Below are 144,179 nucleotides of genomic sequence, written 5' to 3' on the forward strand. Positions count from 1 at the left end.
TGGTTAATTAAAGGCATTCCTCTATGGGCCACTTTTAACATTATTGCACCCTAAAGACATGTAATGGCCTTAATTGATATGTCTGCCAAGGACGGTGAAATAGGGACTTCTTCAGCTCTCACCATACAGCTGAAGCTTAATAGCTTTTAAATGAATTAGAGAGGCTAAATTTGGACTCAAATGTTGGTCAACAGCTAATGGTTGCTTTTTAAAGGAACATGGTTCATACCCGTCATAGTGACATTAAGTTAATAAGCTGATTTTATGATTCATTTGTGAACTTCAACTACTTTTTTATTGTTTAATAAATGGATGTATTACATTATTAGCACATAGACGCATTATTCTAAAAAATACAAACAATAATGCTAAAATACATCAATAATAACCCTTCGCTGCAAATAAATCAGTTTCAGTGCAATGGGAAGTTAAGGCCAGACGTCTTTCCTCTTAACTGTAAAGGCTTCTCACTTTTTCCATTCTACCTCTCTAATTTGCTTCATCATAATTTGCATAAAGTACTTAGACAGAGATCCAGCTATTGTCTATGGCAATGAGAACATGTCTCTGAGGCTGTTTGAGCATAAATAATGCATTGTGTTTATGCTGACAGCGTTCTCCATCGGGGATCTGTAATCATGGTCCTACAGCAACAACACTCTGCAGCAGCACCAAACAGATGTGATGGACCACGCTGTTTTTTCTCTCCGCTTCTTAGCCATTTTGTAAAACATTGTAATCACCCCAGGGTGCTACCGAGGACAAAGGAAATAGTCCCAATTGTTTCAGCCCGTCCTCACTCCCGCTGCTATCTGCCCATGCTGCTGCCTTTGCTGCTACAAGGAGGGTGTTTTCAAACCTGTCTGTCACTATATGGATTGGCAGACGAGAAGATGCCTGAGTGTGTGTGTGTGTGTGTGTGTGTGTGTGTGTGTGTGTGTGTGTGTGTGTGTGTGTGTGTGTGTGTGTGTGTGTGTGTGTGTGTGTGTGTGTGTGTGTGTGTGTGTGTGTGTGTGTGTGTGTGTGTGTGTGTGTGTGTGTGTGTGCGTGTGTGTGTGTAGTGTGTGCTTGTGCGTGTGAGCACCGATACATTACAGGTAGAGCAGGTTGATTGGCAGGCCAGTGTCTCGAAGGAGTACAGCAAAATTGTCACTTCAGTTGATGCGCTGGCTTGTGCTGGTCGCTGTTCAGCTGATTGGATGTGAACCAGCCACTTGCGCCTCACATTTTTCTAATCATTCTGTCAGATAGTGTTAACAATTAGATATTGCTATTGAATAAGCACTTCACTTGTAATTGTTCGGGGCAAAATATGCCAATGTGCAATCACTTCAAGGCCATTTGCATCAGTGGTGGACAGTAACTAAGTGCATCTAGTCAAATGCTGTGCTGTATTTCCATTTAATGCTACCTTGTACTTCCACTCTTCTATTTTCAGAGGGAAAAATTTGCACTTTTCAGATTAAGATTTCATAAATAAAAAGTCCAACGTTTTGTTTTTTTAAAGGAGACATTGTTATGATGAAAAGGAAACGTGTAGAACTCCATTGTGGAACCAAAACATCCATATACGTACTTATGTCACTACTGATTCTCATGCAAATTATCTTAAAAATAACACAACATACAGTAAATTATCTCGATTGGCACTAGAGTTTAAGCACACATGGGTGACTCAAGGTTATTCCAACATCCTATTTATCGTGAAAATGTACAAGTAGCTGTTCCAGTAAATATTTAAATGTCAGTGATGTGCCTGGTCTATGGATAGGATATTACAAATAAACAGTGAGGACAGAACGAATCAGCAGGGTGAAATATGGCTGAGAAGCTTATTGTTACCAAAATATATAAAGGGCAACAACAAAGTCAGCTGCGACTTCTCCAACATTTTCTTGAATTTGCTGCTTTGGGTATAAAAATAATCAGTATACGTATCATATCATGTCCTTTCAAAAAAAAAATGTAATCTAATTTGGTCCACAGAATTAAAGAGCGTAATGTAAGACGTAAAAGTGTAATTCCAGTGGGGATTGAGGCTTGTGTCAGTTAGTCATTCAAACACACACAAACACACACACACACACACACACACACACCCCAACGGTAAGATTAATTATGTTGTTTGGTTACAAAATCTAGTGTAGTCTTCAAATTCGACACTGAAGCAATACAATAAAACATAGGCCTACAGTTACACAATTTCAGTTCTAATTCATTTTGCAACAACAAGTTATTCTGCTACAATCACATCATATTATCTGATTTTAATTTGCATTAGCAGCAGAAGGACATTTTCAGTTTGCATTAGCAGTAACTGAATTGTCGCAGGAAACCTACTTCTCAATCAACCGTTTACCATGACACACATCTCCTGTGTTTTGTCTAAGCTATTCTTGATAGATACTTTTTTGTATGATGACCTAAAATAATCATTCCAAATAGTTTTTCTTATTCCTACTGTATATATGTATCTTATATTAGTTTCCCTGCCAATGGTAAGTATGCATGGATGTACAATGGGGCTCCCCCTGGTGAGCTGGAGGTAAGCCAGAAGAAGAACATCTGGTATCACTTAGACATTGTTATCTCTTTGAACCAGGAATGTGGCTTGCTTTTATGCTATGCATCTACGTCGGTTATATTCATACATAGTTGGTTCTGCCTTTGAGGTTGTACTTTGGTTTTACCTTGAATTTGCCTATGTGTAAATAAACCAGCCATTGCTGAGGATCAATGTGTTGCCTGATTGAGTTCACCTTCATGGGATCCTGTGGAAAAGAACCTTCCTATTTGTTTTGAAGTGGGTAGGGCTCAGTAGTAATAAAGGTATGTATTTATTTGCACCAATCAGAGTTTTTGCCAAATCTTAATCAAAACAGGATGACAATTGTGGGTCCGTTTTTGATTGTCTGACCAACCCACTCCCGCATAGTCCTGATGAAGCGGATCAGCTCTTTTTGTTTTGTGCATAAATACATGACAACTGAGGATATCTTTTCAGAACTTTAATTTGGATTGTAGCCTCATCTGGACATAAGTGTTATATGTGGCAAAGAAATATTAAAGATTTTAAGCCAAGTTTTCAGGGGCTTTGGTCCAGTGATCTTATTGCAGGTTAAAGCAGGTAATGATTACTGTTCTCATCCTGAAAACACAACCTGAGCTATCAGTGTGACAGTTTGGAGTACCTGCTCTCTGGTACCTGTCACTCTCCGCTGATTGGCAGCTTGAATTCTGGAGGTGAGCCACCAAACTGTCGCCTCAGCGGGCGCCTGGGGGCCTGGCTGTGCTGATATGATTTATGTACGCACTGATTGTGTCAGTTGCTCTGCAAATTGATTGTGTCAGTCCTTCCTGTAAACCTTTCTCCGAGGCAGGGACAACATCCTGAAACAGGGCCGTTCTACACAGCAAGTTCAGGTGAAAGGCTTCCTGCAAAACTGTATTTAAAAGCAGCGTCAAATGCCCTGATCTCACTTCTAAGTGTTAATTTGACTTTGAGGATGTGGGTCAGCGAATCCTTAAACACGGGAGTGTGTCTGGGTGCCCTCAAAGGAGGAGACAGAGGGAGTTCTGTCACCCAACGCACAGTTCAGTCTCATTCATTTCTCTGCTTGCGCATCAGGCTGCTGCAATCAAGAGGAGAGAATTTAGATGAGTGCTCCTCTGGCCCTCATTTGGTTTTATAATTCACCCAGAGGACATCTGCAACCACAAAAAAGGAGAAGGGTGTTAAAAGCATGAGTACGGGTTGATGAGGCTAGAACTGGCAGATCACAGGCACAAATTGGTTTGATGAAGGGAGCTATTTCAGGTTAGATTTCTGCTTAAATGTGGCCCACCTGGATTTTTCAGATATACTCAGGACAAATGCTCCAGTAAATGTGTGGATTGGATGCCTTCTTCTCTACTAGGGAGGCGTTTTGATCGTTAAAGAGGACCTATGATACTTTTCGACTTTTATGACCTATAAACGTTGTTATAATGATTTATAGTTTAACCATACTAGAGTATCAAATAATTACGTACATGCATTTCGACGTATTCCCTGCTGACCGTCTGGGGTGGCTATGCAGAGCACTAAACACTATGGCAGCCGGCGAGCCGAACTCGTTCAAATTTCCGGATAGTTTCTGTCACGCTCGGGTAGTTTCTGTCATGTTTCCATGTATGGTAATGCTGCTCAGGCAAGCTCCGGCTGCATGCCCCCACCTTCCTGAAAATTTCCTGCTGCTGGAAGGAAGGTAACCAATCACAACGGAGTGGGGTTTGCAGCAGGGGGGGGGGGGAGGGGCGGAGAAGCTCAAAGCAGTGTGTAGAGAGAGACTGCTGTGCTCGCTAGGGTAAGAAGAAGAGTGTCCCGAAAATCTATATCGTTTTTTGTGATGTGATTCGTGTCAGGTTGCTCTATAGCAGTTTTTAACAAGAAATGAAGACCAGAAAAGTAGTATAATAGGATCTCTTTAAGGGAATTGATAGGCAATGTTTTCATTATTCTAAAAACCTGAATGTATGAAATTGTCTTGTTTGGGCCGAGTGATGTTGCCTTGAGGGAAATCTTGAAGTTCAGCTGTTCAGAAACCATTACTGATCCGATTTTTCATTTTGTTCCAGGAAATATGCACTTCTCTTCAACTAATACAGTGACTTTGTATAGCTGCATTTGGTTGCCACCAGATCACAGAGGATTGCAAGAACTTGTTCAGTGTCTCAAGGCAAGGATTCGCCATGTTACAAATTAGCCTTATGGTATTATAGCATTTATAACAGCAAAATGTCAACGTTAGATCATATTTTTCTAATGAAATCACAATTGAATTTGCAAACACAGAAAATAATATTCACAAGTTGCTTTCATATTGAGTTCTACTTTGAGGAACTTTGACCCACGACTATATGCTCTGTTGACCAATTCCAAAATGTCATGATGACACTACTGACCTTTGAGGGAACTGTGTCAAAAGGAGAAACCAAAATAGTAGTATGTTATTGTTAGCTGTATTACACCTTCCAATTTTATACAACCCTGCTTTGCCACATGAGAAGCGCTTTTGGTATCAATTTTGCAACAAAGAGAACTGTCTGAAATCCAATAGAAACAACTGCATGGCCCGGATATCACTACACCACCAAACTTCAAGCCCCTATTTTGGGCATTCCTGACTCCAAAAGGGAACATCAACAATGTACAATTCTACAAAACCCTGAAATACGTCCAATGCCACCTATTTCAACAATATCTGCATGTGGAAGATGTGGTCAGATTAAAGAAAGTTAGGAAACCGAAAGCAAAACGTTAATTGCAGTGATGTGACATTAACTCTGGTCTCCCTCCCTCTGCCCCCTCCCCCCCCCCCCCCTCTTTAGCTTTTCATCACATCTATTATTGTTTGGCATTTGAAAACCGGGCAGAGAAAACCCATTTGCATTTAATGTCAATTTGTTTGGCAAATGTAAGAATTAATGCATTGTGATTAACATATTTAAAAGGATGTTTGCCTTATTAAGATGCACATTATCATCACATTATCGTCTAATGGTAAATGAAGTGTGTTCCTTTTCAAACCTTTACTGTTGCACCAAATGACAGACAAAGAAAGTGACTAACTGGTAAATCAAGCGATGCATTTAGCAGCTAATGTCAATGTGCCCTGAGGCTGCCACTTTGTTGCAGATAATTGAAATCATCTTGTAATGTACTCAGTGGATTTTAATGGTGAAAAAAGTAGGTCTAACTTCTGACTGTTAATACATGTTTAGTTTTAACCATTCCGATTATCTTTATGTTATATTTTACCAAAGCTTACAAAACAATGCTCTTGTCGGGGATTCAACCGTGCCCAAGGTTTTTCTAAGTCACTCAAGCCTATCACCGCGCTAAAATATGAATCTTAATTCTAATATTGCTTCGTATTTATGGATGCGTAACTTTATAAGATGATAATATGTCATTGTTGTAGTTACAGTTTGCTCAGCTCCAAGTGGCCAGAACATTTTTTTTATTTAAATAAACTCATACTGATTAAATGGTTTTCAGAGTACACCAAAAAAGGCCAAAAATTGGCTTATGTCATATGCACCCACTAAATTAAATCCATGTAAAATGGAGGTATGTTATGCTTATTGTGTGCTACATGAAAGAGATATGTACGTAAATGGTCTCTGTTCAGAAATGCCAGTTTGGCCAGAGAGTGTATTGAAAGTCAAACCAAAGGACGGGCCCATTTTTCCCAATGAGATGGTGTATGAAGGGTCTAAACAGCTGCTATCCCAGTCCCGCTGTAAATGATTCACCTAATAATAAAATGTGCTGTAAATTTGATCTGCAGTCAAGTGCTAATCACAAATACAATCAGGATTTTATTTATGACTCTGATATCTCAACAGCAAACAGCCAGGGTGTCAGTGTAAAAAGTAAATAGCAGTGTGTTAACTGATGCCTGCATAACAAGGTATTAAAAATAAAAGGAAAATGCACAATGGTCCAACCATTATATTACAGAGGTGATGCATTATTTATTTATTTAATTGTTGTTTTTGCCACTTTCAAGTATGCACTCTTTACTGCTGCATTTCGTCAGTTTGCAATCAAGGTAATGTGAAAAAGAAAAAAGAAAATTAGATGTTTTCACCGCGCGTGGCTTGATTGCATTTCCATCTCCCAGGAATATGAATAAACCTCCTGGGTAAAGTCTACAGAAAGTCCCAAGGGAGCAGTCGGATGAAGGCAAAACATGCTTAACATATCTTGAGTTATTTGGCAGCACTTCTCAAAGGTTGTGCATCATGTGCATGCCTACACACTCCACACCCACACCCAAGCTGACACACACACGAGCACACACTCAAGCTGAAGTGTCCTTCAGAACAAATAATTCCTCTGCATGAGACATTGCACTCAGTCATCATCAGGTCACCAGCAGATTTTGTCACTCACATTCTGTGTCTCCCCTTAATGCATTTCTGTCATAACAACACATCCCACACTGCAGACAGCATATCACGACCTGACGGACAGCCCACACACTGTCACACACAGTAATTGTCTGAGGCCGAGGCCTGCTGTAGATGACCGTGTTGATTTGTCCCACCACTGTACATACATCTCCTTAAGGAATTGTCTGTTATGGCTTCGGACTGAAATAGCTACATTTATAAATGCAAGAAGTCATAAATATGACAAATTTCCACAGGCTGCCATTTCAAATGTACTCGTGTAATATTGAAGTAATATTCTGGTGCTAAAGAAGATTAATGCCTCCAGCTGGCACGACATTGCCATCTAGCTGAATTCATTTTTTAAGACTTTTCAACTGAGAAACATTTCCATCAGTCACTGTATATGTATTGCTTAAAGGTATTACAATTTAGGGGGAGGGTGGGGTGGAATTATCTGCCTATGTTCAAGTGTCTGAATCTCCATCTTTCTCTTGTGGATTTTCCCTTCTGCCGTCTTATTCTAATCCCTCCCCTCTTTACCAAGTTAGGGAGAGTGTAGAGTTCTTCAAATTTTTTGCAACCGCAACCAGAAGACTGAACTGTGAAGAAGTTGCATCAGTCAGTGCGTTTACATGCAGACTCATAATCGGATAACTAAACGAATAAGACTTCAACAGGACTTTTAAACTGCATGTAAACACCTTTATCCGATCTACTTCGGACACAAATCGGCACAATAACGGACAAGAGAAGTCGGATAAGAACACCTAGATAATTCATTCATTGTCGGCTTTCTCTCTGCATGTATACAGGGATCGGATATCGCATATCGGACTTCGGAAAGCATGGTTGAAAGGGCTACAGCGCCACCTAGCATAGTGGAGACAGCCATGCATCGGACATTTATCCGATTTCTGAAAGGCCATGTATACTCAGACAAGTGACACGGTCCGTTCCAGTGTCTTGTTCGATATATGTGATAATCCAATCTAGTTGTGCCATGGAAACGCACTGAGTGTTAATATAAGAGCAGAAGGTACAATTTGGAGTTTATGCAGCCGAAATACCCAGCATGTACTACTGCCCACGATTCACCAAAACAGACAAACCGGGGATATGTGCACAGCCCAAACACACATACACCTCCGTCCCTATGCCTGTGAGAATCTCAATGGCCAGACATCAGATCTCATCAGAGGCAGCGTTGCCAGGTTACGTGCAGTAAGTTGCTCATATAGCACGGATAAAGCACAGTTAAAGCACGGATGAAAAGGTCAGCCGAGGGTGAGGACATTCTGGCTGGTTCTTACTTGGTTGGGGTTAGGCAATTAGTTGTGATAGTTAGGGTTAGGGTAAGGGGCTAGTGAATGCATTATGTCAATGAATATAGTATAGCCTTACAAATGTGTGTGTGTGTGTGTGTGTGTGTGTGTGTGTGTGTGTGTGTGTGTGTGTGTGTGTGTGTGTGTGTGTGTGTGTGTGTGTGTGTGTGTGTGTGTGTGTGTGTGTGTGTGTGTGTGTGTGTGTGTGTATACGATCTCATCTTTAAACCTTGCACCTACATATTATATTCTTCCTCTGTGACAGAATGTGTTTTGGAATTAGCCGATGTTACAGAGAGACAGCAATAGCATGGAAAGGAGGAAAATAAGAGGGTTATTAAGGCAGCAGTGTGATTGTGTGGAGACTGCAAATCCCATCAGGTTTGGGGCTTTAGCATCCAGCGCTCCTTCACTCTCTGATTGGAACTACTAAGTCTTCTGAGGGTTCAGGGAGAGAGAGAGAGAGAGAGAGAGAGAGACAGCTTAACGGTGAGAGGGAAAGTGAAAGAGCAGACAGTGTTTCTGCTATAGCGACTGCAGCACATGTGAACACACAAACAAACCAACATTAAGCATTTCCCGTTGAATCAACATGCAATAGGCAACATTGGGCCACATTCAGGCTGCATTCCAAATAGCATACTCTTTCTTTTGTCTATTCTACGCTACAGCTGATCATTAAAAGTACGTAGGTTGCATGCAGTATAGGCACACAATTGTGACATACTTTTACTCATAACTCATATATCCGTTGCATCCCTGGCTGATTTCACTCTGATGCTTGGTATGTGACGTCACTTCCGGTGTACAGTGGATTGTGGGTCGGAATCACACAAATAGCATGTAGATTTCCACACAAAAAATCTCCACCTGATGTAGGAGGATATGGGTTTTTCTAAGCATGCTGCATTTGACCAAAATAATTGGGACATCCTTAATCTTTTTCTACCATACTAAATTCTAGGGAAGTTTGGGTATTGGAACGCAGGGTCAGTTGTTTTTTGTGTGTGACATTATCATTTCTCGTGGTGTTTTGTCGACACTACTCTCAACACCTCACATCCAAACCATGTCATATGGGTTTTCAGCAGCACAAGTTATCTGGAATTTTCAATACACTGGCAAATCTGCATCCACTTATGAGTATGAAACAATCTGGCAGTTTAAAAGGTCTCCAACTCAGGAGTCCATCATAGCCACAGGAGTCCTGCCAGAAAGTATGGCCGTCATGTAAGCAGTTATGATCAGCCTGATGTCAGATCAGCCTCGGTGTGCCATTCAATCAGGCCATTACAGAGTGGCCTGTCGGAGATAGAGTAAAGAATGCAGCTGTGTTTGGTGAAAGAGCTCAAGCCTGATACTGTTTATAAAGAAGAATGAGCGTTGGTAACTAAAAGCAGCATTTAGAAAACCATTAGAGCCTCAGTATATTTCAGCAGAGACAAACCAAACACAATGTTCAGCTCTCCCGAGTCTCATTGTACGTATCAATAAATGCAATTGAATGCATGTCTTGCTGCACAGCGACAACAGGGACGTTTTCATTGTCTAGCTAGCTGCTGTAAACAAAACTATACCTGAATAACCTGTGTTCAATATTTAATTTGTGTGTACTTTGTTGCTCTAATCAATATTTATTTATTAACAATGGAGGAAATAACGATGTGTTAAGCAGTGGATGGAGAGGATATTTCCCTCAGGAGTTAGTGGAGGCCGAAACACAGCAAACAGGACAGAGAATATTGGACTAACATTAACTAGGAGTCCAAATGAATGCTTATATTGCTCTGTGTCTACATGGTGTATAAGTAAGACACTGTTTGCTAACACTTTCACCATATCAGCTTTAGGAGGTGATAATATGCCAGTGTTGTGTTTACAGCAGCTTGTCACGCTGCACCCAAGTGGCACAAATTAAAATGGTCTCCGTCAGAGTGTGTCATTACAGAGTGTACCATCACTAATGTGTCATTAAATATCTGAATGGTATTTGGTAGAGTGTGTTTTGTATTTCAAAATGTTGATCGGCAATTGAACTGCTATAGCTGTCAAACAAATGCAAAGGACTAAAAAGTACAATATTTGAATCTGGAATGAAGTCAAGTATATGATCATAAAGTGGCTAACCCTAGCCGACCAATCAGAGTTGCATCAGTTTAACCATGAAGTTACATCTTTAAAGAGATGCCCATTAGCTACAGCGACATAGCTACATAGGCTGTGTGCTGCTTCTGTGCTCTCTTATCCAGACTGTTAGCCATTCATTTATATTCACACCTGATGCTAAATATGTCACCTGTGATTTCCAGAGATCCCCTAGTATCATATTCAGAACAACACAATACAGTAGATGCCAATGTAAGCGAGCAGATGCACACGGCGGATGAATGCTCACTTTGTATATATGTTTGACAGACAAAACGCCGGCACTGCAAGGCGAGGAATGTGCGAAAGCATGAAGCGTGACATTGAAAAGGCATCAGAGAAATGATGTGACTTAGCAGGAAGCCTGGTGGCTGCTGGAACGCCCAGGTGGCGTATAACTCTACCTTTCTTTTATTCATCTATTTCTCTATAACCACCTGCCTTTTGTTGGGCCCTGTCGGCGGCAGCTCACCCGTGCAGCTCACGAATACATTCACAGAATCCCTTCTTTGTGAGACAAGCTGGATGAGCAGTGTAGAAAATGCTTTACATTCTCCACTAATGCTTTCCACTTGACCTACTCCCATAGCAAGTTGTATGTCTATATTTTGCAGGTAAATGGTGTCTCCTTTTTGCAGAAAATAAAGTAAATGCCCATCCTAACAAAGTGGGAGCTCGCTGTACATTTTCATAAACACCCTCTCCCTCTACCCCCTTAGATCAACCGGCAATCACCCGACTCTGAGAAGTGCTTACTTAGCCGCATCCCTGTTACTGAACTGTGCTGCTGTTAATACAGCTGGAAGGGATTTGAAGGAGGGGCAGCGCTTGTGGAAGTGCTACGGTGCAGTTTCTTGCCTCGTTCTGTCTTCTCCTCCCGTGACGTGGAGTCAGTCGAGGGAGACATTAGTGGACGGAAATGTATATTGCAAACTTCCATCAGTCTTTGGAGAGTCTGGGGTGTAATGTGTGTTGCTGCGTGGGGGGAACTCATCAACCCACTGGACCACGAGCTATAAAAGTGTGTTGAGCCGGTGTCTGGTGATTCCTAGTGATATCCTCCCCGCATGGAGCCAAGTGGATGCAGCGTGACTCTGTGAACCAAATGCACATCAGTGTGTGTCCTTCCTTCCAGTGGAAAAGCAGAGGCACCAGCAGATGGGACTCAGAGGGAGCTGAGATGTTTAACTATTCATCGCAGACCCTCTGAGCCGTGTCTACTACAAGAATTTGAATCAAATATTCCTGTCAAAAAGGCGTGTTCTTTACAGAGCGCTGAATTGCTTTTTTTCCACAGTTCACAGTTAAAAAGACACAAGAGCTGGTCTGCTATCTTTTGATTTGAAACACCAAGGGATCATCTAGTCCAATGTGTTCAACAATTGAGGCGAGTCAGGTGGAAACATTAAAGGTGCAGTCAACGATTCTGAAAACGCTTGTTGACAAAATGAGTTTTTGTCAAATCAGTGAATATCTCTTCACAATCCGCTACCTGTCCGTACTGTGTGCACGCGTTGGAGGAAAAGTCCAGTTTGATAACACCGCCTAGGCTCTGTAGACGGCAAACGGGCATGTTGCTAGCTACAGTGGGCCCCCTTTGTTTACATACCAGTTTACAAAGCTTAGGCTGTGTATTAACACAGCACACACAGCGCACACACAGTACGAACAGGTAGCGGATCTTGAGGGGATAGCCACTGATTTTGACAAAAAAGTGATTATGTCAACGAGCGTTCTCCAGAATCGCTGACTGCACCTTTAAATAAGAGTGCACTATCTGTTGTGTAGGGCGCACAGGTTTTGATTTAGCCTGTGTGTTCTGTGCATCATGGCGCCCAGATGAAAGTGTGTTTTGCTGCAGCCTCCAGTCTCTTTAGAAAGTAGAGAGAGAGAGAGAGATTGCAATTTGCTCGCTCCTCAGCTGCTGAATTGGATGGATGGCATGTTTGGTTCCATTAAATTTTTACTGTGCAGAGAAGGAAGGAGAGCAACCTGGCTGCAGTGTGCATTCCTCACCGCTGACTTTACTGGTCCGCTGGGAGGGAAGATGTGGTGAGGAGGTTTCAACCAAAAGGCTGCAGCGATGACAAAGGGCTCCAAAAGCCATTACAGGTCCAAAGGAATAGTGAGCTGTTAGAAAAACTCTGCTGCTGCTGCTGCTGCTGCTGCTACTGCCGCTACTTTCCTTGAGGCAAAAAAAGTTGAAAATCTGCAGTGGATCAATCAGTTATTAATACACTCATTTTGAGTTCATGGATCCTCATTCTGTCTGGTCTTGGAGGTCGAAATTAAGTGACAAACTAATGAACACATCAGCAACACTTGGCTGGAGGTGATAAGGGATTATAGCACATCATAAGCAGACGATAAGAGCATAATGAGGGAATTAGCATCCTTATTATTAGGACAATTATGGTTTGCAAAATATGGCAAATCCCAAAGGATTTGGGACTTTCTAGGGCACAGGCATGACTAATAACATTTTCTTATAAGAGTCATACCAGATATTAAAAATAGATTTTTTTCTAATAACGATCATGATTAGTGACGCATGTACATTTTCTGTGAGCAATATGGATACATGCCGATTGTGTTGGAAATACAACTGGAGGATATAGCTTTACCTCCTCGTTTATTCTACGTGATTTTGATCTGCTCAGAAACCAATTTGACACAGGCATCAAACGCGGCCATTTTGTACGACATGACACCTTTTCCGATGATGAGAAGCCATGTGGATCTGAAGAGTCTGTCAGTACCAGCTAGCTTCATAATTATGCACTCTCTATGAATAACCTACAAATGAGGAGCGATGGAAACTTCAAAGTGTGCTCCTGTAAAAATGAGGAAGTCACCGATTATACTGTAATTAAACTCAGAGTAGTGTTCCTTTTTTACTAATCACGCAAAGGAAAAAAAGATGGTCCTGTCATCGGAGATGGGGCTGGGGTTAAGGAAAGAACTTTTTTTTCAAGCGCAAGTAAATTTTTGTCTACTTTGTTTACATAAAATCTCTTCTTGTATACTAGTATAAATGAAAGGTCCAAAATGAAGGTGTTTATTTTGCTAAACTTTGTCCGTTAGTGACTGTGTTCTTTTTGTCCTATACAACCACCGACCATTACCTATAAGTCCGACAGCCCAGTATTCGGACAGCTCAATAATTTGATATATTTCCCATTGGACCAAAAGGCCCTTGTTCGGATGGTCAGTGGAGTTTCATACCATTATTATTTTATGTATTTTAACATGCAAACCATGTGGCGTTGTCGCAGCAAAAGCCAATGTATGGCACAATTGGAATAAAGCCACACATCTCTCTCCCTCTCTTAACATGTAAATACAAATGCAACTCTGGCAACGGATCGTGGGACTGATGGTATTTCATTCCAATGGGAAATATGTTGGACCATTGAGCTGTCGGAATATAATTTGTCATAATCATGGTGATTATGACAAATGACAAAAGGTTTTCGCGCTCTCTTGGACTAGTCCATCTGAAATTATTAGCTACAATTTCGTCATCAGATCACCGTAATCCTATTTGCAAACATGTAGGCCTACAGCTACAATAAAAAGGTTCCCGTGGCTGCACTGACGAGGACGGCCTCTGTGTAGTCTCTGTTTTTGTTTAACCTTTGTGTAATGCCCTGCAGATACCCGGCTCAGCAGTGCACATTACAAACTGTGTGAAGCGAGTCACTTTCTGCTCTCAGCGGGCGCGCGCAACAAGCTAAGTTGTCCTAGCAGCCCATCACGGCCAGTCGTGCCACTGCGCCCGGTGACAACACACCGCCCCCATCCCGATAAACTTGGAACATTTCTCTGATTTTGGCATTCCCCGATCAGCCCCGCCTGGCCTATCAGACCCCTTCAGAAGATCAGTGCAGGTTGAGCGGCCACAAGAAGCATCTCTCCGCCGCGTTCCAATCTAACTCATATTTGTACTCACACGTGGGGCATGTGCAAGAAAAATGTGTGTGTGTGTGTGTGTGTGTGTGTGTGTGTGTGTGTGTGTGTGTGTGTGTGTGTGTGTGTGTGTGTGTGTGTGTGTGTGTGTGTGTGTGTGTGTTTAAAGTGGCCAATATACAGCTGCAGATAGAAAGAGAGATTGCCAGCTTTAGCATCTGCAGCCTCCTTCCTACTCCACCTCCTCCTCCTCATCCTCCTCCTCCTCCTCCCTCTGCTGCTCCTCTTGTCTGTGTTTGCAGAGATCCAATACTCCTGGCTCTGGGTTTTTTTTTTCTTTATCTGTGTCCCAAATACACAGCTCGTGTCACGCAGGGCAGCAGGCATTTCAGCGGCATCACAAAGATGGATTAAGTCATGCGTTAAATTGCCTCTTTGAACGAAATGAATAAATAAATTTGAGGGACTAATTCCTTGACTGTGCACCATCTCTTCTGCGAGTGTGATTGCATAATGCCAGCTCCAATGTCGTTGCCCCCCCTCACCCCACCCCTCCAGCTCCTGCTCTGTTCTCTGTTGTCTTCTGGTGGCGCGTTAATTCTCTGAAATTACATTTCCTATGACCTAGCAATGTCAAACAGCCATAACTAGGATTGTGTGCTGAATTTATCATCACACTTCAAACCAATCATTTCCATGTACATTAAACTTTGATTTGAGTGCACTGCTCGTGCCACACTAACCCCCATAACATTAAATGTCCTGTCACTACGACCTCCCACCTGCGTCCATTTTGTCCTCCAAAGAAGGCTAGGATCGATGCTGTCAGGCTTCTCGTTTTGGGATATTATGAGCTGTTACATTTATTTCCTGTTGGCTAAACTACAAAATGAAACTGTTGGTTGTTGTTACCTTGTAAATATGCCTTGCAAAGCGATGTTGTTTCACTTTCACCAAAAATCCATCATGATCGTTCCTTTTGTTGCTCAGCGTTTAAAATGTTTGTGCAAGTGGCAGAGCCCCGGTGACACAAAGGTGTGCACTTTCTGAATAGCACGTTTGGATGTGCATTTTGGATGTTTAGCTGAATGACAACAAAGTAAATCTTTCAATTTCTATTTGTTACCTCTATATGACTTGATAAATTCCTAAAAACTCTCATTTGTTTAGTGTGAAAGCAGGACTAAAACTAACCATATGTCTGTTAATTGTAATAATATTTGGTAGCCCTTGGTAGACATATACTTTAAACATTATATTTTCCCCCTTTTGATGGAGTAGAAATATAAAAGTTACGCCCTTTTGGCCACTTGCAGCAATCCCTGCTCCAACAATGTGTGTGCACAATGAAGTGTGTGCAAATTTCACGTGCGTTCCCTTTTCATTTCAGGAGTCAACAATCACATCTGACAACGACATAATAAAGGCAGCTATAGTGAGATTCAATATTCCAGTCAGTGCCAAGGGAGACAAGCTACAGAGGTTTATCCAGATTCCAACTTCTGTAGCGACTCGCTCCAGCGCGCTGTCACTCGGCACTGGCACATTCTTAATTGATGCCGAACATCTTTTTCTTCATATATCACGATTTGCGCTCCACATATTAAGAGAATAATTCTCCTTGTTCCTTGTGATAATTCCTTCTCGGAAATAACCTGAAGGATTTCTCAAACACTGATTGAAACGTCATAACAAATACATCCCATTCTTCCTCAGATGCATCTTGACGTGTACAACTCCAGTGGTACATGTTGCATTGATTCATCAGATGGCGCGCAACATTGTGTCAGCTTCTCTAACAACTCCTTGCTCCAGTGTTAGTTTTAGGATATGTGGGCACATTATTTGGGAGAAATAGAGGTAGAGATTGGAGAACAGAAAATGGGAAGAACTGTAGATTTTTATGTTTTTGTTGGTGGGAAGCTCAAACAGGCTCCTCAATTGTGTGCAACCAACACCAAGCTTGTGCAGAACAAAATCCCTTTACCCTTCTATAGTTCACATTGGACTCACATGTATCCATTTCTAATTTAACATTTTGGCATGTTAAAGAAGATATTTGGCCCATTTAAACACGATTTAAATTTAAACAGTTGTCAGTGTTTTCAGGTGAGCGTGACATTATCCATACTGTAAATAGACAACAGAAGTATTTCGATGGGAGCCGGGGGAAGTTGGCATCATTAGATTTAATAGGGACTAGTACAAGTAGAATAGTATATGTCCCCCTCCAAAACTAAATGGCAACAATTGTGAATGAGTCAGTTGAACTCTGGCCTCACAGCCAAAAACTCTAACTGTATAAATACATTATTTGCTATATTTTGTGTGTTGGTAAAAAAAAAAAAAAAGGAATAAGCTACTGAGCTTTTTTAGGACTTTGCTAGCAGTGACAGAGGATAAACTTGGAGTTTGGTTGAAAAGCAATCACTCGACATCACCGCTGACTATAAATAGGATCCAGTGGGAGGCCTAGCAACTTTGAAAGTGGGCCTGTGGCATGACAGAGGAAGAAATAGGAGTGTGGATGCAAGAGGACAGGAGAGAGTTGTCCCCCACTATAAATATCAGTGGAGTCCCCTGTTGTGTAAACCCTGGCGTCCACTGGGAAATTATGTAAAATGGACAATAGAATGTTCGTCCCACAGAGGGTGAGACAAATAGACACACACACACACACACACACACACACACACACACACACACAAACACTCACCCACCTCTGTGTTTGTTCAGTAGCTTTGAAAGGGTCCTCCAGCGATGTAGCACTACACTCCTATATCAAAATCAATGCAGCACTAGAGATATTGTCTCTTTTATTCTTTTTCCGCTTTCGTCCCCGGGCACCTACATTACCCAGAATGCAACTCTAGATGGCCAATCGTTGCTGGATTCAAACTTTCTGTACAACCGTATTCCAATCATGCCATAACTGTCGTATGAAGCAGACAGCACCAGCACCAGGGATCAGCTATTCTTTTTTGTTGGTATTAAGTATATGAGACCTGTGATCCTTTGTAGCTGTCGTTATGGTATTGTCTTCCTTTCTTGTTGTCCATGTGTGCAATTGGTTGAATCAGAGCAACAATGCTGATGAGCGCAGTGAGAGTTGAATCAAAACAGCTTGTGAATACGAGTGCCTCTTTCACTCTGCCCATGGTCATTTTGACCCATTGTTCATTACAAATTATTTTTATTGTAGCTTTAATTCATTCTGTGTGATTTGTTACTCAAAGATATACATACAAAAGGGGAGGGGAGTTGTGTATTTGAAACATGCACTGAACATTCTTGCTCACTGTTATAAGTCAATTTAAATAAAAACAAGTAATGTAGCTCCTGTTCTACCTTCGTGTTCAATAAATGAACAAAGTGAATGGGATCATCAAAGCTTCTAGCCACATATATGATCAAATAGTGTTATTAAAGAGGCAAAATAAAAACAATGTCATTTCTCTAACAATGGCTTATTTCAATTCAAGACCTGTGTCTTTCTTCAGCAAGGGGAAATAAAGAACATTGAGAATTCATAACATAAGAGTTGTTGCTTTTGGTGTTCCATTCAAATAAAAGGGCCGTATCTGTAAAGATAAGTATGTATCCTCTTCTCACCAAATTACCAAAGTACATGCTTTATATGCAGAACATAAACAAAGTTTGACCAGAAGATGTCATAGCTGGTTTTAACTTGGTTTTGATTGGCCGTGTTGATGTTGGGGCCAAAGTTATCTGGAGCACTGCAGCAGCTGTATCAAGAACGATGTGCGAGTAAAATGAAAAACATCTGGATGGGCGTTGGGAGAGAGATAGTGCTCCTGTACCTTCAGCCGACACAATAGAGAGCAGGGAGATATCAACAGCTTGGCCTATTATCTGGTCTAATGGAGGCCCTTCTGTTGGAAACCAAAAAGCCCTCGCATGCTTTGCATCGGCTCTTTTGATGATTGGCCGACGTCCGTCCCACGTCGATGGAGTCAATTAAAAGCTCCATCCGTCAAGCGGCTGGGGCTGCCTGACGCCGAGCCTCCCTGGGAAATACACACACACACTGTCGCTCGCTCACCAATTTCCTGTCACTTGTGTCTTTTACCGTCTTCTCCTTTCCTTCTCTCCCTTTCTTTCTCTCGTTCCATTTTTTTCTCTCTGTCTAAGTCACCGTGCCGAGCTTCTAAAAGCAATTTCATCCTCCCTGTGCCTTCACGCTGTGTACACTATTTCCTATTGTTTGGATTCAAGTGTAATTTCAAAATGTTCAATATACACTTAATTTGTTGGAAATGTACAGCATGTCATATTTCATGTGTACCTCATTAAAAAATGGCACTAGAACGGAATATGAAATTGCAGCAGCCACAACGTATTATATATTAAAGGAGGTATTTAATTAAAATAGGAGCTATAACAATGAATTGAATATGAATTAACATTTACATATTCCCAAGTAGGATTAGGAGGAATTGTTCCTGCCAGTCCTCTTGCTGGCGCTGGCACACTACACCATAGAACACACACACACATGCGTTCACACACACACACACACAAACACACACACACACACACACACACACACACACACACACACACACAAACGGGAGCTTTAGCTATGAATGTAAAAAATAAACAAGATTATGTTCCAGATGTATTGTTCTTATCACCACACAGAAGATAATTATTTTGTGTTTGCTTCACATCTATTTTACCCAGAGCCGGCCCAAGCCTTCAGGGGGCCCTAAGCAAAATATGATTAGGGGGCCCCTCTCCAATGTTAGCGCTGCTGAAAATATAGATCTTGGTTAAATATTATTCACACACCCAGTGTTTTCCGCTAGTGTCTCCACTGTTCAGCAGTGCGAAAATATTAGACAGCCGAGATTCAGACCCTACTAGGGGAGTCCGGGGGTGAAATGCATGAATCTGGTGCACTTTGAGAGGAAAATTAAGAGGCTAAATCTGAGAAATGTTGTGTGAACAAATAATTTGGAGACACTGGGTCAGATGAATTAGAAGCTATTGAAGAAGGACACATGGATTTTCAATAAAATTATTAATATAAAAAAATATATCATGGAGGGTCCTCTGGGTTGGGATTGGAGCTTTTTTTCTTTTACAGGACATAATTCTCTGTAATTTAATGAATGCATTTAAATGCAGTGAGAGGAACGAAGCAGAAGAACTCTGTTGTCCAGCTACTGTATCTTTTTTTCCACAGACGAGGCTGAAATAGGCTATAGACTATTACACAGTGCATGGGCAACTGAGGGCAGCCCCATTTTTTTTGGAGGGGGGCCCCGTGGCGGTCCGGGGCCCTAAGCGACCGCTTAGTTCGCTTATGCCTCGGGCCGGCTCTGATTTTACCAGCTTCTCTAAGCAATGGTGCAGGTTATATAAAAGAAAGATAAGTTTTAAAGTCCATTCAACCATATGACCAACTTTAACAAAATACACCCAGAAAGAGATAGTTATGGGAGATTTAGAGTGGAATGGCGGCTTGATATAGTTAATTGCTGACTGGCTGTCTTCCTCCACTCCTTATGTCTACCTTTAGCCTCTCCGAATGAACGGAGTGGCAATGCAAACAACCTGCAACACGCTGAAGTTTCATTTGCAACCTTGGGCAACCACAATCAACAGAAATGGATATTGTCACTCAGACATGTAGATAACTAATGGACCAGGTTGACATCAGTTCAGATAATGCAGGCATGAATAAAAAAAAAGAGAAATTATGTGATCTCTGACGATTTCCCCAAATATTAATATACACTTAATAGCCTTATAACCTTAGCTTCAGGCTAATATGCAAAGCAATTATAACCGCTGAATAAATCACCCTCATTTATTATAGAATAACTTGGATTGGTCTCGTCTCAGCTCTTAGTGAAAGAAAGTGTCAATGTCATGAGGAAAAGAAATGTAGCCTCTAGCCTGTTTCAGAGCACATCCAGTTTTGACTCTACAGCCATTTGACTTTCCAAGAGGGAACTTTAAAACTGTCATAATATTTGAAGTTACATAGGAACTACTAATCGGCGCAATTTATTAATTAAGGTTTATGTGTACTGAAGCACCTGAATGTTACGATTTATTTCAGAAACACTTGGGATAAAAATGAAAACACTATTCAAGCGGCTCTAAATGATACCCGACCTTTGTGAGATGAACAGAAAAGCTTCTTGAGTGATAATGAATGTTACTCCTTGAAAAAGAAACTGCAGGTAATCTCACATGCAGATTCTCACATGAGTAAACCTATGAAACTTTATAGTAATTTTTCCTTTACACTTAAAAGTTAACAGATGTAAAAAAAAAAAAATCCGTGATAACTGTTAATTGATTCTCCAGTTAGAATACTGTCACACTGTGAGCAAGAATAGCTCAGTCTCAGACTGCAGTGCTTCACTGAGCAATAGATCAAGGGCCAATTATCAAGTGGGAAGACATAAAAGCCAGACATCTGGTTGGTTCACTGTTGTGTACTACGAACAATTGAGCAATACAGTCGTAAAAACTAAAGAGTCCCTCTTCGCTATCTGGCAAATAAACAGTCCAAAGAGAAGCAAAAGAAGGAAAAAAAGTAAAATGGAGTGCAGATGAGGGGAAATAATGAAAAAAGTTTAACCAATTTAATGTGGCACAAGATTCAGTAGAAGTTGTACTTAACTGATTACTTATTGAGGTTAAATGATCCGAGAAACACAGAATGAAGTTAGATTTGAGAAGACAGTGCTCTGAAGTCATTCTCACCCTGCTTAACGGTGACAACTTGCTGATGGGGTCTATATTGAGTGTGCCAGGCCTATTCATCTCGACCACTCCCCCGTCATTTCCTGAAAAGCTATGTGCCACATTGATTAAGTTCAACAATAGCCTTGTTCACACACAGCCTGAGAAATGGAGGGACTGCCCGGGAGATGAAGTAATTGCATACAGAATATTCCAACTCATAGCTTCCAATCAAGACATTTAATCTCAAAATGATAATAAAAAATATGATCCGTTTGACTTTAATGGCGGTTAACAAAGTCAGTGAGCATGATGGTGTAAATGAGATGAGAGGAAGGAGGTACAGTTGATTATTAAAACATCAATTGTTGTACAATATTTAATTATTAATGGTAGTGTCTGGTATTTTTAACTATATGGATGGCAGTCAAGTCTGTTGGTCGAATTCTTTGTTGATTACTTTGGTTGTTAAGTTAAACATCTCATTTAAAGCAGTTTAGCATAATTGATTAAGGTTATGATTCTTTACATTTTTGGGTTGTAGTCACATGTTTGAATGTGCTGCTTATTGTGAGTTGCTTTGAATATGGGCATTCATGGTATCATACTTGAGACAAAAAGTTTCCATTTCCACATTTTATATGTTCTGGTTTGAAATGAGCAGCAGTGACACGACTGGATTATTAAATGTGAAACTTTGTATCAGAGTCAATTGAATCCAAAGGAACAACCACAGATCCAAATGACTTCAAATTAATCTGTGGCAATTGTTTGTATCTACACAAGTTTGGAGTCAAAAACTTTTCAGGACGTGGAATAGCAAAAAAGCATAATTTTTCTTGCTTTGACTTCTTCAACAAGTACACCCAACACTTACAAGATACAGTCATATGAAAAAGTTTGGGAACCCCTTTCAGCCGGCATTATAATTGACTCTGCTTTCACAAAAAAAAGATAAAAGTGGTATGTCTTTCATTTTCCAGAAACATCTAAGTACTGGGGTGTTTTCCAAACAAAGATTTTTTGTGAAGCAGTATTTAGTGGTATGAAATGAAATACAATGTGAAAAACTGGCTGTGCAAAAATATGGGAACCCCTGTGATTTTGCTGATTTGAATGCATGTAACAGCATGTAAAACTGATTACTTGAAACGCCAAATTGGCTGTATTATCTCGTGAAGCCTTGAACCTCATAGACGGGTGTGTTCAATCATGAGAAAAGGTATTTAAGGTGCCCAAATGCAAGTTGCACTTCTCTTTGGCTCTCAGCTGAAGTGAGACAGAATGGTATCATCGACGCAGCTATCAAAAGATCTGAAAACAAAGATTGTTCATTGTCATGGTTTAGGCGGGGAAGGCTACAAGAAGCTTTACCAAAGATTTCAACTGTCAATTTCGACTGTAGGGAACGTTGTCAGGGAATGGAAGGACACAGGCACAGTGGCAGTTAAACCCAGGTCTGGCAGACCAAGAAAAATACAAGAGCGGCATAGGTGGAGGATTGTGAGAATGGTTGCACACAACCCAAAGATCACCTCCAAAGACCTGCAAGAACATCTGGCTGCAGATTGTGTATCTGTACATCGTTCTACAATTCAGCGCAATTTGCAAAAACAACATCTGTATGGCCAGGTGATGAGAAGGAAGCCCTTTCTGCCCACGACAATGGAGTATAAAAAAGCTCATTCAGACAAGCCAGATTCATATTGGAAGAAAGTGCTTTGGACTGATGAGACAAAAATGTAGTTATTTGGTCTTAATAAAAAGCGCAAAAAGAAGGACACTGCATTCCAAGAAAAACACCTGCTACCTACTGTCAAATTTGGGGGAGGTTCCATCATGCTGTGTGACTAATTCAGGGCCAGGGGCCCTTGTTAAAGTTGAGGGTCGGATGAATTCAACCCAGTATCCACAGATTCTTCATAATATTCAAGCATCAGTCACAAAGTTGAATATGCACAGAGGTTGGATATTCCAACAAGACAATGACCCTAAACACAGTTCAAATTCTACAAAAGTATTCATGCAGAGGGAAAAGTAAAATGTTCTGAAATGGCCGTGACAGTCCCCTGACTTGAATATCATAAAAAATCTATGGGTTGTTTTGTAGTGGGGTGTCCATGCTTGGCAAACTGGAACACTCTTGGAAAATGGTCAAAAATACCTCCATCCAGGATCCAGACACTCCTCACAGGCTACAGGAGGCGTATAGAGGCTGATTTCTGCAAAAGGAGGCTCAACTAAGTTCTGATGTCATTTTATAGTTGGGGTACCCACATTTATGCACCAGTCAAATTTTGTTATGATGCCTATTGCATATTTTTCTGTTATTCAAATAAACAAAACGACATTGCTGAAATACTTCTGTTTCCCTAAGGTATGTCATATATGAAAAGGAATTTGCTTCTTTGAAATCCCAGTTAATGATAAACAAATCCCAAAATTAAGAGGGGTTCCCAAACTTTTTCATATGACTGTATATGACAGCTGTTGTTGAATTGCAACCAAAATTGACCAATTATGTATTGATGGCTAAAAATGAAAGAAGCGATAATCTCTACATTTTTATTTTCCATTTTTTATTTACAGTGCTTTGGTTGGACTACAGTAGTAACCTGCCAATTAAAAATCTGACTTGTTCCAGTGCAATGTTGCTCTGGGTAACTAGCATTACATCAATGCCCAATAAATAATATATAAGCCACACTGGGAGGGAAATGGGTCACCATAATAGCCTCCTAAGCAATGAAATTAGAGTTGGCCACACAATCCATTTCTTCCACAGAAACAACAGCAATGGCAATATATTTTCGATTACAGTTACTATTTGTTACTGTAGTCCTGTTAGTTTGATTAGAAAGTTGCTGTTGAAACATAGGCATAGTTCAATACATAAATATTTATACCCAGCAGTGGTGGTGGCAAACCCTTATCTATGTCCAGATTTCTAATAAGCGGATGCTTTTTCTGTCAGTTTCCATCAGTCTCAGTCTGTCTGTTAAATGATCCTCCCCGACATGTCACATTTGTTTCAGACTATCTCAGGCTGTAATCACAAGCCATTTAGGCTGACGTTTAACCAGTCCCATTGACCTGTCTTTTTTCTATTAGGGAGTACTGCCCTGCATTAGCCTCTATACATCGGTAAACATTAACCTTTGCTGGTAGTATTACACATGCTAATCCAGTTAGCTGGATGCCATAGACATCTGCCCTCTAAATTTGCTTCCTGATCTCTCTCTCTCTCTCTCTCTCTCTCTCTCTCTCTCTCTCTCTCTCTCTCTCTCTCTCTCTCTCTCTCTCTCTCTCTCTCAAATTCAAATTCAAATTGGCTTTAATGGCATGAAAGTTTAAAATAGAAAAACAATGTTGCCAAAGCAAAGTATCAATAAGATACAACAAGTCCAATAAATCAGACAAAACACATATGACAATTATATACATTATGAACATTATATTACTTAAATTATATTACTCTCTCTCTCTCTCTCTCTCTCTCTCTCTCTCTCTCCCTCACTTCACTTCAGCATGCATGCCGTTGGTTTGGAGCTCAGGGAGTCATCATTTGATAGCCTCTGGGCTGTTCTTATCTAGTCAAGGGTCATCACAATATTTATTTCTGTTATCTTGACTCTCACCGTCAATCCATCCATCTAGGCAGCTCGCTCACAAACCTCTCGCTTACTCCGGATAAAAGGAGGCAATCTGTTAACCATTAAAGTGCCTCTTTTGGCCACAACATATATCTACTCTGAAACTGATGTCATGGCTACTTCATAAAACTCATCAGTGGAAACAGGATGCTACATACATGTAGTAAAAACATGCAATACTACTAAACGAAACATGTTAAATACTAAAGGATACTTGCAACAGAGTGTTAATCATGTCATTTTGAACTTGCTAGCATGCAAACATAAGCATTTAACTGTTAGCTAAATGTACCAAAACACCTGTTCCTCTTTGATTATTTTAATGTTATCATTATTTTCTTAACTTATTCATTCATTTCCATTTCCACGTTTTCATACCGGCAGGGATTTTCCTTGGTACATTGGTTGGTACGATAAATAGTGAGAAGATAAGAACTCAAAGTACTGCAAAGTAAAAATCGAAAGAGACAAATCTACCATGGAAAATATTGTTAAATAAATAAGATAATGTGATGTTGTTGTTTTTTTTTCAAATGAAAGGAGCTGTACAGTTTGTGCAGGGATGTGAAGACTGGAACTGGAACTAAGCCAAAATAAATACATTATGTTTGCAGGAAGAAGTGCCGCCATAATCATTTAACAGTAGAAAAGGGTTGGGACCCAAAAAGTAGTGCCATGGCCAACATGATTCAGGGAAAGCAATTGGCTAATTCACTCACATAGTCAGGCCTGAAACTATTTCCCATCCACTGTCCCTTTGCTGTTGGAGTTGAACCCTCTCTCCCTCTACTGAGTGGATTCAGTCCTCTCACTCACTCTCAGATAAAAAATCAATGTACTCCCACCAAGCTGCAATCAATAGCTCTGCTTCCACTGCGGAGCCGGAGAGGGCTTCAGGGAGCGCTCTCATTATCCTGTTTGCGACAGTTCTTTTACTAAAGGGAGGTTGTACATCTTCATAGAACAAAACTATTGCTGTCATTTCTTTCAGCCGTGTTGTTAATAAAAAAGAGAGAAGCTGTTTTTGTTCTGAAGTGCTGGTTCTCAGACTTAAAAGCAAGAGTTACACACAGAAAGGGACACAAACACACTGGAGAGAAATCTGGATCGTTAGTTAAACAACACCACATATCAGTGACTCATGTTACAAATAATGATATTTCTTAAGTTATTTCCAATGCAAGGTCAACTACATTAGCTCAAATGTAGACATGCAGTAGTGTTGTTGCTAGCATGGCTAGAAATCAGTTGAGAATTGATGCTGGTTGAAAGCAATCTTCTGTTAACCGTTAGATCTTTTTCTGCAGTTTTACACTGAAGGCCTGGGTCCATTTTGTTGTGGAGAAGGGGAAGTGTTTCTACTCCTCCTCTTTTTTTTTTATAATGTTGTATTTCATTAAATACTAAGCTAGTGTAAGTGATGCAATATTGAGAAAAAGCATTTGCATTTTTTGTATCCATAAATTAAAATCCCAGGCTTGTATTGGTGGTCTAGAACCAACCATCTATTTTCCACATGAGGAAAATCTGAATCAGTTGCCAGCCGCCTCCTCAGTCTTACGCCGGTTCTGTTTTCAAAATGAGATGCAAAACCAAAAACAAGTCAACTTCAAAGTAAATGTTGTTGTTGTGGGATTTTCTTATTTTTCAGTCTGAACACACCTAAGGGACAGTTCAGAGTTCATTCTCTGATCAGGATCCATGATGAACATCCACAATGTCCAACTGTTCATTCACACCACACAGTCGCAGTGAATGGCAGCCAGTAGAAGTGCCAGCAAAACAAAAAATCATTTCAAGTGGCAAGCAGATTCTATAACCCTAATCTAATAAAATAAGTACTGTATAAAAAGTCGTCATACTGTAACGGAAAAACTTGTCTCGAATTAATATTGCAGCAGGTTATTAATGATAATGAGCGGATGCACAGTTTGTGGTTGTGATTCCTAATCAAAAGATCCAGCCGAACTCAAATGTATAAACTCACATACATATGCTGTGTGGCATAAATGTGAATCTATGTATGTCTGGGTGTGTGTGTAGGTGTAGGTGTGTGTCTGGATCTTGGGAGACAAATCGAAAATAAATCTCTCTGAAAGAAGGCATTTCTATACTTCAAACATGTTTTATAGTCACCAACGGAGATCGAGTTTACACATTAGAATCTGTTTACAGGGGGGGCTACTGGATATGTACAAAAAAAAGTTGTATAACGCCTTTTGTGGCTCCAAACGAAGCCGAGCCAAGTCTGATAAATCGCCTGGAGTGAGGTCACTTGAGTCGGCGTCGGTTGCAGCTCAGGACTAAAAGTTTGAGAATGAGAAGAAATCTTGATGTGCCAAGTCAGAAAAGAAGTGAGCTCACCAGACCTCTGTAGCCCACTCCTCGTCTCTGCTCGGGGCTACGTTGGCTGCTATAACACTCCAGAATATCTTACCAAAATGTTTATCACTCTTTAAAACATTTGACTTCAAGTGACCTCATACTCCATTGTTGTCACCAATCAGCAAGTATACAAGCCAATAGAAGACAGTTTAATGATTACTGACTAACTTGCTATTAAATTGAGCTGGTATTTGTTAACCAGTATCTTTGACTTTAGTAAAAAGACATCTTTATTATTCTCTCTGCTGAATGACACACAAAGTCTATATTTAGGCTCTTGACAAACATCAACATCTGCAATTATCTCTTCAGAAAGGAGCCAAGTGTCTCCATCTGTCATGTCCCTGTCTGTTGATAAATCGGGACTGAACAACTTGCCTGGATGATTAAGTGGAGCGGAGAAAACTGTGATTAAGCGCACGTTATAAAACCAGTGACTTTTTACAAAAAAAAATGTTCATGGCCTTCATGGCCTCTACTATTCCTGCAATAACAATATATTTTTAGTCTGACATTGCTGGTTCATTCTGCTCCATTCACCATTCTAAATGTGCCAGACATGTTCACCTTTCACTTTTCTTAATTAAACTGAACAAGACTTCAATGATCACTCTGAAGACATTAATTGGAATAATCTTATAGAAATAGCCCCTAAAAAAGGTACAGTCTTACAAGCAATTGCAGAATAAAGCATTGTGTAACTGTCTTTAAAACTGAACAGCATTAATATTCAAATGATCTGTCCTTCTGGCCGTGAACAAAGTCTTGGCAAAAGGTCTGTTAAACCTGGGAGTGTTATCGAAGTAAAACACGCTTAGCACAAGCTTAACAATGGTGCAACTGAGAACAAGAGGTAGACTTTCTTTCAGTGACATTTCCACACCTGTTCCCTTGATATTTCAAATATGACATTCTTTATTATAAATTCCAAGATTATTCTAGTAACAAGAGCATATGTGGGTGTTTTTAATGAAATATCAGTGCGAGGGGAGCGAGGCGGAGGAGGGCCACAAAGAAGAAAGGGAAAGGAGCTGCTGTCAAACTCATATAACTTCGCCTCTCTACACAGGCGGCTAATTAAAGACCTTAGCGGCAGCACATGGCCTTGAATTAATCTGTCCTCATTACTGGGAAGAAACTTGTTAATTTCCATTTTTTTCTCTTTCAATTTTTTTTCCCACTGACGTGTAACCCGCTCACTCTGTTCTTTTATTTTTTTGTTTGTTTTTTCCCCCCACTGCGAGGCACGGCTTCCTTGCTCATCCACCCATTTTAAACTGATTTCTCTGCCACTGTCTTGTCACCTCCAGTTTCAGTCGATAGCTTTGTGTGAGTTAGCCTACGAGTTAGTGTCACACAGCACATAAACAACAAGTTATGTTCTGCAACCTGTGTTCATTTCTGAATGGGATGTGAGACAGATTCGTCATGTTGATTGTTCAGAAGAAGATCATTCTCAGAAAAGAAAGAAAATAAGGGACAACCTGTGGGAATCTGGAACTACGCATCTCTTCTCTTTGTTTGAGATGAATGTATGTTTGGACATTTTTTTCGAAATATTTTATTTAAATACATAAAAAATATATACAGTATCTCACAAAAGTGAGTACACCCCTCACATTTCTTCACATTTTTCTTTATATCTTTCCATGGGACAACACTGAATAAATGACACTTTGATACAATGTAAAGTAGTCAGTGTACAGCTTGTATAACAGTGTAAATTTACTGTCCCCTCAAAATAACTCGACACACAGCCATTAATGTCTAAACTGCTGGCAACAAAAGTGAGTACACCCCTTAGAAAAAATTTACAAATTGGGCCCAAAGTGTAAATATTTTGTGTGGCCACCATTATTTTCCAGCACTGCCTTAACCCTCTTGGGCATGTAGTTCACTAGAGCTTCACAGGTTGCAACTGGAACCCTCTTCCACCCATTTATGACAGCATCACAGAGCTGGTGGATATTAAAGACCTTGCGCTCCTCCACCTTCCGTTTGAGGATGCCCCAAAGATGCTCAATAGGATTTAGGTCTGGAAACATGCTTGGCCAGGCCATAACCTTAACCCTCAGCTTTTTTAGCAAGCCACTGGTCGTCTTGGAGGTGTGTTTGGGGTCGTTATCATGTTGCAATACCACCCTGCGGCCCAGTTTACGAAGGTTGAGTGCACATGGTCAGCGTCGTACACAGAGGTTGCCTTTGGAAAATAGACGTATGAGTGCTGCCAGCATTGCTGAAGGGCTTGAAGGGGTGGGGGGTCAACCTGTCAGTGCTCAGACCATACGCCGCACTCTGCATCATACTGGTCTGCATGGTTGTCATCCCAGAAGGAAGCCTATTCTAAAGATGATGCACAAGAAACCCCACAAAAAGTTTGCTGAAGACAAACAGACTACGGACATGGATTACTGCAACCATGTCCTGTGGTCTGATGAGACCAAAATACATTTATCTGGTTCAGATGGTGTTAAGAGTGTGGAGCGGCAACCAGGTGAGGAGTACAAAGACAAGTGTGTCTTGCCTAGAGTCAAGCATGGTGGTTGGAGTGTCATGGTCTGGGGCTGCATGAGTGCTGCCAGCACTGGGGATCTACAGTTCATTGAATTCTAACATGTACTGTGACATACTGAAGCAGAGCATGATCCCCTCCCTTCATAAACTGGGCCGCAGGGCAGTACTGCAACATGATAACGACCCCAAACACCCCTCCGAACGACCACTGGCTTGCTAAAGAAGCTGAGGGTAAAGGTTATGGACTGGTCAAGCATGTCTCCAGTCTTAAACCCTATTGAGCATCTTTGGGGCATCCTAAAACGGGAGATGGAGGAGCGCAAGGACTCTAATATCCACCGGCTCCTTGATGTCGTCATGAATGGGTAGAAGAGGGTTCCAGTTGCAACCTGTGAAGCTCTAGTGAACACCATGCCCAAGAGGGTTAAGGCAGTGCTGGAAAATAATGATGGCAAAACAAAATATTGACACTTTGGGCCCAATTTGGACATTTTTTCTTAGGGGTGTACTCACTTTTGTTGCCAGCAGTTTAGACATTAATGGCTGTGTATCGAGTTATTTTGAGGGGACAGTAAATTTACACTGTTATACAAGCTGTACACTGACTACTTGACATTGTATCAAAGTGTCATTTATTCAGTGTTGTCGCATGGAAAGATATAATGAAATATTTGAAGAAATGTGAGGGGTGTACTCACTTTTGTGAGATACTGTATAGTTTGTCAACTGAGTGAAAAAGATGGGCAGTGGTGTGAATGCCATTTTCTTTATTTCAAAATGAATAACAAAAAATGTAATTACACAGCTGTATAGACCATATTTGACTGCTTTGAGACATATAGCCACAGTCATAGCCTATAGGCGGCTTCTGTTTGTTAAGCCAAAGCTAACTGTTTAATATTGTGAGCACTATAATAATAATTACCAGGCAGAAGAGCCAAAGCTCAGTGTTTTATCTTGTTCTCTACATCTAATTTGTTATTAACTTATACGATTCTATACAAAATATTCTATTCAACAAATAATGATTGTTTATATATCAATCTGTTCCGTCAGTCTGCCCCAGGGCAGCTGTGGCTACTATGGTAGTTTACCACCACCAGTATGACTGTGTGTGAATGAATGGAACCTGGAACCCTGTAAAGCGTCTTTGAGTGCCTTGAAAAGGGCTATATAAATCCAATCCATTATTATTCAGTATAGGTCTAGTCATAGAGAGACAGATAGAGCAAACTGTATGATTGTGTGGCAATGGTTAACATGGCTAACAATGGCTAGGTCAGGTTAGAAGGTCAGGACCAGCCCTGGTTAGGATTCATCCTCTGGGAAAGATCTACGTCTGTTCCACATCTCATTGAATTCTATCCAAAATGTGTTTCTATCGGGCATAATGTTGAACCTACGGCTGACTAAATCTGTGTCCTAGACCTTAACACAAAACATACTGTACTGTAAATGTATTGTGTAGCCTTTGTTATCAGCAATCAGAGATTTTCCTGTCCTTTTCTTTCACCCACAGATCTATCAGCAAAGTCCTCCAGCAAGAAGAATGTCCACTCTGCAGTTTTGTGGGCTGATTCGGACACCCAACGATTTTTAATGGTCCAATAATGCTTTGGCTTAATAAGTGGGATCTGTCCGCTAGCCCAAAGGTTAAAGCCTGGCCATATATCAGTGTACCAGTGCTATATTGCGGATCTGTAATTGCCTTGCCGGTGGCTTAATTGTTGAGGTGTACGTGGAGATCATTTGGAAATGATCCATCACTTAGTACTGTAATAATGAGTTTCCAATGGTTGACTGGGCGGAAGCGGCCTCCCTGGATCCCCACAGAGGGAGTTGTTGAACCAGAGCGCTGCAATGTGTGGTGGTGAGGAGCAGCAGAGTGGAATCGTAAGAGCCAGACTATGTGTGTGAAGGGGATTGTAGATTGGATTTGTTTCTTTGTGTGTGTGTGTGTGTGTGTGTGTGTGTGTGTGTGTGTGTGTGTGTGTGTGTGTGTGTGTGTGTGTGTGTGTGTGTGTGTGTGTGTGTGTGTTTTGCTACTACTCACTGCACCACTCTTAATCAAACCAGCTCTATCCCCTCGCGTCCTTCAATTTGTAAGTACAAACCTGCATTGCATAAAAATCAGGACACGGCCCGTTCTTAATCCATGAAGCTGCATCACTTTATATTATGATGAGAGGGGGTTGAACTCTCCCTCTATTTGCTCTCCATTCTCTGCCTCTCTGTGCTGTCAACTGTCGAATAAAGCCAAAGTGCCCCTGTCTAAAAAAAGGAGCAGCCACTTTAGGCATCCTGCCTGCGGGATGCAGCCTAAGATCATTTCTCAGCAGATCCTGGTCCAACACCAAACCACCAAACACCACTTCCGCCCTCTACCCAGTGGACACACACACACACACACAGCACTCCAATTTGCAATTTTCAGGTTTGAAATGTCACCCAGCAGTTGATTATACAGTCTACTTTGCAATTAAAGCTGCATCTCAGGAGAATGCAATGCACTTGAGGTGCAAAGGTTACAAGGTGGTGTTTTTGAAAGGCATCCATTACCATAATAAAGAGCACACAATTCATGTAATAAAACGACAGCCTGCTGTCGCCGCACGACCCCACACACGACCAAGCAGGTAATTTGCACCGTTTGAGCCGATCTGGAAAAATATACTGTAATGGCGATTGATGAGCAGGAGAGAAAAACACTCTTTTCTTCTGCTGGAACTTCATAACGTGACAGTTAATGATGGATGGGACGTCGGGATGGAGGCGACATGAAAAGCTTAAAGGCGGTTGATAGTAGTTGCTGCTGTCATCGTGAAATATCACTGTGAAAATGCCAAATCTCCCAAAAAAAACTCTGTATCTATGGATCTACAATATGAAGTGAGAAAGTTGTCTGTGCTGTTCTTCTAAGCCGTATACATTTGCTGGATGCAGACAGCCAGACAGTAGGGAGGGCTGCACTATAATGAAAAATGTATGGTGATATATGATAATGCGTGACCATGTTTTTTTTTAAGCAGATTCAGAAATGTTATTTTAGTTGTTGTTTTTTCCACTGTGCCAACTGCAAAAATACATTATGATTCACTTGTTTCACTCAGCCAAGCAATGCACAGGATCTGCTGCCTCCATGGACAAGAGATATGTCCAAGAGGCAATTTATGGCACTTCTACTGTTCTGTATTACATTCACCTCCTGAAAATGTATAAATGTATGGCTATGATTGTATGAATGTGTAGTTCAACTATATCGGATACAGTTTTTTACATGTATGGAACAAATGTTGCAAAGTTGATCTATTTAAATACAGTATATGTGTTTGTCTGGGTGTGTGTCTATCCTTCTTAGGCAATCTAATCTAGTTTGCTGCAAATAAAATGATATCCATAATTTTTATTTCAAAGCCATGTCAGCTGACGCACAAACAGTAGGAAGCAATGACAGGGATACACCGGAAAACATTTAAGCTAGTTCTTAATGTAATGTTTCACTCAAAGGCTACTGATTGGCTTGTTTTTCCTAACTTCCTGAGTCAGTGTCTGAACAAACAGGAGAGAACGAATGAGAGATTTAAAGAATGAACACCATGTATTTGACATACTGTATGCTCATGGTAAAGATACATTTATTAGACCCATTCTTGATGTCTTCAGAAAGCTGATTAGTATTGTAAAAGGAGACCTGGGCGCTGAAGGCCATGGGGATTGGAGGCGAGTGGAGGATTGCTGCATCGATCAGACTGAAATGACAACAACGACATGGCCAGTGATACATGAACCTCATAAGCAACCAAATTCATAATTGTAAAATTGAATTAGGACCAACTGTCAAAATATTTGACTTGAAAAATCTGTGACAAACAAATCTGCGTGCTCAAACTGGGTCGGTCAAAGTCAGATAATAATGTCTGACTCTAAATTCAAACTTGAATATATGTATGTATATTTGTTTTTGCCTTATATGGTCTCACTGACTAAATAATAATAGTGCGTTAAAAAGTAATACAACTATAATTAAATATTTTGATATTAAACAGATTATATAATTACGTATTGTGCAATTTATTTTCAACCTATCCATTTACATATAAAAATATGTTGTTCAAATTGTGTGATGTTAATAATATACTTAATATTTAAAAATATTTTTTTCTTTGTACAAATGTGTGTTTCACTTCACAATATGTCAGTAGGTGGACATAAAAAATAATATCAGCAGTACAGGTTGTTAAAGCTCCCTCCACCCGCCCTCCTCATAAAATGTGTAAATCTGAGTGTTCACCTTTTTACTATATACGTATATCTTTATTTGACCACTGTGTCATTTCACCACCGCAGCTGCACTCTGGTCAAGCCCACTCATCTCTCTGTACAATTTAACTGTCTCATTTCTCCACCCAAAAAAACTGCAACTATCACATGAGTGATTTATATCTTCCTGGTGTGTGTTTTTCCTCTCTCCTTCCTTCCTCTGACTGGTCTGAAATTGCTTTATTATTCCCCCAGAGTCTGTCAAATCCCCCAGCAGTCTCAGACTCATCACCCATCACTGGATCTTTGTCTGAGAGGAAATAAAGTGCTGGGATTTCCTGGGTGACAGATTTGTGTAATCGCCCTTGGTCCAGGCTCGGGTAAACAACACGGTGGACACAGTAAGGGGAGCAAAAGGCGCCAGAGTGAATGGTGAAGCATGGTGGGTCAAGCCGGTCTGCCTTTTAAAGTGAAAATTGAGTTTCTTTGAAGGGGGGCTGCTCAGGTAGTGAAGGTCCAAGGGTCCAGAAATGGAGAAAATTACCATTCCGATCATGGACTGGCTGACAAAAAAAAGACAGACAGCAGCAATCACACTGTAGGTTTCCTCGGCTATTCAGTGCAAATTTCCAGCTGTGCTGATCAATTTTATCTTGGTTTATATTCATGTGTTCTGTCCAGGTGCACTATTTTAGTCTATTACATCTCTTCTGCCTCATCCTGCATGTGTCAAGCAGGCTGAGAAGGAGGAATTGTTTATTTTCAGTGGAATGAAAAATACCTGTTGAAATTTGATTGAGCTAGATTTTTTCCAGCGTTGAAGGAATAGTTCAACATGTTGGTAAATGTACCTGGTTTTGTCAAGGATCAAGAAGACTGATACCACAGGAAAAACTACTAGCAGGAAACAGCTAATCAAACTGTGATTTTACGCGTTATATGCTCGGAAAAAAAACGATAACAAAACGACTTGTCATTTTAACACTTAGATTTTTGTACGGATTTAAGAAACAAGAGGCGATAACTTGTATAGGATTGAGCGAGCAGTATCAATAAAAATCATTCCATAAGATAAGTGGTGCTTGCAGGTCATTGATCATCAACAAATACCAATTCATAACATTCAAATCACAAATTGGACTGTCTTAGCCCTCAATTAACCACAGAGGTCTACAATGCGACTGAGCTAACCATTGACCTCGCTGATGAATGCAATTCTTCTCTATTATTTTTTAAAGTTAGAGGTTGCTGTCCTGCTGCCTATCACTACGATCTGCAGAAATCTGGGACGCCTGGAATGTGTGTGTAATCAACCTGTCATTTACTTTGCACTCTGCAGGCAAAACCATTGTCCATGAAAATCACATCACGAGGGGATACATGGAAGTATCGAAACAAGACTGACTGTTGACAGGCGCACAGCGTGAAACTTTCAGCCACGGCCAACTTTTTCTCTGCTTCTTGACCGTTCACATATCGGCTGATTCTCAAAGGAGGCTCAGGGCTGTAGGAAATAAATAATGTGGTCCAAAAAGACATTACGGAGAAACTGAAGCGCCAATGCATGCTTTCTCACAATAGGGAAAGTCTGCAGCCTGTAGCCAACTGAAAAAAAAATGTCAAGGATCCCCTTTAAAATCACATCCCAAGGCACATAAGTGTGTGAGGCATCTGGTGGAAACAAAACCTTGTAAGTAAATCGGGGGGGTTGGCACCGGTTTAGTCCCAGAGCTCGAAGATATTATCCGTGCTTAAAAACCTCAGCATTTCTCCTCTTTTCACTCATCTCTTTGACCCCGATTTCTCCCAAAGCTGGACTCCCGTCTCTCCACGGGACGCTGGGCCTCGCACACAGTAGATAATTCAGGCCATCTACAGACCGCAGATCAGTTACCATTCATAGTGATCAGCCCTGAAACAAATATACTAATGCATTGTCGATACAGTTTCTAGACATCTCTACAGAGCATTCTGATGTGTAGTGGATCAGTGCTGCAATAAACAATCAAAACATCATATTAGGCAAAAAACATCATGGCGGACTGGATCATATAAACTGAGAGAGTTGACGAGAATGCCACAATTAATTCTTTGTGATCATTATTCGATAATGTATTCAAAGATGGATTATTGGCTCTGTATACAATCAAGTCCTCTGTCATGTATTTGTTTTGCTTATTTGCATGATATTGCCATTGATTCTCTTTTGTCATATATGCCATCTGTTCATCGTTCTAATGTCATAAAATCATCTGTTTTTATCATTGTTTTTATTAGGTCCCTGTGTCACCCATCACTTTATGTACGGCAATAATGTGCATCTGATATGGCCCATGTAATGACATAATCACACCATAGATGCGATCCCTGAAACATAAAGCCTACAAACGACATAAAGATGTCACATGATCGTATAATACTAGCTTGATCTGTCTCACCACAAAAGAACATAAGCGAATTACCCCATCAAGTTATATGAATAGGCTACTAAAGAAAATAACATTTGCAGGGCTTCACACATGTGCCGGTCTGCGTTTAAGCAGTGCTTAGCCTTACTACATTTTCCTCCATATGCAGGTTGGTGTGTGCTTATTTAATGTTCATGATCGGAAGGATGTTAGGCAGGGTGTGGGACGACACCAAGAAAGTTAATGCGCACCGTTTTTACATCGGCCTCATTAAACTACGTTGGTAAATCTTATAGTCCGAAAAAATGTGCCAGTAGCCCAGTGTTTAGACGTCAATTTCAAACGTGCAGCCCCCATGAAGCTGTATACTGCTCTGGTCTTTCCCTGAAAGGCTCAGAAGGGCCGCCTGCTCCACCGACTCAGTTTAATTACAGTGATGTGAGAAGCCAGAGAGAGCTTGTTAAGTCCCTGTGATTGTTTTCCTCTGGAGCCCTTCGCCTATCTCTCCCCCGACGATGACACCGCCCGGCATCACGCCGACTCAATTAACCATGAAATATTCTCCCACACTCTGATGACGCATTATGTCAGCTATGACTCCCTGCTTTTACTTTTCAGCTACCCGCGATGAAAAACCATGGAAAGGCCATACGTGAGGTCCCCTTTTTCCATTTGGACCCGGTCTAGCGGGCTGACAGTGAATTGTTTGTTGGCTGTTTTTTTGGTTTGTTTCCCCTCCCTTTCTCCAAATCAGATTGGTGTGCCACTAGTTGTCATGACAACAGCAGGTACAGCGGTGAGCAGAGGGAAGTTTGCTATTAATGGTATAGAGTGGCCCCATTGTTTCCGCTTCTACTGGCTAAGGGTTTAAGATGTTTTGTATACTCAACATTATGAACACATGCCAAAAAATAAGTTGCAATTTTGTGAAATACAGTGGGATGGGATGCGAATGGCGTCTGTAGAAATTTAAAGCGATTCACTTTTCTTGTTATTCAATGCCAGCATCACACTCACAGTGATAGCAAAACAGCCTCATCTTTAATTCATGATTTACTGCTTCACAAAAAAAAAAAAAAAACATTTCCAAATTTATCCAGTTCTACAGAAACCATGCACGGGTGCCGAGTCTGCCGACTAAATCTGCTTCTCTGTATGAATCAAGATATTCCTAGAAGAAAGGAATAAATGAAAAAAAGGAGTGAAGTAGCGAACCGCTGTCAGGTGACAAAGGTTTTGCATCAAAGGAAACACAATAACGCCAACGGCAGTCATGTAAGGAGCCGCTCTGGAGACTGTAGGGGATTGTCTGTGCTGACACAAGTACTTCAGTCACACGCTCGCCCAAACACTGCAATACATGACCGCCAAGCAGGGAACACACCAAGACATCGACGCAAACATGAGTCTGGGGGGCCTAGAAGGGATCAGACTGAAACACACTGCTGAGGGTTCAACACATTACAACAAACACAGAAAGGGCCTGGCAGATACACCGTGCTCTCATTACTGAACACAGGCAGCTCGTCACTTTCTGAATTCTTTTACCATTTGAGCCAATAAACGTATTCTTAATGAAAGTCAGATGATAACGTGTGAAAGCAACACTGTGGGAGGATTGTTTTTTCTGTTTCTATCTTCCTTAAACACACACACACACACACACACACACACACACAGGTTCAAACAGACGCCACTTGAGAAAACATAGTGTTTGACAAACTCAAGTGATCACTGGCCTTTTTGAAAGTATTCCAGAGGTAAAGGGGTTAACCTCTAGGTGCTAATGTCCCATCTCCATGTAATTTTGATAAGCAGCTGGAAAGCTCAGACTATAGGGGAATGCATATGGGGGGATGAAGTCATTGAGGGAGACTTTTGGATCCCAACGCCAGACTCCAGACACCGGGAGAGAGGAGAAAATCACTCTGAAATAACTTTGAGTGAAAGGCTGAGCAGGTTCGTCCAAGTGGCAACCCCCGCGGCTGAGCGTTGAAGCCAAATGTGAGAGTAACTTAAAGCCAGACCGATCGAATGACTGTGAAAGGTTGACGAGGTCCACAGAGAAACATCACCCTCGGCTCAACAGATCTTTTTAGCTGTTTTTAGCTTCGTCTTTTATATGTTTTGAGGCCCAGAAGAACAGCTCTCTGTAACCTCATTTCCCGGTCTAGCTAGCAGATGTTTTGAGTAGAAACTCTCTGATTAACCCACTGTAGCCTACTACATCAAACAACAGACGGACAATAGACGTTAGCAACAAGCTAATGCGCACAATGAAGTGTTCAGCAGCTAATGAACCTAAGTTTGTAATGTGGATGTCTGCAAACAACAATGCTAATGTTGCTCCGTGTCTTTTGGATGTAAATAGGGAATTAATTGCCAACGCCCAAATGGCCAGGAAATCAGAGCATTAAAATGTGTTTATTTAATGGCCAGTTGCTGGGAACAAATATTTTCTTTTAAAAGTTGCAGATACTGAAAGCTTTATATTTCACTGGCACCTTTTTATACAAGAGGTTTGACTCTTATTTCTTTATTTTCAGTCATGTAATGTAGATCCTGGTGTCAGCTTTGACGATGAGTGTTCAAACAAAGAAGATATGAATAGTTGTTGTTATTTGGCCACACTGTAAACACAGCCTTGACATATGTGTCCCCTTATAGAGATTGCTATGGCTAACATGTTAGGGAGCAACTGCACAGGTAGACATCTAACAGACAGATGGCGACATTAGCATTTGTTTGAAGTAGGCCGAGTGTTTCTTTCTGTTTGATGAATCCAAAGTCTGAGGGACATTTTTGGCTCTTTGGCTGATAAAATGCACTTCTATGGCGCCAACCGTTTGGTGCTGGGCAGGATGCAAACCGTTTTAGAGGCCAGACGACCAAAATAACAAGCTCAAAAGGTGCTAAAACTCTTCAAAAGCCTTATGGCAATTTTTTTTTTTTTTTAACCTTTATTTATACAGGTAAATCCCATTGAGACCAAAGACTCTTTTTCAAGGGAGATCTGTTCCTTTCCCACGTTACCATTCACACACACATTCATACACCGATAGCAGGCTAACTATCGACATTCACACGAGGCAAGGTGGGTGAAGTGTCTTGCCCAAAGACACAACAACCATGACAGGTGGCAGGGCGGGGATCGAACCTCCAACCCTTTGATCATCAGCCGAATAGCTCTACCAACTGAGCCACAGTCGCCCAATTGCATAGTTGGATGACGATTCTCAGTGGGTTCAATTGCATAGTTGGATGACGATTCTCAGTGGGTTCATCAATACACACAAGCACTTCTCTATTAACACAGAGTCCTTTGATCCATCTTTAACATATATCAGTGTAGCTTTAAAGTGAGTAGTATTTGGGGCTATGCTTGCCTCAACTGGAAAGGTACCTCTGCTGGTTGTGGTTTCTGCCTTATCTCGCCTCAGCCCAACCCAGCCTCTGCTCCGTTGCCCAAATTTGAATTTTGGAAGGGGGATCCAAACAGCACGATATGGGGAGAGGGGGGAAATCATGGACATCAGTCAGAGCTGTGTGATTGGAAGCCAACCTTGGGAAATGCAATTCCTGTCGGTCAAGCCACAGTTGGAGGAAGAAGAAAGACAGCAATCCAGAAGGTCATATCTTTGTTGAAACTGTTGAAATGACATCTATTACCCGGGATCTGGAACATATTAACCTGTTATGCTTCAGGAAATCATCTTGTTTTAGCCACAGATAGGCTTTTTCCTGCTATGTGTACTGGGCTGGATATCAGGTCCATCTGATCCAAACGTTCAGACTGTAAAGGAAACTATCAAAGACCTCATCATTAAAACCAGGTCCTTGTTCATGTGCAGTGATGCAAAGATATCAGATGTATGCAGTGTAAGTGGATAAGACTTTCATTTTATATGTGCAGTGATGAAATTTGATCGGCCTAAATCGGGAGCTGGAACTCTCATCCAGGCTGGAGATGGGGAGGAGGTTGAGCGTGCGGTGCTTTTGTTTGCTTTGATGATCAAATTTTGCACAGATAAAAATATGAAACTGTCTCCAAAAGTGTAATTGAAAGTGAGCACGAGCGTTTGAACCATACCACCAGTCTAACTCTGCCACGCTAATAAGCTACAACTCATCTTTGATGTGGAAGTGTGTCACCTCCTCAGGAGAGGAACAGAGGGACTCCCCTGGAATAATTTTTTTTGAATACCCTTCTTAGACAGATATTATCAGTGGTGAGGGGCCATCTGATGCAGAATACACACACAGACACGTGTGCATCGTTCTGTACATCAAATTATTAAACACCACCACCGTAACAAATAATTATCAAAGGGAAGTGGCAGTTCTGACTGTGGCTAAAGAGATATCCATAATTAATTGATTGCAGATATGCCACATGGGACAAGCAGCTTTCATGACAAATTGCTAAGCACAAAGTGAAGAACAAAAAGATTGGGGGATTAAAGTCACCACGGAAAAAATTATTTTTCATTGCCCGCATAATGCCCCTCTCATCTGACATCTCCGTCTGTCTGTATGTTCGTCACTCTACTCCCCCCCCCTCCCCTCCCCTCCCTCTCTCCTCGCCGTCCCACCTCATTAACACACCTTTCAACCTTTCAACTGCGACACATAGATGACATTTAAAGATAAATCACGAGCATTAACATTTACAAACATGAGGGTTTTATGATGGCTCGGTAATGAGCTGGTATAAATCCCATGGGCCGTGGTTCGCGGTGGACAATAAACTGCCGAGAGCACTTTAACAAGGACACTTCGTAGCGTTGCTGCTCTCTGCTGTCCCACTGAGACATCCAAGCTCTAGTCAAGCTGCTACATCATTTATTTATGGGTCAATGCTTCAGGTAACAGACATGCCTGTTTACATACTATATGACCTCAACATGAAAATGTAATTTAAGATCATATTAGATAGATAGATAGATAGATAGATAGATAGATAGATAGATAGATAGATAGATAGATAGATAGATAGATAGATAGATAGATAGATAGATAGATAGATAGATAGATAGATAGATAGATAGATAGATAGATAGATAGATAGATAGATAGATAGATAGATAGATAGATAGATAGATAGATAGATAGATAGATAGATAGATAGATAGATCATATTTAATCTTCCAAAAACAAAACATCTTCAGTTATTTTTTACATGCAGAAACTCTGCTGATCTGTGTCAGTAGGATTGTGTGCGTGTTGTTTGATAAGGTTTGATTGACAGGGCTGGCGATATAATAAACAAACCCACAACTGTCCTAAAATGCTGATGAAATCATGACGTGTATTTTATCGCTCAAAAGTTTGGAATTGCCTGTCACAGTCAAGACAGCGGAGAGGACGATTCTGTATGTCTGAATGGGTTTTCACAGTTTTACTACAATGTGTTTTCTCCATGTACTTACACAGTTCTTGGAACAGTTAACAGGAATCAAACACAGAGAAATGGTTTGCTGAGTTATTTTCTTTTTGTGGAAGAACTTTACAGGCCTGTTCAGGGACATCAAGATGGATGGATGGATGGATGGATGGATGGATGGATGGATGGATGGATGGATGGATGGATGGATGGATGGATGGATGGATGGATTGGATGGATGGATGGATGGATGGATGGATGGATGGATGGATGGATGGATGGATGGATGGATGGATGGATGGATGGATGGATGGATGGTGTCAACGAAACTTTGTTTCATTATATATATTATAACATTTAATTAAGGTACATTATGTCTTTTCTGCTTGTAACCTCTGTCCTACTTAACTTAGGGGCCTATGCGTTTATGGCTCCATACATGAGGTACTGTGAATGTCATTGCAGGAAGGAGAGATGAGACTCCCACATTCCGTTCTCAGATAAGAATATCTGCGCAATTAAAACTCATCTTGCAAGGAACTCAATGTCCTGGACACACAAATTTGAGGTTTTCGCACACACCATGTTCATGCATATAATCCTGTACAACTGTCCAGTTCTTTGTCTCAATCTGTGCCACACTGAGCTGTGACGTAGATCGAACCCTTGCATTTGCTGTTGCAAGTAAAAACTTCACCTGATTCAAACCTGCCTTGACTCAAATTCTTTTATTACAAACACTTGGGTTGTTTAATAAAATAATTTTTTCTTTAACAGATGGAGATGTGTGTATATGTACTGTATGTATCGTGTATGTATGTACTGTATATGTGTGTGTGTGTGTGTGTGTGTGTGTGTGTGTGTGTGTGTGTGTGTGTGTGTGTGTGTGTGTGTGTGTGTGTGTGTGTGTGTGTGTGTATGTATGTCTGTCTGTCTGTCTGTCTGTCTGTCTGTCTGTCTGTCTGTCTGTCTGTCTGTCTGTATGTATGTATGTATGTATGTATGTATGTATGTATATAGATAGATAGCTAGATAGCTAGCTAGATAGATAGCTAGCTAGATAGATAGATAGATAGATAGATAGATAGATAGATAGATAGATAGATAGATAGATAGATAGATAGATAGATAGATAGATAGATAGATAGATAGATAGATAGATAGATAGATAGATAGATAGATAGATAGATAGATAGATAGATAGATAGATAGATAGATAGATAGATAGATAGATAGATAGATAGATAGATAGATAGATAGATAGATAGATAGATAGATAGATAGAAAGATAGATAGATAGATAGATAGATAGATAGATAGATAGAACTGAGTACCTTAATGGATAAGTGGTGGAAGAAAGAAGGAAAGAGAGAAAAACAACAGCAATAAAGTAAAAGATGCTTGTGTAAGAGAAGCCATTAAGCAGTGGGTCAATAGTGGCGGACAAGCAGCCTGAGTATTAAACTGATCATGACATTAAGCTAAAGGCAGAGAGGGCCTCTAAAGACATCCTTTTGGCAGCACTTTATTCCTCCGCAGCGCAGTATTTCATTAAGTGCCGGATATAATAGATGACCCATTGATTCTCTCTCTCCTTCTCCAAGTCACCCTGTCCACCACAGTTTCCCCCGGCCGTCAAAAATACCGCTACATCTCCGAGTTCTTTCGACAGTCGCAAGCAATCACAAGCAAACATTCATCTTGATTATAGTCCACTCTAGGCCACGGGAGCAAGGTCGGTTTTGTCTATCCATCATGTCGCCGCCCGGCTTACTAGAGAAGGAAGCCGGTTCAACTGCAGCTACGCACGCACAATGCAGATTTTGCTTTCACGGTGAAAATTGGAGAAAAAAATAACCAAGAAGGCTTCTGGTGAGGGCCGAGAGATGAAGTACAAAAATGTATGACATTTTGCCCTGAAACTTTTTCTGATACTGACTTTCTCTATATTTCTGCTGAATATCCAAGGCACACCTGAGATTTTTTAATAATTTACTTTACAGTGTTGTGGATACACTACAGTGCGCAAAGCTTCACTCCCTTACACTCAGATTTTTGAAGGTCATATCAACAGATGCAGTCAGATCTATAACTAGGTGTACCTCTTTACACAACAGTGCATTTGTAGTTGTCAGTGCAGTGAAGTGTGTCTCTTATAATCATTTTAGCAGTATACACTACAGCCACTAGAGTGCAGACTGTGGAAAGTGGACAAACACTGTATAGCTGTGACCTGATCTCACCATTGAGCTTCTGAGGGGATGAATTGTAGTCCGGTATATACACAGTAGGTTTAGCACATTTAGGGGGGACGAGGAGGCAGCATCCACCATGGTTGACACTAGTGTTTTGGTGGTCTTTTCGTCCCATTCTTTGCTCATTAAGTGAATAAACGTCATATTAATACATTAAGATTAAGAAAAGGTTAAAGCCCCAAATAATACAACGATAAGATAAAACTGGAACTAATTGCTATGTAGTAAATAACAATAGGGCAAGCTAATCCTAAATACATTTAACCATAGAGTACTAGAATATTGTTCTCAAGTAGGAAATAAATGGTGCCTGGAAATCCAGACCTGCCGCTTGCAAAATAAAATGTTCTCAGTTTACTAGCGTGCTGCATAGAGTTAGAGACAACATTTGTGAATGGAGACAAATATTAACATAAAGTATAAATATTTAGATTATAAGACCCATAGCTATATACGTACATAAAACTATAAGTGAGTCATAATCATTAATTAGAAGATATTTAATACAATGCTACAACATGTATTATTTCCCCAGTTAGTTGGCAGCTGTGGTGTTGTGGTTTCGCAAATAGGGCATATGGATGTGAATATTAATGTAGAGTATATCAATGTTGTGTTTTTGTTGTCTCAGGCTTGCGTTACCGTGGAATAATCATGAGAGGGTCCTCTACCTAATGGCCCAAAAATAATAGTGAGGAATGTAGGCACTGCGTGTACTGCAGTAATATGTGCATGATGAGGAAGAAAATTATCATTCACTAAATGTGTGCCATTTGGCTAAATAAACAAGGAAATAATCAGTGGGCAAATTCAAAGACATGTTGGAACTAATCATTAGAAAACTGCAGAAGCTCAAGTTACTTAATCATTATTTACCATTGTTTTTCTTGACTTAGAGTAACATATTTGCTCCCTGGTTTGTTCCCATTTGGGTCAACTATTTCTCCTCAACGCTCTGATCTCCTTCCACAGTTAGACCGTCTGCTCAGAGTGTTTTGAACTGGATTTGGCCGGCAGCTTTTTTCTATACTGTACTCCATCCGTGCTCAATGCCCCTTGTGTGTTGCTGTTTCCATTTCCACTCGGCGGCATCATTTACACGGAACTCTTACCAAGCAATTCAACTGGGAAGTGTCAGCTGATGCACAAGACTGCACTCACTGTGTGTGTGTGTGTGTGTGTGTGTGTGCGTGCGTGCGTGCGTGCGCGCGTGTGTGTGTGTGCGCGTGTGTGTGTAGGCCTATGTGCGTGTGTGTGTGTACGTGTGCGTGGGCGTGGATGTCCCTAAAAGGCCAGTAGCAATATCACTGCGCATTAAATGTGATGGATCACCCGCACACTGCCACACAGTTTAGAGCTGCAGGTGTAAAAAAAAATAAAAAATAAATAAATAGTTAACACATGTATCAGGAACCCGGGGAGAGCAGTGTGATTTTTTGGGTGTTGATGCTATGTGACAAGGGAATAATGATGAAACGCAGCAGCTGTCTTACCCCTGACCTGGATTGCTACAGTACACCTGAGACACACAGGCAGTCAATCCTCCCAACACAGCGGGTTCCCAGTCGAAAAAAAGCATTGCGTCTAATCCCGTTTGTCAACAGCGAAGACACGCCTGTATTCTGGGGTGTCGTTGAAAACAACACGTTTCAAACGCATAAAATCTCAGGATGGCTTTTCATGGCTTTACATAGTGTGCGTGTGTGTGTTCGTGCGCGGGCATCGACACCTAGGTCAGCGAAGTAAGTGAGCGATGTGCTTTAGACTGTCAGCACGAGTTACTCTGATGCAACATCACAGCCCAGTGTGCCATGCATACACAAACATTTCTCACATTCACTTTCTTGTGAGTTTATCTGCTCTCTGCCACGGAGGCCTCAACATGAAAGGTGTTGGATTACTCGGCGTACATCTCTACTTCTCCGTGGCAAGGCAGGCATAAATAATAAACATTATCAGTTTCCCTATTGTTTGTCTTTGATGCAGGAGCAGCCTCTTTCTGTCAGCCCAGCTCCCGCCTCTTCGCCTCTGTTGGCTTTGATGCACAATTAACGAGGTTATACCCAGACATCCAGTCAGTTAGCTCCATGACACTTGTATACTCGCTGGGTTTTATCACTGACACCTGTGTGATGGGAAACCGGGTTTTGTTTTTTTGAATGTGTCCTTGCAATTACAATGCCAGAACATGTGCGAAGAGGCGTTCAAGTCCCTGCACCTGGGTTCACAAATACAGACTACATTTTTAAACTCTTCCTATGATATGAACCAATTCTATGTTGGTGTAAATAAACAACCCTTTCTCACTGTTACTGTTACCGTTTCCTCCACAGAGATAGAATAATGCTTTGGCTTTGGCTTTGGCTTTGGCTTTTGCTTTTCTTTCTTTCTTTCTTTCTTTCTTTCTTTCTTTCTTTCTTTCTTTCTTTCTTTCTTTCTTTCTTTCTTTCTTTCTTTCTTTCTTTCTTTCTTTCTTTCTTTCTTTCTTTCTTTTATTGCACCTGTTTATTTTGCCCAAGAATGACCTTTCTCTCTTTGGATGTGTTCCCCCTTTGAAGTGTATTCCCCTGCCTGAGACTGTGGTGCAGCTAGCGCCCAGATGATGACAAATGGCAGAAGAAAGAGCCGCTCCGTGACCTTCCCAGCACTCAACTCATTTGACTTTGATGTGTAAAGCAGAGCATTGAATGGAGCCGCATCTGGGCTTTAATTTTGGTCTAAATTACAAACCCAAATGAGTAGAGCATTAAGTGAACAATGGTGAGGTGTAAGCATCCATGTTCTGTTCCAGTGACACAACAGTGCCACCTACTGGTACGTGTGTGTGTGTGTGTGTGTGTGTGTGTGTGTGTGTGTGTGTGTGTGTGTGTGTGTGTGTGTGTGTCTCATTTTTTCACTGTATAAACATAGGTTTATGTTCATGTATACACTTAAAGATCCCCTTCAGTCATATTAAAGCATCTGCTGTGAATCACATGTGTCTGATATGTTTTTTTCTCCTTCTCCCTCATTAAAAAAAATCAAGGATCTATGAATATTCTCTTACTTGTCCTTTAAGAGAAACTGGTCACAAGATGTTTCCTCTTTCACTGCAAAAGCACATCAGTACATTTGGACTTGATGTTTGAAATTCCAACAACACATGCATTTGAGTTAGTTCTGTAAAATAACTTTCACTTCAGCAATTTGTTTTCGCAAATACAGAGTCATGACACGTGACCCCAAATCGAGCAAACATTGCCGAGCACGGTCGCGGGCACCATTTATTTTAGACTATTAACCTACCGTTAAGAGTCACTTGTCCAGTCTTACTGTATCTGTTTTTACCTATTTAACGCACATAGTATTGTATTTTCTTTTAAAGCAACTGATCTCTTCTATGGATCTGTTTTTGTGCTAACTGTTTTGGATCAACAAAGTTTATCTCAGCCTTTCTCTAAATGATTTATGGTTCAGTGTGCAAACAAATCACATTTCAGGGGCGGCAGTGAAATCATACTTTGTCCTCCAAGGGAATAAAAACCTCCAAATATCCATGGCCTTCTGTTTGTAACCTACTCTGTAATTGTGCAGTCAGTGCAGCTGCTTAAATTGTCCTGTTGTTTTTTAAGATGTTAAAGAAGCTGATGTATGCAAAACATTGTGCTAAAAAGCAGAATACAGTCTCCTGTGTCATTGGTCCTGAGATCCCTATGAAATGTGATTAAATCAGCACAATTGAATTGTTTCCACTGTACCTTATCATGCAGAGATTGAAACCCTATTGAATGGCACTGTGGTTGCCATCGGGGAAATGTCTTATCAGTATTTAGATTCATTGACCCTTAGAATCGCTCGTGCTTTAAATTACACTGATTTCTATCAAATTATTTGAATTCTGAGGAAGTTGCATTATAGCCCCACTGAGATGTCTGTAATTACATGCCTTGTCCTCCTCCAAATTGAACTGGGTTGCTGTTTCCTTGAATATTTTAAAAATGTTTCCAAAATGACCACACAACAGGCTCAGTTTAAGGGTTACATTAATATTGGATTGCCAAGGACCAGAAAGCCAACTAAAACACTTTGTGGAGCTGAGAAGAAGTGCAGTGTTAGTATCTTTGGCTTTGTAAATTCGAGTGACCCTTTAAACATAAACATAGTCATTTGAACTATTGTTCATACAAAAATATTGATTATAGCAGCTTTAAGTAAAGTTGAGGGACCAAAATCAGTCTTGGTTTTAGGCATAGAACATTTCACAAAGAGTTCCAGTGAGAAATCGGCCTGTGTGTACACTCAACTTTAGTTCAAAACCAATAAATAAACCTTTAAACTATAATTTCAGTGATCACACCATACGGCAGCTGGTATGTGAACAAACAGAATTGTTTAAGCCTTTCCTCTCTTGCTGTACAACCTGTTCTGGATTTCTAGCATGTGTTGAATTATACAATGTGTGTGATGACAAAAACGAAAACCTGGTCATCTCATCAGTTTATTCCTTATGTCTTTGCCATGCCTTGTCTGTCAGTCAGCCTCACTGCAGTGATATGTTGTTTCTAGCCCAGTCACATCCAAGTCAATGAGCCGTGGGAGAGCAGCAGACTAAAATAACTGGCATTAGGACTCGCACACACACACACACACACTCATCTTGAAGGCGTATGCATTATAGATGTCCACTTCACAATGTGTCACATCATGTCTTGATTTGCATGCGTAACATGCATTTGATCTTCTTTAGGCAGGAATAATAACTAAAGCAGAAAGATCTGAGAGATTTTCAGTGGTAGAAGAGGGAGAGTCGTGGAGCTCGACACTAATGAACACCTCGTTCTACAGAAGCTCAGAAACAATGTTGAGTTTTGGATGTTTTTCCAAAGTACAGAGAGGGGGATGGGGGGCTTACTATGTTGAAGACTTAACTATGCCTATATAACTGCACTGCAGGTACCACTTAGCAAGAAAAAAGAACATTTTAATTTGGGCAAAAATATATTTTTAATCCCAACCCCTATGTCACTAATGGCTCTAAACATCTACACCTCAGAAAATCATACAACCCATCTGTTTACTACCAGCCATTTCATAGCTTCTTGGGATGTGGGTGTGTATGTTTGTGTTATTCATTGTACTCAACAGGGTTACTGCTGTTTAGGGTTGCAAAATTCCGGGAATTTTCAAAGTTGGAAACTTTTCATGGGAATTAACGGGAATTTATGGGAATTAACAGGAATTTTGGGAATAAACGGGAATTTACTAAATTTAAAGCAACCCAAATGCACTAAATTCTCCTAATTATGTTATTTCAGTCCAGGCAAACGTTCTAGACTGTAAAAAGCTGTTTTTCCAACTAAGTTTTAATATATTTATGAACATTTAATTTCAAATCAGATTTTTTCTGAAGTTTATTGAGATACCCAACTTGATATCATATATTGATTTTTACTAGACCAGGTTTACAGAGGCTTCAACTGGGATTTTAAATATAGTTGGGGACAATATATTTTAGCATAATCTTGACTAAAACAACCAGATTTTATGCAAGTACACTTGGCAAATTGCACATAGCACACATCCTACTGCAGGAGTACTGAGGCCACGCCCCCTACGCTCTGTGCATTCCTCCATCACATGGGGGGCCTACCTACTTCCACTCAATTTTCATTTCACTTCAGTAGTCAGTCTAGGGGTGGTGTGTGTACATGAAATCTGCGCGGCCAAATTTTTGGTTATCCAATCAGCGAACAGAGCGAGTGGCTGAGAACGATGACGTCGAAGTCGCGCTCCAGTTTCAGTTGAATGCTGCGTTCGTTTATACTCGGAACTCCAAATTTCCGACTTGGTAGTTCCGAGTTTCGACCTGTCTGTGTTCCAGTACATCTGCTCGGGAAAGTATGGACGCCTACAACCTTTCTCATCCAAATAACTTAACGTTAGGCTCTAGCAAGTTACTGTTGCCAGGTACCGGTAGATCCATAGACTACAATATGTAGTGAAGTCGGAAATTTCCGAGCTCCCTGTACAACTGAAACGCACCGTCAGAAGGCGGCTCATGACATACGTCTGACCAAACGTGATGCGATTGGTTGGCTAATCCAGAGTAGACTAGCAGGAGGGGCCCTCAGATTTTCAGGTACCCCTACCCGAGGTAGAACAAACCTCAACAATGATTTTTTTTATCTTTAGAATGTCCTGTTCATGAAATTGATTCTTGAGCACTTTTATCTTTGGGCGAAATATGTTTTTTTGGTTATTCTTTAGAACTTCCCCAGTCCCTCAAAAAGAGACAAATTAGGCCATTCCGAATAGGGGATATGTGACAAAAAAGCCCATAACTTGGGAATGCTCACTCTTTTCTTCATCAGATTTGCTGAGGTACTAACCAGGTGTCTGTCCCACATCACCAAAAATTAGAATGTAATTTACCAAAACATTTATTGAAATAGAGTCCTGTATACATAGCTTTAGTTTAGGTGGAAATGGTACTTTTGTGGTGATAGGAAAAGAGGGTTCCTTTACTTTTCTCTCAAATATCACCAAAACATAAATCCCTGCCAAATATACCATTTATGTATTGTCTAGGATGCTATTGAACAATAACCAGTGGTTGTATGAAGATATCTATTACAGTTCAATTTCTAATGAGATTTCTCTAGAAGTACTTCTGCACTGAAATAGCCATATTAGGACATTCCGAATGGGGGATAGGTGGCTTAATAGCCTATAGTCCAGCAGATATGTGAATGCATTGTGCTTTTTATGATACAAACATGAGCTTTGGCACACTGTCAGAGCATGTCCTAAGGAAGATTTTTAGCTATAGGGCCATCGCCAATTTTTCCTATGGCGCCCACGGCGGCCACTTTTAAAAATGGCCACCAGCAGCTCTTGTAGTACCAGTAGCTTGGGTTGTAGAGCACCTAGGATCTTGATTATGGTGTCTAATCCTACATTTTCAAGGATGGACAAGGCAGTGGTGCTATTTAAAACATGCTAGAAAGTACCCAAATTCATATTCTGGCATTCAGGGAACAAAAAATTGTGGTAAAACCTCCAAATATTAGCGGAGTTATGCATATTTTCATGAATTACAGAATCAGTTCATGAATTGTATGCTGACCTTATATTGCTCTAGGCTCCGAAGGAGCTATGTGATATAAACAGTTACCACAATGAAAGTACCAGGCAAGGTAAGTTGCAAGCAGTAACTTTTACTCACATAAAGTTGTAGGTCACACCCAAAACACATATGCATATACTGTTCATTATTTGAAAATAAAAACATGGGCCATTTGGAATAAACAAGTGTTGTCAATAGTCCTTTTAGTCTGTATGTTTTGTGATCACTTCGGTTTAATCAATCACTGTCAGTGGTTCTCTGTTAAACTGTCTGTAACTGGTCCTGTGACAGTTCTTAGAAAGGATGTGTGTATCCTGGCGACTGTGGAGTATTTCATGAGTCGGTTCCTCGTCCTGGAAGGATCACACCGGGAGCTCTGAATGGAGAGGGATCTTCACAGTGGATCTCACTACGTGTAAATGTTATACAATAATCATACTGAAGCATAACAACATTGTTAACACCACACAATGTAGTGTGTACTTCCCCTTTTCTATGACCAAGCCAAAACCGTTTGCCATGATTCGCCATTCTATGAATGTGGTGAAGAAGGCAGTGGATATTCTGAATCCTGGTCAGGTATTAATCATCACTCTGGATCAACCTCTGTATACAGTGGCAAAACAAATCCAGTGGACTTGGCCAGCAGCTCATGGTGAAGATAACTTTATTGTGATGTTTGGTGGGTTCCACATTGAGATGGCAGCAGTCAAGGTACTTGGCGTCATCTTGGAGGTAGCATGTGGACAGGAGCACTTGTGCAAGCTGGAGTTGCTTCAACAGGGACAGCCGATTCCTTTATGAAAGCCTGTCACGTGACACCCCTGCCATGCTCATCAGGTCACAGCCAGCAGCCTATATCTTCTCCTGCAGAGGGCTTTCACCGAGTACATACATTACCTGGAGGAGGGTAATAATCCTCTGTCCTTAGAAGACTGGTGTAGTGAAAGAGCTTTGTCATGTCCCCAGTTCCACTTCTGGTCCATTGTCCTGCAGCTGGAAATAGATTAAATTATCTATGTGCGATCAATAAGAGAGGCCAACTTCCTACTCTATATAGATGGCCTGACCAAGATTGTGCTTTGGTTCTTTGCTTTGGAACACACCCACTATGCCAGATGGATACCAGTCCACTTATAGGACTGATGTCGAGTAGACCAAACATGCACAATTGGCGTTTGCAAGAGAAGTTAAAGAACTAACTAGCGCTATACACTCACTGGCCACTTTATTAGGTACAGCGGTTTTCTTGTTAGCACATAAAACTTATCAGCCAATCGCATAGCAGCAACTCAATGCATTTAGGACCTGAACAGGACAACTTGTTAAAGTTAAAACCGAGCATCAGAATGGGGAAGAAAGGAGGTTTAAGTGACTTTGAACATGTTAATGTTGATAGTGCCAAAAGTGCTGGTCTGGGTATTTCAGAAACTGCTGATCTACTGGGATTTTCATGCACAACCATCTCTAGGGTTTACAGAGAATGGCCCAAAAAAGAAAAAATATCCTGTGAGCGACATTTGTGTGGATGAAAATGCCTTGTTGATGTCAGAGGTCAGAGGGGGATGGGCATACTGGTTCAAGATGATAGAAAGGCAACATTAACTCAAATAACCACTTGTTACAACCAGGGTATACAGAATACCATCTCTGAACGCAAAACGCGACCAACCTTGAGGCAGATGGGCTACAGCAGCAGAAGACAGGACAATAAAAGTCTTGATTTGGTTGCGAAAGTCAGATGGTAGGGTCAGAATTTGGAGTAAACAACATGAAAGCATGGATCCATCCTGCCTTGCTCCATCAACTATGCCATGTTAAAAGTCGCTTAAACCCCCTTTTTCCCCATTCTGATGCTCAGTTTTAACTTCAGCATGTTGTCTTGACCACGTCTACGTGCCTAAATGCCTTGAGTTGTGGCCATGTGATTGGAAGATTAGCTTTTTGTTTTTATAAGCAATTGAATAGGTGTACCTCATAAAGTGGTCGGTGAGTGTAGAAGACATGGGCAATCCATTCAATGAAAAGAGCACTGTAGATCTTCTTGTATTAGATACTAGGGACGTTGCAGATGAAGCAGTCATTGACACTGTCAACCAGGTTGAGAAGCTTGGACGGGACCAGTATGACGCCTATGTCAGTGAACGCCTGGTCAACCAGACAAAGCCAATCAAGGAACACATCAAAAGGAACAACCTCCCTTTATTTAGCCGGCCTCCAGTCCGAGAGAATTCCAGGACCCAACAACAGCTCTCATCCCTGAAAAGTGACTGCTCCCTGTTCTCTAGGCTTTATATTGTATCCCAGATACGTGATGGAAGTCTGGATGAGTTTCTTTTAGCTCGAAAAACCAGGCATGTCCACTGGAATTGTCACAAATGGGCAAGCTAAGAACTGGAACCAAGTCAGACTTGGTGGGCTGTTTGGCGAACCTGATTTCATCACAAGAGAACAAATTCAACCCCATTGTACAGGTCAACATACTTGATGGGGCTCGTAAACATGCTACGACCTGGTGCTGCTGAGACCTTTTCTAAATATGCACAGAAGGTGTTCTCACCATACATCCTGTCTAAGCTGGAGCATGTCAGCAGAGTGGATGTTGTGTGGGATCAATATTTTCCTGACAGTTTAAAGGCGGAAACACGCAGCAAGATAGATGCCAGGAAGGAGAACAGTTCAGCCTTGTTGTTGTCAATGCGCAAAAACTTTGTTTTTCAGGAATGGCACTTGACGGCTCAACTCTTCTACGAACTCCCTGAAGGGCCTGACAGACGTCAACACTGAAAAACAAGTGATTAGCAACCATCATGCTGAAGTCCTCTGCACTCAGCCTCGAGATGTAGAAGTTCTTGCACTATGCACACATGAGGAGGTAGATACCCGCATACTACTGCACCTTGGAGATGCTGTGAAGGAAGGGTATAACAGTGTATCAATATGCATAGTTGACACAGATGTGTTAGTACTGGCAGTGACTGCAGCCCACTCTCTCAACATCAATGAGCTGTGGGTTGCCTTTGGAGCTGGAAAGAGTTTTCGGCATGTAGCAGCACACAAGATGGCAACGGCACTAGGTCCAGAATGATGTATCGCCTTGCCGGGGTTCCATGCCTTTACTTGATGTGACACAGTGTCATCTTTTGGTGGCAGGGGTAAGAAAAATGCGTGGGATACATGGAGGAGCTTTGACGATGTCACAAAAGCCTTCTGTGCATTTTCTGCCACACCTGACTCCATAGACAACTGGATGGAGCCTCTGGAGCGATTTGTTGTTTTGCTATATGACCGCACCAGCAGCCAGGAATCTGTCAATCAGGCAAGAAAGCAGCTCTTCTTCACCCAGAAAGGAACATCAATTGAGGGACTTCCAACACAAGCAGCACTGATGCAACACAAAAAGAGGGCTGCCTACCAAGCTGTTCACTGTTGGGGACATATGATGGTTTCAGCCCCTGAACCCCCATCACCAGGTGAATGGGGGTGGAAGTGGAAGGCCACAGGCAGATGGGAATTTCACTGGGCCGCACTACCAGGATCGATACAGGCCTGTTGTAAACTCCTCTGCTGTGGATGTAAAAAGTGGTGCAGTGGACATTGCAAATGTGTCAAGGCAGCACTTCCGTGCACTTTGCCCCTGTGGTGGACTGTGTTTCAGAAATAATTATAAATGTGTTGATGGTTTTATTGTTATTTAATTCCCTGAATGCCAGTATGTATGTAGTTTAGCATGTTGTAAATAGTACCATTGCATTCCTCATTCTTGTGCAAGTAGAATTAGGCCAATTTTGTATGTTCAAATGATTTATATGCATACGTGTTTTGGGTGTTACCTACAACTTTATGTGAGTAAAAGTTACTGCTTGCAACTTACCTTGCCTGGTACTTTCATTGTGGTAACTGTTTATATCACTTAGCTCCTTCGGAACCTAGAGCAATGTTGACTTACTCAGAGTGGGTTATGCGGATAAAATATCAACCAAACAGGCTAAACTGATGTATTGTTCAGGCTTTGAAAAATATATTTACTTTAGTTGTGTGCTGACCTTATATGCTTACAATATAAGGTCAGCATACAACTCATGAACTGATTCTGTAATTCATGAAAATATGCATAACTCCGCTAATATTTGAAGGTTTTACCACAATTTTGTTCCCTGAATGCCAGATATATGAATTTGGGTACTGTCTAGCATGTTTTAAATAGCACCACTGCCTTGTCCATCCTTGAAAATGTAGGATTAGACACCATAATCAAGATCCTAGGTGCTCTACAACCCAAGCTACTGGTACTATAAGAGCTGCTGGTGGCCATTTTTAAAAGTGGCCGCCGTGGGAGCCATAGGAAAGATTGGCGATGGCCCTATAGCTAAAAATCTTCCTTAAGGAATGCTCTAACAGTGTGCCAAAGCTCATGTTTGTATCATAAAAAGCACAATGCATTCACATATCTGCTGGACTATAGGCTATTGAGCCACACATTCGGAATGTCCTAATATGGCTATTTCAGTGGAGGAGTACTTCTAGAGAAATCTCATTAGAAATTGAACTGTAATAGATATCTTCATACAACCACTGGTTATTGTTCAATAGCATCCTAGACAATACATAAATGGTATATTTACAAAAGTACCATTTCCGCCTAAACTAAAGCTATGTATACATGACTCTATTTCAATAAATGTTTTGGTAAATTACATTCTAACTTTTTGGTGATGTGGGACAGACACCTGGTTAGTACCTCAGCAAATCTGATGAAGAAAAGAGTGAGCATTCCCAAGTTATGGGCTTTTTTGTCACATATCCCCTATTCGGAATGGCCTAATTTGTCTCTTTTTGAGGGACTGGGGAAGTTCTAAAGAATAACCAAAAAAACATATTTCGCCCAAAGATAAAAGTGCTCAAGAATCAATTTCATGAACAGGACATTCTAAAGATAAAAAAAATCATTGTTGAGGTTTGTTCTACCTCGGGTAGGGGTATCTCGAAAACTAAAGCCTTTTTTGAGCACTTGCTGCTAGACTATAGGCAGATCCAGATTTTAAACTTCAACAGACACCCGCCCCCAAGTGAGTGAACGTTTGCCAATTACAGCACTTCCAGACCTTCTGTACAAATGAAATTAAGTACGATGGTCTGGTTGGACCAGGCTAAGGCATTTGACTTTATTTATTGAATGGGTGGGGTGAGACTGATGAGTAATATTTTACTCGACATTCATCTTTTTGTTGTTCAGTGAAATTATTGATTGTTCATAAAATAATCAAAACTTGATAAAGTTCTTCTTACAAATAAATCTGTTCAAATGTAATGTGTTTTGATTGTATTATTTTGCATGGATGTCTGCCTATGACAAAATGTAGTGTTTATATGTTTAGATTTATGTTTGGTTATGAAACACATTTAAATTACCGCCATTTAGTTAATTCCTATAATTTCCAATTTTGAATATTCCCAAAATTCCCGAGCGAAAGTTCCCGTGGAAAGTTTCCGGAAACTTTCCGGTAATTTACCGGAAACTTTCCACCCCTTTGCAACCCTACTGCTGTTTCTGCTTTGACACAATTAGCTTTTACATGCAAAGGGGGTGATGTATGTGCACAAAAGGTACAGACCATTGGATTAGTGGGTAAGTGTTCTCACTAATACACTCAAAATCTGCTCTCTAGTGAGTTATTCCTACCTTGGAATCCAAGCTCAGTAAAATATAATTGTACGCATGAGCTCAAAATACATATTTTCTGTATATTTAATTGGATTCAGGTAGCTTCTGCTAGTGGGGTTTCTTGCTACTCTTCCTTGGATGTATTTGTACACACAACAAGTGTGCATGGAGGAAGATGACAGTTATAAAAGGAAAAAGAAGAAATTATACAAGGAATGTAGAATGTAATACAAATAAAACAATTAATAGCAGATGGTTAACAACAACACTGTATCCTTTATAAAGACGAAGAGTCCACAGCCATTCAGGCTGTACTGGGCAAAATGTTTTTTGTTGTGCAAACTGGACAGATTGGATGCGTTTTCAACACTTGTAAAGAGCTGCCCACTCAGCTTTCTCATTCAGTCACGTCTTACTCATGTCCTTTAGAAGTCACTGTGTGTAGGGCTGCTGACAGGGGGGACAAAGTGTATGTGTACTGATTGTGTAAGCGCTCCTGCAGCAACTCCTCTGTTGACAGGCCAAAGTCATGTGGGGCTGATGGCCATCAGGTTACACAGCCCCTCTCTGTATTATTATCAGCCCAATACAATGGAACTGTTAAACAGATGGGACTTAGTCACTAGACAATATGAGTGTTTCCCTCCAGCTGAGCACATGGCTGGATTTACAATGAAACCTTACTCAATATAAGCATGACATAGGTGAGTTTACACAGATGAGGAAAGATTGCATTTGAGACAGCAGCAGTCCATGAGTACACATAGTCCTTATGAGTAAGGATATTGACATTCAGTATTTGTTGAGCTTTTTTGTGTGTGTACTTCATGTTGCCTAATCAATACAAACCCTCATAAGGGCTGCTGCAACTAACAAATATTAATGTCAACTTGTTTATGCTTCCAATAGTTTACTAATTTGAAAGCCCGAAACCATCAAATGTTTGGCTATCAAAATAGTTGCTGATATATTTTAACGGCTATATCGCTCATTTACGTCAACAAATTGTTCAAGAAATTCGTCAAGCAGTTTTCCTGCTCATATTATTAAAAAGTCTGTGATTTTGAATTTGATCATGACGACTCCTGCAATCATGATTTTCGTCTTCCCAGTGGGTTCCTCCCTGTGACACTGGTGTCGTTGATCTTGCCCATGAAAAGGATACTCCAAGTGTAGTTCTCCAGGATGAAAACCATAAAGAGTTTGTACATTTTGATGGATGTTGGCAAATCGAAGAATATTAAGGCCCTGTTCTGATGTCAGGGTCAGCCGTGGTAGAGGCAGTCAGTCTAGTTTGAAACACAGTGCAGGTCTACGTAAAATGCCAAAGCTTAGTTATTTCAGGACTGCTGCTCAAGCAAATACTTCCATGTTGTTCATATGAACTTAAATCATCTTAAGACAATGTTAGAATCATTTGAATATATAGATTCATTTCAGCTTGCCCAATTCAGTTAAAATGTTATAATTGGAACAAACACGTCTAATCCAATAAATCAGTAGTTGCTCCCTTTGAATACATAAATTGTTCACTCTATGAAACCTCCACTTCCTTCATCTTGCCTTCATCTTGCATCTTGGAAGTATTGCTCTTACAGGGATTAATTAAAATATAAAATAAAAACGGATTAAGAAGTGATATGTCTTTTGATGGCATGCTGTAACTGTACATTTTATCTCATGTGATGAATTAAAATATCAGAGCTGACAGTAGTTAATGGCTCGATACCTTTTAAACAGTATGCTGTAATTATACCATGGCACCTCTCAAAAGCATTACACATCATTCTATCAAACATTTTGGCCTTGCTTATTAAACGCTCAATTTCTACATTTAATGAATTCCAAATGTCACATACTTTTTACATCTTGAGTCTCAAAAATAATATAAAAACACTCGTATTCAGGGTGCTTGCCATTACTGGGTACTTTGCTGCAGTTGAGCAGATTTTCACCATTATATTCCACTGATCCATGAGACTGAGCTGCCAATTCTTATTAAAAATGAACGAGGACCAGCATTTTGTGTCCTGCTCCAAGAGATTTCTGTCAAGGCTATATCTTTACAGATGCAACACAACTCACTATACACAACATGGCTCAAGAACCACTAGTGTGTTATGGGGATTGTTGGTGTAGAAATGTGTTGCCTATGAGTTGCATTAAATGTGTATGAGCTCGGGGCACCCAGCTGGCTTACCGGGTAGAGTGCGAATCATTAAGGCTAAGTCTTTGTTGCAGCGGTGCAGTGTTCAAATCTGGCCTGGATACATTGCTGCATGTCATCCTCTCCCAATTTCAACTCTGCACTACTCTATCACATAAAGGTAAAAAACACCCCAAACAAAATAATGTAAAATGTGTATTATGAGCTCACAATAATTATCGGCCAATTGCAGTAATCACCAGAGATCAGTGGCTTCAGGCGTAAATATAGAGGTACATATAAAGTTCCTTCGCTCAATATTTTAACAAAAATAGGTAAAGTTAATCCTATTGGGTCTAGATAATTGGATAGATTAACTCAATATAAGTAAGAAACTGACATAACATACAATGCCTGTTGTTCATGACTTAAGTCTTTATTACACTTCATGTTGAACATTTTTTGAAAAGCAATTGCACAATAACACAATGGCTCGATGTGTTAGCAGAGGCCTTAAGTGATATATCCCACTGATGTTTTTATTCACATTAAAATGCACAACAGTCAGGTAGATACAATATATTTAGACATGTATTCACGTAGTCAGGTTTATTTGACAAATGGTAATAAATGTGTGTTGCTTACAGTCTGCAAGAAGATAAAAAACACTAACATTTCTGTTGTCCTATACATCAAACGAGCTTCTATTCATCATTCCCCTCAATGATCATAATATTACTGTGACATATACAGAGCTTTTGGAATGTCCTTTCCCTATACTAAAAACCTATTATAATTGTTGAAACAGTCATTTTCCTTGCATCTTTACATGGCGGTGGGGTCACTGATCTTGCCCATGAATAGGACGCTCTTAGTCGAATGCTCCAGGATGAAGACCATGAATGGTCTGTCAATTCTAATGATTTCGGGCATACTCATGGGCATGATCTCGATGGTGGTAGCGGCAGCTGCCTCTGTTCCCGTTTCGTCCACGCTCAGCACTGCTTTGTGGGACACCTGTGGAGGAACAGTGGGGGGGGGGGGGGGGGGTCAGTACTAGTAGACTTAGATCACAAGTCCCTGAAAAAAACTTCAAGCTAGCAAAGGATCAGCATCTACTCAATTCTAACTCATTTTAAGCACTTGAACATTCTTAGATGAGTAAAAGTCATGACATAAAGTAGACGAGATTCCTTTAAAGCATTCGATTCCTATTGACAAACATTTTGGGGGCATGTTTGCCGATCCTACCTTTGAGACTTTGAGCTTGATCTCTTCAGACATGCCAGAGAAATCGGCGCTGTCCGAAAAAGCGTCGGTTACGCCCATTTCTTTCAGCGTGCTCTCCAGGGAGGCATCGGCAGAGATGGAAAACTTTGGCATGAACAGATCCACAGAACTGCGGAACACAGTACATTAACAGGGTCAGGAATAACTGAACATAACACTTCAAATACACCAATCCAGTCAACATTTTTTCAGTCACTTCTTTATCAAGGTTATTATTATCTAGTCACTTAATTTGCTGTCTGCCTGCATAAAAGCCTATCACATGCCAAAGACATTCCCTATTATCCTAAAAAAAAAAACGCACTCTGTTATCTTCAACACACTTTACAAGCACAGGGAAGAGGATTCAAAAGAAAATGGAAGTCCTCTCTTACCTCCTGAACAATGAGTCGTGCCAATGCCTGATGTATTCCTTGTTGATGTAGCCCTCCACCTCTTGCATCTTGCCTTCATCGGGCAGGACGATCATCATGGAAGTGTTGCCCTTGTAAGGCAGCATGATGACGATGGTGTGGTTGTCGGAGTCCTGATAGAATTCATAACGGCCTGTCCTCATCATCATGTCCACCTGTACCTTGGTGTTCTCATCCACATTGAAGTTTACCTTTGAAGTCAGGTTACCATCGAAAGGTTTCTCCCATTGCCCTGTGAGAGGCAGCGGAGGATGGTGGAAAAAAATGTAGTGATTGTATGTCAACTCAAAATGGTGGCGGTAACTTGTTCTGAAATGGTGCAATATCTTGAACTTCTTCTCAAACCCACCGACAGGATTGCTAAGTTTGGTGCTATCAGGGTCAAACTATGCTACAGTATAGACTATGCTATGTCTCTATGTGTTCATCAAGGCTGCTGGCTATGTGCATGCATGGTCTGTAACCTTTGAGAACTTATCTGTATGAGCATGTGTCTTACCTCTGAAGTAGACGTAGTTCAACAGCACCATGGCCGTTTCAGGGTCCAGGTCCTTCACCATATCTCTGATCTTATTTTTGGTTTTACTGGCAATCAATCTGTTTATCTCGGCTGCAGCCTCGACGGGATTCTTAAAGTCGGAGTCAAAGATATGACCAGCGTAGGATTCCTTAACATCATTCAGGAATTTTTCCGCTGGAGTGAAGCCAGATCGCACGGCGACAGCGTTGCCAACTTCCAGCAGCTGATTCTTCTGGCTGTGGCCAAACATGTGGAAGAGATGCTTGTATGCATCGTCGACCTGCATCTGGTTTAAGCTGCTGTAGCCCAAGCTGGAGAACAGCTGCCTGTGGGTTTCAGCTCTGGCCCCTGCAGACAGCATGGACAGGGCAGTGGAGATGCCCAGCGGTGAGAAGAAGATGTTCTTTCCAGCAGCAGTCTGGGCATTCAGACTTTTGTAGAGGGCAAAGCCGAAGTCGGCATTTGGAGGGGACAGTGTGTGGCAGCTCATCTCTTCATCATGGCTGTGTTCAGCGTGTTCACCGTGTGCGTGTGCGTGGCCGTGGCCGTGGTGGTGGTCCGCCCAGGCAGCAGCCAGCAGCAGCGCTGCCAGTGCATAACTAGTAAAGATACTATGCATCTTTACAACCTGTCAGTGGAAAATCAGGGGAGGTTAGATGCATTCGCCACACTAGCTCATAGTAGTATCAGATGATATTTTGAAATAATAGTATAGTTTAATAACAAGTGGAAAGTAGCTCATTGCTCATATGTATTTACATCTACCAGGTATTTGAACAACTGTACACCACAAAGCTTAACTTTTAAACCTAATTTTGACCTTTTTTAATCTAATACATGTTCAGTTAAAGTTAACATATATTTCAAGAAAGGGTCATCCTTACCTTCAGTGTCACAGACAGTTTGCCAGAAATCTTCCCATTATATACAGGAGCTCTGAGAGTCAGCTGATAGTTCAGTCAAAAATTAACCAAGTCCAGCCCCTGTTCTCTGTCCTTAGATATCAGCCAGATTGTCTTCAGTGATGCAACACAGCGTACTCAGCACAACATACCGGTAGATAAAGACCCAATGGTGGGATAGTGGTCTGTTTGGGTTTGATTTGCTTCACATACCTTCATGCTCACATCAATCTTAACATACTTAAATTAATCAAAAGATAATAAATCACTGGCCTTTCAATACGCATTGAAATAAATTCTTGTAGAGTAATTCTGATTTTCACTTGAAAGGTTTGCTTTTTTCAAAAAAATAGGTTAAAATCTAAATTTGCAATAGGTGTGAATGTGAGTGTGAAAGGTTGACTGTATTTAAAGGTGTGTAATTGCTCCATGTGCCTATGGAGAATTTACAGAAAGTACATTGGCCTTCAAGGACAAGAAGCTATTATATTCCATTTTAACAAGTCTGCTCTGGAAAACGCCAATTCCCTTGACACACTGCACCTTCAATGTGTCAGTCCTGTGACTGACTGGCAACCTATCTGGGGTATACCTCACTTTTGGTCCAATATACTGAAGGCTCTGACTCAAAACTAAACAAACTGATAACAGGGCTGTGACACAACAAGGACCAAATGCAGAGTGTTGAGTTAGCATGATGATATCAGAGATTCATTAAAACTGAGAAACCTACAGGCAGCTTAGAAGGCAAGGCAAGGCAATTGCCTAAAAGTCCAGTCTGATTTGGGAAGCAGGTGTGAGGATGGTAGTGGCAGTCATGTGATAAGGAAAGGAGGGAAGCCAGAGAGCCTCTGGTTGATGCAAGAAAACTGTATGAAGGGGAATGATCCGGGGAATTAGAAAAGCGGCAGGAGAGGAGGGTCAGAGAGACACTGTGACATACCTTACGGATACAATACAGCTGATCAGAATCTCATTCTCCTCTATTCTGCCATCAAATGTGTTTTGCAGAGGTGTTCTTTGTTCACCTCTGCCTGCCAGTGCAAAAGTGCTGCGCTCCTGAATGACAGCCTGCTATACATTGTATTATGCTCCATATGCAAGTGAAAATGAAGAATGGGCAAATGTGAAAAATGATCTGTTCACACCCGTGATGGACTCTGTTATGAAACCCAAAAACTGACGACACTATGATGGTAAGGAGTCTTATATCTCTACAGTCTCTTTCTCTTTAGTTCATTTTGTTGAGAGTCACAATGCCCTTGACCTTTTAACTCCAAAATCTATTCAGCGCAATCTTAAGTTTATGTGGATATTTGTGCAAAGTTTGAAGAAAATCCCTCAAAGCGTTCATGAGATATTGCACTGACACAAGAATGGACAGGACAGACAGACGTAAGCATGGACGTACGGACGGACAACCCAAAAACACAATCCCTGGAGCGGAGGCATAAAAGTGATAGCTGGGGCCCCTTTTTGATTGATAAGCTGACATTTCTGTTACTTGTGATAGATTTTTTTGTCCTATTCCTCAAACTATTCATCTATTCATCATTCCCTCAATGAGCTTAATGTCACTGCGACATCTTTATACTGCTGTGTGATACTGAGGTAAGGATGAGCTAATGTCCCAAAGCTACTGCACTCCACTGCAGTGTGAAAACATTACACTGTTTTATGAGGGTCTTTGTTTTTTTGTAGGAGAATAAGCCTAGATGTTCTTGCAAATCCTTTCCCGATAATTGCATACGGCTATAAAGAGATGTTACACAAGGAAAATAGGTTGCGGAGTAAAAGAATGACAAAAGAGAAAATGCTTTTGTGATGGAAGAAAGGTGTTTTATGTTTCTTTGCGAGAATAGCAGAGATTCAATCGCAGGGATGAATCACAGCTATTTAAATGTCTTTTCATCATTTTGTGAAAATGGAGAGAATGGACAATAAATCATCCTGTAATGTTTGAGAAATGGGAGGTAAAACAAAACACTTTTCGGTGACTTCACTGATACTGCCTGGAATGCATTTTCTTCCCAAAGTGATGTGTCGCACCATGGGGAAAAATTCAATACGAAAGCTTTAATGTAATGTAAGTGAATGCAGTGAATACCAGTGGCAATGGGAAAAAGAAGGAAAAGGAGGGCTCAATGTTCACTGTCGTCTAGACATCTGTAGGATCGATAATTCTCCCCATGAGCAGGATGAGACCCGTGAGACGGTCGTAGATTATGAGCATGAACGGTCTGTCAAAGGTAATTCTCGGGGGAAAAGAGAAGTCCAGAGTGGTGTCGGGTCTCCCCCCCTCTTCTGACTTGGTCTCTTCCACCTCCAGCATAACCTCATGAGGAGCCTGAGTGTAATGACAGAGACACAGGAGCACGGAGAGAGCAACAGAGAATAAAGAGCGTAAATGTGCAATTTAAGATCACTTTTTCTCTAAATCAGGGAGAGGGTTGCAGAAAATAAAGAGCATAAATGTGCAATCTAAGCCTGGAGAAGGTGATTCTAGGGAATGCTTGTTGTCAAAATCACTTTTTGTCAAAATCATGGAATATATCCTCACGATTCGCTACCTGTCCGTACTGTGTGCCCTGAAAAAAAAATCCAGTGTTAATATACACTGCCTAGGCTTTGTAAACTGGTATGTCAACAAAGGATATGTAAACAAAGGGGGCCAACCCTACCTAACGACATGTCTGTTTACAGAGCCTAGGCTGTGTATTCACACTGCGCACACACAGTACTACCAGTAGCGGAGTGTGAGGAAACATTCACTGATTTTGACAAAAAGTTATTTTGACAACAAGCATTCTCCAGAATCGCTGACTCTACCTTTGAGGAGATAGGGGCGAGGAAAAGGTATAGCTCAGCAAGTCAACAAAAGTGATTTTCTTTCCTGCTGGTATTATATTAACCTTGATGAGTTTCAGCATCTTCTTCTGTGATATTCCTGAGAAGTCCGCTGAGTCGGAGAAAAAGGAGGATACCCCTGAATTCCTCAGGAGGCTTTCTAAACTGTAGGATTTCCTCAGTAGAAACTTAGGGAAACGTATTTCTGCCCGCCTGTGAAAATAAGAATCAATGTGTGAATGAATGGATTTGCTCTGGGTCGTCTTGTTACAGCATGTGAGGCCTGTACTGCAGGCTTTCACGCGCTGATGTGTACAGAGAGCGGTAATTACTGCTGACTTAGAATCTACTCAGCACCATTCATCATGCTAACAAACAACTGTAAGCAAGTGACTGCAGGGGACCAATGTGAGAGAGATCAATATGCAGTGCCCTCAGGGATAGGCAAACACACATTATAGAGCAAATTCTGCACACAGACACAATGCTACACTGGACATGCTAACCCTTGCGTCATGCACAAGCTTCACCACTCAACCCATATCACACACAGAAAACGAAAATGTAAAAGACCCCTGAAATCAAAAGTAGCTTTGCATTGGTAAAGGGTCATTTCAGCCTAACTACGAACAAAAACAACAGCAGAAAAACAAACATGTTTTCGGTAACACTTTACAATAAGGGTCACAAAAAGTCAGTTGTTACTGAGAAACGAATGAGGAAGGAATGGTGAGTTAAAGAGTAGGTACTGAGAGTATGTTATTCAAGCACCATTGATTAGTTACTGTAAACAGACCAGGAGTTAATGTTGTAATGAAGCATTAGGTAATGATAGGTTAATGAGTAGGTACAGATTCACTAACGGTACATGAATGGACATGTTAGCATTCGTTAATGAGTATGATGCATTACTTTATTTGAAGATACACAAACTGCTTCACAGTAATCATTAGTCAATGAGTAACATCTCATTAATGATCGATCCAGTATTTTAACTTATTATTCTTATGGAAAATTCATGTGTCTTTCTTTAAAAGCTTCTAATTCATCCGACCCAGTGTCTCCAAATTATTTGTTCACACAAAATTCCTCAGATTTAGCCTCTTAATTTTCCTCTCAAAGTGCACCAGATTCATGCATTTCACAAAGGTAAAAATAAATCTCCCAAGGTGGCCTACCCCCGGACCCCCCAAGGAGGGCCGGGATCTCGGGCTGGCTACTATTTTCACCCAGCTGCACATTGGAGGCACTAGCAGAAAAACACTGGGTGTGTGAATGACATTAATCAAAAGTCAATCATTTGGGCAGCGCTATCATCAGAGAGGGGGCCCCTAATCATATTCCGCTTAGGGCCCCATCAGGGCTTGGGCCGGCTCTGTCCCTACCCCACGGGGTGTGCTATTATACAGTGTTTTGATTTTCCACAAGGGGACGCTATTGTGAAGTCCTGACTGAAAAAACTTTGAGAGGCCACACCCCGTACACCGTCAGTCAGATTCACTTGAAATGTCTCACACAGGTGTACGTTAGGGTGCTCTACAAAAAAGCCTCTGGGACCATATAAATCCGCCTGGGAATATTTTCCGCTAATTAGCATAAACTGAAAAACAGGGTTTTAACCACAACTTTCTCAAATGTAACTGTATTGGCACCATATTTCTCACAAAACCTCAGGGGATTATGACACACGTCTCTCAAAAATATTAGTAGGCTAGCTTGAAAAACATGGCCGCCTTTGACCAAACTGTACTTTTAAAATCTCTGCGGGATTTTCTAGTTTTCACTTTGCTGCTGACACTAAAGTCAATGCAAGATTTTAGGAGAAAAAAAATCAGGTGAAAGGGTATCATTCCTGACATGGTTTGTTGCTTGCTCTTGTCAATCATTATGAATTCCCCACCTACCCCGGTTTCAGGTTGTTAAGCCAAAAGCTCATGCGGCTGTCGGAGAGGCATTCCTCCAGGGGCTGCAGCTCGGCTTTAGGGAGCAGGAGCAGGGAAGCCAGGCGCTCTGTATGGACCAGCCGCACCACTGTGGCAGAGCAGTTGGTGTCATATAGCATCATCACCTCGGAGGAGTCGTCCCTGAACATCATGGCCACGTCCACACTGGTAGTGGCGTTCATATGGAAGCTCCTTGACACGGTGTGGCGTCGTTCAAATGGTTGACGACCTCATTGATAAAGGGAACAGGTCATGAAATTTAAAATAAATGGACATAGATACAGGTTGAAAACTATAGCTGCATGATATCAGAAAACATGCAATATGCGATAACATTGTTGAATATTGCAATGGCGACCACTTGCTATAATTAAACAAATACTTAAATATAAAGTGTTAATGTCTTTCGGCTTTAAGTTCACTGCCAACAAAGACCCCAGACAGTAAGTAGATTATGCATATCATTATTGTGGAGCCCTATTGCATACCTACAAAAAAACGCCCGCTGTGTAAATTTATTACCACCAACTGTAACAACTAGGCATCTGCTCTTCATAAAGAACGATGACTGATGAAGCAGGTTCTCAATATGCTATGCAGTGGGTGGTATTGAATTGACAACATGGGCACAACTTGGAAATGTACTGACTTAACTTTTTTGCAGCAGCTGGCGCAATTCATTTTCATTTAAACATTTCATTGAAGATTTCCATTGTTTTTGAATGTATTTTTCTGTAGTGCAAAGCAATGAATGGATACATCCGTCTGATTGTTCATACCCGTTGTGTACAGGAATGCTACCCAACTGTGGTTTGTGAATATGGCTATGAATGTACAAAAGCTTCAACTTGTATCAACCATAAAACAAGTACCTTTGAAGTATACATAATTGTTAAGTTCAAGTTTGTCAGAGGCTCGCAAGTCTTTCATCAACGTCTCAACGCTGACGTTGAAGGCGGAGGGTCCGGTGTGCTGCGGCGTTGACAAAAAACTATCAAAGTCTAGTGAGGGTTTTCCGTCAATATGCAGGCTGTTGAACAATCTTAACTGACCCCCTGCATGAAACCCATCCTCAGTTCCAGGCCTTCCCTTTGACCCATCATCTAAATCAGAACTTTGTCCAGCATTTGCACCACCAATATCCACCCCTGCTGTGGCCCCAATCCCTGCTCTTGTTCGGGCTCCAGAATCAGACACGGCCCTTTCAACCCCGCCTCTGGCCCCTCCCTCCTGGCTAGTGAGGCTGTGTTGTAGATCTGTGAGAGCAGATATGGTGGCGTCCACGCTCTGCTGGGTAGAGTTGGCTGCCAGTCCCAAGGCCTCCAGGGCTTGGCTGCGACCCCAGGACCCAGACACTCGGGACAGCAGGGCCAGAGCAGACGCCAGGCCCAAGGGCGAGAATAAGATGTTGTGCTGTTGCCACGGCTGCCGGATCCCGGGATGGGCAACGATGTTGGTGGCCAGGTCACGATAAGGCGCAAAGGCCAATGCTGTGTTTAGGGCGGATGTGTTGAGCTGCTGCTGCTGTTGATGGACCTCTTGTTCCCTTCGCAAAGGACCACTGAGGGGTTTCTCAGGCTTTGGTAGAATCGACCCATCTGCTGGGTAATGCGTAAGCCATAGCACTGTCAGACATGTCAAACTATACATAACACACATCATCGACGCTCCTTCTCTAACCATCCTGGCCTGGCCTGATTCAGAAAAGCTGCAGGTTGATCTCACATGAGACACGCCAAACTCCAGCTTTAGGGAAGTGTTATTCCTGTGGATCGGTGCGGGGGTGGCATTTGGTGTTGAAAGTATATATCGATCTCTCGGGCTGAGCTTTTGACCTGTGGGTTGAGCTCCAAGCAAACAATGGCAGCGTGTTTAGTTTCTCAGAATTTCAGCAGCAATGAACAAGTGTGTGTGTGTGTGTGTGTGTGTGTGTGTGTGTGTGTGTGTGTGTGTGTGTGTGTGTGTGTGTGTGTGTGTGCGTGTGCGTGTGCGTGTGTGTGTGTGTGTGTGTGTGTGTGTCTGTGTGTGTGTCTGTGTGTGTGTCTGTGAGTGTATTTGATGGACATTCTGGTCAATATGGATTTTGAACAATTGTGCAACAGATGCATTCCTAAATGTTGCTTTTTGCTGTATACTCATTGCTGCTCCAAAAGAAAATAACTCTATAACTGTGCCTGATATGTCTACAGCACCCAGAAGTAAAGTATTCACATGTCTTCTCCTATCTCTTGGAAATAAGAACTTAACTATATATATACAAGTATCTGCTTTATTATTTATTTCATAGCCCCAAAAATGTCATTAGAAAACCCTGCATTGTTGATAAGCTTTATCTTTCGTACAGTGTCAGAGATAAAAGGAAAAAGAAAAAACAATGCAGTCAACATTCGTAGTGATACAGTTAGAGTGTGCAAAATGTCAAAGTGCTAAACATTATCAGCCTTAACTCACTATGTCAATACAGCTTCTAATTAAACAGCAGGTCATATGGGATTCTCAGCAATCAACAGAAAACTGTAAAGGCACACTGTCGCGCGAGTCAGTTGCTGCCATGATACTGCAATGCCACCATGTGGTTGAAAACGTCAACTGAAAATTGAAAATGCCTTCACTAACCCTCTGAGCCAGAAAGACAAATCACATAAATAGAGCTTTTTGGATGTGAATTCAGCTAAAATACCTTTAATAAAAGGTCTTATAAACTGTGTGTTTTACCCCAGTAGCTGAAAATATTGTTTCATAATGGGGATAATGGCACAATGTGTTTACCTGAAGCTATAGCCTAAATGAGAAATTACTTTTGCTGGCAGCAAATGGCAAACATAATCATTAAATGATTGCCTTGAGGGACATTTTGTGACACAGATAAAGAGTGAACCCAGCCCTAAGTGCCCCTGTTTGGCTCATTAGTGGAAACTGGGCTAATAAGCATATCTTAATAAGAAGGGTGCACTGCGGGGGGATTCAGAGGTTTATCTGAGAAAGTATGAAGCGGCAGTATAGCAGAATCCACAGGAACGAGAGCATTTTCAGCTCTAATGGGGTAATGTCACAAGAGGCGGCTAAAGATTGAAGATTGAATCCTCCCTCTCTGTTGGAAAGGAGATAAAACACAGGAGAGTTAGATTCAGACTAAAAAGATGGAACTCATATTTATTGAGAAATAGTTATTTGTAATAGTAGTTTGAAGCAATAAGACCAAGAAATAAGGCCGATAAAAATGCAATCAAAGGTGTGGAGGATATGTTGTTTTAAATGAAGGAGCTGGAATCATTATAAAGTTAACCAGAGACAAAGGTTCAAACCACCAGAGTTTTAGTGTTAGCATAAGCTTGCGCTGGTTAGCTACAGCTGAAAATCTGCAAGCATCAATCATCATGTCAGCTGATGCCTGCATCTGCTAACTTATAAGTGCAATTGTAGTTAATATGGCACTACTATTAGCCTTATTAAGGGTGAAGTGCTAATAAAAAGGTCCATAGTATTTGCACAAATCAAAAATGACATGGCCTACCTGAATGACTGAGAGGTTACACAGCAGGCAGAGGTCCAACTTTTATCACCACCATGGACGCTAACACCTCCATTAGTGTCACTTTTATGGGTAGTTTTACCAGGATGGCCTATTGTTGTTGCCTTCTTGTCAGTCAGTTTACGTCTCTCAATGTTTAGTTCCCCGTCTTTCTCCTCTGTTGTTATGACTGCCTCAAAATCCATAGATTTCTTGACCTCATCACTGTTTTCTTCTTTGTCTTCATCTTCACAAAAAAAATCTTCCGTTTTGGAAGCATTGTCTTTGTTGTCATTTCCCCCTTCTGTGTTGATTCTAGTTGCACTGGCTCTTCTGACTTCTGCCTCGTCAATTAATATTTTTTCCTTTGCTCCATCCTCAAAATCTTCTACATTCAACGTTCTGTTCTGCACTATCTCAAATGCCGTCAGGTTTTTGTCCTCGTCTACTTTGTCTACCACTCTCTCCTCCCTCACTTGTCCATATACTTCAAAAGACACTCTTTCAGTCTCTATCTCATCCTCCTTCTTCCAGCTAGTCACTTCAAAGAGCTTTGTTGTCCTGGTCACATCTACTCGGGTCTCTGTAACATCATACACATGTGTCACCGATCTAGCATTTTCTGTCTTCTCTTTCTTCCTCCTTTCCTCACCACAGTCACCATCATCATTACCCTGTCCCCTAACAACTCTCTCCTCTTCATCTCCCTCTCTGCGTCTGCTTTCTCTTTCTGGCTCTGTGTCAAACACAGCTCTATTGTTTGCTGTCTCTCTGAAGCTTCTATCATCTTTGTCCCAATCAAACTTCCTTTGAACTTCTGACCGAGCCCTGACTTCCAGATCAAAATGTTGTGCGAGCAAGCCTTCACGATGTTTATATCCACCACCGCTTAACATCTCACATACTTCCAGATGTTTAGACTCTTCTGTCTGCTGTCCATTCAGGAACATTTCTTCCTCCGTTTCCTCTTCAACCCTAGGTACTTGATTTTTCGGCTGATTATATGCTTGAAAGACCTCTTTATTCAGATCCAGGATGTAGCTATAGGCCTCTTCCTCATCTGAGTCCAGCGCTGACAAGCTGTAGATTCCTTCCTCGGAGCTCAAAGAAAAATTACTTTCATCAACTCTTGGCTTGCTGTAGCCCTGTTCCCCCGGTGCTTTCTCCATCCACGATCGGATCTCCTGGCTTACCACGCCTGCGTCCATTGGACTGGGAGGCCGTAAAGCGCTTCGACACCTGCTGTTCCTTTTGTTGTTGAATGTTGAGGAGGCAGCAAAGCCCACAGGTTGTTGGGTGATGCTTTGGCTCTGACAGGGTGAAAATATGTCACCGCAGCTGCAGGGGAGGTCAGAAGTAAAAGCCCCACTTGTGGGAAGTGAGGTGGTGCGGGGGCTCTCTGATGGTCTTCTGGCCCACCGTTTCCACAGCAGCTGCTCACTGCTTTTCTCCACGCCTTTGAGCAACGCTTGGGCTTTTGGTTCATAAGCGAGGGTCTCCCCGAGACTGACGGACTCAACTGATCCAAAATGTGGGATTCCAGGAACATCAATATCTGCCCTAAATTTCTGTAATAAAAGATTTAAGAGGGAGAATTACATGATATCAAATAATGGTTAACTGGTCCACAGTGTTTGTGAATGGATTGTCTTTTGTGGGATAGTTTGATATTTGTAGAAAACTATTTTTTTCGCTTTACCCCCTGAACGTTAGATAATAAAATTGATACCACTCCACACCATTAAAAATAGCTGGCGACCCGTTGGCTTGGCTTGGCATAAAGACTACTGGAAAACAGAGGAAACAGCTAGCCTGGCTATGTCCAAAGGTAACCAAGTTTGCCTACCAGCACTTACTGACAAGAAAATACATTATATATCTCAACTATTTTCTCATCTGAGTCACTGAAAAAGTGTCAGAATATTCAAGCTGTACTAACCTCAACTATGTCTGAAGAAGGCCCCAGGAACATAGACACATAGGTGATAATGGACTTCTCGTCTGGTGAAGTGCACAACACATCTGCGGGAAACAGAATCGACAGTTTACATCAATAACAGGGTATACTGTTGCTAAGGAGACCATCTTTCTGTTGGAGGGCCATTTCAAGCCTTGCAGTAAGACTGAAGATATAATCATATTGGCACTTCACACATCAGTGACTTTTGCTTCTCAAGTCAACTTCTAAATTGGTCTGTACTGGGACAAGCGCTTCTGGCATCATTCATTGCACCGTGGTGGGCTTCTAGCACCTTACTTAGCATAGGTGCAGTGGTAGTACTATCACGATGAAGGTCCAGGAAATGTTTTAGCTTTTACCTTCAGGCTCCAGCAGAGGTGGTATATCCAAACTGTGATTGGCTATCGTGAAAGCCGAGTAAATGTTTTCTCTTGGTTCTCTAGAAAGGCTCTCCCTCAGGTCAACCAAGGCAGGGTTTATGGACTTAATCACAGCTAGGAACGCCAGTCCACTCCTCCAGCTCCTCCCAAAGTCATGAACCTCCACCCCAAACCTGCAGATAAGTACATCATAGAAAAATGGAACCTCAACACAGGCAGCCCACATATTTTGCTTCACTCTTTGCAGTTATATTGGTATATATTTGGATTTGGGATGTTTTATCTTCGAAAATTACACAAGATATTTCGGACTCACTTTGATGTGCATCTTTGGACCCATTTCAGGAGAGTCTTAATTGCTTTCCCATGGTACTTTGGCTCCCGGGCAGCCATTCTGCCTTTGCATGGCAGGGTGTTGCAGGAGTAACTGCCAATGTCATTTTGCTGGGGTGTGAGGTCACTGGGGGAGGGGTAACTGCCCATTGAGATGGAAGAGAGGCTGGAAGACAAATGCCTCTGAAGACCTCCTGTAAACTCCTTTACCTGTAAAATAAATTGGTGAATCTAAAGTAACTGACAAGACAAACACCTGGGCAAAGATATGAAATAAAACACAGAGGCATTATAATGATGGATAGTATAGACATGCCTGTAAGTACAGGATGATGTTCCAGACAAGGTTAAGGACAACTGAAGGAACGCCATCAGCTATTCCGGACGCATCGATGCCAAGCAGCTTCACCTGAGTGACAACGGGTAGAAGGCATCACTTGAGATCTACTTTTTTATATGTTTGAATGTAAGTAGCAACATCATTGCATTTCACAGACACACTCACATGTCTATCATCCAGGGAAACCAGGGCCTTGGAAATGTTGTTCAGTCTGAAAATGCGGTGAGAAGATGCCCTAAATCTGTAAAGCTAATGAAAGACATTGCAGAAGTGACATTTCAGGGAATAGTTCCACATTTTGGAAAGCACACTTGCTATCGTTTTGAGTAAGGTAAGAAGATTGATATCACTCAGGTACATAAAATATGAAGCTTCATCAGGTAAGCTTTGCCTAACGTACAGACAGGAATCGGGGATACAGCTTGTGTCTCTAGCTAACACAAAAAAGTTTCTTGTTTTGTGTTACCTTTTTCTTTGACAAGCTTAAAAGACATGGTATGTCTAATTTTCTGACAAACTAGGTATATCTGTACTTTTGGGGAGTTTAAGAGGCTCTAGTAGGCAGACTTTGCCTTTGAAAAGTGCCTTAACCTCCTAAGCAAAGCTAACCAGCTGATGGCTGTTAGTCTCATATTCGCTGTACAGACAGAAGAAACAGTATGTTTTGAATTTGTTTCATGGATCTTATCGGGTCACAAATATGGTGCAAAGCTACTGAACTGAAATTTTCTGGAGATAATTTAAAAAACATTTTGTATTATATTTTTTCCATCTTGGTGACTTCATATTGTTACACTTTATAACTTGGCTCTTACTAGTTTGCACCCAGTCAGCTCCTCCAGTAAAGCCATCAGTATTCTGCCGTCCTGAATGTCTGTGAACAGGTTTTGCACTTCAAGTGGAGGATCAAGCTGGAGGAGAACAAGTCGTAAACCTTATTGCCGATTGCATTTGTGAGCATAAGTATAAATGTGGGTTGCTTGAAAACTGTATTGATTTGGGCCTTACTCTCAGCAGAAACACATTCATCCACCTGGTGAAGGTTCTCTTCTGCGCTGCTATTCTCTCATCTGAGGAGTAAAAACACAGGGACTTGGCACAGAAAATACTGTAGTTTTCCAATCGAACACTATTACAATGTATTTCAAAATCTTGCTTATACACATCACATGGGAGATTGTTAAATATATACAAAATGCATTTGCTATGAGAAAATTTGCCTTTAAATTTCCTATCATATATTTTACATGCAACGTCACCCTAGAATGTTTTAGAAGAAAATCAAGTCAAAAAAACATGTATGATCGGGCAATCAGATACCACAATGCCAAAGAAAACTACCAGGAAGATGACTAATAAAAAAAAAATCCATTCAACAAGGAAAAGCTGTCTTGAAAAGTGTTCTTTTTTAAAAAGTACAGCAAAGTTTTTCTTGTGTATGCAGTGATATAATAATTTTATCATCACACAGTGGGTCAGTATAAACCACATACAGTAAGAAAGTACTTGTCACTTTACCTTGAGGCTGCTGTACATGTTGATCACTGGTCTCTCCCATTGATTTCTTCTGGGAATCTCCGTTGGCCTTGTCCTGCATTTTCCTTTGATTTCAGTCACACTTCTACCTACGATCCATTGCGTAGATGAGACGGGAGAGCAGTTCAAAACTTCAGACCCTTCTATCAATAAGAGTACCCTTAGGTTACTTCACAGTGTACGGAAGAAGTAAAGGCAAAGTAAAACAGTGTATCTTGCCTGAACACGCTGAAACCTCCCTCCAAGGTGTGGATCAACTCTAGCTTCCACTCCCCCCGGACAACGCAACCTGGATCCTATTGGCAGGCTGCGGTTCATAAAACTCTGATGAGGCAATGGCATGAAGTCCTAAACCGTTACAGTCAAGGAATCAGCCTGAAAAGCCGTGCTAGGTTACGAGTTGTATGGGTTTTTGTGCAGAGGCCTGTAATAAATCTTTTTGACTCCCACATCAGAGTGATTCACACAGAAACATGCAAATCTCAGACTTAAGCAATAAAACGTCTGCATTTCACAACAAGAATGAGCAAATGTAGCAATGATTCATACTGAAGTTCTTTTTTTCTTAATAATATTTCCACATTAAAAAATGAAATAATAGGCCTTATCTATAAAGATAGTTGGAGAGTAGAGGCAAGAGGAAATTTGTTATTTTGTTATGGCCCATGTCAGTATGATCAACAATGGCTAATGTTACGATCTTGCCAGGCTGTACAGAGTGAGGCTTCTTTTTATGCCTTTATTAGATAGTGACAGCAGAGAAATTACAGTAAATGAGGGGAGAGAAACATGGTGCCAATGCCATAAGCAGGCATTCGGATCCAAAACAGTGTTGGTGTTTTGTGTTGTTTAAAGTGCTGGTGAGACACTGAAATTAATCTCAGCAGTTCAGTTTATGCATTTAAATGCTCATCATCAGTTTCAAAAACCCTGCACAAAAGTGTGTAATATTCACAGCGACTCAAGGTTAACAGAAATATTGAGTTCACGTTACAGTCATCCACCTGGAACCTGCACTATAATTCAACAAAACTTGAGCCTGGTTCAACCTTTTTGCCAACTCGCCCTGAATTTACAGCATTTTCAATATGGAGAAAGGGAGACTTCTACTGTCAAGTTTGGATAACTTTTTTTGACAAAAAGAAAAACAGAGTTAGGTTTTCAATCAATTAAAGATATATGAGAACATAAATCCTGACGCAAATGAAATGATTAAATAAAATGTGGTAAACCAAGCTGTGAAATGCACTCGCTGCTTTTTGCAGTGGCCTACATTTAAGTTAACCTCAGCAGGAAACTTCAATGCATCTTTAATAAGAGAAATATCCCAACAGTGAAGAAAATCAATGGTGAGAAACTTGCTGTTTGTATTACATGTGACTCATTTATAAATCATAACAGCACAAGCTGAGCTTTTCTTTCAACAGAGCAGAAACTTGAAGTTGCACATAAGAGAGAATCATATAATAGCAGCACATGAATTAAAACTAAAAAAGACAAAGAACTGCAGGTAGAAAAAGGAGATTTGGTGTTTGACTGGGCCAGCATGCTGAGTGCTGCCAGGTTACAGAGTTGAAATGGGGAGACAGAGAGAGAGGGGGGATGACATGCAGTAAAGGTCCATGGGTCGGATTTGAACCAGCAACCACTGCAACGAATGCCGGATCCAATTCGGTACACGCTCTATCCACTACGCCACCGGAGCACCCCAGGTTTATCAATATTAATAGAATATTAAAAATAGTAAAATATTTTATTGGGGTTGGGAATTGAATAGTTGAAAATACCATGGTAGCTTCTTCACTTGGACCAATAGCTAAAAGTATTAACTATTATTAACCAATTTATTCGTAAGATTCCTGGTTGTCTAGAAAGTAAAGTTCTCACACATTTCACTTTTATTTTGATGCTTATCTTTTCTCCCAGTCCACTGGAGTATTCATTTCATTCACATGTCAGGCAAGGCACAACTGAAAAAAGAAATAACTGAAGAATAATTTTTTTCTTTTGTTCCAATGGATTTTCAATGTTTAAGGACATTAAAAAGATGGAAGCTGGGTACATTTTTTCAAAACATTTGCCCACTTTATCGTTTATGGTTTCCTGACCACTTTTGGCAGATGAAATCTGGCAATTTATAAGCCAAAACTGAGAATGATTAATTCTTTACAGGACAGGTTGTCTAAAAGACCACACACAAAAAGAAAACATTCATAACACAAAACGTTATCAAATTTGCTGAAGCAGTGCAAGTCTTGAAAAAAATAAAAACACAGATGTTAGTGTGACAGCTGACATGTTTGTTAGGAATAGCTTTCCCTGTTTTCAAACGTTATCAGGCAGTCTGGTTTTACTCTACCTGCTTCAAGAAAGGCGATGGCTACGGAACAAGACCATCACCACCGTGGAAAGCAGGAATCTGTCCAAGGAACATCGCACGTGAACCTCCTCAGCCTCCAGGAGTCACGCCTTTTCATCCCTTGAGTTGCTCTCTGCATCCCTGTTGTGCCCACAAGCAATAGCTCTTGCAAGGAGCCGATTCACAGGGATGCAACAAACGGTCATCAAAATATTACATAGTTGTGATGCATATGCACTACTTTGAATATGGCCTTAGCTGACAAACCTATTAAATCATTTCCAACAGTGACTACAACATTGCAATCTAAAATGTGAAAAAGAAAATGCATGACACCAAAATGTACATTTTTATTTTTATTAAAACGTTTAAAAAGATTACACAACAATGTAGAGGATAACCAACAAAGAAACATTCTCAAAACTCGATCATAAAGGTTTTGGAAAACGTTGACAAAACCCAAGAGACAAAATTCGGCCTGCAAGCTGAAACCTGACGATTACAAATACTTCAGTGACGTTACGGACACGTAATGAAACATCTGGGGTGTCTCAGTCTGTCAGCGCGTCTCTGCCCTAATTGGGACAATGATCATGAGCATCTGCTTTTAAATCATACACTCAGTGGCTTCCTGGCTGCTGCCTATTAAACTAGGCAGTCCATCTACTGTAGGTTTCTCTGGTATAGTAAAACAGGGTGCACTGGTTCCAAATGTTTTTGTTTCTTTTAGAGGTGTTTATCAGACTCTGTTGTCCTCCGTCTCCCCCTTTGGTGTCTTGATCAATCACCCACAATGTCTCTCTACCACCAATAGCCACCAGTCTTCTGTGTCCCACCACCCTGCCAGAGACAGAATGACGTCATTTCTTCCCCATGATGAAGCTGGGAGCCTCGGCATCATCGTCCGCCTCCCTCTCATCTCCTTCGCTTTCCTCGCTGCTGCTGCTGTCCGAACTCTCGCCAGCGTCCTCTCCCTTCTTGCTTTTAGCCTCTAGCTTCGCTTTCTTCGCCATCATCTTTTTCTGCTTGAGTTTCTCGCGTTTCTTCTTGCGCTTCGCCGTCCTGTCGTCGGCCGCCTGCTTGTTCAGCTCCACCTTATCCAGGTACTGCTGGTCCTCGTCCCACTTGTCGGCCATCTTATCCAGAAAGTCCTGTCTCTGGTACTCCCTACGTCGGAGGTGCCGGTAAACGTGGAATTCACCGCTGCCTGCCCCGGCGCTGGAGCCCATCACGTCCCGCACGAACTCAGGAGGAGCGCGCGGGTTCCATTCTTTGGGCCGGTCCGGGATATTAACGACCTTCTCCGGGTTCCGCATCAACCTCTCCAGCTTTAGACGCTGCTCCTCAGCCGGAGTTTTGGCTATTATTAGAGGTTGAGCCTCTTTTCCTCCTGCTTTCCGAGGTTTGTTGTTTTTCTCCGTGTGCGCCGCCATCTTTCAAACCGTCTTTTTTCCCCTCTCCACTCGAACCGGAAGGTCTTAAGGGCTTCCGTAACCTGGAAAGATTTTATTTTTTTTTTATTTTTTGTATCTTCATTTTCCAAATAAGACACTGGTAGTCGAGTATATGGTGCTTGGCTGAGGTGGTAATCATTTATATAATATTCGTTTTTATTAAATCATCGTTTTAAATAGAATTCCTTGTGTAACTAATGTAAAGGACGCGGGGCTTGGCCAATAGAACACCAGAATAGAATTTGTTTGGGCACAGCTGTCCAATCAAGCTTCAGCTCCCGCCCCTCCTCTCGAGCCTCACAAATGTGTTGACTGACTGGTGCTACTATAGCTCGCACAGCAGCAGGTCAGTCGATTTTCGTCATTTTCCCTCTTCACAGAAAGACATAACTTACCAAAGACCATGAACAGTTTGATTAGATATTCAGGGAGGTGTCTGCGGACAGGAGCGGCGGTGTTTCTGCCCAGACAAGCCGGCGGACGCATGTTGTCCACCTCGGCCCGGCTTCTGTGCGCGGCGTCGGACCTCCAGAAAGACCTTGGTGGGATGGTAAAGAAGGACAAAGTGGTGGTGTTTATGAAGGGGACGCCGGCACAGCCCATGTGTGGCTTCAGTAATGCCGTGGTTCAGATCCTCCGGATGCACGGGGTGGACGACTTTGCTGCTTACAATGTGCTGGAGGACCAGGAACTCAGAGAAGGTCAGTAAGCCTAGAAAACCTGTTCACGACATGACAGCAACAAGTTGTCACCTGTCGATTTCACTTGCAAGTTAAAGCTAAACATCGTCATAAATGACAGTGTAAGTGTGACTATGCTTACTTGTAATAGGTTAAACAAGTGGTGTGTGTATATGGCTTCTTCCAGCTGTCCTTGTTTTTAACACTACTTTTTTCGATTCAAACCTATGACATATCAGCCGTCTGTCAACGAGCCTCTCTTTGTCGTTTTGGAGACTTTTATCAGTGCTCTGCAGCAGGACCAAGGGGTGTGGTCCTCTCACTGTCAACCTTTACATCATCAATGTCATCGATGTCTGTCTTTTACAGCTAGTCAAACCGTAACTGGAGCATTTCTTTGTCTTAAACACTGGCAGAACAAGGAAATGCGTTTGGAATGTACACGATACTGACCTTTTCAAATGGGATTTTGTCAATTGAAGCTTATGTTGCAATAGAGGTGTAATGCCAAGTCATTCTGAATAGGACAAACTGACCCATGAGGCCATGACATGTAATTAACCCAGAGTCCAGTTGGTGTTGGATTTAAAGTGAGACAGTTAGATAGGCTTACTGACTAATAAGCTTACTTTTGTTGTTTTACCTGTTTGTAGTAGTTGGATACCAACGCAAATCAATTCAAGACAAACAAACAAATAAACAGTGACTACACACTACATTTGTTGGTCACAACTCCCCCCTCCCCTTTGTCAAGTATTCTTGTATTTTTTTACATTTGGTCTCAGGACCAAGTCATTGGTAGGTTTCCTGACCTATTTCAGATACTATATCCGTACCTATTTTAGATCACTTGATGATTAAACAGAGTTGATGCTGCTGTGAAGTTTGGTTCTGTAGATTCACTTTTCTCAAGTTTGTGTTTCTGTCTCAGTTGTTCTGTTTATAACATTATACAAACAACTGAGGCTTGTTACCAAATGGCATCACTTCCTGTTTGCTTTTTATTTCCTGGGGGAAAAAAAGCCCAACATTATTTGTTAAAAACACTCTCACATTGATTTCTTTCGATCAGTTAGTTCTCCTCTGATGAAGAATAGGTTATTATGTATGCCTGACTCTAACGCCAACTTCACTTGCCTTCCACAGGAGTCAAGGCCTTCTCCAACTGGCCCACGATCCCTCAGGTCTACTTCAACGGTGAGTTTGTGGGAGGCTGCGACATCCTGCTGCAGATGCATCAGAACGGAGACCTGGTGGAGGAGTTCCAGAAGCTGGGCATCAGATCTGCACTACTCAACGCTGAGAATGAATCCAAGTAGAGGAGGAGCATCCACTTCAAAATAGCTGACAAGAAAACATAGGACACTTCTATCAGGCCCATTCCCCCTACTCAGATGATAGGGGAACAATTCACCTCTCTATTGACTCACCTTTATATCCAATATGGCAGAGTACCAGTTCTGAAAGGGACAAGTGTGAGCAGTTTTAGTGGCAGCACTGTATCTTGAATCGTTTTTTCCTTTACTATGTTCCATCCATCCATATAAATAGCTTGGAGTGCCACACAAAAGCTCCTGCCCCACTGATTTTTATCAATTCAGAGCCTCTAGAGCTCCACAGATTATCATCCCGTCAACTTAATCTAAGAAGAATAAGAAGTGGACAGGGTATTTTGAGATCCCAAATAATTGTTATGATCCGCATTGCTAACGTCCCTTTTAAAGCTGCAATAACAAGTTTGGACATGTGGGGGCAGCGGAAAGATCTGAAATATTTACCTTTTTAAGATGATAAGGCAACATTAGCATTCATTTGGAGTTGTGTTTCTGGCCACTTAACGAATGTAGCTCAATGTTCACTATCCTTCCAGCTCAGTGTTCGTCTTAATCGGCTCCTGAGCTATTAAATGCTCCCATTATTTTCACCTGCTAGTTGCCTACTTTGTACACCAGATTTTATAAGAGCTTTTTTTTGCGTACGATGGATGTCTCCCGCAGTCAAAAACGAGTCGTCCAAACAGTTAAATTTCAGGTCAGATAACCCCAAAAATTTGCTCAAAGAAAGCTTGGTGAGCTGTTGGGAACTGCAGAGTCCAGTGGTATTTCTCTGTGGGTTACATAGTCTTTTGATCCATTGTTTTTATATTGACTATAGCGGCTTTAGTATTTTATAGCTTATCACATGGGGAAAGAACTTTAATCTTTGCTTTCTAGCTATGTTTTGATATATATATCGACATTTCATATATCAATTCACCAAATACCATCCTAAAAGAAATTCTGGTTTAAAAATAATAATTCTGTGATAAAGAATAAAAACAAACGTCCAACGAGAACATCACTGTTAGAGAAATCATTTCACATCGAGGTCAGATTTCTACTGCCAGAGGGAGGCTCCCTCCATGTGTTTTAATGTGTTTATTCAAGAATACTGGCAACTCTCTATCATCCTGCCCTTTGAAAGCCCTGTTTCCTCTGCTGTCAACTCTGCTCCCCCGCAAAACCACAGTCTGTTTCTAAGACCAAATGAGCCTCAGGCAAACCAAGACTTGGTCAAGATCTTTTATAAAGCTACCAATAAATCATGTCACCATACCAGAAACCATCCTGTAACTAAAGTATGCTAGAAGGAAGAACAAAGATTCATGTTTTCACGTGAGGCATTAATAAAGCTGATATTTGATTCATAACTATACCAATATGTTTTAGTTGAATTTCTAGGCAATTATCTCATTTATAAAAATAAAAAAAAATTGTAGTGTTGGAATCACACCAATGTCCCGTTTGTTCCGCTTGCCACAAACCTCACTCAAAATGTGTCTTCTCTTGTTTTAAAGTTACTACTACACCCGCTGAAACGCAACAAACAGTACCTTGATACCTTTATCCTGCAGACGACTGATTCACTGCACATTTGGACAAACAGGCAGTTATGTTTGATGTTTGTTAGGTCTGTCCAAGTCTGTTTTGTTAATCTGTCACTGACGGGAGATCATTATTTTTGTTTTGAGTTGTCTCACTGAGCCTAAGAACCCCTGACATGTATCAATCCTAGGTGTTCCTCCTGCTGCACACAGTGGTATTATCAAAGTAATGGTCATGTATTACACTGTAAGATATTGTACATTGTAATCATATTATTAAATGTATCTTAGCTGCATGTAAACCCTACTCCAATTAAATATTTTGTGACACAAATAACCTCACCTGAGTTTTTTTCTTGTATGACCTTCAACATGCAAGGGAACAGATCCCAGGATGCCATTTGCAAAAATCTTAATTTGACTCAACAGTCCAAGACCCAAAGATATTCACTTTATCTTATAAGAAATGCAACTCTAGCTTCATATCATAATTCATAATGCATTTTATTTATGGGCGCCTTTCAGGCCACTCGAGTACACCTCATGTCTTAAAACAGCTTCAGTAGAAAGTGTCCTTGTTAGTGGAAGATATCTGGACCCTGAAACAGCAAAAAGGCATTTTACTTTATCATCATTATCCCTGTGCTTTTCTTCCTGTGAATTTATTTCTTCATGTAATATCTGTCATAATGTTATGGCTGTCTCAAATCCAAGTACAGCGCTGTTTCCTCTTGATAACTACCTTAGAAAATGTGAGTGCAGTTTTACACACTTTTTTAAAAGTTGAATTGTGTGACAAGAGAATGTATATACAGGTCCTTCTCATATAATTAGCATATTGTGATAAAGTTGATTATTTTCCATAATGTAATGATAATAATTGAACTTTCATATATTTTAGATTCAATGCACACCAACTGAAATATTTCAGGTCTTTTGTTGTTTTAATACTGATGATTTTGGCATACAGCTCATGAAAACCCCAAATTCCTATCTCAAAAAATTAGCATATTTCATCCGACCAATAAAAGAAAAGTGTTTTTAATACAAAAAAGTCAACCTTCAGATAATTATGTTCAGTTATGCACTCAATACTTGGTTGGGAATCCTTTCGCAGAAATGACTGCTTCAATGCGGCGTGGCATGGAGGCAATCAGCCTGTGGCACTGCTGAGGTGTTATGGAGGCCCAGGATGCTTCGATAGCGGCCTTAAGCTCATCCACAGTGTTGGGTCTGGTGTCTCTCAACTTCCTCTTCACAATATCCCACAGATTCTCTATGGGGTTCAGGTCAGGAGAGTTGGCAGGCCAATTGAGCACAGTAATACCATGGTCAGTAAACCATTTACCAGTGGTTTTGGCACTGTGAGCAGGTGCCAGGTCTTGTTGAAAAATTAAATCTTCATCTCCATAAAGCTTTTCAGCAGATGGAAGCATGACATGCTCCAAAATCTCCTGATAGCTAGCTGCATTGACCCTGCCTTTGATAAAACACAGTGGACCAACACCAGCAGCTGACATGGCACCGCAGACCATCACTGACTGTGGGTACTTGACACTGGACTTCAGGCATTTTGGCATTTCCTTCTCCCCAGTCCTCCTCCAGACTCCGAATGACATGCAAAATTTGCTTTCATCCGAAAAAAGTACTTTGGACCGCTGAGCAACAGTCCAGTGCTGCTTCTCTGTAGCCCAGGTCAGGCGCTTCTGCCGCTGTTTCTGGTTCAAAAGTGGCTTGACCTGGGGAATGCGGCACCTGTAGCCCATTTCCTGCACACGCCTGTGCACGGTGGCTCTGGATGTTTCTACTCCAGACTCAGTCCACTGCTTCCGCAGGTCCCCCAAGGTCTGGAATCAGCCCTTCTCCACAATCCTCCTCAGGGTCCGGTCACCTCTTCTGGTTGTGCAACGTTTTCTGACACACTTTTTCCTTCCCACAGACTTCCCACTGAGGTGCCTTGATACAGCACTCTGGGAACAGCCTATTCGCTCAGAAATTTATTTCTGTGTCTTACCCTCTTGCTTGAGGGTGTCAATGATGGCCTTCTGGACAGCAGTCAGGTCGGCAGTCTTACCCATGATTGCGGTTTTGAGTAATGAACCAGGCTGGGAGTTTTTAAAAGCCTCAGGAATCTTTTGCAGGTGTTTAGAGTTAATTAGTTGATTCAGATGATTAGGTTAAGAGCTTGTTTAGTGTACCTTTTCATGATATGCTAATTTTTTGAGATAGGAATTTGGGGTTTTCATGAGCTGTATGCCAAAATCATCAGTATTAAAACAACAAAAGACCTGAAATATTTCAGTTGGTGAGCAATGAATCTAAAATATATGAAAGTTCAATTATTATCATTACATTATGGAAAATAATCAACTTTATGACAATATGCTAATTATATGAGAAGGACCTGTATACACACAGGTAGACGTTTGATATTTTTCCGTTGAATTGCTTATTTTTTTTACTTCCTCGGAGAAAAAAAAGTTTCAGTGATCTCTTCATTTTCATTACATTTCCTTTGAAAAGAGGCTGCATTGATGAAAGACTTTACATTGAGGTAAACTTTAGGTTTTAGAAAAGAAATCTTTTAATACAAAAAAATACTATTTTACAAAATGGAACCGGACTTTACAGTAAATCTACTGTAAGTGTTGCACAGTTAAATAGGACTGAGGTGGTTGAGAGCTCTTCCTCTCTGTTGCTGTCTGTTGCACAGTCCAGTACAGCAGCAACACTACTCATACGGTAGGCGAAAGGAGGGCACGGGTCAGAGTTTCTGCAGGAAGCGGAGCACCAGGTCTCTCAGTGTGGTTCTCAGCGGCTCGTTGTTGTCACAGACGATGTGTGTCCCATCCTCCTCCAGCTGAATCAGCGTGTCATCGGCCTGGAGGTGCAGAATGTGTCCGTCTGCCGTCTCCTCCACCTTCACCTCTGTGATACCATGCTGGATAAATGCACAATCAAGTTTTAGAGGAGTGGTCAGGGGTGTATTGCATGTAATTCAGCAGTGGATCAAAAAATGCAAAAGGCCTGGGTTAATTTAATGTTAGAGTGCCCTTATATAAAGCACATTGTAGTTTGGCTTGTTTCAAGCTAATGTACTTAAATTATTCTTGCTGTTCCTCATAGTTGAATACATTTATTGGAAATAGCTTTGGATAAAAACTTCAGCTAAAGTTAATGCAATGTTGGATGTCTGCACCTTTTGCAATGTGGCCAAGAAAGCTTCCAGGGGCACGGCTCCACTCAGCAGGGGTTTGGGGGCCAGCAATACTGGAGGCTCCTCTATCACCCGCTTCCTCTTCTTGCTGGGGGGCGCTGGAGGGGGTTTAGGCACTGACTGGCAACACAGGAGGGGAAAAACTTTGATTTCTTTTTGCCAAAGCAAAAAACAATGGTGTTCATATTTCATGTTGGTGCTGCATGTTAATTCACAAGACAGACGGAACGCTCACCTGCAGTGTGTGTTTGTTGTCCTTGGAGTGCAGCACTGCAGACACGGTTGCCAAGGAGATGCCAGGTTTAACCTCACAGGGCACCAGGGAGTTTGCCAGCTAGGAAAACAAGAATCAAGGGATTTACACTTGAAAATTGGCCACCTGTTCTCAGACAGGAGCTGGAACATTTTCCATAATACGTTTCTCTCTTTAATCCCAGCTGCGTTTTGTACACCATATGTTATTGTCTTCTACCAACACATGAGCGAATGGCTTGTATGAACTCGCCATCTGTTTCCAAAGGCACTGATTTGATATTGTATTAAACAACGGAGACCACCAAGTGCCTTTGAAGCATACAAATTGAGAAATAAATGGCTGCTCTGTTGTGACTCACCTCGGGCATTATGTACACGCGTTCATAGCGGCGTCTGAAGGGCAGGTTGAGCACAGAGCAGCGTCTGTAGGGCATGGGAGGGGGCTGCAGCTCCAGCATCAGATCAGAGCGGTGGGACTGGGTCAGTGGGGGCTGGGTGTACTGCTCCGGACACACCACATGGAGGGGCTGCAGCAACAGAAAGACAGGAGACAGTGATCAGTTACCGATGGTTACAACAGTCCTTTTAGGTCGTGAGTAAAGCCAGGTACACACTACAGAACTTTCTGTCTTGGAATCGGAAATAGTAGAGTTATTTATACCTACTACTATATTTTTTTAAATACAAGATTCACATAGACTGTTCTAGAATGCGACGGACTGACCTTGCCATCTATAAAGCCAAACTCATAGCAGGCTGAACATTTAAGAATAACGGATTATCTGACAGATTGAATGGGGTCTTTCATAGCTAAAACAAGATATCACATAGTAATAAGGTGAACAGAATCATAAACCTCCTCTACCCTGAATGTTTATTCTCCAATCTTGTTTCACCCACAGGACTGCTGCTGCTGACTGCGATTACTTGTTTGTTGCACAATTCTCCTCTTACCAGTGTTGCTTGTAAACATTGCCAACTATACAATAATATTGTTAATTTTGATCATTTGCTTATAACTTATGCTCGTTTCTCTCACAGCACTCTGTAATTGGCAGGGAAAATGTACGAAGATTACATCAACTATTATTATGAATGGGTAGGTAACATGACAAACAAGCGCTGACCGTACCTGGACTTCCTTGAGCAGCTTCGATACCTGATGGAAGTTGAGCCGCGTGTCAATGGGACAGTAAACACACTTCATGGCCAGCGGCTGGTACGGAGCCAAAGCATCCAGGTAAGAAAAGTCTGGCTCTGTGGGTGATAGAGAGAGATAGGTCACACAGGCTGCTGGGGATAATAACATACAGGGTTCGTACAGCTTTTTAAGAGTAAAATTCAAGCACTTTTCCAGCACTTTCAAGATAAAATGTCAACTTTTTCAAGGAAGCCGAAGCTTTAAATATATAAAGTATATAAATAAATGCTTATGATTTCATACATTGCCTTATCTGTAAAATGGGAGTGTTCATAATATAATGTGTATGGACAATCACCAAATTGCAGTATGGCCCTAAGGAGACCTTTATCAGTTTAGTTCATATGCCAAAAATGACCATCTATCAGGTTAATAACAACATGACTATACTTGAGCAATATCACATGAGATGGACCATATTGTCACTCTATATCAGTGCTGCTGTGATTCGGTCGAAAATGCCATAATGGTAATCAATAGGTCTTGATGTAGGAAATGGTTACTAATTAATAACTTATTTCACACACACACACACACACACACACACACACACACACACACACACACACACACACACACACACACACACACACACACACACACACACACACACACACACACACACACACACACACACACACACACACACACACACACACACACACACACACACACACACACACACACACACACACACACACACACACACACACACACACGAAACATGTAAGAATAACAAAGGGCAAATACAGCCTTTGCACTCCTTTTTCCCCCCGGCTGAATTATAAAAATATGTATAAAAGTATGCCTAGATATTATATATTTAAATACATTCTTGAGCTTGTGTATGACCAGACATTTTCAATATTGCTAGGTTGCCAGATTACAGTTTGTTGTATGTTGGTGTGTTGCCAAAAAATGATCCTCCCAAAACGGGCTTTCAGTCAAATAACAAAAGGTATTTAAGCCAATATATGTCCATGATTTCAGAACGTAAATGGGACTAAGTGGGCTCTGGTCCAATAAAGCATCAGTACAAATGGCTACATAGCGTTAACATGCTGAGACTGTGGACTGATATCTCTTTTTGGCAGCCACCGCAACGACTGACAGCAAAGACCGTTCTCGACTTCGACAACTTCACAAAATTAAAATGTTGGATCTTGGTTCTGTAACTTATCACTACAGTGTGACTAATGGATTAGGTTATACAACTTGTTATGGGAGCTGCATCGAGCTAACCCCGCTGAGGGTAACATCACGTTACAATGAAGTAACCCCCGAGCTTACGTTATCTAGCTAACAACATGAATTTGGAGCAGGGCTCCAGACTAACCATTTTTACTAGGAGCACTGGCGCCTCTAACTCTCGCCTCTGCTCACGCCCCTAATTTTTAGGGGCGTGAGCAGAAAATTTAGTGGCACACCTTAAACAGACCTGCAACGTAGCTATTCAAATGTTTCCCAATTTGAACTATATTAGGTCAACTGATATTGTATTGCCAGCATGTTTTAAAACACACTGACAACAGATGATACAGTTCATTGTGTTTTTGATTTTGTATCACCATGTGAAATCCTTCAGACATTCCTTTAGGAAAAGGCATTTCTTTTACCAATTTTCACCACAACCCCTTTTACATCGGATTTTTCCTCTATCCCTGCTTCTTGTAAGGAAAATCGTTATTGGCCCAAAAGTAACTAGAAACTAGATGAATTTATCAACTAATTTGCATAATATTACAAATTAACTAGGACGATTAACATATTTACACACTCACTTTACAAACTTTTTTGTTGCCATATATAATTATAAGGTTGTCTTTTTTATAGGAATGCAGTGGCCTATTGAAAGTGGACCTATGAAACAATTTACTAGTTTACAAACGTCACCTGGCAGCTGTACAGAGCGGACACGGTGCTGTCTGTCTGCTGCAGGTGGCGGGGGGCTGCCCGAGTGAGTGCTGTCAACGCCGCGGTGAGGAGGAGAGTACAGCCATTGCTACTTGGCTCTGGTGAGCGCGGTTTTAAAAAAAAGTTGCGAGGTGTCTCTGGCATTTAACAGCCTTATCGCTATGGCGGAAATACATTATTGAGAACTAGCAGGTCAGCTAATTGCTAACGGTGTTGAGCATCTATTTAGCATGCTATTTATTTGTATCAACAAGTCATTAACACATACAAACTCGGGATTTGGTGTAACTTACAAAGGAGAACATGAATGAACAGTCATCCAGAGTGACATTGTCTGATAAGTTTTACTGATTTACCTTTGGCATGACTTCTAAGTGCCGATTCCCCCATTGTGAACAGCTGGAGGTAGGCTACTTTTTGCAGACAGTACAGTCGCCTATGCCTGCCGGTTATTAGGGCCTCGTCATAACCAAATGGAAACGGATATTTGATATGGAAGTATCGGGAGCAATAGGTCCATGAGCAGCGACTCGTGGTTCTGGATAATTCCTGGAGCGATCGCCAGGTGTGGCGCGTGTCCCAGGAAAGAAAACACGGGGAGCAACTGCACTCGTGCATACAAGACGGCGGCTAAGAAAACATTGCGACAGTTTTTTTTTTTTTTTACAGAATAAAAAAAATGAAAATATGAGTTGAATTACGACACTGGTCAATAAAGAGAAAATCCAGCATTTTCCAGCACAGTGTTCAGATTTCAAGCACATTTCAAACCTTGAAAACACTCGATTGAAAATCAAGCATTTTCCAGACTTTCAAGCATCTGTACGAACCCTGAACATATTTTCATCCTTGTCTTGTTGTGTATGACAACTAGGAAAAGCGTGTGTGCTTGTAATGCAGCTGTGGTTACCGGTAAAGATGATGGTGTTGAGGCTGGATTTGCCCCACAGCTCCATGAAGTGAACCACGTCCCCGAAGCGCAGAGAGGGGTGACCGGTGAACACCACACACGGCTGACGGAACTCGCTGCTGAAGTCCCCGTGAATGCTGGGGTAGTGCTTCAGCTTGTTGGTTTGGATCAACTGAAACAACACAGGACTTGTTTGAGAAAATCACAACCTATTTATGACTTCAGCGACTCTTCAGCGAGAATGCTTTTTGTCAAAATCGGCAAATACCTCCTTACGATCCGCTACCTGTCTGTACTGTGCGTGTGCTGAAAAATATCCAGTGTCTAGGCTAGGCTATGTCAATTGGCATTTTGCTGGCTACGGTGGGCCCCCTTTGTTTACATACCTGTTTACTGGACACTGACCTCCAGTATATTTAGATAAATACTAAAAATGTTTCTTTGTCTGTAGCTTTTAGAGTAAACATTGCTATGTCGTACTGATGTCAGATGACTACATAGGGTTTGAGAAACCCTCTCCAAGTAATTAACTGGCTTGCGTGCAGTGTCATTTCAGTGCTCTTTCGCAAACAGAAAACCTGATTTTCAACTCTTCACGATCTCTGAAATGCACCATTGGTCTTCACTAGTAGATGACAGCAGCTGGACTCACCTCTGCGTGAGGGAAGGGAGGCTCTGGAAGATACACCTTTGATTGCTTGTTGTGGCAAAGCCTATGGTTGAAAATAAAAACACAAACAAATCTAATTAGAATATCTCACAGGTGTGCAATGTGCAATAACTGATTCCTAAAATGAATGGAATTTGGCAGAAGAGCATCTCACCACTCAGCAAAGATCTGAGAAAACTCCAGGGACTGGTTGGCGACGGGTGAGATGAAGTAGAAGGGCGTGGTCCCCAGGTTTGCGCTCTCGATGAACTGGTACAGACACTCCAGCAGGTCGTATATCACCCCGGACGAATAGCACGGCACCAGCACATTGCCTCCTGCTCGAATTGTCATGGCTACAGGCACAGATGAGAAAAAAAACACATACATTACAATACTCCAGACACAATAAGATTCCTTGATCACTTAAAGAAAGCATGACACATTCAAAAATAAACATTGACATATATATGCTTTGTTTAGATATCTCAAAATTAGCCATTTAACATGAACTTGTGCATTTGCACCGCCCTACCAAGGTTGCTGCAGAATTCTCCCAGCATGCCGTCTGGGTTGGCGGTGGGCATCTGGGTGAGCCCCGTCAGTATCAGAACATCGCTGTTCTTTAGGGCGCTTTGGTCCATTGGCTGAGAGGAGAGAGAGAGAGAGAGAGAGAGAGACGCAGTGAAACGTTAATGTCACTCTCTTGATCCCTGTCGGTATATTCCGGGGTCCCGATATGTAACTTCACCTACTATACCTGTGGATGTGTGGTGAGCAGCGATGAACCCGACACATAGGCCACTTTCTCGTGATGAGACTGGATGATCCAGTTGGAGCTACCCAACGAGTAACCGGAGCTTAAGGGGGACACCTGCACAGCTCCAAACAACTCCTGGAGGAGGAGAGAAGTTGTTAAAAAAAGACCACATGAAAAAGGGGAGAAAACATAAAGAGGACAGATGCAGCTTAAATATATATTTACTGGTAGCAACAGTTTGGGCTGATCTAATATATCCAGGAAGTGTATTAAGCATTACTAATCCTGCACTCGCATCGTATTGTCTGACCAGATGGGCTGTATGAATAGAAGCCTGCCACTTGTCTCAGCGTCAGCATTAGTGTATGTCTGTGTGTAGATCTTCTCACCACTTTCTGTGAGTAACCCACAAGCTGCACTTTACTGAGGGCAGAGTTGACCTCCTGCATGCTGTAGCATCGCTTCCACGTCCACACATCCACAGCATCCTTCAGCGGCCCAGGGAGCAACCTAATATGATGTAAGAATTTATTTATTCATAGCATATTGTATTATGTCAAATAACAATAAAAGACTAATCTGTTTAAAAATTAATAAATACAATTTATTATAATAGATACTTATATGGTGCTTTTCAAGTACTCAAATTTGTGAAAGTAAAATGAAATTGCATGATGAACGAAAGCTAAAATGAAATTGTTTTTCATATATTACATTTTATATTTTTTAATTAATTCAACTAATCACACATATGCTCTCTTTTTATGTTCGTTCTAAGATTTTATTAAGTTATCCTACCTTTGTATTTCCTTATTTTTCCAGCACGTGGCAGACTGGGCTTTGGGAACTCTCTCCATGAAGTTCACCACTTCCTCCATGAACAGTCTGAGGAAAATAACAGCAAGAATAAGCGTCTCTTTTCTATCATCTTAAACCACATCCAATGTCTGCTGGCTCACAATACAACATCAGCCACAGTTCATTTTCCTGAGATGACTCAAAAACACAATAATCAATTGTTGTTTTAGATCTCTTTGACATATTTGGTTGCAAACCCATGAGAAAAGCAGTGTTAAAACCACATGCATATTCTCCATTAAATCAATATAAAAAAAAAATCATGACGTTTTTTTTTCATCCCTTGGATCTCCTCACCTGCCAATTGTCAGGGTGGGTTCTGTGGCGTACACTGTCCCAGTGAAGCCTGTGTGTTCGGTGATGTAGGGCAGAGCCATCATGCAGTGGTAGTTGGAGATCAGGATGACATCAATGGTGGATAGATCAAGGAGTTCTTTCTGCGGGCAGCATACGTGGGAAATGTAGTTTATTTAGAAAGATGTATAATTATTATTTGTGTAGAGCCCTTGTTATAATTAACATAAAATAGATTATTATGTTAATATTTGCACAGTAATAAAAAGCATGCAGTCAACATGATATTGAATGATAAAAACAAAACAAAAAAGTATCTCCTTGTCAGGTTGCACTTGGCTCCCTGTCCTAAAGGCAAGGTATTGTGTTTCCTGCAGCAAAAATCATTCACTTTAAGCATTTGACTGATGTCTTAAACAAGACAAAAGAAATGCACTTAAGCTGAATATGCTGTATGTCTGGTGGCAGGGTTTATTATTACCTCAGGGAGACAGAACTCTGGCTGGGAGTCCACAAAAACTCTTCCTGCACACTCCTTCAGCTCCTGGAAACATTGAGAAATTGTTTACTGACATTACAGCAGAAACAAATTTAGTGTGATTCACAAAGCAGCAATCTAAGGCACTTAAAGCTTCAAATACCAATTAAAAGCTTAGTCGATAAACACAACAAAAACAGCTTCTCACACCTTCTCCAAGTTTATATTTCCATCCTTAGAGACCCATCCAGGGAGCTTGGAGAGTCTTGGGCTGAAAAGAAAACAAGATCAATTCATCAAGATGCAGAACAACAAAGTCTAAAGTTAATTAATGCAGTAACATGCCAGGGTCTCACCTGTGCACGAGAGGGAGGGGCAGGAAGTTGAGGACAGATGTAGTATCCAGCCCACAGTCCAACATGATAGTGGTGGATTTGAACTTGAGGACATTGCAAGGCAATGTAGGATGACCGGACAGACAATACTGACACATGGGAAAGGGAATGTCATTAGAAACATACGTTTATGAACTTGCCAACAACACAACAGCAGAGTCTTGAAAGGATACAAGACAGGACCTAATATTTAGTCCAGTGACGATATCGTTGTCTGCTACCTGTTATTCAAAACGCTCCTACTCTCACGTTGTGTGAACAAACTGGTCCATTTATCAACATCAAATTAACCAAACAGCCTAGCTTCTAGCAGCCTTGTTAGCTTTAGCCCCAGTAGAAGAGAAATTACCATTCGGGGCTACTAGCTGCTAAGCTAACAGTGCAGCTATACTAAAGACTCCCTGAACGATTAATTATCGCATTATTATAGTCAGCTGGGGTTCATTAGGCTACTTTCATTTTGCGTACAGCCTGTTTACTTACCAATTTCATTTTAACGCTGGCAATGATATATAATTAGTGAGAAAGCTAGTTGGCTGGGTAGCACTTCATACTTCTCCAGTGTACCATAGCAGTTTACTCGCTTTGTTTCTGTGGTGTTTTTGCACTCTACTGCCCTCTACAGAGGCGGAGTGTTTGTTAAGTCATATTTAACAGATACAACTGGCAGGAAAAAGGTGCCACACACTGACCAAAACAGCACGTGTGTTTGTTTTTGAATGCCATGAAATTAGTCCGGTGCCTCACAAAATATGAGTAAAATATATGAATCAAAGATTTGATAAATGTCAACAAATGCACGTGCCAGCCAGACCAACAGACTGCAGAGCTGTCAATCAGATTCTAACCAGAGCCATATATAGAGCAGTTCAGACAGTGAAGAGTACACATTTCGCAGGAATCAGGATTAAGGCCAGACCTGAAGTTATGATGACAATCTGTCTCGTCAGCGAACCTTTGACCAATTTGGTAAAGGTTATATGACCATGTTAGGTTTAGATTAGGGTCGAAGTTGTAAAACATTTTATGCCAGGCAGAGGCGGGGGCGGGGCAACCATGGACCTTGAAGCAACTCCTTCCATTCACTACTCTGGTTTAGCCCCTCCCACGCTAACGGTGGCTAGCTAACGCCAATGCTAATGACCTGTCAAACCACTCCCAAGTTACTCATAGTGTTACTCTTACCTCGGAAAATTACATGGTAACGTTGCGAAACTAATGTAGTTACATTTGGCACCCGACTACTTTTGTTGCCCCGGTAGGCATTTTTAAGTTTTGTTTAGTAGTTATATTAGTGTTTTTGTGCCTTAAGGCTAACAACAACATACGGTGGTAAGCTCACTTTTGAAACTACTGAGTTCGATGTTTTCTCATGGAGGGTTTGTACAGTTATTAGTCAAGAGGATTTACGAGAGGGCAAGGACAGGTAGGGTTGGAAACGCCATGTATTTTTAAATTGACAATGTAAACACACACTTTTCCTTTACAGCTGGTGCTAAGTGAAAACAGCTGTGTGGTTAGGTATCGTTGTTAAATCATATAGTGAGCACCGGCAAGCGCTCATTTAAGCCTGTGAAAGTTAGTTACGTAATGTAAGTTATTACAGCTGAGATGTTGTGCTGTTCTTTCAAACAACGAGCTGACAATCGAAGCTTTCAGACCAAAAGCTGAAGATAACAGGCAAAATATGTTTTTTTTCAGCAAGATGTTATTTCCCATACATTAACAATGGTAGAATATCACCAATGTTGTAAAGGAAAAAGTAGCATTGAGCATAGTAATTACTATTCAATAACATTTTTACAATCGGAGCTGCATTCATATTATATTCAGCTGTCATTTGAAGAAGAAAACAACACTAAACAGTTCAAATCAGCTGATTGTCTTGAGTGATTTTTTTTGTCTAGTCATGCCATCTTGTTGATGACTGTGTCACCCCTTTTAAGGCCATAGTCAGTCATTGCCTCCTGTTATGGTTGACCATAATGTAATTGTATACGCGTCTCTGCATTTGACAGACCAGAAGAGGTACGGGCTCGGTTTCTTCGCCATGGGGACCTCCTGCAGTAATCACCTTGGGATCCCTCCAGCCAAGGGCCCCAATGCTGTGGGCTGCACCGACTTCATGATGGACCACACTGAGAAGGTAACAGCAGATCCACTTATTGAATCACAGAGTTTATACTGAGTTGGTCTGTGTGTGTAAATTAATTTGTTTTCATTTAGATAGGCAATGAAGTTTTGTCTATACTTTATATGGAAAAGGAGGTGTAATTGATGCTTTACTTCCTCTGGAAATACATTCAATAAAATGACAAACAAGACAACAACAAATAATGTTTAAATGACCTAATGTGATATAATTACTTAGCTGGACAATCTTATAGACTGAGCAGTGTTGTGTCACAAAGTAGTTAAATATTTGTTTAGTATTTGGGAAGAATAGCAACAGGAAGTCTGCAGCACTAAGGCGTTGATATAACCAACTCCCATTACTTATCCCTCTGAGTTCAACAAGGCCAAGAGTTTCAAAGTTCTGCATTAGAAAAATGTAATCACATTTTATGACACTTAAGCTCATGGCTTTTTGTTTGTGTACTGAACTGTTTGGTGTCCTCGTTTATAGGGCAGCTTCTTCCGGCTTTACTATCCTTGCCAAAAGACGGAAAAAGATGAAAAACCAGATTGGGTCCCATGCCGGGAGTACTTTAATGGTTTGGCAGACTTCATGAAAATCAACAGGACTTTGAGTGAAAGGATTTTCAACCACCTCTTTGGTAATTTAACTTCAGTTAGTTATACATAGTCATTTCAGAACCGTACTAGTGTTTTTTCTTTAGTTTTTTTTTAAACTGTTTTGTTTAGGGTTGGGTTTTTGAATGTTGGTCACTGAATCAGCTCAATAATAGCATTTTTATGTTTGCCTATTTTGTGTGGACAGAGAACATTTGTTTAAATCAGTCTACTCTTTAACTGCCTCACCAAGCAACACAAAACAGTCTTGACAACAATGAAAGCAGAAACGATGTCCACAATAATTATAAATGACCTAACTGGTCATTTTCAATTCTGCAAGTGTATGATCACACTGCAGAATTAGCTGGGAACCAGAAGAGCATAACATGTACCACAACACATTTTTTTTTGTGTGTGTCTGAACAAGCTTCTGTTTTTATCTTTTGTTCATTCCAGGGTCCTTTAAGATCCCAGCCTCCTTGGATGCTCCATTTAAATCAAATGGAAAATGTCCAGTCGTTATATTTTCCCATGGCCTTGGAGCCTTTAGGTATACACAAGCAATTTGTTTCAACACTGCTACAGTATTCACTCATTATGAAGAGGACGTTTTGCTCATTCATCAGCTACTGTGAACACTAGAATTGACCTTTCTTTGGTGTTTCCTAGGACTTTGTATTCAGCTGTATGTGCAGAGTTGGCCTCTCATGGCTTCATTGTGGCGTCCGTGGAACACAGGTATCTGTACAAGATTTCTTATTAAACATACACAATATTCATTTATTATAACAAAGGGAGCTTCTTAATTTACACACAGACTGGTAGGACAGCTCTTATTCAAAAAGACCCAGTGTTGTGTCGCGTATAGCATATTTATTTTCTAACTGTTTGTATACTGACAATTTGAAGCTGGAGCCACGTGGTATTTGGAGGAAATTCTAGTTTAACATTAGCCAAGCAGACAATAACAGAGGGCAGTCTCCTTTGCATGTGGCTGTTTGTTTATCTGTGGAGTAGGAGTGGAAAGGCCATGCAGACAATGGTACGAACCAGGTCATCACATTTCTTTTCAGTATAGAGACAAGGGGGTCGGACGGAGATGAACATAATGGCCAGGGTTAGTGTGTGGTTTGAAGTGACTATTCCACTGAATATTAACAGCCCGTTGAAGGATAAAGCCACAGAACAGGCATGTGTCTGTGTTGTGACGTAGCTCACAGTTGTGACATGGGACTGGACTTTGTTTCACATGCCTGCGTTGGTGGTCAATGGTCAGTTCAGCCGCTCAGCTCGAGCTGCTTCTGTCACACTGTCAGGTTAGTCTCATGTGCATCTAAACCACACACCATGTTTGTGTGGATAACAGATAACTCACTTGAATCAGGAAGTACTTTTATCCTAAGTTAAGTTTAAGTTAAATAGGCTATTTAGAAAATAACTATTGTCAGTCACATAATTTTCACTGCAGCCATTCTACATCACTGTCTTAATGTCTAATTGTGATTAATTTTTGTGTTTACTATCTCTTGAATGCCATTTCTGATGTATAATCTTGATGTATTTTATGCCCCTGTAAAGCACTTTGAATGGCCTTGTCTGAATTGTGCTGTATGAATAAACTTTCCTTGCCTTATGCTACACCCAAATATTTTTAGTAACATAAAGGAAGTTTTATGTATCTTTTAAGTTTATATTTGGACTAGGAGGAAGCTTCCAAACACATACAAATACTAATTTAAAAAGCCAGTCCATTTGTCTATAAAACAAAATAAAAATCTGAATTTTGGCCATTTGCTATTGACTCTTTATAGTGCGCTGTGTGTGTTTCTCTCTGATGCAGAGACCAGTCAGCCTCAGCTACGTATTATTTTCGTGAGAAGACAGAGTCGGAGAAAGCAACTGAGAAAGAGCCTCCGACATCTGCCTCAGACCAAAGCAACTTGGTAAGAGAGTGGATGTACTACAGAAGTCTTCAGCATGGAGAGAGTGAATTCCCCCTCCGCAATAAACAGGTAAATAGGTATTTATGTGTGACGAACGTTGGCAGGTTTGTCATCCTACGGGCAGCCTCACTTTTAAGTCAAAAGTCATTGTATAAAAAGGTGGAGGTGGAGACATTGTTCGTCAGCAGCTGGATTGCACAACCGCTGAACTTTATACACACTTGCCAATATGCTGCATGGCACAGTTGTTCAAGTCAAACCACATCCTTGTTCTTTCAGTCTCTCCTCTGACTGTTATCTCATATTATAACCACACACCCCTCCCCTTCTAATCCATGCTGTCCTAAATATTTAGTTATTTTAATCCTGCACATTTTTATTGTATCATATTTGCCATATGTTCCATCCCAGGTGAAACAGAGAGCCGATGAATGCATTCTGGCTCTGGATAAACTCTCGGAAATGAACTCAGGGATACCAGTGCAAAATGTTTTGCAAACACAGTTTGACTGGAGCACGTTGGAGGTAACCTTTTTCATCAACTTTAGATTATTTGGTCTATTTTTAGAGAAATCATTTTTAATTGAAAAGCAGCATCACAAGATATATTCAGAACTTAAAGGAGATACTGTATGTCAAACTGAAACTAGACATATTACAAGCTATTTTGAGCAAATATTAAAATCAGATTTTATTCATTTTCACATATGCATTCATATGAAGTAAATGACCATTGACAATGTATGTAAGATACACCTCACTAAACCAGCAGAGAAAATAATGTAGAATTTCACTAAACCAATCCTTTGGCCTAGGTTACAGCTGAGAGTAAACATTTCATTGTTCTTATCACTCCTCATCCATTTTCTCTGGTCTCTGCACTAACAGAACTCCATGGATATGTGTAGAATAGCAGCAGTGGGCCATTCGTTCGGGGGAGCGACGGTGATCGAAGCTCTGTGCAAAGAGGTTAAATTCAAGTATGTGGCTTTACACTGTACATCTGGGCTTCTCCCATCATGTCTCCCTGTTTGTTATATTATGAACAATTTCCTAGAAAATGTAAACAAGGATGTGCTCTGGGGTATCCTGTAATGACGTGTGAAAAAAAATATGTTTACCAATACCCTGTAAACTCCATCAGGTGTGGCGTAGTGCTGGACGCTTGGATGTTCCCTTTAGATGACGAGATCTTTCCCCGAGTGAAGCAGCCCATCTTCTTCATCAACTCAGAGAAGTTCCAGTGGGCCGGGAACATCAGCCGCATGAAGAAGCTGGACTCGGCTGTCATACCCAGGAAGATGATCACCATTAGGTAAAATGCTTTTGAATTTGGTCTTGATTGGGTACAAAGCTTAGAGTGGTCGTTCCGTCCTCTGACCTCGTGGTGACGTTTTCCTTCATCAGAGGTACAGTCCACCAGAGTTTCCCAGACTTCACCTTCCTGACGGGAAACTGGATCGGGAAGATGATGAAGCTGAAGGGAGAGATCGACCCCGAGCTAGCCATAGACCTCTGCAACCAAGCAACACTAGCCTTTCTGCAACGATCACTTGGTAACGATCACATTCCCTGCCAGTCATTTCTAGTATCTCACAGGTTTATCACGAGCCATTTAAGTCAGCAATTCTGGGGACTGCCATTCTGTCAAAACCATTTAATATCTCCTCATGGTCAGCTACTTGTCCATACTGTGTGTCTGCTGAAAAAAAATCCACCCTGCGTTCCAATCTCCATACTATTTAGTATGCCAGAAAAAGATTTAGGATGTCCCAATACATGCACATTAATTGTAGTATGCTGAAAATACATAAATGCCCCACTAACTCCAACCGCATTTTGGATTATTTCGTCTTTATTCTTGACATTTCTCAACATAATGAAAAAAAATCTTTATCTGATTTTTTTCCTCGCTCCTTTGGACCTACACATCTTCTGTACTTTAGTATGTACTATGTAGTGTAGTAAAAAGAAAGAGTATGTGATTTGGAACGCAGGGCCAGTGTTAATACACTACCTAGGCTCTGCCAGTTTACTGAGCTAAGGTTGTTTATTGAGACCAGATTTTTTTTTTCAGCGTACAGACAGGTAGAGCTCATCAAGAGAAATTCAGATTTTGATAAAAATTTATGTAAACAAGCATTGTCCAGAATCACTGACTCCAACTTTAAAACTGAATAAATGTTCATGTTCCATTCTCAATGATTCTCAAACCATTTTGGATTCTGCAGGTCTAGACAAGAACTTTAACCAGTGGGACCCTCTAATTGATGGGCAAGATGAAAACCTCATTCAAGGAACTAATATTACTGTGCTTCAGTCTGCCATCTGAACTGCCTCAGCATACCCTACTGAAGATATATGGGACTGTGTAGCAGTCAGCTGAAGGATTTCAACTTGTGTGGGAGTCGGTGGAACGACCCAAAATGTCAAGCCAAAGCCTGATAATGGATAGGAAAGATCTCTACTCATCCCAAGGAAAGAAGTTTTTTTCTCAAACTCAGGGGAAAAGTGTTTGTCACATGAGGTTTGAATGTCTCAGAAGAGCAGCTGAACACTTCTTCCTTCCACTGATGGTGTCATCATAACTCAAACAAGCAGTTTCTTTGGATGTGATTTTCCAGCAGTGACAAGCTACACTATGACTGCAGTGTGAATTTGTGATGAGGCCTATAATAACAATTTTAATCGTATCCAACCAATGGTAACAATGGTTACTGTTAGAAAAACACTTATTTAAGATGATTAAGCCAGTGGTTCTCAATTATTTTCTGTCATGCCCCCCCTAGGGGACATAATTTTTTTTGCGCCCCCCTGTATGAGTTTCTGGCACGAGCATTCTGCATACAATCACCTTATTATCAAATTAGATAACAAATTAGCTGAGATAACTTTTGCAGCAAAACAATTCAAAGCTCAATTTATTAGCTCAATTTGTAACATTTAAAGAAGACTACTCAGTCTGTGTGAATCTCAGGACAGAGAAACAAGAGCAAATGATTAACTGAGGTTTGCATTTCATTCAAAACATGTTGAACCTGTAAACATGTTTTCTTTATTAGTATAGGCCAATAGGCCTTCTATGATGCGATAAGTCTACTTGCTTGATTTCTTTTTAAATAGCCTAGAGACACATGTGGACATGGCCATACACATGCACACATCGCGCTTGCTAGCACTTGCCTTTTTTTTTTGGTCAGTTGGAAATCAAGGTAGCCCGCGCCCCCCCCATTTGAGAAGCACTGGATTAAGCTAACCAAGAAAGTATACTAAATGTACTCATCCTTATTGAACATAGCCTATAGGACTACACCAGTAAATCAGCATCATGGGGCTACAAACACTAAAAGGTGGCATTATGATACAATATGAATAACTCAGTCCTGTTCTTCCCAGGTTCACGTCATGAAACAGCCTTCTACTTACTGTTGGAAATATCTTCCATTTATACACATCAACTCAATAAATCTGGTTTATATATATACAAGTAATTTTTGTGGAAACTCATTTAAGCAGCTAGTCCTTGGTTTAGATGGCTAAAAGTAAAGCGTTTGAATTATATGTTTTTATAAACCACTAAACTTTTTATCAGTTTCATAACAAAAAAAATACTTTTGGTATTTCTTAACATTTCAAATGTCAGATTCCTAGAGCAGTTTTGAGATTGAAAATGTCTGTCCTGTTTATAATCTAACAATGTTGAATAAGTTTCCACTGAATCAAACTGACCAATCAAATTCTGATAATGTTTACTTGCAGTAAATACTGTCAACATTGTTTAATAGTACAAAAATGTATAATTATATTACATTGAAGAACTACCTGCGTAGAGTAAAACTTGTTCTAGTTAGTCACGAGACGTTATTTCTCATCAAAATGGGTTAAGCTACTCCAGACAATGGGGAAGGGAAAGCATGAGTCATCTCCATAGATCTTGTGATATTTATTGTGCCAACATAAATATTTCTTCAACGCATGCATAAATCCACACAAAATACAGAAAACTTTTTTTCTTTCTAAGCGGCTGCATTTCACCTCAAACTGCCGTTCAATTCAGGCTTTAAGATTCAACAAAAGATATGGTACTTGGTACTAATAATTACAGGGCAGATTATCAGAACAGATCATCTGTAACACAACAGTGCTCCAGGTAACACCGTGCAAGCACAACAAACTCCTAAAGTATTGACAATTACTGTTATAAGGCACCTTTAACCAGATAGTTGGATTTCAATAGGAACGAGGAGTAAGCCACTGGGCCAAAGAATGAAGACGACTTGCCAGGTCGATACACTAAATCAAGACTGCCATTGAGCAAGGAACACATCAGAAAGAAAAAAAACTGAACTTGAACCTGTTCTAGAACGTAAAGCTTCAGCAGTTAATACAGTTCCATTAGAGTTGTGTGACAAAGTCACATGAAGACATCAGAAGGTTGTTACTCCTCTGGCTGCTCCTCAAAAGGAAGCATAGAAGCAGAACCCTCACTGATTAGCAGAGAAAGATGAGTTATCTTTGACCACTGGGCTTCTGAAAAAGGTAGAGAGAATTTTTTTTGATATTGTATTCAACTCGTATAGAAAGATTTGATATAAAACCCTGTAGAGGAAAGGCATGCAGAAAACATGCAAGTGATGGAGATAAGAATGAATGTGAAGTGCAGGTAAAAGGAAAATTTTTAATGACAGACATGTATAGCTTTCAATGGTAAGCATTATGTTCTTTACATTATATTAATTCATTTGATGTATCCCACTAATACTTCATGCTTCAGTTGTTAAATTTCACCCATACCAGTATCATTCATACATCAATTATTAAAAGTATCCCTTACCATAACTGTCATCAGAAGAAGATGATGCTGATGATGTTTCCTCCTCAGGTACACTATCGCTTAAATCCTGGAAAATCATCCACAAATACAGATCATTAGCATGTCAACATGTGCACTACAATCCTTGCTTGAAGTATTTTCCTGGTTTTGATGGCATCAGGTATTGTACTTCCAAACCCACTTGATTCAGTCGAGTGGGTTTGGGTTAGGCAAAGCAAATTACTGAAATACCAATATCTGATTTTAACTGTTGTAGCAAAGTCAGCTGCTCTTGTGCCTTCTGAATGTTCAGATGAATCATTGTAGGGAGTGACATCCTTGTGCTGACTGACATTTGTTCGACATCTACTGTACTACAGGCCATGTAAGCTGTGTTACTTCCTCATATAGGCCTTTCACACCGCCGCAAAATCGGCGCTAGTTCTGGGCTTGTTCGGAGTTAGAGCCAGTGTTTTGGTTTCACACCGCCAGAGAGCCTGCTCCGGGCCGTAAAAACCGGGGGAACTCATACCCCAGGATTGAGCAGGGTTTGATAAGAACTGCTTGCGCGAACGGTTGGGGGAGGGATTATCCTGACCAACCAGAGCAACTCAAACCTCATGCCCGCCATATTTAAAAACACCGCTACTACGAGACGTAAACATAACATAATTACCGAACGTAGCGATCAAATTGACCGGCGAGAATACGCTGTATGGGTCCTGTTTGCTTAAGAAAGCAAAGCGAGAGCCAACAAGTGTAAAAATAAGACGTATTCGCCGCTGTTGTTGTGCTTAAAGCTAGCGGTAGCTTTAGCGTTAGCCACAAGAGCAGCGGCGTCGGGTGACGTACACACACGTTTACAGTGACGTCATGACGTTGCTCTCTTGCCGGCTCCATGGCTGTCTCCGGTCGATGTGAAACCAACCGGTTCATAACTGGGATAAGGCTGTAACCAGTTTTGAACTGACCCCAACACCAGCCTGGAACTGACTCTTGGTTCATTTTGGTGTGAAAGGCCTATTAGGTGAACCTGAACCTACACAGCATATTATAAGGTGTACTGTTTATGCAAAGCAATATGCACAGCACAGCACAGCACCCCCCCCCCCTCCCCGATGTCTGTGCAAACACACGCATTCAAACATCAGAGGCATCGGTTTTTTGCCCCTGGATGCAATCATAGTTACCTCTGTTTGTTGGGGGGGTGTATACAGCTGCTCCCCATCCTCTGTTTTAGATTCTTGTTGTGGGTCTAGAAGGACAAGGAGGAATCAGTACAATCAGACTTTAAACCAGCTGAATATGGTCTGTTTCTGCAAGTCAAAACTATGTTAACACAATGTGTGTAATTGTGAATATTTAGAATCAGTGGTAACATTCCTATGTGGCCCCTTATTTAAATGTATATTTAATACATTTATTTAGGCTATAAATGTATGTAGGCTATAAATGGCCTGGCTGGCACATCAAGTGTGATACCTGTGCAAATTTCTGTCAGACAGATATCCCTGACAAGGCAGGTCACCTCTTCCACTATGACACTCTAAAAAGAAACAAAGGCAGCATTCAGAATTATGTGATTTATTGATTTGGTTTCTCATTTTAGAATTGTGTTTATTCATCTCTATTATATTACCAAGTGTGGACAGGGGACTGTGTGGGCGTGTGCCTCAGTGTCAGACAGCAGAACTGTGAACACAGAAACAAATATGATGTTGTCACATAAAATATCTTTACTACTATAAAGAATGTTAATAAACAGTCATGATAACAGAAACAAACCAGAGGGTTCATCTTCGTGAAGAGCAGAGGTCTCGTCTCCATTCTTTGAGTTATTCTAAAACAGAACACATCACCAATAACAGACGCCACAGCTTCCTCTGATACAGACCATATCAATGAAAACAATATATTTAAAGAAATACGGTAAGTTTTTAATTTTAATTTTTTTGCATTTGACAGAAATTGGGTTCTACCGTACCTCGTTATGCATGCCCTCATCCTGTAGGGAAATGTCCCCTACTTGTACTTCATGCTCCGATGGGGCTTCTGTGAAGACATTCACTGTCACACTCCATATCTACTCCACATCCTCACTGAACATTATGTGACAACACACCAGGAAGTACACAGCATGACTTGTCGGAACTAAGACAACCGATCAACAACTGTTTCTTAGACCAGGCCGATGAGTAGTTTTACAGCCAGTGGTAATAACAGTGGTCTGTGTTAATGGATTTGACACACTTCCTTATATAAAAACCTCTTACATTTTAGATTATCAACCCAAGCCTGTAGTATTTATCATCCCACATCCAACGGTTGTTATTATCATAATGTGTTAGAAATGACTCACCAGTTAATTGTTCATGAGGAAGCTCACTATAAGGAAGTAGTGATTCATTTTGGACCTAAAATATATGAAATTTCACAATTTCATATACAACTAAGAACCACGACACATGGGTACAATTGTATATGTTTTATGACAGAGGGACTACACACTTTTATTGTTACTGTAACTGCTTCCAAGTTGATACAAACTCAAAACTTTCCATGTTTATCAGTTTTCTTGATGAATTACATTCCACAACACCAGTCAATTCTCAACAGTATTATGGCCATACTCAATCTCAGTTTTTCTCTAGCTAAAATCTGTTCATCCAAAAATTTATTTCAGTCCTTTCACTTGTTTTTCATAATCAATGATAAGCTACTGTGAACACAGCACACAACTTCAAGTCGATTTATACATTAGAAGTATTCCAGCCATTGGTAGGCTGTTAATGGGAATACTTTCAATGATACTGTGCAACAAAGCTTAAAACTCAGAATGAAAACACTGCAGATGCATAAACTTGATATGGGGAAACTGTGTGATGCAAATTACCATTTCCTCTGGTGTCACACTGCTGGGACAATGATCTGTAGCACCAGTGACTTTAACGCCACTTGCCTCATTTGGATCTGCAGTGCAAAAGGAAAAAGCATCAATAACACAATACATACTCAGAACTAATGCTTCACCCACTTCTGTTGACTATAACAGCAGTGCTGTGATTAGATTGAGTCAAGTTCTGTGGTGCTGCACACTGTTGTGCAGTAGCCATTGAAGTCTGTTACCTGTGCAGACATCTATCAAACAGGCCTCTTCAACAGTGAATGTCACCACTACAACTTCTTCAGCCTGAACAGTAATACAAAATAAAATAAACATTTCACGTTAGATGTTATGAGTTTGGCGGTTTGATTTTAGAATTGTGTAGATTTTATCTAATATATTACCGAGTGTTGAAGTGGAGCTGTGCAGGTGTGTGGCTCAGTGGCTGCAGCGTCAGTGTCAGATGGCAGGGCTGCTGATACAAAGGTAGATGGACTTGGATACACAACTTATTTGTTGCCCAAAGGCTCCAGAGAGCTCACTTGCTTATGAAAATAAATGTATATATTTTACTGTGTTTTGTGCCCCCAACTAAGGTTAGGGTTAGGGGATAGGGCCTTCAAGGCAGGCTCTGTTGGGGGCATAAAACACCATTGAGCATATTTTACACTACGTGCTTAGATAATTTATTCCAAAAAGGTCTTATTTACACAGTATGTACAAATAAATTCAAAGGAAAGGGAAAAAGACTAAACAAGCTAAATAAACCAACAATTCAACTTGGCAAACAATTAGATGTTAATATTTTTAAACCTGTATAAGCATCCTCGTGATGAGCCAAGGTCTCCTCTTCAGTCATCAAGTCACTCTAAAAGAAAAAAAATGTATCCATAAGTGATCTGGGGGCAACATGCTAAACTACTGTCCAAATACTATATTTCCATAAAATTACCTCAACATGCGTGGTAACAGATGGCACCTCTTCCGTTGGGACGCCAACCACAGCTTCAATTTCCTGCTCTGTAGGAGCATCTATAAAAGGTAATCACAATTACAGAATTTATTTTAGATTACCAAATGTATATCTACCTGCAATATCTACATTTGTTAATTGTGTTGTAGGCCAATGTGATAGTTTTCTATAAAAATGTTCCTCTTTGCCAGATAAAAATGTACACTACTTGCTTAACCATTAGTTTCCAAAAAAGGCTAATTTGCACACACGGTATGTACAAATAGATTGTAAGTACAGGGGAAAAGACTAAAAAAGTTAAATAAACCAACAGTTCAACTTTGCAAACAATTAGATGTTATCATCAAACCTGAATAAGCATCCTCGTGATGAGCCGAGGTCTCTTCTTCAGTCATCAAGTCAATCTAAAAAACAAACAGTTTATCCATAAGTGTCCTGAGGGCGACATGCAATACTACTGTCCAAAATACCATATTTTTATAAAATTACCTCGACATGCGTGGTAACAGATGGCACCTCTTCCGTTGGGACGCCATCCACAGCTTCAATTTCCTGCTCTGGAGGAGCATCTATAAAAGGCAATCACAATTTGAGAAGTTTTTTTGGATGACCAAATGTATATCTTATATAACTATAACTACTTTTTACCTATGGGCTTTAAAAGGACAGATGCATAACTATTTTCTGTCTCTGTTTTTAGGCCAATGTGATAGCTTTCCTTCAAAACTGTGCCATATGTGCTTAACTATTCGTTCCAAAAAAGGGTAATTTCTTTTTTTCCACACCAGCAGAGGTGGGTAGTAGCACGCTACATTTACAATGTTACAAATACTTGAGTAACTTTTTGAATAAATTGTAGTTTTATTGGAACATACTTTTACATGAGTATATATTTGAAGAAACAACGGTACTTTTACGACGTTCAATTTGGCTACGTGACGGTCATTACTTAATTTTTTTATAACCTATATTTCTATAAACTCAGTACTTGTAAACTTGAGTACTTAAATAGTCTTTTCACTGCATACTTTTGTACTTTTACTCAAGTAATTATCTTTATGAGAATTTTTACTTGAGTTATTACTATCTTAAACAGTACTTTTACTTGAGTAAATGTGTTGGCTACTCTACCCACCTCTGCACACCAGTATGTACGAATAGATTCAAAGGAAAGGGAAAATGACCAAAGAAAGTTCATTAAAATTAACAATTCAACTTTGCAAACAATTAGATGTTATAATCAAACCTGAATAAGCATCCTCGTGATGAGCTGAGGTCTCCTCTTCAGTCATCAAGTCACTCTAAAAAATAAAATAAAAAGTTTATCCATAAGTGACCGAGGGCTTTGGCTATTGCATATGACAATTTAGTGCTCAGTCATCTGTATGTTAAATATTCAGAATGAGAAAACAAAAAGACAAAGATGCATAACTACCATCTATACTGTATTTCCATGACATTACCTCCTCATGTATGGTAACACATGGGTCCTCTTCCGTTGGGATGCCATCCACAGCTTCAATTTCCTGCTCTGTAAGAGCATCTATGAAAACAATTTCAGAAGATACGCAATATGACAATTTACATTATTTTAGATGACCAAATCTATTTCTACCTGCAATAATTACATTTGCTGAGTGTGACTTTAACTGCTTTTTATCTATTTGCTATAAAAGGACAGATGCATCCCATTTTTCTGCCTCTCTTTTTAGATAAACAACAGTGTGTTGACTTGGAGGCCAAAGAAATAGCTTTCCTTTCCAGATAATTTCATAACCTATGACTACTCTGTGTGAGTGTTGCATGGTTAGAATGAAAAATTCCTCACCAGACGTAGAAAGAACACAGGAGGGTTGACCCACTTCAGTCTGAATCTACAAGATGACAAAAGACACAAGTAAAACCACGGAATCACAAACTCATGTCCTAACAAGTATTTCACACCATGATTGTTTTTTCAAAATGTATTTTCTGAAATATTGAGCACTAAAAGACCAAACAGAAAACCACTAAGTGATTTGAGATGAGCTGTACCTCATCCCCATTCATCTAAGAAAAAAAAAGAAGAAAAAAATTACCGAACATATGAATACATACTTCGAGTTAACCCTTCCATGCTCCTTTAAAATAATCACACTTTTACACCTTCGACACACTTGTCTGTCCATGAGAAATGAGCCTATAAAAATTATATAAAGTATTGTTTTTGTTAAAAAAAAAATTACATTTTATTTTAAACCAGCATCAAAACTTAACATACATATAAAATATTAATGTATTTTTTTGTTAATTAACCCTTTAATTTACATGATTTGACAATCAAAACCCCCTTTTTATCGGTTGAAATATGCAAAATATGATTTATTTTCAAAAAACGTCATGCAAACTGGACTATTTATGGTTTGGTTATTGCAGGCTAGTGTGTGTGAAAGATTAGCAGCAAATGTATTAATTTGCATTTTCTATTTTTATGCAGTGCCATTTTTCATAAAATACTCACTTTTACACCTTTGACACAATTATGTGTCCATGAGAAATGAGCCTATAAAAATTATATAAAGTATTGTTTTTATAAAAAAATAATATTTTATTTTAAACCAGCATCAGAATTAATCATACATATAAAATATTAATGTATTTTTTGTTAAATTAACCCTTTAATTAACATGATTTGACATGCAAAACACCCTTTGTATTGTTCAAAATAAGAAATGAGCCTATAAAAATGAAATTAGATTTTTTTATTCAATTATTTTACATTTTATTTAACCAGCATCAGAACTTATCACACATAGAAATATAAATGATTTTCTTTTTTAAATGAACCCTTTAAACAAAATACAACAAATGAACAACATAGGCCTACCTTAGGCCAAACATTTAAATGCAAGAACTGCAAACATTACTGTAGTGCTCTCTGCAGACAAACTTTCCGCACAACTTGCAGCTGATGCTTGCGACTTTGCGTGTCGTACAGAGCGCACACTGCCTCCTTGCACGGTCGGTTGGCGAGCGGCTTGGACCTGGTGCGCTTGTGGTGGGGTTACCTGCCTGTGCCCCTAGAACCAGGCTGGCGGCCCATGGTGCATTAGGGAGGCGCTGTCTTCGGGCCATCTTTGGAGCTACCAAGCTCTTCCCCAGCTCGACCAGGAAAAGCCTACGCTTGTGGGATTTCCCCTGGTGCCATGCCGGATCAATAGCCTTCCATACGATGTAGGCGTTCAGTGCGCTGATGTCCACAATGTTGAAAAATAGTGCCAAGGAAGAAGTACCGGAGCGTCTGGTCGTTTGACGGTGCCCAGTGGATGAGGCCGTTATTGGACCCCCATAGCTGGTCCGGACGAGCCTCCTCTTCCCCTGAATCGGATGCTTCACTGGAGCTGGCGGAGGATGCGTCAGGGTCCGGAAGGTAGTCCAAGTCTGCATCCTCATCCGCCGTATCCGTATCGGAGTCTGATGTGCAATCTGCCACCTCGGGCTCTTCGTCCGTCTCCATGACCATAAGCCGTGCTTCCTCTGTACAGTATAGTCTCTCCATGATGCCAGGTAAGAAATGAGAAGCTCCTCTCTACTAGTGTAGAGAGGAGCATTGTGCACCTGTCTAAACAAAGTCTGCGTATATTTTGATTCTCACGGCGACATTAACTTTCATGTTCTGGGAAAGGACCTGAGTTTAATTTATATCAAAGTTGTGCAAGGGGTAGATGTCTGTTTTAAGTAGTTAATAACAAAAAAAATGTGGTGCTTTGAACTTTTGCATGAAAAATGCACATGAATGGAATGGTATGGATAAAGGCCATTTGAAAGCACATGCGCTTCAACCCATTCGCTCATACGGTAATAAAGTGTGCACGCTGAAGACCCGCGCGTGCACATACACAAACTTTGATGTGCATTCATTCCCACACACACCTACTTGCACACTAACACAAGAATAATGCCTTAAAACTTGTGTAACGAGAGTAGGAGAAGGATAGAGTGCGAGCGCCCTATTTCTCCATTTGCCACATATAGTAAAAATGACGTCATCTCCAAAGAAATGCCTCGGAGCACACACTTGAAGCCCCAGGCCTCGAATGAAGTGGAAAAATGAGACATTGCATGTTTTATACTGGTTATTCAAGCAGGATCAAAAATAGAGATTTCAAAGGATTTGAATGGGTTTCAATGGGACACACTTTTGTGCTTAGGTGTAAAAGTGTGAGTATTTGCAGTAGGGGTGTTTACAAAAGGCAGAACATAAAGTATTCATGAAAAAAATTGAGAAAACCCTAAAATGCACAAGCTGGCCAAATTATACACAATATAAGCAACAAATTAAAAAGATATGCTAGAAATTAAAATCCCAAAACACACAAGTGTGTCTAGGTGTGATAGAAGGTTTTAAAAGGAAAACTTTTGGGGTAAACTGTACTTTTATGAACGGTGTGTAAAAATAAAACCAATTTCATGTACCTGCTCTTCAGAACTCTTTGCTGTTGTCTCAAATAGATCAATGCTCTCTCCGGGATGAACAGCTTCACGGGGAACCTTAGAAGAACACAACACTAAATCTACCGACATGTTTTCAAGTGAGTGGCATGTGTGTGTCATTGTCAAACTATTTACCATTTTGACTGTTGTCGTACTGGCAAGAGAATGAGCTCTTGCAATGGTATCCTCGCAGTCATCTCTTTCCTCTGTTGGATCTGGAAATGAAAAGAACAAATGCAAAATTATTAACTTCACACAATCCCTGACCAAGGCTTGGCAACAGGTGACCATCAGTTGTGAGTTGTCCACACTTTAGTAGCAAATACAATAGGAGCAGAATTAAAAATCTTTATACACTGATACTTAATGCATTATATTGTCTACTAATCAGAAATAAAGATAAAGGAGAAAGGAATGCTTACTTACCAAAGGAAATTATGGTGCTTCCCATGTTGTAGGTATTCACCTCTGCAGATGGAGACTCCAAGTCAGTTGTTGCAATCGCTGACTCATCCATGGCCTCCGTAGGGTTTCCATCCAATGGAGATTCTGACCCAATAGTGTCAAGCACTGAAGCATCCTCCTCTTCAGTGTCTTTGTCATTGTCCACCACACTCAAAGTGGTTTGGGACACCTCCGTAGTAGGGACAATGTTCAACTTTTCATCCAAAACATTTTCTCTCAGGCTCTCTGTCGTACTCTGTATTAGAGATCCAGTGGTCTTATTGCATTCTGGCAATATCTGATTGCCCTCTTTTTCTGGGGATTCTGCAAAAGACTGAAAAGAATCTTCAGAGCCGTTACTGTTCTTTGGAGAACTTGCTAGTTCTGGGTCCTGAAGCTTGCCAGTGCTCTGCTCTTCACCGTGGGGTCTTTGAAATTGAACACAAGCAACAGCAGTATCTAATTCTTGGCTTTTGGAATCCTCTATCTGTTCCTCAGGTGGTGCAGTCTCTTTCTCAGATGAAGAGGACATCAGTCCAACTGCAGCAGGTTTCTTTACAGTTGTGGAGCTGTTCCACCAGGTTTTCATTGCATCATTTATCACCTGGCCCTCACATTCCATCTGCACTAGGTATCTGATTTTCCCTTCTTCTCTTGTTAATTTAGTGACAGTCAGCTGTAAGGTTTTGTCTGTTGTAAGCGCAGACAGCTCATCTATTGCACCAGTGTCCCAGGATCCCTGTGAAACGTCAAAGCCTTCAAGTTCACACAAAAATGCTTGTGGGGTAGTTTCAATCAGGTCCAGAGTAACTTCTCTGACATCTGTAACTTTGACTTCCGACTTGTTTCCATAGTCCACAAAGTGAACAGACAGCTCATCCCCATCTTTGTCAATGACCTCTGCACGGTACCAATGATTATCATCTGAAAAGAGAGCAATACATGGGCTTCCAGGGGAGAGAGAGCATGGGTCAATATGTTTGAGATTCCCAACATCTGATACACTTGATATTATCTTATCAAGCTCTTCTGGGTCTGCAGGCTGACACCAAAATGTCTGATCATCATTTGTAGTTGCGATGTAGACCTCCAACATTTCTCCCTCTAAAAACTCTTGTTGGTGGTAATTCAGAGAACACAAGTTTAGTGGTGACTTCAGTGAGTCTTCTGGCACTTGCTTGCTTTCAGAGTTCAGGGTAGGAATTTCCTTAACTTGTTCAAGTTTCTCTGAGGCCATTTCAGAACCATCACTAGTAGCCACTTTGCACATGACATGTACACCACCGTCTTCAAGGCGGACTTCCCATGTAGATCCTGACTGCCTGATGAACTGGCACTTCAGAACCTTAACGCCGCTACCACCAATATCTTCTTTGAAAGCTGACACCACTTCTGGATCAAGCATGTCCTCTTCCCCAAGAGCTGCAGCATCACTCAACATACAGTGTGTGCTGTACATGGGAAGTTGCAAGAAAGACTTATGGAGCCTGGCAATCTTGGACACCGGCATTATTGCTGTATTTCCAAAATCAACAAACTCCACCAATGCCATCTTGTTTTTTTGGATTTCTCTTACAACGGCTCGGTACCATGAGGAATCATCTGTGAACTCTGCCTGTACAAAGTCACCTGGATGCAGGTCTTTGATGTTGTCGGTTTTTGGTGTGGAAAGGGGATCGTTGAGCTTTTCTACTATGGAGAAGATTTCATCCTCCTCTCTGACAAGTTGCACGTAGAAACTCAATGGGCTGTTGCAGTGCGAAACGTAAACGTCAGCTTCCATACCAGATGAGATAGATTTTGATGGCAGGTCAGCAAGTTTAGGGAGTATTTCAACATTGTTTTTATTTTGAGAATCTGCGCCAACGGATTTGGACTTGATGGGCTGTTTATTTTCTGAAGAAGTTGTATCTTTTCTTGGTTTGACTGTTGGCTCAGAACCATTATCCACTTTACTTGTTGTCCTGTCAAGTGACTGCCTTTGGTGTGGATGTCTGTAAAGCTCTAACGGGGTTTTTATTTTCTCACCATTTTCACAAACATGGCGCACAGGCTTAGGTATAGACTGCAGATTCTTGTCAGCTTCCCTAAAAGGACGTACCGGTTTTGGTGCAGAGAAGGTTTTCTCGATGGTTTGAGAGTGATCTTTAATTTCTTCGGCTTGTTTTGGGACAGCTTTTGGTGTCCTTTCTGCATGATTTGCATAAGCCCCAGGTGCTCTCTGGCCGTGGTAGACAACCTGCCCTTCAGTGTGCATCTCAATCTGAAACATCTTCTTGATCTTTGAATTAATCTGAGTGTTTCCATGATACAGCTCAACCAGCAGTTTCCCATCGGGTTCTCGGGCCACTGCTAGTGCTCTGAATTTGCCATCTGTCACATTTGTCTCAAACCAGCTGTTCACCTCACTGGAAACATCAGAAGGGACATCAGAGAGACTACACACAACTGCTTGCACAGGCACAGTCATGATGTCATTGGCCTCTCTGGGAACTGGAATCAGGTCAGATTTTCCCACCTCAATGGTGTCACCATAATCCACAAAATGAACCAGAATCGCTGGCTTTGTGGCTTTTATCTGTCCTCTGTACCACTGTCCATCAGTGTACTTGGCAAAGCACAATGTTCCAAATACTGTTGGGAGCTTGACATTTTCAAGCTGACGACACAGATTGCGCACTTTGATCTTGAGATCTTTTATCACATCAGTATTCCTGTCAAGATGGCAGTAGAACTGACTGACATTGTTCACACATGACACTGTGACTTGTTCCTCTGTTCCAGTTTTGATGTTGTGTGTTGAGTAGTAGTATGTGTCCAGACGGAAAGATGGCGCAGCCGCAGCGGCTTTCTTGGGAGGTGCACTTTCAACTAGACTGACCATAATCGCGGAAACACTCTCAAAGGGAGTTTCTAGATCCACAATGTTGAAAAGGATCTTCTGCTCAGTGTACATGACAGCGTATATGGTGCACTTCAAAATCCCCAAGTTGCTTGCAGCAGTTTCCACAAATTTGTGGAACCTTGCTATTGCTTCTTCATTCCACTCATTTGTGGCAGATGTGGGGTCAACTGGGTTTAACAGACTGCATCGAAAGGCTTGGCCAGGCAGGGTGAGGAATTGTGAACAGATCCTCCTCAGGTCATAGAGGGAGACTGTCTCCATCTGGCCATAGTCAACGAACAACACATCCACATGAGGCGTTTCATGTTTTTGAATTACAAGGGCCCTGTACCACATTCCATTGTCAGGGTGGCGAGCAACACAAGCTGTTTCTAGAGGAGGCTGAAACTCACTGCCTGCATAATAAGCCTGTATGTCATGCATTAGCAATTTCAAGTGTCCTGAGTTTTGCACTAGTTGGCACCAGAAATCGTTTGGGCTGTCAATGTAGGACACAGTGATATCAAGGACACTTCCAATGGGAAACATGTGCTCCTTGAAGCTAGGAATTCTTCTTTCATTACCGGCAGGTACAACTGTGTCTAGAGTCTGGATAGACGTTCCCTTGTTCCTGTATACACTTGGGACTCTTGCATCTGGAAGTTGTGTCGGAGGCAGTATGGCAGCTGGCATTGTCATTTTGGCTTTGGGTTGTCTCTGTGTTTCAGCCCTTTCAGCAAGGCCAGAACTACACATCAGTGCAGATAGATCTCTTTCTCCCTGTGCATTAGGATCTGTTAGTTGCACAACAAAGCCCTCATTATACTTTGCTGCCACATGTACATTAAGTTCTTTATCTTTGACTGCTTCGAGGAAAATGTCAGAGGCTCTTTGGCTCCATCTCCCATCTTTCGGCCTAATACCAGCCAGTGTGCATTTCAGTGCGAGACATGGGAGCTTTTTGAACTTATCAGGAAGGTTCCTGATGTTACTCTCGTCAACCACTTCTGTGTTTCCATAGTCAACAAAGAACACCTTCATCTGCGTCTTACCAACTTCAGCCACAGTTGCTCTGTAGAAGTCGCCATCTGCTGACTTGGCAGCACAGTATAGTCCAACAGTCGGATTTTTGACCACATCTTTAGTTACTGAATCCTTGTACAGATCATAGATACAATCCATCAGTTCCTCCAACTCATTTGTATAGTTCTGGGTTTGGATCCAAAACTCTGACGGGTCAGATACGTGCTGAACAAATGCCATATGTGAAGAGTTGAGAGAGAGGTCTTCAGCTGATAGCTTCTCCACTATTCCTTTGCTGCCTTTTTCCTCTATTGCCTGTCCAGGAGATATCATCTTTCCTTGACTTTTTTCTTGTTGAGCTGAATGCTGGCGGTTGTATACAGTGCTACGGATGGCATAATCTCCAAGTGTTTTTTCACAGTCCAGCGAACAGCTCTCCTTGGTATCAAACAACTTGTTCATGTTAGTGTTTTCATCCCCATACAGCGTGACATAGTGAACACCCTCAGAGATGCTTTGGTACTCAAATTTGGCAATCACCGTCTTGTACAGAATAAGGGACCTGAGATAATCAATCTGGTTGGTTGTCCACCCAACCCCTTTGTCTATGGTTCCATGGAGGGAGCAGACGTAAGTCACGACAGGCATCCTGAAGAACTCTGCTGCCAGAGGTCTGACATTCTCCACTTGAACAAACTGTTTTGTTCCATAGTCAACGTTCAACACTTCCACTACTTTGTTTGTTGGAAATACCTGCTGTAGAACAGAGCGGTACCACCTTCCATCACTTCCTCTTGCAGCACACGGAAACCCAATCATTTCTGGAGTGACAATGCAGTTGGTCAGTCTTCCTTCACAGCACTGTGTGATTTGGTCTGAGAGTTTCTTCAATTCTTGTGAGAATACCTTTAACTGGCAAAAAATCCTCTGAGGATTTGTCACGTCTGTGACTATAACTGTCTCCACAGTTCCTGTTTGCAGCTCTGGGTACATGAAGAGCTCTTGCTTGTGCAGTCGCTCACCTGCTGCTGCAGATATCTGGTGAGACTCGGGAGACACTTGAGCTCCACTTTGGGACTGCAGTGACATAAGGACAAAGTCCTGGAATATGTTTGGAGGCAGCTTTTTGGCAATTCCCATCTCATACATTTGTTTGGATATGCAAGGGATGTGCAGTATGAATGTTCTGTGCGACACCAGTACATCTTGAACATGGGCCATCACAGACTTGCCGGAGAGAGATCTCAGAAACTCGAGTGCCACTGGAGACCATCTGTTTTCAGGCGACAGTGGTAACACATTAGCTAGCACACAAAATTCCACTTCAGGTGGCAGGTGAAAGTACTTCTTAATCCCCCATGCCAGCTTACTTATAGTGGTGCTTACTGTCGTCCCTTTGTCAATGAGGAACACACTGTATTTTGAGCCATTTCTTGATACTATGCGGGACCTGTACCAAGTGCCATCTATCTGAACCAAACATTGTTCACCTGGATTTCCTTCAAACTCCTGAAATATGTTTCCAGGAGACTGAATGTCTTCAGCAAGGCACTTATAGTCTATTGTCTTCTCATGGCTAAATTTTCCCCAGAACTCCACAAGCACACAAAGGGGATGCAAGTGGACTTTGCTTATGAAGATTGTGATATCTGATCCTTGTGTAGGAAGTCCAAGGATTGAAGACATTTTGGCTGTTTCATGAACTCCAGCTACCCATGATTTATCAGCTTTCATTAACACAGCTGTGACAGCAGTGGATGTTATCTGGAAAACATAGAAGCACACAACATGCACACACATTACTCACAGCAATTATACTCACTTTGTTGATTTTGATTACTTTTTTAAAGTAAAATGCATCAATTTGCAAATGTTTTAACTTTTTAAAAAAAAGGTACGTATTTCCACAAATGGGGTTAGTTTTGGGCAATTTCTACCAGAAACTTTGTGCGCATACTCTATCATCTCTAAACACCGGGCCTAACACTGGGTAAATAAACTGTGTTTTATGTGAACGGTTAAGTACTATTTTCTGGAATAATTTGGAGACCTGGAACCTTCAAAACTAGGGATGGGCATTTTAAGAAATTCAATTGATCGATCATCGGGAAAATTAACGAGCAATTATCGAGCAATCGTTATCTTTTTTTACATATTAAAAAAATGCCAACAGAACATCCAAAATACAGCGTTTTTACCATAGACTGTATACAAGAGGTTTTTACTCAATTACATCTTCATTCCAAGATATTCTAGGCAAACAACAATCTATTAAGACAAGGCAACTTTTTTAAATAAAATAATAATAAAATGCGGCGCTGGTGAAAGCCCGAGGCTATGAGCCAACAAGGAGCCAATGCTACGATACCTTTAAAGTTTAAACACATATGCGCCTCCTAAAGGCCAGGACACACCAGCCCGATAATCGCCGTCGTCAAAAAAAAAGACGAATCTGTTTGGTGTGTGCCATGACGTCGGCCGACGTAGAGGTCGTCGGGCTTGTTTTGAGCCGACCGTCTTTCATTTGGAGCAATTTGATTGGTGGAGGGCTAGCGAATCAGTGAAGCCCGGAAGTGAGGCGGGTAGCACAAACAGCTAACAACAGCTAGCCATCGTTTTAATGTGTTTGTTCGTTTCGTTTTGCGAGTACTCACATGCATCAACCCTTGTTGACTGCTCGACACCATGCTCGACACTCTGCTAAAAATTGTGCTCTTATGGTCCATAAATATAAATACGTATTTCTATCTATGTTTAAGCTCTAGAGAGCTGTCCCATCATTTCCGGCTTTCGTATTTTTTCGGGCCACAATACAGATTAGTGCCGCCTGCTGTTGTGGAGACATTACAAGCGCGGGACGTACGGAAAATAAGCAGTCGTCTCGGTGTGTTTTTGGGCCGCGACGGAAAGACTGGAGCTTCCTGAAACGGCGATTCCAGTTTTTGGGTAGTCGGAACGTGTCGGACTGGTGTGTCCTGGCCTTAAGATGCTGCCAAAGACTGCATAAGGGCACAGCACGGTTCTCTGAGTGGTAAAGGACCTAACCTTACTTCATCTAATAGACAAAATGTGCAAATTATTTCCCTGATGAAGGCGAAGTAGGAAAGCATAGACGCTAAAGTTAGCTGCTAATGCTAGCAGCGCTAACGTCACACGTTTAACAGGGTCGGATGTAGGCTTCAATGTACAAGTGGTACATAATTCGGTTTGTTTAAGTGTTGTACTTATACAAGGTTTCACAATGCTTAATGAACTTAGTTATTTTCGGTTCTAAAGCTGTCCGGTCCGATGCCAAACTTCTCCTTAACTTCTTCCTGTTTATGTTTTGAGATCTACGGCAGGTCGCAGGCTGCTGCCTGAGCCTGTTCTGTTGTCTCCTACTACTAGTTAAGTATCTCCCCCTGCTGGTAGGACGTTAAATTGCTGCCCATACAGTCTTTGGTGCTGCCACATAGTGAAACTAATTGCTGTGCTGCCGGACTCACACTGCGCAACACAACGGCTATATGATCGATAACAATTTCACGTGATCGACAATGTTCATAACGAGCAATGATCGATTAATCGATTAATTATGCCCATCCCTATTCAAAACGCAAATTCCCGACTGGACAGTGGACTCTTTTCCCTACCATGCGTAAGATTCGTCCCCCCAGTGCCTCAGTGGCTATTTTGATTACGTTGTTTTGTTTGATTTCTTTATTTTCAAGTTATTGTTTTATTGAGGACAAATAGCCATTACAGTTATTATTAGCCTACTTGCTTGATTTCTTTTTAAATACGTAGGTTATTGATAGTTTTAGATGTATTTCCCAGTTTAAAACATAAAAATATAGCAGCATTAAAAATTCAGAAATAAAATGATCTTGTCCTACACTAGCATGCTGTTTTAAAAATAACTCAATAGTTGAAATAATACTGTATAATGCATAATGTGGTTTCCCCTTAAAATGACTAAATACATTTCAAAGACAGTACAGGCAGTACAGGTGAGATGTCTGAAAACAAACCCCTGTAGGCAAAAAACAGCATAAATAAGACAGAAAATAACATGGAGCCTCAAATCAATCCCACTGTTCCCTTACAATAAACAATTTTTATTGTGGCAAACAGGATTTTCATTATCTTTGCAACACAACCATCAAACAAACACATACAAATACACTCTCTCTCGTGTTCACGCTACCAGACGCGCACGCACACACACACGAGTCGCGGAAGGCTGGAACATAACGGTGCAAAATATGACGATGGTGGAGGAAACAGGTGAGTGTGTTGTTTCGGTGCTGATCTGCTATGAGCACTACATTCACCTCAGGTGTGCCGGTCAGAACACCATGGACCATTCAAAAACCGTGAAAACAGCAATAGCCAAAAGCACATTATTAACTTGAGGTGACACGTTAAACTGCAGTGACAATCCGCAAATCGCGGCCATTAATCACCGCGCGCATACATCAATGCAAACGGTACAATAATAATACTGCGGCTACTTGAACCATGACTCGGACGCTCCGATAACTCGGAGAGCAATAAAAGTAAACTTCCCTGCAGAGGCTGTGGCTGACTGACACCGCCCCTCAATGACAAATACTGGATCTGATTGGCCAAATGACTGTCAAAGCTCACATGATAGGAGTTACCATACGTCAATCATAGTTAGTCACTATGGTCACTTCACTTCCTTAATAGGTCCATGCTCCGCTCCTCACACACACACTTTGCTGGCCATCAGACCCCCCCCTCAGCAGATCTCCACGAATCACATAAGTGGCCAATTTTGTTTCCAAAACGGCAAATTTCGCCGAAAGGTGACTAGTTTGCATGCCTGACAGTAACATTGTGGCACTTCTGTAAACTTACTGAAACTTGCAGGGGCCATAGTGTTGTCAAGTCTTACACTAGTCTAGCTTTGCACATGCCTTTATTATCGCCGCTAGTTCAGTGTCGGCTTGCTTCTGCTCGTTTAATCTCCCGCGTGCATGCCGTACTCACGTGTGGCGCAGTCGCGCGCGCCACAGAGTCGCAGACACAGAGCAGAAACGCTTGGAGACACTTGCACATTTATTTACCGCAAATCACGGCCTTTTGCGCAGTTATGACCATGCACAAGCACACAACGCTCTTGCTAGTACATTAATTGTGCAGCACAAAATAAATAAAAAACACATTTTTTTTTTTTTTTTTTTTTTCAATAATTTCAGCTGAACCTCCCAGTTGCCCATTCGGGGAACTGGGTTGTCATAGTAACTGGCCCGACATAGCGTTTTACTTGCCCCGGGTCATCCTTATTGTTGAGCCCTGCTGTTAACACATTATTATTAATAGTTAAATATACCTATATCTCAATTTTCAGGTGAGTCTGAAAAACTTTCCAAATCTAATCTTCTTATATATGAATATTTTTTGCACCATGTTATGGAGAGCCGTATCAATAAGAATACCAGAAAGTATCGATTAGGGGTGTGAACGTTTACAAAAATTTCTAACCGTGTACACGACGGACTTTTTTTCGTGTACACGGTTAACCGTGACGTCATTGTCCTCTTGCGCCCACCGTCTTGTAGCCGCGCGGGCACACACACATACGCGTTCGCCTTACATGTGTTGGCCGTCATTATCGCCCTTCATTAATTTCCTGATAAATATAGCCTATCGCTTTCTACATGTCCACATTTATGAGGGTGAACAGGTGTTATAAAGTTCGGGCTACTTACGCGCGTAATTCACTTCAACCGGGTAACTTTAGTCTTTAGGTTATCTTTCATCACTCGTCCGTTGCTGTTACTCGAGCACGGCGCCTCCCCGTGTGTGTGTGTGTTTGCGATTATACACACAGTCACACACACACGCCGAGGGACAGACAGATTGGGCCGACTAGCTTGTATCATCCCCAAGTAGTTTATTAGTGATGTAAAATCAATAAATGCGTGTCTCCAGAACATATTTAAAAACTTTGAGGAAAAAAAAGAACATTTAAAATTTTTAAGATTTTTTTTAAACGGTTTTCGTTTATTGATTTTCCCTAAACGGTTATGATTTACTAAACGGTTAAACGTGTACACGTGTACACGTGCACACCCCTAGTATCGATACCGAAAAGCAGTGCCAGCACCAGCATTAAAACAATCTAAACGTTACCATGCCTAGTGAATATCTCCTCACAATCCACTGATCTGTCTGTACTGTGTGTAGGCTGAAAATAAATCCAGTGTTAGCTACGGTGGGCCCCCTTTGTTTACATTCCCTTTGTATACATACCTGTTTACAGAGCCCAATACAGAGAGAATTTTTTTTTCATAGCATACACAGTACAGACAGGTAGCGGATCTTGAGGCTATCTTCACTGATTTTGACCAAGTGATTTGTCAACAAGCGGTCTCAAGAATAACTGACATCCTCTATCACCAGTGACGAGGATGCTAAGGTTAGCTCTGCTGCTAGTCATTGTACTACCATTTAATGTTCAGGTAAACGCAAACATCTGCAACAGGCTGCGGGGGACCATTTTACAGCTTGTATGTGGATCCCAATAAATGGACCAAAGGTTTCTGACTTCACATAACAGGAGGCACTGGAAATAATCTTCCAAAAAAAACAAGAAGACCCACTGTAGTAACAAAAGTTGTACAGTTTGTGAGTAAATCAGTAGGCTACTGCTTGAAAGTACTAGGCTACTGTAAAGTGCTCAAAACAGCAAATTAAGGTGAAAATGTTTTTGTTAAAGAGGACCTATGATGCTTTTTGACTTTTATGACCTATAAACGTTGTTATGATGATTCATAGTCATGCTTAACCATACTAAATTATCAAATAATGACTTACATGCATTTCGACGTATTCCCTGCTGACCGTCTGGGGTGTCTGTGCCGAGCACTAAACACTATTCTAGCCAGTCGAGAAGTCACATGTTCAAAGCGGTCTACCCTTTGTAACTTTGTGACGTCGCATGTAACTTTGTGAAGTCACCACGCGGATGTTTCCATGTATGGTAATGCTGTCACTTCCCTGTTCGCGTCTGCCTCGCGCCCTTATAGGTCCATGCTCGCGCTTCCCGCCACTGAAAGTGTTCCGGAAGGAAGGTAACCAATCACAACGGAGTGGGGTTTGCAGGAGGGGGGGAGGGTAGCGGAGATGGCCGATGCACAGGCGGAGGGAGCGGAGATTGCCGAAGCACACACACTCAAGTGTTGACAGGACGTGCTGGATCGCCAAAATAAGAGAAAGAGCTTCCCGAAAATCTACATAGTTTTTTGTGATGTGATTCGTGTCAGGTTGCTCTATAGCAGTGTAAAACAAGAAATTAAGACCAGAAAAGTAGTATAATAGGTCCTCTTTAACAAAAGAAACAAATCGTACAAATAATGTAAAAAAAAAAAAACGCTTTTAAACGTTCAAATAATTTAAAGCAATGTCCCCCCTCCCGGACTGCCCCTTCAAAGCAGTAAAAATAGGGGAAACACTGAATTTATGCAATGGTAAAAATTGCAGAAACAAAAAAGAGAATTCGAAAAAACGCATTTGGCATTAGGTATATCCCTAGATTAATTGGCGTGTTCATCCCTACTATTTCTGATTGATCAAACTGAAGTGCATTTTTGTTTAAACTCATTTGGATCAACGCTAATTAGTTATGTTCCACTGAATACCAAGAAAAACCTCAGCCTCAAGAAAGAAATCGAGGTAAATTCCTGCAACAAATTTTGTGAAATAACACACAAATGTGCACACTTCTTTTTAGGTTAAGCTCCAGAAATGTTTTATAGTAGAGGTGAGAAAATATGCCATAAACCAAAATACTCACAGCATGCGTTTTGATTTTTGATGTTCAAGGGAGACGATAGGAGCTTGCAAAAATCTTGCTGACCAGATGCAGTGAGAAGTCTGAAAACATAGAGGCCAAAGCACATTAAAAAAAATAAACAGCAACCTACATGGAGACCATCAATATATTGTACTGAATACTGAGCAGTGTTGGGAATAACGCAGTTTATAATAACGGCGTTAGGTAACGCCGTTCTTTTTTCAGTAACGGGGTAATGTAACTAATTACTTTTTCCGTTGTTACAACGCCGTTATTGTTACTGAACGTTAAATGCGGTGCGTTACTATGAACTGATTGAATAAACTGTGTAATCCGAACGCACCCCTGGCTCCATACTACACAAACTGCTAGTGAGGAGACCGGTGTGTTTTAAGTTGTGTTTTATTCAGTGTGGATGACATAACTGTCAGTTAGCGCCGTCACGTCAGTTAGCCGGAGCGCCTGTTTAGTGAAGTTTCTTTTTCTTTCTCTCTGTTGTGTGAGTGTGCATGTTGCCGCAGTAACCACCTATCAATCCACGGTTGAAACGTGCTTTCCCTGAGTTTGTTTGCATCGCCCTTGTGAGTAACTGCATGGAGTTTCCCGATCTCTATAAATGATAATTTATGCACGTTATTAAACGGCCGCGATTCGCCGGTTGCAACAGCTGTTTAGCGTGTCATCACAAGCCGAATATTGCTATTGTTCTTTTCCTGGGATCTGTATGCTGCTGTGCATGTTAAAGAAGGAAATAAACATAGGATAAATCCTTACTCCTCCTCTCATGCTTCATAGTCTGACGTGTTTGGCGTTAAGTGGTGTTTTAGCCGACACCTCTGAAGTGAATCCAGTGATATAGCATTCAGCAGTTTCCTCTACTACTTTTGTTGAGAACAAAATACTTGAATTGCAGGATAAACCTCTTGCTGTCTGTTGATGTGCAATAAATATTGAAGGTTATGTAGCCTACAAGTAGGCCTACCTGTCTGTTCTACTCATTTCAACTGACTTGTGAAAACTGATCAGAAAAATTCAAATGTTGACAACTTTTTTTTTTTTACGCAAATAGTTACTTTCCCTGGTAACTAGTTACTTCTATTATAAAGTAATTCAGTTACTTTTTGGAACAAGTAGTGAGTAACTATAACTAATTACTTTTTCAAAGTAACGTTCCCAACACTGATACTGAGCAGCAGGGATGATGAAGCTTGGGTGCATTTAAGCAAGCAGCTTCATTTTTAATGCAACAATTATTTCATCAATCATTTGCCAATTTTGTTATCAATATATAATTACTAGATAAAATAATAAACTAGGTAGACTGTATGGACTAAATGAATTGTAGGATTATACAAGATTTATAGAAATCAGGTGGACCAATGATAAAATGATCCTAAACACCATTAAAGTCAACTTGGTTTGTTCACATAGTTTGATCAAATTTAATTATAAAGTACATTTTTCTCCATTGTGCAACTTTCAAATTGTATATAGTGTGCGTTTAAACAACCACTTGGTTTGATACTATTAACAAATGCATTGCTGGTTGGCTAAATATTCCTAAATACCTCCGGTTTATAAAAGGACATTACTTATGAAACACAGAAGCTAGGTTAACTAAGAACACAATATTCACAACATTAAAAATCGTATCTCTTAAGGAACGTAAAATGTTTTGTTCATTCTTGTAGCCCCTTAGAAAAAAACAGTAGTGTTTTTACTATGCCAGCTGTAGTTCCAGGGTGAGCCAGGATAAAGGCATTAAATATAGCATTATACATAAATATAGCATTCTTTTCACTGATGGTCTCATTTGCTGTAACATGTCATTTATGATCATGAGAGGGAAAATGGGACGGTTTAAGAAATATTAAAAATATCCTACTAGCACATTTAAACTAATTTGATTTCTATATTCAATTAAAAATTAAAATTGAACATACTAAACGTTACACTACAAGCTTATACTACGCAGGGTGATTAAAACCAAGGGAGAATACCTTTAATGTGCAAGTTAGCCTAGGGTAAGTATACTAGAAAATTCATATAATTGAACTGTCACCGAGTTTACTAGCAACTTAGCAAGCTACATGTTTGGGGTTTAAGATTTCAATTTTAATCAGCGGTATGGTTAAAATTACAAGTACAAACCGGTTTAAAATGTGTTCACAAGCATACATTCGAGTGGTTTCTTAAACAGTTGTTAGAGTAAAATAATACTTAAATCAACAAAAATGCGTGAGTTTTGTTTAATGGTAGCTAGCATTATGTCCAAATGTACCTGCATTACCAATCAAGTACCGTCAACGTTATTACCGATAGCTTATGGTGCTGAACTACGTGTGGGCAGAAAGCAAACGATGGCTGAATTAAAACCAAAATAGCTGTACAGTACAAAAAAGTTCACCCGTCGTAATGCAGGAGATGTTCCCCAGTCCTCTGAACAATCACGGTGGTGGCGGCGGCAGCACACGTCCGTCCCGAAAATCCACACGGTGCCGCGTCGAAGCTAACGCAACTCCGACCGCCTAAACTTTTTCGATTCAGCTAGCAACTGTTTGGACCAGCTCCAGTGTTTCTTCTCTGATACAAACGGCTGAGATAGACGGCCCGACAGATAAACTGCTTCAAATATTATTTTAGTGCAGACACCAATTAAACAACCGTTGTTAGTAATTGGCTAACGTTAGCTAGCTAAAAAAGAAACACGCGCGTGCTGCCGAAAACCGTCCAGGTTTTTTTTCCGCCCTTTTTCCATCCGTGAACCGGAACTTCCTTTTTTTCCACCCTGTCCGACAAAACAATTAAATTATTATCTTTTATTAACAGTACATACCTAAATACACCAAATTAAACCACATCTAAGGTTATTATTTGTGCTAGTACTGTAGCCTACTCGTTGTAGTGTTTGCTGTTTTGAAAAAACGATTTACTAAAAAATAATTTTTTATTTCATTGAAGTAATAAGTAATCAAGTGGACCTAGTGCATTAATTAGGCATTTGTGTAAAAAAAAAATATTAAAAAACGTGAAAGAAGAACGCCTGTCTCCGATCTAGTGCATATCAAAACTTGTCCAGATTTATCTCATTTTAGGTCAAGCCTTTTAATCATATATATATAGTAGCCTATATTTATAAAAGCTTTTAATACATTGTTCAAATGAAATGTAGCCTATGTTTTCCTCTGATTGTTGTAACTCTAATATTAAAATAAATAAATGTTACTGACACACAGACACTCACTGATCACTGTGCGTAGAATATGGTGTAGACTAGGTAGTAGTAGCAAACATCACTCCGAGTATGATTATGATCGTCTCATTTGTCATAATCATAGACTGTTAATAATAATAATAAAAAATGGGGAATGATAATACTATAATGTTTCTAAAGGTGTCTGACTTATAAAATATGAAAATGTTGTGAATAATGTTTAGTTCTAATTCCAAATCCAGCCACCTATTCAAGAAACAGTTTCTCCAAATGAAGCCTACACACTTATATTGAGTAGGTTGGACGCTAAGCACAAACACAAGCTCTGATTCAAGAATACAAATGTTTTAACTTGTTTTTAATACTTTCTTACTATCAACACAGTACATTATAAATTATGATCAAATAAAATTAGATACAAATATAATACATCCACCACATTTCGCATTGTATCATCTTGATCACTTCTTGAGTTCATATATCAGATAAATCCTATTAATTCCGTAGTACGCAATTCAAATTCATCAACGAGGATAGGGAGATGGATAGAAAGAAAAAAAATAGCAAATGAATATAAAACAAAAACAAATAGAATAAACATATCGATTATTAAATTAATACAACGGACAAAACAGATCCTTACCCCTACGGTTTATTTTATTAGAAAAGTAACGTCATAGCTGGGGGGGGGTCCACTTTTTAATGAATTTGGGATTTTTAAGGCTCAACAAGTGTTTTATATGTTCCATTTCATATATCTCTCACACTTCATGTGCTGTTGTCAGGGCTGTGTGGCTCTAACAAGTTAAGTGTAATAGGCTACATTTCACAGCTACTGTAAATAAAGCTCAAATTAAATATGTTTGATTTATTTCTTCTACCCATTCGGGTATCATTCCTAGCAGAGTTTCTGGGATCTTGTTGCAGTGGATAAGAATATTATTGTGCTGGTCTTCTAAAAGGCTATCAAGTAAACTACATCATCAAACTAGGTGCTGTTGGCTCCATCTAGTGGTGAAAATTCTCTAGGTAAATGTTGGACGGATTAATTTGGAGGGAAGCTAGCCTGCTAGCCTGTATTTATTTGTTTGAACTCGACATCATTGAAAATGAGGGTCACCCCTCAATTGGTATCTCGAGGATAAATAAAAGTGAAATGAAATGAAATGTATTTATCTTACCTGGAGCGTTCTGATTATCCATTCCCAAAATCAACGATTTGTAGTTACCAGAGGTAGCCAGCAGGGGGAGCATTTCACTTTTGAGTCGTAAAAATTCATGACCTCCTCTCCGCACCACATGATCTGACACGTGTTGTGTCCGCTCATCTTTTACTCGGTAACTCCATTTTCAGGTAAGAGTCACTCCTAATAATAGCGAATACATCTTACATTTTTGATGTTTTAGTTTGATTTGTAGGCTTCGTGTGCTTATGGTAACTATTAAGCTTTAAGATTTGATCACTAACAGAGTATTTTTCTTATAGGCCTAATGTTGCGCTGATGAGCCTCATTAGCCAACTACCGGTACTATGCTAATGCTAATATACACGAGCCACCGTCAAGTGTAGGCCGTACTTGTTGTAGCCTACAACAATAGTACGGCCTACCTTCAACCTGTAGGCCCTTCTTTGCAAGGTAAGCGCTACTGTAGGCCTATAGTTAGCCAATTTGATGTAGTATGGCTATGTTATCTGTTAAGAAGTAAGAAACTGTAGCCTATTAGTGTCTCTTGACTGTAATACAAACGTTCGCCGGCGCATACATTTGTATTTTTTGCTCACTGTGAAGTCATTTATTTGAGTATCTTCAAATGCTTCATATCATTAGAATCTGTACAAACCAAGTTAAAAGGTTATCGAAGTCAATATTTCAAAATTATTATAATTAAAAGTGTTAATTGTGTCATAAATGAGAAAAAAACAAATAGCGGATTTTTTTCATCGTATTTTACGAACTAAAAAAAAACATTGATACAAAAGATTTCTGACTGTAGAAACATGAACAAAATATTTCTGAAGACTTCATTAGTGATTTGAACAATGTACATGTTTTAGTTTTTGAGTTTTTTATGAGAGGTGTGCAAAGGCGTTTTGTTAGTTCCAGAGACATATTTTCTTCTGCTCTACTCTCTCCACTACTCCCTTTGGAGTTGCTGTGTGACAGTAATGAAACTCCAGGGACGTTTGCTCACTCTTGCTAGCTTCCTTAGCATGTTTAGCTTAGACAGAAGCTCAAACATGTCAGAAAGTGCTCTCCATAACTCAATATATCTCTCCACACGATGTCCGCGATGTCATTTATTCACTCAACTGAAAGCTGTTGGTCCGATTTAGCCGATTTTCGCTAGCTCGGACTCGACGTATGTTTACCGTAACGTTTAGTGTTTTCACAGTTAAGCTCTCGTTATTTACTTTCAGAAACCGGTCGAATATTTTGAATTGCCCAACCATTCAGGAGTTACGGTACTTAGAAGCTCGTGTTACAAATACGTCACATGCTGGTGAATCTCGTCTGTGATTGGACGGTCGTACTGCGGAAGTCCAGTGGGCTACCGTAATGATTAGTATATGGGTGCAAAGCTCTACTTCTCCGCTTTCTGATAGTTTTTGAATGATCTAGATATCAGAAACGGTTTAAGAGTTAGGGGAATGATCGGCCGCGACAGAATAGTCAAAGAAGGGCCTTCACCATCATGATTATTTAACCTTCACACCATGATTAGTCTATTATTATTTTATTACGTTGTTTAAAAAAAAAGGAAACATAATGCTAGTGTTTAGTGACAAAAATACAGGAAATTACTGATCATATTTAGTTAATATAACAGTATAGTCTATTAGGTTACTGTGTGTAGTTTCTCAATTCAAGTGAACGGTGCACTGTGACCTTTGTATTGACATTTGTGTTTACTATGTGGTCATCTTGGCAAGTCATAATATCTGAGTAAAGTTGTTTCTGCGTATCTTTTACTCCTTTTTTAGTTACAGTTTGGTTATAACAGTTGTTGCAACTCATTACAAAAAAGTGTATCCAAAATGCTTAAGACAATGAGGTCTAAAAGATAGAAAAATCTGTGTGATGGGACAGGGTTTTAAAGCAGAACAACCATGTCAGGTGATGTGTATGGTAAAGGAAATGGATAAAGAAAAAGATTAGCAGATCGTGTATTTCTCTCATCTAGACAAAACAATAGATTGGAGGATGCGGGCATCGATCCCGCTACCTCTCGCATGCTAAGCGAGCGCTCTACCATTTGAGCTAATCCCCCGTGGTACAGCTCAATCCGTGACGTCTCTATATAGAATTGGTACACAGGAAGTGAATAATGCGTTAGTAGAGTTAGACATAGGCTAATAATAATAATGAATTTTATTTATTGGTGCATATCAAGCTATTAAAGGACACCTTAAATGTACAATAAATACAGATAAAAACAGTTGCACTACAATAAACATTCATACAAAGCATTAGAAACGACACACTAAAAAATACTAAGAATTACACAGAATTGAAGTGGTGGCTTCAAGCATATTTTCAAGACGGGATTTGAATTTGGGGAGAAAACGTGTATACTGTGTATATTCTTATTTACTAAAACCTTGAGTGAAGAATCATTGCTGGATAAATTAAGAAAAACCATGGCCATTTACATTTATAATTTTAAAATTAGTACCAACAGCAATTGTAATGTCCACGTTTTATGAAAACATAATCTGATTTGACTAAATCAAGTGCTTTGTTTTGGCATTTTTGTAATTCGGTAGATTAGCAAGAGGAGTCGCAACTTGCGCAGTTCACCTTAAACTGGTCAATCAAGCAACATAATGAAGAGATACTTTTTGACTGATTTTGTTTGTCATAAGTGTGTAAACAAATATTATGCTCTATATATATCCTTAATGGGGTAGTTTTCTTTATAGGTCCTTGGTAGTTGCCCTCCAGCTCTGAGATAGAAAAAGTGATGCCTCCTTCGAGCCGGATTTGAACCAGCGACCTAAGGATGTCTGATATTGAACACTACAGTCCTCCGCTCTACCAACTGAGCTATCGAAGGGGATGTTAACATGTGGAACAGGAGGTCCTTAAATAGGTATTCAGTATAACGGTTGGTATTGTTTCACAAAATTTACTGTAAAACATAACAGCTTTACTATTCCATCAGAGAGTCCAAAAAGCAACCACATTAACAGTTCAGGTTTGCTTCTTACATTAGGCATACTAGGTAATTCTGGAGAATGTTTGTTGACAAGTAACTCTGTCAAAATCAGTGAATATCTACCTAGGCTGTGTATTTATTTGCATATAATTTATTTTCAGTGCACACAGAGTAGGCCTACATGTATAGGAAATATTGACTGATTTCAACCAAAAGTGATTTGTCAACAAACATTCTCCAGAATGAACTAGTATGCCTTCAATTGGTGCCGATTTGGTAACACTTTACAATAAGGTACACAAAATTGTAGTAGCTACTACATACCTACTACATAGATATGTGTTACCTACTACATAGGGTTTTTTTTTGTGCTACCTAACACATAGGTAGCACAAAAAAAAATACCTAACACATAGGGTTTTTTTTGTGTTACCTACTACATAGGTTTTTTTTGTGCTACCTAACACAGGTAGCACAAAAAAAAACCCTATGTAGTAGGTAGCACAAAAAAAAACCTAACACATAGGGTTTTTTTTGTGTTACCTACTATAGGGTTTTGTTTTGTTTGTTACCTACTACATAGGTTTTTTTTTGTGTTACCTACTACATAGGTTTTTTTGTGCTACCTAACACAGGTAGCACAAAAAAAAACCCTATGTAGTAGGTAGCACAAAAAAAAACCTAACACATAGGGTTTTTTTTGTGTTACCTACTATATAGGGTTTTGTTTTGTTTGTTACCTACTACATAGGTTTTTTTTTGTGTTACCTACTACATAGGGTTTTTTTTTGTGCTACCTAACACATAGGTTTTTTTTTGTGTTACCTACTACATAGGTTTTTTTTGTGCTACCTAACACAAAGGTAACAAAAAAAACCCTATGTGTTAGGTAGCACACAAAAAAACCCTATGTGTTAGGTAGCACAAAAAAAAAACCTATGTGTTAGGTAGCACAAAAAAAAAACCTAACACATAGGGTTTTTTTTGTGTTACCTACTACATAGGTTTTTTAAAAAAAACTGTTAGGTAGCACAAAAAAAAACCTAAAAAACATAGGGTTTATTTTTTGTGTTACCTAACAGGGTTTTTTTGTGCTACCTATGTGTTAGGTAGCACAAAAAAACCCTATGTAGTAGGTAACACAAAAAAAAACCCTATGTGTTAGGTTTTTTTTTTGTGCTACCTAACACAGGGTTTTTTTTGTGCTACCTAACACATAGGGTTTTTTTTGTGCTTCCTAACACATAGGTAGCACAAAAAAAACCTATGTGTTAGGTAGCACAAAAAAAAACCTGTGTTAGGTAGCACAAAAAAAAACCTAACACATAGGGTTTTTTTTTTGTGTTACATACTACATAGGTTTTTTTGTGCTACCTAACACATAGGGTTTTTTTTGTTGTGTTACATAGATTTTTTTTGTGTTACCTACTACATAGGGTTTTTTTTTTGTGCTACCTAACACATAGGTTTTTTTTTTGTGTTACCTACTACATAGGTTTTTTTTTGTGCTACCTAACACAAAAAAAAAACCTATGTCATAGGTAGCACAAAAAAACCCTGTGTTAGGTAGCACAAAAAAAACCTGTTAGGTAGCACAAAAAAAAACCTAAAAAACATAGGGTTTATTTTTTGTGTTACCTACTACATAGGTTTTTTTTGTGTTACCTAACACAGGTTTTTTTTGTGCTACCTATGTGTTAGGTAGCACAAAAAAAACCTATGTAGTAGGTAACACAAAAAAAAACCCTATGTGTTAGGTTTTTTTTTTTTGTGCTACCTAACACAGGTTTTTTTTTGTGCTACCTAACACATAGGGTTTTTTTTGTGCTTCCTAACACATAGGTAGCACAAAAAAAACCTATGTGTTAGGTAGCACAAAAAAAAACCTGTGTTAGGTAGCACAAAAAAAAACCTAACACATAGGGGTTTTTTTTTTTTGTGTTACATACTACATAGGTTTTTTTGTGCTACCTAACACATAGGGTTTTTTTTGTGCTACCTAACACATAGGGGTTTTTTTTGTGTTACCTACTACATAGGTTTTTTTTGTGCTACCTAACACATAGGTAGCACAAAAAAAAACCTATGTGTCAGGGTTACCTACTATATAGGGTTTTCTTTGTTTGTTACCTACTACATAGGTTTTTTTTGTGTTACCTACTACATAGGTTTTTTTTTTGTGCTACCTAACACATAGGTTTTTTTTTGTGTTACCTACGACATAGGTTTTTTTTTGTGCTACCTAACACAAAAAAAAACCTATGTGTTAGGTAGCACAAAAAAAACCTGTGTTAGGTAGCACAAAAAAAAAACTGTTAGGTAGCACAAAAAAAAACCTAAAAAACATAGGGTTTATTTTTTGTGTTACCTACTACATAGGTTTTTTTTGTGTTACCTAACACAGGGTTTTTTTGTGCTACCTATGTGTTAGGTAGCACAAAAAAACCCTATGTAGTAGGTAACACAAAAAAAAAACCCTATGTGTTAGGTTTTTTTTTTGTGCTACCTAACACAGGGTTTTTTTTGTGCTACCTAACACATAGGGTTTTTTTTGTGTTACCTACTATATAGGGGTTTTTTTTGTTTGTTACCTAGCACAAAAAAAACCTATGTGTTAGGTAGCACAAAAAAAACCTGTTAGGTAGCACAAAAAAAAAACCTAACACAGGTTTTTTGTTTTTTTTTGTTACCTTCTACATAGGTTTTTTTTGTGCTACCTAACACATAGGTTTTTTTTTGTGCTAGGTAGGTACCTATGTGTTAGGTAGCACAAAAAAATACCTAACGCATAGGGTTTTTTTTTGTGTTACCTACTACATAGGTTTTTTTTGTGCTACCTAACACAGGTAGCACAAAAAAAACCCTATGTAGTAGGTAGCACAATAAAAAAACCTAACACATAGGGTTTTTTTTGTGTTACCTACTATATAGGGTTTTTTTTTGTTAGTTACCTACTACATAGGTTTTTTTTTTGTGTTACCTACTACATAGGTTTTTTTTTGTTGTGCTACCTAACACATAGGTTTTTTTTTTGTGTTACCTACTACATAGGTTTTTTTTTTGTGCTACCTATGTGTTAGGTAGCACAAAAAAAACCTATGTGTCAGGGTTACCTACTATATAGGGTTTTTTTTGTTTGTTACCTACTACATAGGTTTTTTTTGTTTGTTACCTACTACATAGGGTTTTTTTTTTGTGCTACCTAACACAGGTTTTTTTTTTGTGTTACCTACTACATAGGTTTTTTTTTGTGCTACCTAACACAAAAAAAAAACCTATGTGTTAGGTAGCACAAAAAAACCCTGTGTTAGGTAGCACAAAAAAAAACCTGTTAGGTAGCACAAAAAAAAACCTAAAAAACATAGGGTTTATTTTTTGTGTTACCTACTACATAGGTTTTTTTTGTGTTACCTAACACAGGGTTTTTTTGTGCTACCTATGTGTTAGGTAGCACAAAAAAACCCTATGTAGTAGGTAACACAAAAAAAAACCCTATGTGTTAGGTTTTTTTTTTTTGTGCTACCTAACACAGGGTTTTTTTTGTGCTTCCTAACACATAGGTAGCACAAAAAAAACCTATGTGTTAGGTAGCACAAAAAAAAACCTGTGTTAGGTAGCACAAAAAAAAACCTATGTTAGGTAGCACAAAAAAAAACCTAACACATAGGGTTTTTTTTTTTTGTGTTACATACTACATAGGTTTTTTTGTGCTACCTAACACATAGGGTTTTTTTTGTGCTACCTAACACATAGGGTTTTTTTTTGTGTTACCTACTACATAGGTTTTTTTTGTGCTACCTAACACATAGGTAGCACAAAAAAAAACCTATGTGTCAGGGTTACCTACTATATAGGGTTTTTTTTGTTTGTTACCTACTACATAGGTTTTTTTTGTGTTACCTACTACATAGGTTTTTTTTTTGTGCTACCTAACACATAGGTTTTTTTTTGTGTTACCTACTACATAGGTTTTTTTTTGTGCTACCTAACACAAAAAAAAACCTATGTGTTAGGTAGCACAAAAAAACCCTGTGTTAGGTAGCACAAAAAAAAAACTGTTAGGTAGCACAAAAAAAAACCTAAAAAACATAGGGTTTATTTTTTGTGTTACCTACTACATAGGTTTTTTTTGTGTTACCTAACACAGGGTTTTTTTGTGCTACCTATGTGTTAGGTAGCACAAAAAAACCCTATGTAGTAGGTAACACAAAAAAAAAACCCTATGTGTTAGGTTTTTTTTTGTGCTACCTAACACAGGGTTTTTTTTGTGCTACCTAACACATAGGGTTTTTTTTGTGTTACCTACTATATAGGGTTTTTGTTTGTTTGTTACCTAGCACAAAAAAAACCTATGTGTTAGGTAGCACAAAAAAAAACCTGTTAGGTAGCACAAAAAAAAACCTAACACAGGTTTTTTTTTTTTTTTTGTTACCTTCTACATAGGTTTTTTTTGTGCTACCTAACACATAGGTTTTTTTGTGCTAGGTAGGTACCTATGTGTTAGGTAGCACAAAAAAAATACCTAACGCATAGGGTTTTTTTTTGTTACCTTCTACATAGGTTTTTTTTGTGCTACCTAACACAGGTAGCACAAAAAAAACCCTATGTAGTAGGTAGCACAATAAAAAAACCTAACACATAGGGTTTTTTTTGTGTTACCTACTATATAGGGTTTTTTTTTTGTTAGTTACCTACTACATAGGTTTTTTTTTTGTGTTACCTACTACATAGGTTTTTTTTTTGTGTTACCTACTACATAGGTTTTTTTTTGTTGTGCTACCTAACACATAGGTTTTTTTTTTGTGTTACCTACTACATAGGTTTTTTTTTTGTGCTACCTAACACATAGGTAGCACAAAAAAAACCCTATGTGTTAGGTAGCACAAAAAAAACTTATGTAGTAGGTAACACAAAAAAAAGCCTATGTAGTAGGTAACACAAAAAAACCTGTGTTAGGTAGCACAAAAAAAAACCTGTGTTAGGTAGCACAAAAAAAAAACCTATGTGTTAGGTTTTTTTTTTGTGCTACCTAACACATAGGGTTTTTTTTTGTGCTACCTTAACACATAGTTTTTTTTTTGTGCTACCTATGTGTTAGGTAGCACAAAAAACCTATGTAGTAGGTAACACAAAAAAAATCTATGTAACACAACAAAAAAAACCTATGTGTTAGGTAGCACAAAAAAAACCCTATGTAGTAGGTAACACAAAAAAAACCCTATGTGTTAGGTTTTTTTTTTGTGCTACCTAACATAGGTTTTTTTTGTGCTACCTAACACATAGGTTTTTTTTCGTGCTACCTATGTGTTAGGTAGCACAAAAAAAAACCTATGTAGTAGGTAACACAAAAAAAAAACCTATGTGTTAGGTTTTTTTTGTGCTACCTAACACATAGGTTTTTTTTTTGTGCTACCTATGTGATAGGTAGCACAAAAAAAAACCTATGTAGTAGGTAACACAAAAAAAAACCCTATGTGTTAGGTTTTTTTTTTGTGCTACCTAACACATAGGGGGGGGGGGGGGTTTGTGCTACCTAACACATAGGTTTTTTTACCTACTGAGCCAGCTGAGCTTCCCAGTCCCTGGAAGGATCAGCTTCCAAGTTTCCAGCAGGATTGGATTCGGCGGGCTTTATTCCAAGTCAACCCTTAAACCGGCAAGCGAGAGCTAGTGTCCCATGTGAAACTTTGGTGGTATACTCCTCAGCCCCTACTCATTCACACCCAGCCTCCCGCCTCACCTGACCACTTCTTCGGCCAGCCGCTGTTCTTGTGGATGCCACGCAAGATGTTTAAGTTTCCCCTTGTCTACGTTCGTCCAGCCTGTGGCAAGCACAAGCTTACAGCAGCAGGACTCTACCAGACAGTTCGCCAGGTGTTGGCCTGGCCATCTTCCACCACCGAGGGAGAAAATGCAGCTCCTTGGCAGAACGGAGAGCAGAAAAATTTAAATATTTGAATCCCTGGGCAGGGTTGTATATATTGTGTATAGGCTGGTTCCTAATTACTGTCTGCTCCTTGTATTCCCTCAGTGCCAATACCTTCCTGCCTCAGTGAACCCTTGCTGTGTGTGTGTTCTCAATACTGGTTAATTTTACATCTTGTGTTCACATTAAACCTGATCATACCAACATTCAAGACTTTGCACGATAAATAAAAAAATCCAATACTCACGGTCTTTGAAGACACATTTTATTATTAACAGAAACAGAAATAAACATAAGTCATTGGGGGTAGGCTATCGATTAATTGTATTGATATACAGATCGCGGGTTGTAGGGGCCAAAATGCATATTTGTTTATTGTTTTTTTTTAAAGGTTACTCACACTGTTTTGGTGCCTGTCACTTCTGTTTGATTGACACATGGGTGTGGTTTAATCTATACCTGGGCACTCGTAGCGGGCGGGAGTAAAAGACAAAGGGGGTTAGTGGCGCTCCTGATTACATTTTCTGTTTACCGTCAAACTCGTCACACTATCCTCAAACAACCGTCACTAACACTTTATCTTTTATTTATTTGTTTTCAATACCCTCTAGATGTTTTCATTCATCAGTTGTCATTCTGTCTTCAGTTATTAAATTATCAAACTATTCGTCACCGGACTTGGATTCTTTGAATTGACGCAAGTAATTAACTGCCAGGGGCCCATCTAAGCCAGCGGTCTTTAGAGGAAAGCTGTCGCTATACTGGTTGTGCAGATCGCTGGTTCGAATCCAACTCACGGCAGGTGACGGGAAGAACATAACTATAATAACGCACAGGGATATCGCCTGCATATTTATGCACGGCAAAATATATGTTATTGCATCATTCTATATATTCCCGTATTTATTTCCCGTGTTTTTCACTTGCGTGTGGGGCTCAAAAATTGGCTCCCTTCCTCCGTGTTCTGTCCAGCCAGTTCCGCCAAAGTAAACCCAAAATTAGCCAATCACGTCTCTTAGCTTTGGCTTACTTTTAACCAATCACGTCTCTTGCCTTGGGTTTACTTTGCTCGCTGTTGATATTGCCGATGGCCAATCACGTTTCTTACCTGGGGCTTACTTTGAACCTATCACGTTGTTCCGGGGATTTCCTCGGAAACATGTTCTGCTACATCCGTTGCTGTTGACGTTGCCGATAGCTTGCAAACGACAAGTTGTTGTTCATTACCGTTGTTTTAATGTGCCGTTTCGGAAAAAAATTCTGCTACATCTGTTCAAGGTTTTTTATTCATGTGCCAATCGGCAAATTTGTTTACAGCAAAGGAGGTAGTGGCTAAAACACACGACAGTACAAGACAACAAAGGGCACAAAACACAACAGTATGTACACAAACCTGAGGAGTCATAAAGTGCTTAAAAATAAAGTGCCTGCATAAAATGCTATGTGCTATAGGTAGCATCATCATCAATGAAAGCAGCCTTTAAAGGGCAGTGTGCCGTCAACAACAGCATCAGAAGGCCACGCTGGGGATCGAGTCTTGCATTTTGGCAAAACTCACCCTAGGTATGGCCAGAGGGTTTGGGCTCTTATTAAAGAGTGTTCCCGCTCTGAGAGAGCAGTCCCAGGGCAGATTTCCTCCTTATATTAGCCTAACACCAACTAGTTAACCGGCTGTCAGCATCAACAGCATCATCAGTAACACAAAAATCAAATCAGCATCATTTACCTGCTGCTGGCAGCATTGATTGCTCGAATGGATGCAGGGACAAAAGAATACTTGTATTTATTTTTAGTGGTCTTAGAGACAGACGAAGGCTGTTGGTGTTGACATTGCCGATTTCATGCACAAGGCAGACTCAATGTGCTTCACAAGAGGTATTCATAGTTACAGTAAATGCAGTTATATAAAAATCAATTAGGAATCAATTGAAGTGCATCATATGTATGATATCTTCACCACATAAACACTTAAACTCATACATGTGCACCCACACACACACAGTTCAACAGAATGCTGTTTAATAAATGATTTACCGCAAAGTGACTGAATAGTTCTCTAATGAATACATATCTAACACAAATGATCTTCTCTCAGGTTTCAACGGCATCAAAAGAGCCAGGAGATGAGTGTCCTGTCTCAGGGAGTGGCTTCAACATGCCCAGTTCCTGTGGCACCTGGGCCTGGCCATCTTCCACCGCCGAGGGAGAAAATTCAGCTCCTTCCTCGCACATCAGGCCCACAGATGGTATTTGTCCTCCCTCCAAATCTTGAGGGGCAGGCTCCTGACCTGCGGCCAGGCCGAAGCCCGGCTGCTGCCACCAGTGCGCGCCCCATCACACCTGCCCCCACTGCACCAGGCTTCATATCAGCCTCAACATCCAGCCCAGCTCTCCTTGTTCCTGCTCCAGCTGCTCCCGTGTCCCGCTTCACCAAGAGGAACAGCACCGTCTAACTGTGCCTGTGTCCTTCCATTTCCTGACAACGTTCCCTACAGTCGAAATTGACAATTGAAACCTTTGGGAAAGCTTCTTGTAGCCTTCCCCTAAACCATGACAATGAACAATCTTTGTTTTTCAGATCTTTTGGGAGCTGTTTTGATGATCCCATTCTGTCTCACTTCAGCAGAGAGTCAAAGAGAAGTGCAACTTGCATTTAGGCACCTAAAATACATTTTCTCATGATTAAACAGACATTTCTATGAGGTTTAAGGCTTAACAACATAATCCAACCAACTTTGTGTTTAAAGTCATCAGTTTTACATGCTGTTACAGGCATTAAAATCAACAAAACCACAAGGGTACCCACATTTTTGCACAGCCAGTTTTTCACATTTTATTTTATTTCATACAACCAAATACTGCTTTTCAAAAAATCTTTGTTTGGAAAACATCCCAGTACTTAGCTGTTCCTGGTAAATTAAAGACATACCACTTTTATATTTTTTTTGTGAAAGCAGAGTCAATTATAATGCCGGCTGAGAGGGGTTCCCAAACTTTTTCATATGACTGTATGTCTCCCTCACTGCTGGCAAGAAAGCTGATGACACCAGTTACATCCTGTGAGTAGGAGTGTGAATTTTGAATTGTCCCTAAAGCAATTCTACATGTATAGCTTTACCATTTTACCTGACTACACAGACTTTTTCACTTTTTACCAGCTCTAGCTCCGAATCCGCCTGCAAACCCCAGGACATCTAAAAGCTGCAGTTTCGGCCAAACTGCAGCTTTTAGATGCCTTTGAGGATGATGATGAGGAGGAGCTGATATCTGCTTTATCCCAATGTGAAGCACAGCTAAGTACAGGTGAGGCAAATGCAAATACTGTGAGAATGTTTTGTTATTTAATTGAAAATGTGTACATTAAGATGTATACCTAATATTGTTTTGCTGCCTGTTTGCTTAATTTCTCCTTCATTAGCGCCTGCAACGCCTGAGCATGTAGAGGCCTGTGCTGATCCCCCTCCAGCAGCACCAGATGGTAATCAGCCACCAGCTGAGCTTCCCAGTCCCTGGAAGGATCATCTTCCAGGTTTTCAACATGATTGGATTCGGCGGGCTTTATTTCAAAGTAACGCACAAACTGGCAAGCGAGAGCTAGTGCCCCAGGTTAAACTTTGGTGGTATCCTCCTCAGCCCCAACTCCTTCATACCCAGCCTCCCGCCTCACCTGACCACTTCTTCGGCCGGCCGCTGTTTTTGTGGATGCCACGCAAAATGTTCAAGTTTCCACTTGTGTGCATTCGTCCAGCCTGTGGCAATCACAAGCTTACAGCGGCAGGACTCTATCAGACAGTTCGCCAGGTGTTGGACATCGACGGGTGGTATGACCTTGCCACTGAGTACCTGGAGAGCAAAGGCTGCTCAAAAAAGTATCCTGGTTGGTCCGAGGACATCTTGGGACAGCTGGACTTGGGCCATCGCAGCTGGCTTTATTCCAAAAATCAACAACAACATCAGAAGTCCACGCTGGGGATCGAGTCTTGCATTTTGGCAAAACTCAGCTGAGGTATGGCCAGAGAGTTCGGGCTCTTATTAAAGAGTGTTCCCGCTCTGAGAGAGCAGTCTGCTGAAGCTGAGCTTCCCAGTCCCTGGAAGGATCAGCTTCCAAGTTTCCAGCAGGATTGGATTCGGCGGGCTTTATTCCAAGTCAACCCACAAACCGGCAAGCGAGAGCTAGTGTCCCATGTGAAACTTTGGTGGTATACTCCTCAGCCCCTACTAATTCACACCCAGCCTCCCGCCTCACCTGACCACTTCTTCGGCCGGCCGCTGTTCTTGTGGATGCCACGCAAGATGTTTAAGTTTCCCCTTGTCTGCGTTCGTCCAGCCTGTGGCAAGCACAAGCTTACAGCAGCAGGACTCTACCAGACAGTTCGCCAGGTGTTGGACAGTCGTCATGGGTGTGCCACCTTCTGCCCATGTGCCTCAAATGGCAAATCTCTCGATGAGTGGTTGGCAGAACGGAGAGCAGAAAAAAAAAATATTTGAATCTGTGGTCCCTGGGCAGGGAGTTGTATATATTGTATATGTAACCCAAATGTCCCGCTGCCTCTCCTTAAACCATGGGACTCTGCGTTGTGTTCAGTTGTTTGGTAATGGACACAGACTGGTCGGGATTGTGGCAGATTGTGACTGGCAGTTTATTCTCCACTTTGGCAATTCTTCATAAGCTGTCCTTGTCATCAGGCCTTGTATTCTGCATAGGTAAACATTAAAACCAAGAGTTAGAAAATACTCTATAAAGCTGCTCAAATTAACTCAAATATATAGAATACTCTTTTGTTATAGTAAAAATATAGAAGGAAATACATAAATCATGAACTGTATAATTAAAAACATATCCTCTGTAGTAAAAATATATTCTTGTGTAAAAGAAAAGTATGAAAATACTAAATTAAGCCGTACACATCCTTACAGCACTGTTTTACAGTGTGTAACTCAATGATCGCCATGCTAGCCAACATTGCTTAACCAAATACTCATATAAAACACCAACACAAACACTAAAGATGACAAAAAGGTAAACAAACATTTTATGTAACATATGAACTAAACACACCGACCGAATGGGTGGTTTAAACATAGATATTAACAAGATTGTGCAAGACATGTTAACACCGCTCACCTTGTATTCAGCAGATTCAGCATAGGTGTAACAGATCGGGTTCTGCGTTGTGTCTATTGTCATTGAGTGAGGCACACACTGGAGTCGAGTTAGGAGTGGGTTTATTCCTTTTAGAGGAGACAGAAAAACACGGGCGTCACACACAGTCCACAAAATCTCTCTCCACTCAGCTCCGAGCATCAGTGCTCACTCAAGCTTAATAAATTATTTTAGTATTATGAATACATGTGGAAGATAAATAAAAATAAAAACACAGTAATAAAAATATAATAAAAAGGTTTTTTTACACTGCATCAATTGTCTTTTCCCTCTCACACTCATCAACTCATTTTCCGTTTTACACTATAAGAAATGTCAAAAACACATGTCACACACCTTTTAGAGGAGACAGAAAAACACGGGCGTCACACACAGTCCACAAAATCTCTCTCCACTCTACAAAATAAAAGAAGCAAATGCTTGAATACACATTAAAGGGTAACTGCACCCCCTGTTTGAGCTACTGCACGATTTTGAAAAATGCTTTCAGACCATGGATTCTGAATTCCGTTTGAGAACCATTGTTTTTAAACATTCCGACATCAGCCGGCCGACTTTCGGGAGGGAGGGGGGCGCGCGGTGTCAGTGAAGGAGGGGGCTAGCTGCTAGTAGCTGTCACTCAGGAAGATCTGAATGACATGACTTCATTGAAATATCGAGTGACACAAAGTCTAACGGCACTATCGCTACACAGTGAGCTCATATGCCACACAGATGGGTCGTCTGAGGTGGAGGACTTTCTTATTCTAAATTGTTGGCGGGTGTTTCTATCGTAGTGTAGGAGACCGAGTAGCGCAAGTGAACGAGCGGCAGTCTGTGTGTGTCTGTGTGTGAGCGAGGAGAGCGAGCGAGCGGTAGCGTGTGTCAATCAAGTGAAGTAATGAACAAGTCCGGGTCCGTGTGTGTGTGTTATACAGTGTGAGATAATGCAGACACACTGCCGATAGAAGTGAAGTGTGTTAACCCCCGAAATAACATCCTTGGAGGGACAGTATAACAGTAGCTCATGGATCAGCCATGGACCTGTGAAGAGCGTGACTGGCTTTGCGGCAACGTGATGACGTACATTAAGTCAACATGTACGTCATTTTTCGAATCCAAAGGAAAAAGTTTTTTTCAAATCTTAGTAAAGTTCTAAAATGATTTACAATACAAAACATTTCTTAAATTGCCGATATTTAACATATTGCAATTTTTTTCAATATCAGCACCAGCATATAAGTGTTCCTTAACAACATAGTGATTTAATTCAGCTTCTATCTCAAAAAACAAGTAAAAGGGTGCAGTTACACTTTAAATCACACAGCTGCATTCAAAAAGTCAACACAGACAAGCAGCGATCTTTTTTCCCCTGCTAAAACTCACGCGGCCGGGAAACCCCGTAGTAACTGCCGCTAGCTTAAAACTAATTCATAAAACATTAAACACAGATAAAAGTCAGCTTTTACAACAGTTTAACCAGCCCAAAGTTATCTGTACAGCGTGAATTTCTCCCGCGTGCCTAAAAGCACGTCATAAAGCAGTGTGAATTACATTATAATCATTTAGGAGCGACAAATAAAAAGTTTATAAAAAAATCATAGGGAGAGAGATATAAACATAACTTACCAGCTCCGAGCATCAGTGCTCACTGAAGCTGCTGGACACACAGGTGCAACGCCAAAATTACTCCCCAGGGAAACAAAGGGTATGCTATGGAAAATAACCATAGACATTATAATGTCTATGAAAATAACAATGTGGGACCTATTTACACTAGGAAACTATTTTGGGGAGTTCACAATGGAAAAAGGTGTTGATAAAGACCGAAAAATAAAAATAAAATTTAGCTCGGCTACATAGGCTGTACCATTTGAGGTTTTTTCTATTTAATTTTTTATTATTAAACAATTATGCAATTACATTAAACCATTTGAGCTAATCCCGTGTTGCCTAAACCTCATGACGTCACCGGATGTTAAGACGAATCTAAACAGTAACTAGAAATGGAAGCATTGGCTATTCAGTTGGTGGGAATTAACTGACCTTGAGCTTTCTGGTTATCCATTCCCAAAATCAATTATTGCAAGTTACAAATCCCTTATTTGATAATTTAAAAAATATTAATATGTCCACATAATTGAATGTGAATAATAAATTAATACAATCCAATATTCAGTAAATTTAAAGAATGGTCTATGGAGCAGGTGCTTTTTTGCGTCAATTTTTCTCATTAATATTGCCGAGCTTCTTTTCAGATGCAGATAGAAACGTTGCCAAAAGTATGTCAGAAGTGGGATTTGAACCCACGCCTCCATTCGGAGACCAGAAGTCCCTATTCAGGAAGGATTGAATCCTTGAGTCTGGCGCCTTAGACCGCTCGGCCATCCTGACAACTGGCATTAGCGACTGTTAGAATCCTACAAATACCTAAAAGTTGTTACCAAACTAATATTTCATGAATTGTATCTAGACAGTGTGATAGTATCCTACCTGAAACCGCTAAATGGAAAAAGTAAAAGAGGATAATATAATAACAGTTTTACAGCTGCAGAGCACCACATTTTTCTGAATAGAGTTATAATTATATATAAAGGGAAAATATAATTGCCTGCCTTTGTGAGCGAAGCAATAATGTAGTAAACATTGATGTGAAGTCCCCCGTTAATAACTGCAGTGCTGTG

At 40.5% G+C, this 144,179-nt stretch overlaps 9 protein-coding genes across 12 annotated transcripts; 2 read left to right on the forward strand and 7 right to left on the reverse strand.

Annotated features, from left to right (window-relative positions):
• Nucleotides 1-59,640: 59,640 nt before the first annotated feature.
• Nucleotides 59,641-61,657, reverse strand: LOC307266161 (alpha-1-antitrypsin homolog; the record flags this gene model as incomplete). The annotated part of the gene is made up of 4 exons (XM_080048102.1): nt 59,641-59,832; nt 60,067-60,214; nt 60,480-60,750; nt 61,018-61,657. 4 exons carry the CDS (start codon nt 61,655-61,657, stop codon nt 59,641-59,643), a joined length of 1,251 nt encoding a protein of 416 aa, XP_079904228.1.
• A 2,164-nt stretch (nt 61,658-63,821) lies between these two features.
• LOC307265878 (alpha-1-antiproteinase S-like) lies at nt 63,822-68,648 on the reverse strand. Its single transcript, XM_080047705.1, has 4 exons — nt 67,603-68,648; nt 66,692-66,959; nt 64,853-65,000; nt 63,822-64,287 (listed from the first exon to the last, which is right to left on the reverse strand). Exons 1-4 carry the CDS (start codon nt 68,411-68,413, stop codon nt 64,099-64,101), a joined length of 1,416 nt encoding a protein of 471 aa, XP_079903831.1. The 5' UTR covers nt 68,414-68,648; the 3' UTR covers nt 63,822-64,098.
• A 187-nt stretch (nt 68,649-68,835) lies between these two features.
• On the reverse strand, nt 68,836-74,961 carry clmnb (calmin b). Its single transcript, XM_080047704.1, has 10 exons — nt 74,773-74,961; nt 74,263-74,324; nt 74,070-74,165; nt 73,420-73,503; nt 73,231-73,323; nt 72,898-73,124; nt 72,561-72,754; nt 72,181-72,263; nt 70,245-71,809; nt 68,836-69,821 (listed from the first exon to the last, which is right to left on the reverse strand). The coding sequence occupies exons 1-10, from the start codon at nt 74,849-74,851 to the stop codon at nt 69,695-69,697; spliced, it is 2,610 nt and encodes an 869-aa protein (XP_079903830.1). The 5' UTR covers nt 74,852-74,961; the 3' UTR covers nt 68,836-69,694.
• A 2,529-nt stretch (nt 74,962-77,490) lies between these two features.
• Nucleotides 77,491-78,604, reverse strand: prkrip1 (PRKR interacting protein 1). Its single transcript, XM_080047694.1, has one exon. It carries the CDS (start codon nt 78,580-78,582, stop codon nt 78,010-78,012), a length of 573 nt encoding a protein of 190 aa, XP_079903820.1. The 5' UTR covers nt 78,583-78,604; the 3' UTR covers nt 77,491-78,009.
• Nucleotides 78,605-78,919: 315 nt separating this feature from the next.
• Nucleotides 78,920-82,472, forward strand: glrx5 (glutaredoxin 5 homolog). The gene is made up of 2 exons (XM_080048452.1): nt 78,920-79,304; nt 80,430-82,472. Exons 1-2 carry the CDS (start codon nt 79,007-79,009, stop codon nt 80,600-80,602), a joined length of 471 nt encoding a protein of 156 aa, XP_079904578.1. The 5' UTR covers nt 78,920-79,006; the 3' UTR covers nt 80,603-82,472.
• Nucleotides 82,473-84,553: 2,081 nt separating this feature from the next.
• ints9 (integrator complex subunit 9) lies at nt 84,554-93,655 on the reverse strand. The gene is made up of 17 exons (XM_080047744.1): nt 93,561-93,655; nt 93,039-93,166; nt 92,893-92,953; nt 92,686-92,748; nt 92,208-92,347; nt 91,851-91,937; nt 91,442-91,562; nt 91,053-91,187; nt 90,828-90,939; nt 90,468-90,648; nt 90,296-90,356; nt 89,644-89,815; nt 86,751-86,875; nt 85,978-86,145; nt 85,599-85,697; nt 85,346-85,483; nt 84,554-85,087 (listed from the first exon to the last, which is right to left on the reverse strand). Exons 1-17 carry the CDS (start codon nt 93,567-93,569, stop codon nt 84,911-84,913), a joined length of 1,977 nt encoding a protein of 658 aa, XP_079903870.1. The 5' UTR covers nt 93,570-93,655; the 3' UTR covers nt 84,554-84,910.
• Nucleotides 93,656-94,185: 530 nt separating this feature from the next.
• On the forward strand, nt 94,186-101,470 carry pla2g7 (phospholipase A2, group VII (platelet-activating factor acetylhydrolase, plasma)). Of its 4 annotated transcripts, none has more exons than XM_080047432.1 (11): nt 94,186-94,278; nt 95,096-95,223; nt 95,704-95,854; nt 96,270-96,363; nt 96,483-96,551; nt 97,654-97,825; nt 98,168-98,281; nt 98,645-98,736; nt 98,901-99,071; nt 99,164-99,312; nt 99,988-101,470. In XM_080047432.1, exons 2-11 carry the CDS (start codon nt 95,128-95,130, stop codon nt 100,086-100,088), a joined length of 1,209 nt encoding a protein of 402 aa, XP_079903558.1. In that variant the 5' UTR covers nt 94,186-94,278; nt 95,096-95,127; the 3' UTR covers nt 100,089-101,470. The 4 variants fall into 4 exon arrangements, with proteins under 4 accessions (XP_079903558.1, XP_079903555.1, XP_079903556.1 ...); XM_080047429.1 differs by having other exon boundaries at nt 94,207-94,503; XM_080047430.1 differs by having other exon boundaries at nt 94,207-94,409.
• A 210-nt stretch (nt 101,471-101,680) lies between these two features.
• On the reverse strand, nt 101,681-109,964 carry LOC307265690 (uncharacterized protein; the record flags this gene model as incomplete). The annotated part of the gene is made up of 16 exons (XM_080047484.1): nt 101,681-102,286; nt 102,591-102,657; nt 103,760-103,824; nt 104,052-104,115; nt 104,209-104,261; nt 104,355-104,409; nt 104,554-104,621; nt 104,929-104,983; nt 105,463-105,539; nt 105,696-105,759; nt 106,406-106,485; nt 106,776-106,830; nt 106,916-106,995; nt 107,673-107,727; nt 108,255-108,300; nt 109,699-109,964. 16 exons carry the CDS (start codon nt 109,962-109,964, stop codon nt 102,195-102,197), a joined length of 1,242 nt encoding a protein of 413 aa, XP_079903610.1. The 3' UTR covers nt 101,681-102,194.
• Nucleotides 109,965-110,945: 981 nt separating this feature from the next.
• On the reverse strand, nt 110,946-116,936 carry tdrd6a (tudor domain containing 6a; the record flags this gene model as incomplete). Its single annotated transcript, XM_080047487.1, has 3 exons — nt 110,946-110,956; nt 111,055-111,114; nt 111,326-116,936. The coding sequence occupies 3 exons, from the start codon at nt 116,934-116,936 to the stop codon at nt 110,946-110,948; spliced, it is 5,682 nt and encodes a 1,893-aa protein (XP_079903613.1).
• Nucleotides 116,937-144,179: the final 27,243 nt, after the last annotated feature.

This window comes from Ammodytes marinus (genome assembly GCF_949987685.1).
Source record: "Ammodytes marinus genome assembly, chromosome: 19".
NCBI lineage: Eukaryota > Metazoa > Chordata > Actinopteri > Uranoscopiformes > Ammodytidae > Ammodytes > Ammodytes marinus.

Coding starts and splice junctions, on each gene's coding strand:
- LOC307265878 (XM_080047705.1), bottom strand. CDS start 68,413: ATGGTTAGAGAAGGAGCGTCGATGATGTGTGTTATGTATAGTTTGACA. Junction 66,960..67,602: donor CAATTATGTATACTTCAAAG/GTACTTGTTTTA, acceptor TTTATCAATGAG/GTCGTCAACCATTTGAACGA. Junction 64,288..64,852: donor AGATGCTGAAACTCATCAAG/GTTAATATAATA, acceptor CATTACACTCAG/GCTCCTCATGAGGTTATGCT.
- clmnb (XM_080047704.1), bottom strand. CDS start 74,851: ATGCAGGACAAGGCCAACGGAGATTCCCAGAAGAAATCAATGGGAGAG. Junction 73,504..74,069: donor AGCTGACTGGGTGCAAACTA/GTAAGAGCCAAG, acceptor GTCTTTCATTAG/CTTTACAGATTTAGGGCATC. Junction 72,264..72,560: donor ACCTCTGCTGGAGCCTGAAG/GTAAAAGCTAAA, acceptor TGTTTCCCGCAG/ATGTGTTGTGCACTTCACCA.
- prkrip1 (XM_080047694.1), bottom strand. CDS start 78,582: ATGGCGGCGCACACGGAGAAAAACAACAAACCTCGGAAAGCAGGAGGA.
- glrx5 (XM_080048452.1), top strand. CDS start 79,007: ATGAACAGTTTGATTAGATATTCAGGGAGGTGTCTGCGGACAGGAGCG. Junction 79,305..80,429: donor GGACCAGGAACTCAGAGAAG/GTCAGTAAGCCT, acceptor TGCCTTCCACAG/GAGTCAAGGCCTTCTCCAAC.
- ints9 (XM_080047744.1), bottom strand. Junction 86,146..86,750: donor AGCTGCTCAAGGAAGTCCAG/GTACGGTCAGCG, acceptor CTGTTGCTGCAG/CCCCTCCATGTGGTGTGTCC. Junction 85,484..85,598: donor ACAACAAACACACACTGCAG/GTGAGCGTTCCG, acceptor CTGTGTTGCCAG/TCAGTGCCTAAACCCCCTCC.
- pla2g7 (XM_080047429.1), top strand. CDS start 94,440: ATGTTTTCTCATGGAGGGTTTGTACAGTTATTAGTCAAGAGGATTTAC. Junction 97,826..98,167: donor TCCCCCTCCGCAATAAACAG/GTAAATAGGTAT, acceptor GTTCCATCCCAG/GTGAAACAGAGAGCCGATGA. Junction 98,737..98,900: donor TGCAAAGAGGTTAAATTCAA/GTATGTGGCTTT, acceptor AAACTCCATCAG/GTGTGGCGTAGTGCTGGACG.